This window comes from Diadema antillarum, unplaced genomic scaffold, assembly GCF_040938485.1.
Source record: "Diadema antillarum isolate AM-2024a unplaced genomic scaffold, OU_Dant_1.0 seq00001511_RagTag, whole genome shotgun sequence".
NCBI classification, from domain to species: domain Eukaryota; kingdom Metazoa; phylum Echinodermata; class Echinoidea; order Diadematoida; family Diadematidae; genus Diadema; species Diadema antillarum.
In genome coordinates, this window is record NW_027272245.1 from 80,507 (window position 1) to 194,935 (window position 114,429).

Here is a 114,429-nt window from a genome sequence, read left to right on the forward strand (position 1 = left end):
AATGGCATAACGATTCAATGCGAGCGAGCGAGCTTGAAAATTTTGACATTCTAGAGTCCAACAACTGCCGTCGTAGCTATGTTTTTCGCTTTAAGGGGGAGGCGCACCGGGCTCAACTGCTGGATGCGAGCGAGCGAAGCGAGCGAGCTTGAAAATTTTGACATTTTACAGTCCAAAAGCTGCCGTTTGTAGCCATATTTTTTCCCTTTTATTCATATATATACATATTTATTTTATTTTCTTTGTTTATTCATTTATTTTTATTACTATTTTTTATTTATTTATTTATTTTTTTTTTTTTGGGGGGGGGGGGGAAATGCGTTTTGCCCCCCCCCCACTTTTTGGATTGGGGGGGGGGGGGGGGGCGGCTGCCCCCCCCCCCACTTCCGGCGCCTATGCCCTATACATGTCAGTAATCACTACGAGAGAGTGTTTTTTGTGTGTTTTTCTCGAAAATTTGCCGAACTTGTTAGGATGCATTGAGAAAGCTGGTGGAGGTACGACATCTGAAATGCATGCCTAGCCTAGGAGCCAAGCGACTTGAGAAAACTCAAGAAGTCGAGAAGGTGACATGTAACCTGAGCGCTTAGGACGAAAATAATGTCTACTTTTCAAAGTCTTGAAGAGATGCCGGGCATTGCCCACTTCAGGAGATCAGGTCAGGGTGTTTCAAGAGGAATTAGAAATCAGACATCTTATTTCAAACCCAGGCCCTGGGTAAGTCGAAAACAGTGATCGGAAGAGGGCGTACTTTATTCTCTATCAAGCTACCTGATCAGGTTTAACACTGATCTCAAGCCTGTAGAAAGTTCGATAAACAAAATAGGAAAAAATTAAATAAAACACAAAAACAGACAAAAAAAACCCGATAGCACACTGTGTTCCATCTCTATAAGTAGACCATGATATGTCAACATCAACGTAACAAGACTATACGGACTTTCCACTCAGATATTTTACGTGTTTTCTGCATCTTCGCTGAAAAACAATGTAGTCCCGTATTTTATTTTTATGTTTTATTCAGCCACCAAATTAGTTGTTTCTTATAATACTTTTTAGACGGATTCACAATCACTACGCAACAGCTAGCCACGTCCAATTAGTTTTCAACAGGCCTGTGTGGCTAATTTTCCTAATTCTTTTCCAGATCTATGGTTATCCTCGGCATGAAAAATTGACGAGGCTCGAGATGGTTGGAACTAACAATGTGCGTTAGACACTCAATCTCCTCTCTCTCTGCTTGTCTTTCTCTGTCTGTGTTGATTTCTCATTCTCCCCCTTCCCCTCTATTCTCTCTCCCCCCCCCCCATCCCTCTCTCTCTCATTTTCTGTCTGTCTGAGTCTGTCTATCTGTCTGTCTGTCTCTCTCCTCTTTGTCTGACTCTCTGTCCTCCCCACTCTCTCTATTTCCCGTACTCTCCACTTTGCCTTCTTACCGTTTCTATAGTCCTTGTCAGGGATTGTTTAATCCGCTTATACTGCGTGGATTAGATCCTGAAAAAAAAAAGGACAGCATTATACTATCTCTTCACCTTTCAGCTCTCACTATTCAAGATTCCCTTAACCGTTATTTGCATATTATTTCTGAAAAAAAAAATCCCGGCGGAATTAAAGCCTGCAGACACAGAATGATATTGAAGGAAATAAAGAGCCCAGTGGTATGTCGAACATTTCAATCCCTTGCTTAGTCCTATACGCTACGCTACACGGCTATACAACCACAGACGTGTATACTATTTAGAATCTTTTGATCCGTAATTCAGATTGTTGCAAACGTGTCCACATGTGTAAATCACGCTTCCATCCCCACTCGAAACACATCATAGTAGTTACAACAAAGAAATCATTTCTCCTAATTGATAATTAACCTTTGTTATTTATAAAAATGACCCTCTATTAGTCGTGTTGTGAAACCAAATTTGTTTTCATAAGCGTATCCCTCATGGGTAATTGAAAAATTAGAGATGTCTGCATGGCTGTCTTCTCATTGACAGGCTAATTCAAATTCAATCTTATTCAAAAGCAACTTTCGACCCCCCCCCCCCAAAAAAAAAAAAAAATGTAATATGTGATACTAAGTGCTATGTTATAATGATTGGAAATGATCTTATGATGTACATTGTGCCCTATACCGTATGACCAGTAATTCCAGTGAAAATCAAGAAAAATAGATGAAGGCCTTTAGCTTTTCGTTAAGTGACAATCCATATCAACGTATATGTCTCACAATAGTCGTGAAATACACTTGTGAGGTCTGACGTAGATTCAGTGTAATGACAGATACACATCTTTTGCTTTATAGTCTATCTGCAGCTATAGAAACATTGCCTTCCGCTTCTGTGAGTACAAAATGCACTCTGATACATTATGATTTAAACGTCTTCTTTTCAAGAGAGAGAACAAAACAGTGCAACACAGAACGTATTGAAAAGCCGAGGACAGAGTAGTTAAAAAACCGTGCAGTCATCATGATCATGACGAATGGTGACAGTGCTCTCGTGCGTATTTTGTTCTGTTTATTTACTTGGTCTGTATTATACATGTTTTATCTCGTGTGATCATCATCATCAACAGCTTTTATTCTTTTCCAGGGGTAAACTTGTTTACATTTTCAAAAATGGAGACCGGCTTTGTCAGTTCAATTCATATCTTTTTGGTCTTTAAAATAAAATAAACATAAATCTCACTTTCTTCAGTGACTAAATAATGCATGTAAATTTGTACAAAGAACACATTGATTGAAACTATAACAGTATATATTACAACGGTTGCTGAAGTAACGAAAGGTAAATAATTGTCAGTGTGCATTTTAACTTGCATTACTGTGGAACCTATATAAACGAAGATGTGGACATAATAAACCCTGTTGAGATTAGGTAATTTTGCTGGTCCCACTTTTCTTTATAATTTTTGTTTTACTTTGTTGTACGACTAGGGGTGTGATGGATCAAGATGGTACTCTTGATCCTTTAGAAGAACTTCATTATAACGTATTTCCACCAAGGTTAAAACCATTTCAGACCCACTTTAGACCAGACAGATCAAGTTTTTGCAGAATATGGACCAATCGGGCTACTGCTGGTACATTTAGACCTACTTGGGGTTAATGATAACACTGGTTGCTTTATCGTTATTCTTTTTTTTTTGTCTTTTTTTTTAGTTTAAGCATTATATACCTGATTTCTGTAATTCTTATCTGACGTCGCTAAATAAAGTGTTGAAAAGATATAAAAAGTATTTTCCTTCTCCGCCGTCTGCTTCTTTGTCTTTTCCTTCTGCTCTTGTTGTCTATACTTCAGTCGCCCCTTCATAAAGATACACGCAGATATATACGCACTAGATCAGCGCGACGTATATATCTGGACAACCGTTTGACATTCGTTGACCATCCCTATACCACATCCTGCCCCCATTTATGCTATCGAAGGTGACCAAACTCATTAACTTTAGAAATTGTATACGGAGAAAATCACACCGCGATTGATGTGAAAACGCTCATGCATGAGTTGACTGCAGTCAACTCGTGATTGTTCTGCAATTAGCGTTCGACCAGTATCATCTTCAGCAACTAATGGCTCTTCTGAAATCTGACCCCTATTGTTGTCTCTTGTCTCCTGAGGGGTATTGGTTTCCTTTGTGCGCATAATGAATGTTAATCATTGCATGCTCGCTACAAATACTGCATGACTGTGTATGTCCCGTATCATAATTAGTCACGTTGGAAGCGGAGATCGTTTGCCACTGTGTGTTTTACATATACCACTAATACATGTACTTCCCAGGTATTTTTCAGCAAGACTGTTCACATTATAGGACATGGCATTAAAATTCGAGAGACGTTGTAAAGAAAGATCAAATGTTACTCGAAAGTCGAGTAGAAAAAAATGATTAAAATGTCACACAAGCAATCATCCGAATTGAACAGAGAATGTGGGGACCATGCAGGAAGATGGTGAAAATCCATAAACAATATCTGAAGACAATACTCTGGTATATGGTGATGTGTCACTTTGACACATTGGAACTAAGACGCGAGAATTACATACCAGTACTGCATTTGATGTATAAAATCATGACCAAACTTACACCTGTATACCGATTTTGATATAGATATATTTTAATATAGATTCACTTCTTACGCTGCGCTTCTGAGCTTCTCATCGCCCAAGATTAACACTCATTATAAAAAGAAAGGCCTCAGTTATAGGACCTATAAAGGGCTAAGTCGTGAAATAACTTGTCATCAGATTTGAAATCTAGGTGGTATATTTTGTTGGGTTACAAAAGAGATTAGATCAATATTTTAAAATAGATCATTATGGAATAACCGTGTATATAGAGTACGATTATTTATCAATGCTAAGTGCATATAATAACATGGTGTATATGTATAATAATGAGAGTTTATAATCTGACTCATGATTATGATCTTCTGATTTGGCTTCAGTTAATCATTCTTTCCTTTTTCTTTTCTGTGATTTTGTATGTTCATATTGCTTTGTAAGATTATGTCATTGTATTTTTGATTTGTTTGTTTTTATCTGCGCACGGACATGCTGAAGAACAGCTATGACTGGAGCTTGTGCCGTGCTGAAATGAAATAAAATAAAATAAAATAAATGAAATGAAATGAAATGAAATGAAATGAAATGAAATGAAATGAAATGAAATGAAATGACATGAAATGACATGAAATGAAACGAAATGAAGGCGAAAACTATGAAGAAGTGACAGACAAGAGCAAATATGAATAAGACCATGAAAAAAAAATTAAGGAAAAAATTGAAGTACAATATAAAAGAGGTCAATATACAATAGTGGGTCAAAGGGAGATGGGGAAAGAGAGAGAGCGGGGGTGGGGTGGGAGAGAAGGATATTGTAGAGCAAATATTGATATAAGAAATGAGGGAATTGATCATCATAATCAATAAAATAGACGTTTAAAATGTATGATGTCCAAAATTGATCTGTGTTTGCATGATCTGACAGCAAACACCATAAAACCCAAAGATAATAATCATGAGAAAGCCTAACCCCAATGTCTTTGTGTTATAAGTACATACATGTATTTACCAGCATGATTGTCTGGCTATAAGCAGTGAGCAAATTAATTCAAGGAACATACTACAGGGAAAAGGTCTGATGACATTCATTGTTTGTCGGCGTCTTAGATATAAGAATTTAGTCCCCTTCTCGAGTCAGACAACGGCACTAAATCGCGTACCTAAATATGCAGCAAATTATGAAGAGCTGTTCAAATAGACCCCAGGCAAACATAATTACTGTATGTGTTTGCTCAACAAAGTATGTTGTATAATAGGAAGAGAATTATTGTCTGTACAAAAGGATAAACTTAGATGACTGATTCGTTGATTTTATGTATTGTTTTTATATTTTCATCTTGCGTTGTCGTCTCTAACCCTGTAGTCTTTTCATTGATAACTCGTCAAAGTGAAGCCGATTATCTTGTAGAATATAGCCTTGTAGCTGCAGTGATTCAATTCCCTGCTATTATTACATCAATAAAATCCTTATTTACACCAGGAGACTTTGAAAGTGGACCATTATGTTGTTTTGCCTATGCTATATTCTCAGTAAGAACGTTTCTTATAGCAGTCTGCTTGGTTGCTTCAATAATAGCTCCACACAACATAACCAAACAACAAAGATGTGTAATTTTATAAAAGAGTAAAAATTCTATTAGAAAATCATAATTTACAATACATCGCAGCCCACGTAATTTTATTGTATAATCCCTGTAACTCACTAAATACTTTTGAATGTCTGTTTTATTCAGTATTACGGTAAGGGGACGAAATACAAAACATGCTGTCGTTCTCTGCGGCTTATTGATGAATATTGCTGCAGGAAAATGTATGGACGTCAATTACAATGCTTCTATAACGCTGAACGATAGGACTCTCTTGCATCTTGTAAAGATATTACATTACTGAACACGAAGTATATAGGCGTACAAGAAGCTAAAGCAGGAGGAGAAGCCAGAACAGGAACAGGGGGAAGAAGAAGGAGGAGGAGGAGGAGGAGGAGGAGGAGGAGGAGGGGAAGAAGTATAGAAGAATAAACGAGATCAGTCGATGGGAAAGAGAGGCAGCAGACTTCAATCTCCAATCTTGATTTACTTACAGAAGGATGAATCTCATTTGTTTAAGTGAAAGAGTAGAAAACTAATGCGTGCAGTTCAGTATACGACGAGAGAATACTATCCAAGGGGTCGTGGGACGGGTAGAGGGTTTGGGGGCTTCACCCCCTCCCCCTCCCCCTCACATACATGCACACGAACACTCTTTGGCACAACAAAAAACGAAAAAAAAAAAACAACCCGAAAACGTAACTCCCGGAAAAAGACACATAGGACTTCCTATAGAAAGTTCCGCCCTGAGATTTTTCCCTCCGAAGCATGTTGTAGAAGGAGATATTTTACTGTTATTACCAAAACCAATGGACCAGCAACAAACCTAGATGATGGATTCGTTGTTGTCGTTATACTGTTTGTTTTTAACTTCGTGTGTTGTCGTCTTCACCCCTGATAGTCTTTGCATTGTTAACTCGTCAAAGCGAGGCCAGTCTTATTGGGTATAGCCATGTGATTCACAATTCCTTTCTTGCTATAATTAGATCGAATGGAATCTTGTTTACACCATGAATCCCCCAACACGCACCCCTAATAAATATGGCGCGTTTTTTCGGTTCCTGTTGTTCTTGTAGTTACAATGACATTGTTATTATTTGTATATATACGTATGTGTGAATGTATGTGTACGTATTTTGTTTATGTTTATATACAAAGTTTTACGCCACTAATTCTGCTTCTATATCTGAAGAGGAAATGAAGAGCCCTCTCTGAAGTGTTTTTTCTCCAACTTCACAGCCTCACACCTGCTTTCGAAGTGCAGTCCGTCAGAAACTTGTGAAATGGCGCACTTTAATACACCTGGGCTGAATGACTGTGTATTTCTACTTTGGGAGTACTCATAATGTGTTTGTTTTGACAGCTTGGAGCATGATGACACAAATCGCAGGTGGACATAATGAAATTTCTTATAAACTGTACTTTGCTTACCTATGAAATATTATAAAGAAACAATTGTTCTGGTCACGTGATGTGTTTGACTATGAGGGTTCCTTTAAAAAGACAGTGATTATAATCGTCGCGACTCTGCATTGTGTCATTACAAAACACTATTTGCTAGTGTTGCACGATATTGCATTTTTTGTTGTCATGAAATGAATATAAAATGTACATCGCAGCAACTACAGAAGCACATTCCCCTCATGTATTTTCTTAGAAAAAAACAAACACATTACATACGTTTTGTCGACAATAGATTTCAAACCTTCTATCTAATAACCCGACCGAGAATAACCTGTTTATTTATTTTTCAGTTTATTTCATCAACAAACCTCTTTCCTAATTTTGATGGAGGTTGATAAACTTTGCTAGAAGCTGCCACTGCAGATGAGAGTAATATCATTACATTCATGTATCAGAAAGAACTAAAATAGACAAGATAATCATACCACCACATGCAGTATTACAGAAATAATATCTCTCTCTCATATTCTGATGCCAGAATGAATCAAAACACAGCAGAGCACTTTCTGAACAGGATATCGTATATATCATTTTTGATAAGATGTAACTAATGCGTTTCGTATTTTCACCACATGTTTATGTTATCTACGGATATTTGCAGTCAATGTAGCATATATTTTCCATAAAGTGTAAATCGATTCACCTTAATGTGTTCATCTATTTCGTTTTATTTTGCCGTGGCTGTTGACGACGTACGCTAGATGCGTTTGGGCAAAACTACTGGCATGTGGTATGGAAGGACTCCATAAATATAAAGTAGGGCCTGCAAGGGAAGTATGCCAGAGAGTAGATGGTAATACCAAGGAGGTATATAGTATACTAGGAGAGCTTAAGTGTGCCTCCGCGGTAATACTTACAATCTCGTGTGTAATCATTGTAAGATAATCAACGAATCATTAAAGTTAAACTGATCCTCAAGGATAACGTTAAAAGAAAGACATAAAGATGATTTACAATATGTGATTAAAGAGGCACAAGAATGAGATGGACATGTGTAATATGTGATTAAAGAAGAAGGCAAATTGTTGCCATGACGAGTACAGAAACCAAAATACTAAAGAGAGAGAGAGAAAGAGAGAGAGAGAGAGAGAGAGAGAGAGAGAGAATGGAATATGGAGAAAATTAAAACGAAGATTGATAAGAGAGAGAAAAAAGCAGAGAAGAAAAAGACAAGGATCAAAAAGCCCAGAAATAAAAGCAAAAGGGAGAAGAGAGAAAAGAATAGCGACCCGCGCAAAGTGGACAATGTTATTATCAAGTCATAATCACAGGAAAAAAAAAAGAAAAAGAAAAAGAAAAACCCAAAAAAGTTTGTAACAGAAGTCTGCTCGTGGGCCATTTATTTTTAGCCAGATTTGAAAGGAGCGTACACCTTAAGATTAAGCTGGTATTTGAGTCGCGATGGATACTTAGAATGCACAAAGAACTCTTTTAGAAGGGATTTGCGAAGTTTGCACTTCGTACTATCAGGGTTTCCAAGACGATTGTCCTGTCGAGTTGAGTGATTTGGCGACGGGAGATTCACGTGGACGTGACGCTCCGTTCATTCTTGTATGCATAATATATAGAAGGTATAGTACACGGATTTACGCACAGATTTATAAACACGTACACACACACACACACACACACATACCCTCACACACACACACACACACACACACATACACACACACACACACACATACACACACACACACACACATACACACACACACACACACACATAAACACACACACATACACATATGGTATAAACCTGACATGGAATTTAAAGGGGAAGTCCAGACTCTTTTTCATAATTTTACATCATGATATTGTGGTATATTCGTCGGTGTTTTCACGAACTGACGCTATTTCGATTTTGGTCAAAATTTTCAAAATCGAGATATTGGTACCAAATGAAAGTGCTTTCAAAACTCTACCAAATCCCAAAATTTTAGATCACAAAATTAATTATTCTTAATTTTATCAAAGAAAGAAAAAAACGACGGTACTCGAAATATCGAGAAATTGAGAAAAAGGGGTTTCACGAACCGACGCAGGAAAGATACGCCGGTTCGTGAAACCCGAATTGCTACGGTGAAGAGCAATACGGGTTTCACGAACCGTCGCAGTTGCATTATTTTGAGCTTTGTTCAACTTACTGGCCTAGAATTAGGTTTTGGCCCTAATCCAGATCTCAGAGTGAGAACCAAACCTTCTGAAAGATGAATGACGGCCTAAGCCAGCCCACTGTCCACGAGTGAAGTGAATGGTAAGCTATAATCCTATTAAAATCATGCTCAAAATAACAGTTTCAGTTGGACTACCATAACCATTAATTGCGGTAGTGTGTAGTCCCATGTATTCAATCGCGTGATGCTTATGAAGCCTAGTCTGTAAACGCCATCCAATTTCAAATTAGATCCCAAATCATATTATTTATTGTTTCTTTTCAACTTATGTCGTTACTTCTGAGACTACTGAGTACTGTAGTCGTAACGTCTGTGTGCAAGACATGCAGATTGCAAGATTTCAAAGTCTCGAAGACACTAAAAGCCTTGACTTTTGAGTTGAAAATGAAATCATGAGATTGACAAAGTAGGCGTACCGGTACTAAACAAAAAAAATAATAAAAAAGTCTAACAGTAAAACTCAAAGGAAGAGTAAAGAATAAAGTTAGACATGTTAGACTTTTACTTTCAAGTCTAACTATTAAGTCTAAGTTAAGACTTTACTTGTAATACCGGTACCAGTTACTAAAACTAAGATCAGCTGAAGTCTAAGACCAAGTCAAATTAACACAGTTCAGAGCCATACCGGTACACGGTAGTCTAGCTCTAGATCTACATCTAGACTAGTGGTAATAGTAGGTAGAGTCCACCCATTTTTTCCCCCAATCTTTACTGGTCCATTCCTGAAAAAGTTACTGGTCAGTGTCCAACAGTGATTTTTCCTGGTCAGGGACCGTCGGACCAGTGCCAGTGTGCAGCGTTGGTGTAGATGTCATCTATGAGTATGACAGTATGTGGTCTAGTGATACTACCTAACGCTAAACACTACGAGTAGTACTCTACAGGTTAGGTGGCTTTCCTGTACAGTGCAGTGTTATAGTATACTTGTGAATTCAGCCCTAGTACCGTAGGCCTACTGTGTGTAGATATGTGACATTATGTCTAATGTTAGTTCGAGTGGAGTACCTTTGAAGCACAGCGGTGGGACTTTTTTTCCCTAAAACTTGTGAATGCGGCCCAACCAAATGGCGTTTACATATTCATGCGTGATTGATAGTGATACAGTAGCGCTGTCGATTTCCACAGCATCCATACATAATCTTTTGTCCTTTCTTCTTTCCTTTTTTCCCTTTGTTCTTTCACCCTTTTTATTCTTGGAATCAAAGGACTTCTAAGAAATGTCCCTCGACTGATTTAACCAGGACTCTTGAGTCCTGGTAAACCTAACCTAACCGAGTAACCGTTAACATTTGTTAGGCCTAACATAACAGTAACACTGACTTAGCCCTGTATTGACTTTGTCTTTGGCCGACTTACTGAGATGGCGAGTCTAACTCTTTAACGTTAGTCTAAACGTAGTCGTTAGATCTGTCAGTGTCAGTGTCACCGGCTTTTGTATATGGTGCCATCTCTAACGTACGTTAACAAGTTGATGTTAGTTATCTATGTCAACTTACTGAGTCAGTAATAGTGGTACTGTCATCCTGTTGGATATCGCCGCAATATCATCCGTGACGTGTTAATTTCGTGTCACAAAGACAAAAGTTGCCAAGATCTAATAGTATTAGATGTCTAGATCTAGATGTAGTCTAGATCTATAATATAAATTTTGTGAACCACTGGTAACTTAAAAGTGAAAGGACTAGACTTCACTTAGTCTATAATTAGACCAGACATTCATGAGGCAAAGGCCTACTTAGTAGATCTATTCTTATTCTATTTTAAGAATTTAACGTCAATTCCTACTAAACTCGCCACATGTTATTTCTAAGGCCAAGGACTTCGGGTTAGTGATTTTTTTTTCATAAATACCAAACAGCAGACGTGTTTCATTCGCATTCTTGTGCAGACTTCATGAAAATATGTGCAGTATCAAAGAAATATGATGCACATGACAATGCCAGTGTTTTATAGGTGAATGGTTAATACCTTTAAAAGCTGAATGATAATGTAGAGTCTAGGTCTAATTAAGATGTTACAGTCTCTGATAAGAAACAGGTTTGATTGTCATAGACTGTTTCCCAAATGCAGGTACATGTAGTAATATTCAGCTATTTCAATGCAATGCCTTGTTTACAAATACATGTAGATTTATATTCATGTGAATGATAATTCAATTTCTACATGAGACATACCAAGTGCTAAACATAATATCTTGCATCAGTAAAATGTGTAAATGAAGAGGCAATTTGAATATGCATCAAATACGAACAGCAGCATTTTTTGACATTCTTTGATCCTGCATAGGCCTACCATTTTGTTTTATGTTTAATATAAATAGAGCAAAATAATTTCAACTTCAGTTTTGTTGGCTGATTTTTTTTTCTTCTCAAAATTAAAGTTGTATCTTGTGCCATGATGTTTGATTTTAATCAAAAGTTCTTAATTTCTTTCTTTTCTTTCAGATGACTGGTGCCATGTAGTAGCGAAGAACTGGACTGTCTCAGAAAAGAAAAGGAAAAGTACAGGGTCGTGTACATCACCAACGGATGTGAATACAATGGTAATGTAGAGTCTAGGTCTTATTAAGATGTTAAAGTCTCTGATAATAAACAAGTTTGATTGTCGTAGACTCTTTCCCAAATGCAATTAGTGATATTCAGCTTTTTCAAAGCAATGCCTTGTTTACAAGGACATGCAGATTTATTCATGTGAATAATAATTTAAATTCTACATGAGACTTACTAAGTGCTAGACATAAGATCTTGCATCATTAAAGTATGTAAAAGGCGAGACAATTTGAATATGCATAAAAAACAGCAGTATTTTTTTTGACATTCTTTGATCCTGTATACCGTTTTGTTTTATGTTTAATATAAATAGAGCAAAATAATTTCAACTACAGTTTAGTTGGCTGATTTCTTTTTCTCAAAATGAAAGTTGTATCTTGTATCATGATGTTTGATTTTAATCGAAAGTTCTTAATTTCTGTCTTTTCTTTCAGATGACTGATGCCATGCAGTAGCGAAGAGCTGGACTGTTTCAGAGAAGAAGAAAAAAGTACAGCATCTTGCTGATCATCAAGGAATGTGAATACAATGGCTTAGGAAAGAAGACAATCTACATATAGGATAGAAGGGAGAAATTGGGATGAAGGGCGACAACATAAGGACGGTATATCTACAGTGAAATGTGATTGTAAAGTGGAAACATGAAAGGAGATCCTAAGATTGAAGGTGAAAACAATGCATTCCATTCTGTGATGTAATTACAATTTTGCTACACTTTAATAACACTACAGAGAGACATTTATATCAAGGAAAGCTTCATGTGGATGTGGAACGTTAGATTTTTTTAAGTGTTCATTGGTATGTATTTCATGATAATAAATCTTGAAGGTTTTGTGTGGTAATCATAACCTTGTGATAAATCTTGATAGATTTCTAAGTGCACATTGGCAATATTTAGATGATGCTGTAATCAGATTAAGTTCTATTCTCCTTTATTCTTTTATTTATTATTTTGTTGTCTTCAACCCACTTTGAATGTGTCACGTATGATTCTTATAAACATGGGAACATGCACTCCATGTAAATGATAGGACTTATAACAATTTGACATAATTATTCAACCATCACTAGACAGTTCTGTTATAAGATGTTCTTTATCTAACTAAAATTGTAAATTATGATACGTGTATGTTCCCATGCAAACTCACAACAAAATACAGAAATTTGATTTCTTTTAATAATAATTCATTATGTCTCTAAATTTACAATTAAAGAAAGTGATTGCAGTAAGGATGTCAAACATCGTATATTAAAATAATAGATTATTCATTTGTCTCCATCCGTAGTAACGCACGCAACTGCAGTGTGCAGTTTGTAGGCTGCTGTGAAAAAAAAAATCACAGGCAGCCCAAGCAGGATTCGAACCCACGACCTCTGGATTACTAGACCAGCGTCATAACCACTAGACCACCAGAGTGCCCTGGCGCTACCTTTACACATGAATAATTAAGTATAGAAGGGCTTGGGGGCGCTTCGAAGTTTACTGCTCTTATTAAATATGTACATGTCATTTGCAACTCAACTAAAGATGATTAAACACACTGAAATTCTTACTTTAAATGATATTCATAATCTGTTTTTTTTTTCTTTAATAGCTTGGGATGTACACTTTATACACTGTATCGGTCTACATTTCGCCTACAATATGGAAAAGACGTTTGTTTTTGAACAAACAAAAAATTAAGAGTCCTTTAAAGGTGCTGTAAAACAGTGGTGTTTGTTTGTTTGTTTGTTTGTTTTTTGGTGGGGGGGGGGGGAGGGGAGTCAAATTAGCCTTGGCCCCTCTCCGCCGTCTTTTTTTTTCCTTTAGCTGCATATTTTTTAGTCATCACATGAAAATTCGTCTGCATCCACCCCGTAGTTTTGCTGATGACCTTTCTTTTTAATTATTTTAGCCACACACAATTTTGGCTGAATTTCCCCAACCCTCTTGTGAATTTGCTAGTACATGTACTAAAACACATTCTCAGAATGTGTTTATAGTACTGGTGGATTAAGGATTCACAGGGAGGGGGGGGGGTCGGCCAAAATTTCTCTTTTCTCATAATACAAGCCTTCGGGGCGAAAGGCTGATATTATGGGCTTTCTACACACATTTTTAGATGCTAATTATTGGTTAACATGAGCATGATCATTTATGTTGTGATTAATTTGTTTCCTTATATATGTATGACTTCTATTAGAGACTTAATTGGCTTGGCACTCCTTACATCGACCTATTTTAGACACCCATTTCCCTCTCTCTCTCGTGCTTTTTCTCTACTGTCCTGTGAATAGTGTAACTACATGTACATGCAGTACCTCTTCTCTTTTGTATGATATACATCAAGTTTTTATCTGAGCATATGGGTGTTGCAGCACTCTCAAGCTTCATGCATATATGCAGCAACATCTTTGTGTGGTCATATACATACATGTAGTTATGCTTGATATATTAATTTGAGAATGTTATTCTTTCTCTTGTATATGTTCCGTCCGCACTCTATAGATGTAAATGTACGATGTAAGATTTGGTGTGCATGTTCGAACTGTGTTCCTCTTTTTGGGAACACACAAGAACTGATATAATAATGAACTTGAATTACACATATTCTTGAATCTTGATTCCATCTCCATTTGCCATTGGATATGTATTGATTTATGGAGCTCTTCCACAATTGTTATCCTTCCCATTGTCATTACTCATCTCTGAATAATTCAAATTTGATATTCTACTGAGGACCTATGTTTCTTCGATTACATAATGCACCTCTTCAATATATTGCTGCAAAAGGCATAATAAAACATGACCATTGTTATATATTTAAAATGAAGCTTGAAATTCTGATAGTGTTGATATTCATGTATTTTTAGGAGTTTATCAGTTTCGAAGAGTGCATGCAGGATGAGTTTATGTCTTTATATGATCAGGTGCAGCTATCATAGAATCTGTTGAGCAGGAAAGAGAAAGATGGAAAATGAGGAATTATGAGTGAATTCGCATGCGAGCCAAATGACAATGACACTGATAAAAATTGTGACAAAGTAAATGTCACAAATATGTGGAATAATAAGAAATAAAGAAATTAATATATTATTTCAGAGAAAGAAATAACAGAGTGCATGCATGAGTATGAAAGATGAGTAAATACAAGTAATTATTACTGACTGGCACATCTTTTTCCCAAGATTTAGCGGTATCCTTCATCTTAAAACAAACATTCATAATTATTATGAAAGAAGTGAACTGAATTTGAATTAAAAATAATGTGAAAAAATGAAAAAGTAAGTTAATTAAGTAAAAAAAAAAACAGTAAAAAAATATGAAACACAGTATACCGAATACATGTATTACCATAGATGTCCAAATGCAAAAGTGTTAAATAATAATATATCCACAAAAAAAGGGGGGGCAAAGAAATCTTTGGAACGATCAACCACAGCTATAATAACAATACATGCGTGTACTAAATGAAGATGAAAACAATGACAACACTCTTTTTAGAACAATTAAGAGAAACTGGCTTGTATTATCATCTTAATTATCACTAAATGTATTGTAATCATCACAACAATCATTACATGACAATTAATTTCAATTAATAAGGTTATTGTTGATAAGCAGGTATAGCCCTAATAGTATTTGTATGTAAACACATACGAAAATGAAATAGCGACGGTTCGTAAATACACGCGTATTGCACGTTACCTATTGTACAGGCCCTACAGCGCGGGTCCCACGAACCGGCGTAATACAACTTACGTCGGTTCGTGGGACCCGCGCTTAAGTACATAACCTATGGTGCGCGCAAGAAACGATGGATTTACGAACCGACGCAGTGAGTTTGAAGACAGAAATATCGTAATTTTTTTGAATTCACACTAAAATTACACTATGGATAGGAAGAATAACTTCCACTCTCATCACCCTGTCAAAATTTTCACACACAAGACAGGAAAAGTCATTGAAAACGTTGTCTAAAACTTGTGAGATCTTTAAACGCGATTTTCTCAGAACTGCATTTTCGCTCAAAAACGAAATAGCGTCGGTTCGTGGTAACACCGACGTATTAATCGAAAGCTTCGTGTAGAGATTTCTTGAATTTATTGTGATCCTTGAGCACGGAAACCAGTGCTCTGAAAAAAAACCACACCAAATTACACTGAATGAGAATGATAAGAGGCGGCTCACTTTTAAGAAATGTAGCAATGTGATTCCGTTACAGTAACTCTTACTTAACAAGGTCATCTGGTAGAATGTATGCATGCTTTCTCCTTTTGTTCTGCCTCATTGAGCCCACATTCAAGTATTCTTATGGTGAAGCTGCCATGTCATATATTATCATCCTTATGTTGAAACATTTTTATTCCTCACCCTAATCACTATAAATTCTGAAACTCAGTACCAAGTATAACCAATTTATAGCTATTCAAATGTAAAAGTCTGAAAATCATCTGGAGATCTCGTTCAAACGCCCCATCCTTCGTTTTCATGCCATTTTAGGTCGACATCAGGTAAGCCTAAATTTTGCTTGTGTGTACACTCGTCTGGGATTACACACACACAAACGTAGTCATGGGTAGTTGTTTGTGGACGTAAGACTTTAGTGTGTGAGAACACCATATTCACTGAGCTCATGCGTCATGGTATGGACCATTCTAACAAGGAGGTTAGGCATTTCTCTCCATGCAACATCCCTTAAAACGTATTCCAGACCTCACATAGATTTCAACCAATGTCCATTTATGGATACCAACCATTGAATGAGAAATAATATAAATGAACGAGGAACTGGAACTATGTTGCGATTTTAACAAATATTTTTTGATTTTCTTATGATATTTATTTTGTAAAGATGATTGTACACAGAATGACCGTTTAATCTAATGGCAAAGTTACCTTTGGTTACAAGTTTACATGTGACGATTACAAGACGTGCACGTTCCAGTCGATTCTACTTAGATTGTTTTTGCCGTAACTTACAAGACGATAATTACGAACAAAAAGAACGAAGAATGGGAATTAGGAATATGGCAATCAATATGAAAGTAGATCAATAAAAAACTGACAACATACAAATTGAAAACGAATAGAGTAACTTATATCATTTTGTTCGGTATGTGTTATAGATGCGATATGCGGTATACATTATGTCCTTTTCCATCAACGCTGTTTTGTGTGACAGATAGAATGATACTGTCAAAGGCAAATTGTATTATTATTATTATTATTATTATTATTATTATTATTATTATTATTATCATTATTGTTGTTATTATTATTATTATCATTATTATTACTATTATTATTATCTTTTTCAATAGTTCCATCTTTCCCTAAAGAAGTGTAACAGTGCATTCATTGTTGTATTCTTTGTAAAGTAATACAACTACCATACTATGAATGGAAAACGCTTGGTGATAAGAAGCTACAGGGCACCCTTGTAGCAACTGACCTTAAAATGTGCAGACTGAACATCAAAACTCTAAAAGTATATGAACATTAAATTAGCTAGTTAGGAATATCTGAAAGGCACCAAGCCATAAATGACACAAACAACTTTTAGACATTGGTGTGGACGGCTTGCACATTGTATATATACTTATTGGTAACTAATTCATAACAAATTTGTTTCCCGAAAACAGATATATTCTGAAAACATAATTGAGGCCACTTGCGGTTATAGAATGTATCAGACTGTCGTTAAAACTTTAATAACTCTGTGATTCAACAATGCCTTAATCAAAGAAGACCACTTCAATTTTGAACTACGATTTTTGCCTGGGTTGCAATGTTGACGGGTACGTCAGAAAAGTAACTGGGTGACTCTGTACTCATTCATTCATTAGATATCTGTCCTTCCAATTTCCTTGAACTACTTTGGAGTTTGACTGCACATTTACGCTTAAATGTACCTTGAAATCTCATACAACAACAACAACAACAACAACCCAGATTTGTTGGTTGACGATCAAAGAAATATGCTCTATAAAGTCGATGTACAAATGTATCGATAAATTTAGTGGTAACGAGTATTGGTGGCATTATACTTAATTTCAAGTCACTGCTTATAATACGAACTTACATTTGCTCTTCTATTACATTTAAAAGTGAAGTGCGTGTTCATGCAACCTTCTCTGATAGGTAAACCAATGATCCAACTTGCGAACGACCCATTCAATTTTGGAAGTCAGTTGGAAATGAATAATGACTACTGACTCAAGAGTTGACGAAGCGACTCTCTCTCTCTCTCTCTCTCTCACACACACAAATTGTTGACCCCATTAAATCTGTATACGACATTTTTCTAATAAACCTCGAAAAAGTTTCTCTTTCCGTTTCCCTAAATCAACCACCACACAATCACTGTAGTATCACGTTAAAAGAGGCAAGGACATGGAGGTCTGCATTTCAAAGGCAGTTTTGCCATTTATGACTGCATAATGTAGGGTGCCTACGTTGAAAACTGTCAATATATTCTATTTATTCATTTTTTTAATGGTTCACAAACATGTCGACCATGTATACCTCAGTCAGAAAATGGACTAGGTCTGTTCTTAATAGTCCAATGGCCATGGCTAATAAGTAACAAGACAGTGGTGGTAATGCGTATTAAAATCAAAGAAGAGATACTGCCGGCAAGTTAGAGGCAGGCCTATCAGAGAAGTAACTTAAAACAAAGCTCAAGTTATCTGATGATGCTGCCATATATTTTGCTTTGTTTTAAAATACCGCATTTTACAATTTGGTGGGAAGCTAGCAAATGGCTATTCTGACCAGGGTATATACTGAATAACCAACTTTTATCTTGTCAGTGGTATCGCAATGACAATAAAAGATGACACACTTTCACTTAGTTTTTCTTTAACCATCACCTAGTACGATGCTACAAGGTGTATGGACCAGAATTCACCACCGGCAACTAATTTCAACATCTGATTTCCAGGCATTTCGCCTCCTTTATAATATCATTGTTGATATTGTCTTGTCAGCGAGAAACGACATAACAATAATGCCTCATCGAATTATTGCATGAGCCTGTTGAGGGGTAAACAAGCACACCTAAAAGCTCTCTAATATACTCGCGAGCTTCGTGCCCGTTGTCGGCAAGCAGAAGGCACGGCGTCAAATTTGTCGTCACAGTGATGTTTGAATTCAGATGCATTGATATCATAAAGCATTAAAGACAAAACAGAAATGCGAATTAACATATTCCTGCTTTGCCATGATAAATGCGTTGTGTTCCTAGGTATACACGAGGCTTGAAGTAAAGTATAGGTACTGTGATAAATTATTTATTTCTAATTGCTTTACTTCTTCTTGTCATCGCTCGTCTTACTTTGCCCACCATCTCCACCGTTCGAGTCAGCGTTGCGATTCTCACGCGACCGGTTCGCTAGCTTGCTCACGAGATGTGGGTCGACTTTGTAGCGGGCGTAGAGATCTTGTTTGGCCTCCTCAAACTGGAAGCGACCATTTTCTATGAAACTGGCCCTCCGTTTCAACATCATGCGAAACTCTTTGGCCTTTACCAGCTGTGCGATGTTTCTAAACGTGATTGGTGTCGAGTCAATGCCATTTTTCGGTGCCTTCGCGGCAATCTCGGACAATCGCACTTTGACTATCCTCCATCCACGACTCCGAATATTAGACACTGCTTCAAACTCGTCGTTTTTTTCTTCGTCTAGCTTCACGTTTTCGTCGTCCTCGACAACCATTTCGACATCGGGGGACTTCGAAGTTTCTTTTGATCGCGGTGACAGATGCGATTGCTCTCCGTTCTTTGAGTTCATGATTTTTATACCGGTTGCGATAGCCATAATAGATTTCTTTAATGCACCATCCCTGCTGTAGCTACTGCTACCGCTGAATTTCATTTCATTGAGTATTCGTTCGTGTTCTCGACTAGATGTAATGTTAGCCATGCTCCGAGGGGACGGGCGGGTAGTGGTTTGGCCCCGATCGTAATCTGTATCCTCATGGCGGGGCATCCCAAGCGCCTCAAACTCCTCCCACGAGTCGGAGCTTGAGTTATCCATTTTCCGATGACACACTGGAGCGCTACGCACTGCGAGTCTCAGCTTCCGCCACGGCTTCGTCCCAGATGATCCGAGCGAGCTGGACTTCGAAATGACCGGTGGGTGTTTGTCTGTCGCAGATTTCCGCTGCTCACGATAAACGCTTCTCGCGTTTCTTTTTCGAATTGATTCGTTTAATTCCTTCAGTTTCTCAGTTCGTGAAGGTTTACATACAGCAGAAAATGATCCACTTCCTCTCGTAAGCGGCGATTTCAATGTCCTACTAGAGGTTTGGAGTTTGGAATGGGATTTGGAAACAGCGACAGGTTTGTCAGTCTCAGATGATAAGAGAGATGCATAACCCGATTCGGTATCGTCGCTAATGAAAGAATTCGAATCCAAGCTCTGTCTCTGTCGCTGTTGCGGACGAGGAGGATGGAGAGACTCGACTTGTCGGAGTGATGCGGTGTTTAGTCTGCTTTCTCCGTCTCTTTGACAACGCGAGGCTAGTTTACTTACATCAGTAATTAACGTTCGATAATTATGGGTCGAGCACACGGGACCTCCGGGGAGGGATGACTGGTCATGCGCTCGATCTATGCCGCTTCGATTTTGGCCACTGTCGTGTTCGACGATCCTGCCGTCATATTTTCGTCGAATGGACGATGACGCGTTTGAGGTTGGAGTAATACCCGACGATATGAGTGATCTGGTTGATAATGCTTCTCTGTCTCTACAATGATGCACTAATCCCGTTCGGATAACTCTATGCGATTTGTTTGCTTCTGAGGTTGTTTTTGCTGTAGTAACTGCGTAAGAAGAGTTCGGGCACTTCAATACCGTTTCTCGAAACTCCCTTCCTCCGCTGTCCTGACTTACTAGTAGTTGGTCTCCTAGCAGCGTGTTGGGCGCTGACACTAGAAAGGTACGATGAGCCCATTGCCTCAGGCTGTTTCTCGATTCCATGCTTACTCACTCCTCTTCTTCAGAGGATCAACCGCTATTCACAATACTCCATGAATACAGCAGGAAAGTTCTGTCAATGGACCTGTGTAACACTCTAAGGTTTCGGGTAACAGGTACCTTACCCCAATGTGGTATGCTACGACACGACTCAAGGAGTACTGGGTAAACACTCATGCAAGCCTGGAACGATTCCTCTTAAAGCACTTTCTAGTCTTCCCGCCACAATACCGATAGCTCTTTATCCCCGTAACGCGAAGAACAACTAACGACTCAGTCCTTCACAGTGCTATTCTCCCCGACTCACTCTAGTCATGAGATGTTGACATGTTATCCTTCGTTTTGAAGAAGTGAAGCCACAAAAATGACAACTTTAATAGTTCACTGCTTAGATGTTAGATATGAATATCTAGACAATGCAAACCCACAGCAATGAAACGATCGGTTTGTCACTCACCAGTGCATGTTGTCTTTATCCGTATGCTAGAACGAATGAAATGAATTTGTAACGCGCTAGTAGCCGCTGCTGCGCAAAGTGATTCAATTACGGTGCAATTCGCATTATACAACGATGGACGTCCCTGATTCGTCAGACAGAATTCTCTCCCCTCTCTCCCTCTCTTTACTCCCCCACCCTCTCAACCTTTATCCCCAATTACTCATTCATTGCTATTCATGTACTTTTGATCGTCCCTTTTACTTCCTATCGTGTTATTATGGCATTATCGAGTGTCATCCTCTCTCAAGGACTCTCACCTGCCTGAGATGCTGAAGTTCGCAGTGCTGCTGTCTACTATAGTAGACAGCAGCACTGTTTGACAAACCACTCCTCATACTACAGTACTCAGCACTCAAATCACACTATGTCTGGCTACTCTTAACGCAAAGCTAAAGTGTAGTTGGGATTTGCAACGAATTTGTTAAGATATTGTCGAGAAATTGATCCGTGGCCTGATGAATATCAATACGTGGCTTGTCACTAGTTTCGCATAGCGATATATTATCTCTATCCATCTATATGTATACATTGATCTATCTTTACATTGTAATATATATATATCTTATATATATATATATATATATATATATATATATATATCCATAATGTGTGTGTATCTCTCTCTCTCTCTCTCTCTGCGTTTAGTCCTAACAAGGTAGAATAACGGCGATGATGTATGCAGTAATTTATATGTTTAACACAGTCGAATATGCGCACTTACAATGTTCAGCATGAACTCTTTCACAGTCTTAAGTCGCGTGTGCTTATTTACAGAGCTGTCAATGTTGCGAAACTGGGCTAGTTTCTTAACACAACTATTAGTAAAAAATATAATGCCATCCGGAAAATTAAAAGGTTTCAAAATGACCTGCCAAGTGTGTTTTTATAAACTGAGAAAAGAAAACACCCTGACGTAAATCAACTCAAAATAAAAAATTGAAACGAGGCATTGAATTCTTAGCAGTATGCCTCATGACTGTCTTTGGGCAAGGCCTAAAAATGTGACAAAGTCTACTCAATAAATAGAACGTGAACGTAAACGTATCCATGTGATTTGAAAGCTATCACACTACCACTCAAACTGAATTTACGGGCAGAAATAACGCTAAATCAGCCTGTCCAATCAAGACTTAATAATGACGACTGCACTATAAAGCTTCAGCAACAAACTACAGAGCTTCAAAACGGCAGTCATGATATATGTACATTTAGTACTCTTTTTTGTTGCAATAACGATTTGAAAACGAAACAAGGCTATCAGTTTGCATTTCTATGTTTTGAACGAAACTTTCTGTCGTTATTTGTGTAGGCCACACGGAGAATGAACTGAAAGCCGTGAGCATGAACTTTGAAAAGAGTAATGATAGTGATCATCATTGCAAAGTATCACATAATAATATCATCGTCATTATTCAATGTATTACCAATATCATCATCATCATTCTTGTAATTGTAATACATTATTGCTAAAAGTATGATTACCAAATGAAGCAATTGTAAAATATATATTATGTTTCATTGTGAATTTAAGATTCTGTACGCGCTTTGTACAGCGAACATCACATGGACACGATCTAAGTATAGTTGTCATTTTGTCTTGCCATTTCGGTCAACAACCGTCATGACCGTTGTACACTGGAATGAAATACACTCAGCAAAAAAAAAAGAAAGTAAACACTTTTTCAAGATTGTATTTCTCATAGAATATTTAGCTAAAAGTTAGTGAATTATATACTATATTGAAGGTAATTTAATTGACTATCAGCCTAGTAGGTCAATAAAAAGGGAAACTTTTCGCATGAGTGAACATCTTTGTTTTTCTCTTCCAAGGCACAAAAGCAAAAATTGCAAAATTGAACAAGTTGTTATTCATGCGCAAGTGCTCTTCCATATTATAACAATAAGAACAAAAGACAAATTTAACACAATTAGATACATGAATTAAGTTGCAAAATTAAACCTTTGATCTCTACAATATCTTTGAAGCCCAAAATATCAATAAAGGCCAAAAATAAGGGGGAAAATGAAGAATCTTAGGTCAAACCCATATTCCAATGAAATAAGAGAAGGTGCAATATTAACAAAAATGGTAGAAATTTCAATTTGTTTTCAAATTAGGAAAATTGTAAATAATATTTGGTTCTTACATTTAATTCATGAATCCTTAAATTACTAAATAAGAAGAGTAAAATCAAGAAATTATGTTTATTTAATCATCTTTATGCCATTAATTCCTATGTCGTTTGAAGTTTAAGCTGACAGAAAATTCTTCTTTCCCCCTATAGTTTCCCATTTTCTTTTTGTTTGAAGTAATAGAGAGACAAAGAGAACAAAAACTTGTTTTTGCTATTTCATTCATGTCTCTCATTGTGTTAAACTGGCTTTTTGATGTCATTGTTATCTTGAAGGGCATTGCCAGATGAAAGACAACTTATCAAAAATTTGTAATTTTTACTTTTGTGCCTTGGCGGGCAAAAACGAATGTGTTCACTCATGCGTAAAGTTTCATTTTGTATTAACCTACTAACCTGAAAGCCAATTAAATTACCTTTAATAATGCTATATAATACATTGATTTTCACCAAAATCTTCTATGAAAAATATGATCTCGAAAAAGTGTTTACTTTCTTTTTTTGCTGAGTGTACATAACCACGGTAATTAGCTGCAGGATGAGGGGGATTGCTGGATCTCGCTTGCTACTTAGAGGCTTCTGTAATGTTAGTACGTCACATCGAAATATTTAAACTCCTCTAATTGAGACTCTCCCGCCAAATTGCTCCCTTTTCTTCTCAAAGTAGAGCTCCTTATGTGCAGCGTCCTTGGAGTTTAGTGTAAGCTTAACATAAGCACACACACACATGCACTGCTATATTTTTTCCATTAATATATATATATATACATATGTATATACATATATATATACATTTCAATTCCCTTAATTTCACCGAACAAACTTTCATCCTGAATGTATGTGCAATCAACAATATAGTCGATCAAAACAAAACAATCAGTTGGTTGACATAAATCTCTCAAGATAAATCTTTACATTTATACACAAACGTACACATACACAGAAACACACTCCTTTCTTACCCCTTACCCCCCGCATGCAGTCCCAGGGTTCCCGGTCACATCCGACTCCTACACTTCAATAAATCGTATCGAATAAGGAAGTTCCATAATGTATTCAAACCTCATGCATATACATTGTACACAAAGGTTCCTCACAACCCTGAAGCTTAATTGTCGGAGGCTTGCCACGAAAATTTGCCCCCCTAAAAAAAATACAAAACCGTCTGCAACAGTACATAATTATCTCGAATTTCCACGAGATCATAATGTGATACCATAGCTTCCAAGATCTTAACCTTTTTGACATTGCAAATATACACGTCTATGAGTTTCGATTTCTTGGTTTGAAAAATGAGCACAAACTATTGCTACGAAACCAAATTGTAAAAGTTGCTCTTTAGTATAAATAAATTTATGAAGTAACTCATATTGAGATTTTCTGAGTTAACTAAGGAGAATCAACATTGTTTTGACCATTTTGTATCTTTGAATAATTATACTTTTTTTTTTTGCAAATTGATGATAAAGAAATCATACATTTCCGTGAATTTACATCTCTTAATTGTATATATTTTTACCTAAAACCTTCAATACTAGATCGAAATGTAACAGCATCTAGTAATGTCCTGAAGTTTAATGGTCATCGGTCATCCTTTTATTTATAAAATCATTTGGTTATCCATTGCAGATATCAATAATACTTATTTCATAAAAACTTTGAAAAACATCTTACCTTTCAAAGATATATTCATATCATGCAGTGAAAATTAACAGGTTAACAGATTTCTCATCAATATTTCTGCACCCCTAATCTCGGATGAATACATAATTATACTAAATAAATAATACAGAAAAAATGTAATCGCTGCAGATAAACCAACTAAGTACCAATTATTCGTCACAACCGCTTCCTTCATTCATAAATTCATCGATATAGCGTTATATTGAATTCAAGGCGCATGCGTCACGTTGCTTCAGCCAATGGGCGAAGGGAAAACGGTGGGCATGCGCAGAATACCTCAGGGGTGAATCTGAGAAACATAAAAACGATTATATACAATAACTGACAGAATCTTAAATACATACTCAAATGGAAAGGTCTTAGTTTGGAATTTTGACGGAATAGTAATGCATCTACGCAAATCATATCTTTTTCTGTTAAATCAGTGGTTTAACAGATTAACAAATCATCAGTTTCGGAAAAGATCAATTCTCTCCTAGCGTGTTACATGAATTCAACATACACAAATACAAGGAAACACTCAGTGAAAGTATTAGTTTTACTCAAAAGTTAAGGATCTTTTTGAATTTCAGTAAATTCATGTATGCTCGATTTATAGGGGCATTGCACTCAACAACAATCTATGATGTTACAGTATTAGTTGACAACTATAAGTAAAATTTACAATGAACCTCAAAAACCTTAATTTTATTGAAAACTACAAAGTCATTCTCTTGACCAATACAGCAGAAATATACTAAGGTAAATATTTCCTACTTTCCTGTGTTTCGTCTGACAGAACTTTAAATACATACTCAAATGGAAAGGTCTTAGTTTGGAATTTTGACGAAATAGTAATACATCTAAGCAAATAATATTTTTTGTTGTTAAATCAGTGGTTTTGGTAGAAGATTCCAAATGTAAACGGATCAATCACACACGTGCCAAGAAAAACAAACTGCAGGAGAAAACAAAACGCATGCCCTCGATGGAAACGAGAGGATTATGTTCAGGCCGTGCACTATGTAATGTATGAAGTACCCATTTTCCTTTATTTGTTGTGGAATATAATAAACAATAATGATATACAGCAACAAAATCACTTGTGGTTCAAAATAGACATATTTCAAATATGTTTAACACAAGAAAGTATAGATATCCTTTGACAGAAATACGCTCTTGAACGCAGACAATAAGTACACTTTTCCCCCATCCATCCCAAAAAAGCCTATATACAATCATGTGTGTATGGTACCATACTCGTAGAGAATGTTAGTTACTGTTATTCACCACTATAACTCCTTTACTTCTTACTTCTTTTCTTCATCAAGCCTACATCTTAATTACTCACCATTATTTAAATCATTCCAAGATTACATACAATAACTATTGAATTGAATTGTTCCGCTGCGGATATAAACTGATTATCATAACGTCCTCTCCCCTGTTATCTTGTACTGCAATGAGCCTTTTAGTTAAGTAAACAAAATACATGTCTTATATTTGTTTATGCAGGACCAAAATCTTTGAATAGATTTTATAATAGTATAAAAGAATCCCATATTAACTTATCATATCTAAGTATAAAATGAAAAAAACATTTGCTTTCTACATACAACAGTATAGATAATGAAATTGCTTATTCAATAACTTTCACCTGTCCCGATGATGGAGTGGCGTGTTTACAGACCTCTCTTCTTTCTTATCTGCTGTTTCTCCATTGCTTTCATCTTTATTCTTCTTTGCTTTGTAATTGTGTTGTCAATTATTGTTCTTACTGCAATATTGCATCCTTTGCTTATTTGTGCATTTTACTTTCTTTGTTTGACCAACTATGCGTGTGTGTATACGTACTTTTTTTTATCGTCACCGTATTTTCCTGGCACACACGGGTCAATTATAGTGTCTGTGCCGAAACATCGATATTTCATTTTCAATTTGTATTTTCTCTCTAGTTTAAATAAGATATTTTTGCAATGCGCTGTTATCATCTAACAAATGCACTAGCTGTACATGTAGATATTGTTGGATAAATGTTATTTGGTAGTATTGTTTATGGAGTGATCTACATCTTACAAGCCCCGCTTTTCAGTAGATCACTCTTTTTTAAATCGCTATATTTACTTTTTGTCACCGTTGCAATATAGGCATTGTTCTTGTCATTATATATTCATTCACGATCATACATTCTGTATTATACTTTATGATTTGTACTTCTTAAGAATTGCGAATATACAAATGTATACTTTGTATTATGTATTACTTTTGTTGAATGGAAATAAAGTGTAACTGAATTGAATTGAACTGAATTGAATTGAATCAAGTTTAGGCTTATGGGAACGATGCGATGCTGAAACCTTGATGACAAGAAATGACAACTTATGACAATAACTATTCACTCGATGAGGATGGCCATCAAATAATTCTCTTATGCTCATCTCACCTGGTCAGTGGTCACGTATTACGCTCAGAAAAACCTTGAATCGAAATAGACCCTTATGCCAGGGAGGTACCTCCCTGCTAATGCTGTCGATCAACATTCTAATCAGGCATTGAGAGGATTATGCAGAAGACATGTTTTATGGAGACAGCTGCAAGGTCAGCTCATCCTCTTCACAAGAAACTCAGTCACGAGTTCTCGTTGTACAGGTAAACACTGAAGACGCCCCAAGCCTCCTCGAAACTGCGGGGAAAATAATCATTTCTCTTGCTTATGACTTTCTCTTTTTCTCTCTCTCCCTGTGTCTCTCTTCAGACGAGACATCACGTTACAGACTGCTTATGTTTTTCTTTGGAATATTAGTCGGTCTGATCAGCTGATACACTTTCAGAAAGTCTGGTGACTATTTTCTTGGAACAGAAATTCGCTTCATTTTCTTTCCCGCCTTTTTTACGGAAGGCAAAACTTCCTGTTGTAATGTGCATTCTTTGGGTTGTACTGATTCTTCGCGAAGCACAGCGCCACCTGTAGGTCACATTCACACAGTGATATCTTGCACGCAGTCATGGCATCATCTGGGGAATGAAAGAAATAATTGGATCGATGTTCAAACCTCTTTCAGAAACACATGTCTTTTAGAGTACACTTGTCAACCTCAAGGTCATAATCGTCATGGTACCTATTCAACGTACATGTTAAAGGAACGTTTTAGATGACCTTTTGGCACCTAAAACTGTCGAACTTGTCGTTCATTTTTGCTCAAAGTTTTTCTGAACCGTTGCTTTGATTTCATCAGTTTCGTAAAAGATCAATTCTCTTCTAGCGTATTACATGAATTCAATGAATGCACAAATAAGGAAGCACTCAGTGAAGGTATTAGTAGAATTGCTCAAAAGTTAAGGATGTTTTTGAATATCGGTAAATTCATATGCTCAATTTATAGGGGCACTGCACTCAACAACAATTTGTGATGTTACAATATTAGTTGACCACTTAAAAAAAATTAAAGTGAATTTCAAAAATCTTGATTTTATTGAAAACTACAACAGTCATTCTCTTGACCTATACAACAGGGACATGTTAAGGTAAATATCTCCTACTTTCCTGTGTTTTGCCTGATTCTATGACACGGTCTCCTACTAATCCGTTGCGTATTTTACTCTACTTTTGACACTGAACGTGAATAGAGAGTCGGTTGGGCTTTACAACAGGGTTTCAAACAGGATGGACAAAGGGCATTTGTTTTCAGCAAACCCACCACACGATATGGTTGGAAGAGATTTCTCCTCACAGTGGCGCCTATTGAAGTGGTAGAAGCCGAGGTAGAGATCCATAGTTGAACAAACTTTAGAGTTTACCAGGTCTTGGTAGCATTCGTCATGTCGCTTGCAGCATCTGTGTGTGACATTGAGAAACATCCTCGTAAATACTCTTCTGGTATCTCGTTCGTTGAATTTAACGTCCTGAAAGTAAAAACTGAAAATAAACTTCGGAAAACATCGTGAATTGATAATGAAAATAAGAAGCAATCTAAAGTGGGGCTACTTTTTAGAATTCCGTATTTCTTCCTATTACATCATCATTTTCTGTCTTGTGTTTTCTTATTTACACAGCAAAAGCACATGAAAAGGTGCATGTGCATAATAGGCTCTATAGGTTTACTTGGATAATGATATGTAACAAAATGACGGTACTTTCTCGTAGTCTTGCGTGGTTGCTAAATTCTAAACACTTGTTGATGGCTTGTTTTAAATCTCACATAATAAAGACTGACTCAAGTCCGATAACTCACACAGTGCAATGTTGATCTGCTATACAAATATGAACAAAGGCTGATAACAGACGTATCAGTTAAATAAGAACTGTTTTTGTAAGTCGTAAAGTGACATTGATAAGTTTAAAAAATGAAAATCTTTGTGGTCTAAACGAATTGATGACATACCGACAAAGAAAAATCGGTGGCATGATGCAGGAGACCATCATCATCAGCGTTTTCCTCACAAAGAAAAATAACTTTGACGCATCGAAACCTTCATCAATAACTTCTGTTAAAGGGGCATTCCGGACGATTTTCATAATTTCACATCATGTAGTACATAAATCGACAGCTCCATGTATAGATTTGAGGAATTTATTGTGGTCCTTGAGCAGAGAAACCAATAAATTGAAAATCTTAAACAAATTATACTGAATAGTGTTGATGACATCAGAGCCTCATCTATTTCAGAAATGTAGCAGTGTAATTCCCTTACAATACCGCTTGCTCAACAAGTTCACCTGTGACAAATCTATGCATGCCTTCTTCTTTTGTTCTGCTTCCTTGAGCCCCAACTCATGCATTCTTATCATGCTTATGGTGAGGCTGCTATGTCATCATCCCTAGTTCGTTGCAATTTGTTATAGATTTTGAAAACATTCTCATTCCTCATCCCAATCACTAAATTCTGAAACTCTGTACTCAGTTTAACGAATTTATAGTTGTTCAAATGTAAAAGTCTGAAAATCATCCGGAGGTCCCCTTTAAATCAAAATTAATACAACTCAATTTCAATTGAATCTGATTTAAAAAGAAATGAATAGATATTGCCTACTCGTCCAGGCTGTCCACGGTCTGTCCCTCTCCGCCCAAGCCACACCAGCAACCGTAGCCGTAAAAGTCCCACGATGACCGACCGGTGACGCACTTGATCATGGCCGCCAGTTGGAAGGCCGAGCGGGGTGTTCTTCGTTGGGTGCCACCAGCTGTATGAGATACTGTAGATGGAATTTAAGAATGCCAAATTAGTGTTCAGACGGACAAGTAAAGAGAGGGAAGGAGTAGAGAGAGGAGAAGACAGAGTATTCTTTGCTACGAAAGAAAGTGAAACGTATGTCAATGTCAAAAGATAAGAATAAATGTGAATTGATTTGAATTGGGAGGGGGGGGGGGAGGGGGAAGGGTGTCAGGGATCAAAGTGCTTATGGTTTGGTCAAGAGGCAACATCCCCCTTCCGGCCCCATCCCTCGGAAAGTCATGAGCTCTTTCTTTTTCCCCCATTTCCCCTTCCCCCCCCCCCCCCCGAACTTTTGGTTCCTGAGAGACAATACATGATTATGATCATAATCATTTTACGATTACGTATGCAGATGCATTTAAATACATTGATATCGGATCATTGGATACAGTATGAATAAGCGTTGTCCATTGGCAACAAAGGGACAAACATCGAAGGGTAAGGACACTTAATAGCAACCTGTCTTATTTTCTTCTGACGCAGATGCAGTCCAGACACAGACATTAATTTTGTGGCAAATTTTCTTCTTCCGTATACGTGTAGGGGGTGCCTATGTGTGTGTGTGTGGGGGGGGGGGGGGAGGGGGAGGGGTGGTGAGGCTGCATGGGGGTAGAGGGTGGTGCTGTATATAGGGAAGTACAGTTCATGTCCGTTGTGTCTTCATGTCAAACGACACACCCTTAGCCGTCCATGGATATTAGCCGGCCTCTGACGGTAGTCGGCAAGGATCGCAAACATCCCTGAACTTAAAGTTTCCCCTGCTGCTCAGAACACAACTCCCTCCCTATCCTTGGCAGATAGGGTGAAAATAGGACTTTAGCACTCATATGCCTCGGTATAGTACGCATATTTCTTTTAAACCCATAGTAGTGTGTTAACAGCTCCCCCCCCCCCCCCTACCCCGGCGAGCAGCTGGGTCCACTTGCACGTTGATTTTGTACGTTTAACGATACCCCTTCCCCCATTGCCGCATATTAGAATTTCAAATGATTTAAATAGTATAAATGACAAAAAAACACAACTATTACAGAACGTAGATAGTTTGATGCCGTATTTTTTTCTTCTAAACTTAAATCATATTAACGTTTACCTTCTTACTTTTTTTCAAATATTAGTGTGCACCAGATCGTTGAAATTCAATTCCCAAAATACAAAAACAACTTGAGCGGGTGTTTAGGCAATTGAAATTCAACGATCTGGTGCACACTTTTCGGTGGACTATTTGGAAAACTTTCAATAAAAAAGTAACATGATAATATGTTGGTTATCTATCTCTTTTTATACGTTGTAAAAAGAAAAACAAATCAAATCAAACTAAATTCCTTTAATAGTTGCATGTGTTTCTCTATGTACTAACCAAATTATTCGAAAATCTGATACGCGCGAATCTTAATATAAAGGGGGTTTGAACATTTCTCGCCGGGACAAATTAATGTCCTCCTCCTTTCCCTGGCGAGAGGTATCTTCGAAAAGGCGGAATTCAAGAGGACCATGAAAGATCTTCTTGAAAAGCAAGTGCCAGAAATATTTTCGGATCTCAGCACTACACCTAGTTAACGTGAACGCATGGTGGTTTGGTGCTAAATGAAAACTATACAGACATCGAAATTCCCCGCACAACAAGAGAGGGTTAATAAAAAAGGACTTGCAACCAGGAACAGTTAACAAAGATAGGAAATAGTTCATTATTTTTCTGTGTACAAGTTAGGTATTGTCTGATAGGATTTTGTTCCTGAAAATTTGAAGCATCCGCTTCATCTTGTAAACGCTGAGCCCTTCCGGGCTGAACGCAGCAAGTGCAGTGCAATGCAGTGTGCATTTCGTATTATCATGATTATAATGAATATACATTGATGAGTCCGTAAGACCCTTGGTAGTTGCTCTCAAGCAAACGTTGTATCTAAGAGCTGTCGCATTACGGGATGGGGCTGATTTGAGAACGTTCTTTGATAACCACTTTGATTTACGCTACAGGCTAACTTTTACCTCTGGTTAATGATTATGGGTTAAAGTAATAAGCACAAAATTTTCACATTTGCAAATTACTCTTGATAATTGCAAAAATATCGTGTATTAGGAGAGAGGTGTCAACTTTTATATGTGTAAATTTTGTTTGACTGTCATGTATTTTTTTTCTCTTGAGGTAAATAGAGATGTGAACATAATAGTGGGATGTGTTTTTTGTTTGGTGGTGTTGGGGGTATATAAAGTATGATATAACACTGTTATCATTTGTCTAATTTTTCAGCTATTCTTCACACTCTCGTTCTATATCTAATCATTATGATCAATAATGTCATTTTCATTGTTAATATCAGTGCTATTATTCTTATTTTCGGTCTTTTATAAATGACATATCACCTTTTCCCTTAACTTATCCGTGAAATAGTTCCAAAAATTAGCAAATTATACGAACTGTTATTCTCGGTACTCCACTGAATCATCTTGCGTAAGATTCCTATGGTCTCTAACGTCATTTAAGCGATCTAAAGTACAGTGAATTTTGTTTTGCTTTGGTTTTTGCTTTGTTTGTTTGTTTAATTGCTTGTTTTGTTTGTTTGTGATTTTGTTTTACTCTTAGTTTGTTTGTTTGTTTTTCAGCTGTGTGGTGCATCTATCTGGCTCGTTTATAGATCGTATACTTTGTCGCACGAACATTGCTGGCCTCCGTTACCAGTTGCCTACATAAACATGACGGATCGTGTGCAAATTCTAAAACAAAACAAAACAAAACAAAACAAAACAAAACAAAACAAAACAAAACAAGACAAAAACACAAAAACAACAAACAAGATGTTTGTCGGGGCTGAAGGTAAAGAATATTCAGGATGTGTTTGTGTCTGCACATCGAATAAGTCGCACTAAGCATTTTTGCAGTTATTGAAGTCCAAATAAATCATTAAAGTATAAATAAATATCATGTTCTTTGAAATGACAAATCCGTTTAAAACAAGAAACTACCACTGACCTCCAAGATCATTGTTATATACATGAATAAACACGCGTGCAACAATAGAACGACAGAATTTTTATTCGATTACCCCGCAGATTAGACTATATTATTATACTAGGCAACTCTAAATAATACCTTTTCATTATGGTTCACTGTCTATAAACTCATGAGAGAGCAACAAGTTTAAAGCTAAGAAATGTTTCAATGACAAACCAACCAGTGAAATGACAACCTTTTCAAACTCATCTAATATATATTTTACAAGCACACCTTTTCCATCTTAATTCACGCACTACCCATTTCACTGAGTTCTCATGTGTGAATTTCGCTGCTCGTCATCTATCTCTCGAATACATGCAATTTATCATTCATAGCTTTAGCTCACGGTTTCAGCTTTACAGGCTAACGATTTCTCGCGTGTCCCCCCTCACATCCCCCATGCAAATCGTAATTGTTATATTGCAAATTTTGTATCATTTGGATATGGGGAAAAAAGAAATATGAAATGAAATGAAATGAATGTTCCGTCTCTGCGCGTGGATATTGGATTTGAAATAATTTGAGCATTAAATGAGAAAAAATGCAACAATAAAAGTTTCGTTTGTTTTTGGCCCTTTTTTTGAGTATTGATAAATAAATCAAAATATCATCTTACGTTTTTACTGACAATGATAATTTCTTTTTTACGTGTGTGTGCGTGTGGTGTGTCCCCTGCCCAGTCGCCGCGCTTGCCGGGATACTACATTTTCAAATAATTTCGTTCGTAAATGAAAAAATAGCGCAGCAACATCATTATAGATTTTTTTTCTTCAAATTTGAAGTAATATCCTTAGTATCGTCTTACTTATTTGATTGAAAATTTTCCAAACGTTCCACCCAGAGTGTAATTCAGATCGCGAAGTACAATTTAAAAAATGTAAAAAGTTCCATCATGTGGGAGGGGATACCCCCACCACTTTCCAATACTGCCCTCTCAAAAAAAAAAAAGAAAGAAAGAAAGAAAATCTTCATAGTTACGGGCCTGATCATGTCAACCACAGCATATAATGAGCACACTTTTGCTCAGCACGAATGAGTGTGACCACTTTGTGCTGCTTGGACACATACTAAATAAGCAAAGCGGAAATGACAGTGATTCCAAGTGAAGTCTCCATGACTACTAACTTCATATCTTCTATCTCGCACTGACTATCAGTCGAATCATCAATTTCCATGACGTCATTCTTATACACGCTCTGCAATTTATTGATAATTCCTGATGGTGAGAGCAATGTTCAAATGACAGCTTTATTCAATTCAATGTTCAATTCAATGTTTTATTTCATTTTTCGACAAGAACATATTATAGACATCACTTTTTTGGGTAACAGAAAATAAGGTGGGTAAAACTATGTAGGATGAAAAGAATGTACAATGATTGTATCACCTTCCGATAATTATACATTATCATAAAACTCAAGTGATTAGAAGTATAAACAGTATGCAAAATTCGAAAAATGGAGGGGCCCACTAAAAAGACAAAGCTTTTAGGATGTTGGCCTTTTATGTATGAGAAAGGGGCAAAGGAGCGTGGTGAACCCAGAAATAATATCATTCAGGATATATCATACCACAATATCATTTTGATATAAAATCATGTTATTTTTCATGTACAGAGAAAGATAGAAAATGACAAATGAATGATAAAGAGGCAGTTCTTCATTAAAAATACTATAACTTGCAATTTAGATGACATTGTGATAATGTCAAATTACGTTTGATGACAACGTTTCATATATATCTATACAGTCTGCATAAATTAAGGGGTAGTATGCGCAAGAAGTACTTTGTCGACTTTAGTAATGTATAGGCGTCAATAATGCGTACGTTCTCCGAAGTATCGAGTGTGGGTGTGAGAATGTAAGCTTTATTGCTAATTTCCGAGTACACCTGTATTCAGAATGGACCCGTCCAATGAGGGCAATCAAGGCCCCGTAAACACTTTCTTCTGGTGCGATCCAGCTAATTGGAAACTATAAAGAGAGGCCGTTATGAATACCAAGGAAACGCCGAGTAATGGAGGAGGAAGCAAGGACCTCGTCGCACTAAGGGGTGATGATATTATGACCACTATCCTAGCCATCCTGGTCCAAAGGATGACTAAAAAGGATAGTTAATTTATCTGTGAAGAGCTATTCGTGTTGTCCTTTTCTCTTGACCATTGCCTCGTTAGAGAGGATTGTGAAAAGTGATATATTGGACAAAACAGTGACTTATCGCAATATTCTAAACTCTTGACTCCCGGGTCTCAACGGCATTACTAATGCTTATTTTGTTAGTATCAATCTGACCTTGCGTAGTTGATGTGGTTACGATGACCCCGGTTGTTTAACACAGAAATACTGACTTCTGCGGAGTTGTTGTTTTTGATAAGTATTTTTTTTCTTTATAACACACCATTCATATCCGTAAGAGGCCCTCTGTAAGACGCAAATAACACTTCATTGGGAAATGTTTCTTCCGGTAGTGACATGAAATCTGTATTATACTCTTTTCTCCTTTCTTTCTAACTTTTCATAAACGCAATTATGAGAAAGCGTGCTCGCATAGCATTAAACGAGACAGCGTTTTGTATAGGCCCTACGTATTCGTTCTATATAGAAGGTGAAGAACAATCTTGAAATGAAAAACCGCATATAAAGACAACGTTTAGAGTTGAATCAAATCCTCAAAACTATTGAAGTTTCATATGAACAGGACAAAGGGGAAATATAGGGTTCACATAATAGTCAACAATAACATCTCCATATCACACACACAGATTTTAGAGAAATGATAACTTTACATTAATATTGATTCTTTAAAATACTGCGCACATTATTTTTGAGTGTGATTGACATCACTGTTCTCTGATACCACTTAAAACTCTGAACTTCTATATTTTAATTTTTGTTTTACGACAGAGTTTATGATGAACTTCTGCTGTTCTATGTACTTCTTATCCTAATTCGTGAGCCATCGTGCCGAAGTGACAGATTGTATTGCCAGCCATTATATTCTGTGATGCAAATTAACTCTCGTATATGGATAACTTCACCTTTAATAGCCTCGAACTTTCAAACTCAATGAGTTAACAGGGAATAACTTCTCATTTGTGACTGATGCTAACCTCATCACTACAGTTTCCACTCTTCCTCTTTTTATAGCTATATACCCTTCGTGAATAAGTTAAAGATGAGTGGAAAGAGTGGGGTTTTTTTCCCTCTTATCATACCGTGTTGACTCCAGGCCTCAGTGTGTTTGGCTCTCCTCCTGCTATTATGTCATTAAAAAACACGATGACTTCACGCACTTTGTTTTGTCTTTCCTGCCAAATGACAGTTCACACTGAGACTGTATTTAGTTATGAATCTAGATGTCATTTTGCATGAAGGATCAATTTTTACTATCATTATAGGGCGCCCATGGTACGATGACCCAATTATAGCTAAAGTCTCGAACATTATTGCAGAACGATATCATATAAATACAAGTATCAAAATAAAGATATACCGACAACCGAAATCAGGGAGTACAACCATGACAACAATGTATTATATACGCACCTATCTTTCGTACACCATAGCAAGTTAAAGTCTATACACCTATATATAAATAGCATGCGTGTAGAATTGAAGGTTTACTAAACAAAATATGCATTCATGCCATTACTGTATCGTATCCTCTAGTTATTCAGCATGTGACGAGTCCTTGTGAGCTGACTATTATACATGGTCGGTCAGCCCGACTCGCTTGATTATGTCACATGGCATGAGTCGTATTGGAATGGCTGTGTTGTTTATTATATCACATATTTCCATATGAGCCATTCTGCTTGGTATGTGTGACAGATACACTATTCGTACTACTACTAGTACCACTACTTACTACTACTGCTATACTACTACTACTACTACTATATACTACTCTTACTACTACTACTACTACTACTACTACTACTACTCACTACTACTACCTACTTATACTAACTACTTCATGTAAAAGTTAATATGAACGCGATCTTTATTACTTAATTTTACATCAATACCAAGCTGTTACTTCTCCAAATCCTGTTTGTCTGTTATGCTACAATAAATTCTTCATTGCTTTTTCCACTGCCGCAAACTACAACTATTACAATTACAGTTTGCACTTTGGTAAAACTACTAATTCGTCCACTAGTGTTGCAACTACAGTGCTGCATTACAATAGGTAACCACAACTCTATTATACTTCTACAGTATACCGCATGGAATAAGGCTCCTTCGATCACTACTTTTAGAAATTTATCTTTGTTCATAATCACTTAACTATACTTATACGACATAAATAAACAATTCATCAGTCACTTACCAACTGAGTCCAATCGACAAAGAGCACAAATGAAGACCAGGATGAGTGCAGACAAATTGGCCATGCTTGCAGGTTACTGTCACCAGGGAGTTGAGACAAACAGTCTCTGATCTTCGGACGTGACGGAGAGAGGAATACGAATGACGTCTACACCTCGCGACTGGCATTCCTTTCTCAACATTACTCGGCAAGACGCTGGGACCGTCAAAACTCTTCGATGCCCGTGTATCACGCCAATCTCTGCCATGGGAGTATGCGTGACTAAATCACATTGTGTGGAAATCCATCAAATTTTATCGATTTGGCTTCGGGGATGAATGCCCACCTTTTTTGTTTATCGTTATGGATGGATTAATGCTATGTAAGCATGCATTTATGCAGACGTTTGTGTATATGCGTAACGTTGGTGTGCGTGTCTAAGATTCGCTAGTGTGTGTGTTGCTTGTGTGCGTATTATCTGAGTCGGTGCGAGGATGTTCAGTGATGTCCTTCTCTTTGCATGTTTTTTTCTTGGGGGGGGGGGGGTGTGGGCTTGGGATGGTGTATAAACTGAGAGTATTATTAGCACTGACTATTATCAAAATACCAATGATAGCCTAACTAGATCTACATTGTTTAATATCACAAATTATTTGTATCAGCTACTGCTCAAAGAAAGCGTAACACACAGTGAAAGTGAAGAATTCTCATACAGTCTACTACATGGCACAAGAAACGTTGTTATTACAGGGGCGGATCCAATAATTCCGTGAAGGGGAGGCACCTTTACAAAATTAAGGAGGGGGGGGGGAGCGCATCCATTTTGCTTGTTATTTCTTTTGTTTTAACAAAAAATAAAAAAAAAGGGGGGGGGGCGCCCGGTGTCTCCCTCTGTATATAGGTCCTCCACATGAAGTCCTGCTCAATTCACAAAAACCCGGAAAAAACACATTGACTCCCGCACGGCTAGAAATTGAAGGGGAACTCCCCTTGTTGAATCGATCGCGTTTAGGACGAAACATATTCTGCAGAAATGCACGGCACATGCAGGATGGGATGGCTAAGCCCTAAGTAAGACTTTCCCTTTATTGTGTCGCTTTGGCTGCTAGTTGAGCAAATCTGCCAGATATGTTTGGGAAGAACTATGTTGTGCCTTGTAGGTCAGCAATATGAGTTTGAACATTATGCGTTTGTCGACATGTAGCCAGTGTAATTTTTTGAGGGTATGGGTTATACATGTACTTTGTTGACGAGGAGTTCGTGTGACAAGCCTGGCTGCGATGTTCTGCAGCATCTGAATGCGGTGGATGTCGATAGAAGGAAGGCCATACAACAAGCTGTTGCAGGAGTCATTATCAACGAACATTACGATGTTGCTGATATGAGCTATAATGCGTTCTAAAAATATAATTACGCTGAGACTGCGAACTGGCAATGTTTTCAGATCTATGAAAGCTGTAACATGAGACCCTATACGCTGTCAACAACCACTGAGATATGATCACGTTGTCTGCCAGCCGTTTAGAGAGCTAAAAAGCGCCAAATGTCCCGACGAATACCCCGTTTTGACTACCATTCCCAACCAAAGACGGCCTAATCTGGTACAAATGGAATCGTTATGGTTTTTATTTCATCATAAATTTGCCAAATTTCTTTGACTTATCTTATTATCTTTTAATGTATGTTTTCGTACCTTTTCTTCTTTTTGCTTTAGACGAAAATGTACAATTATTTTGCTCGCAAGGACCCGACCGAGTCCTGTTTTCCATGTTCAATTACCATCATTACTTGTTATTGTCTCTATCTCTTGACTGTCATGTATCCAGCTGGTTTATTGTTTTGGTTTTCTCTTCCCCTATATAAGCTTCATTTTTGATATATATTCTGTTTCTGTTTCATCTGCTACTTCTTCATCCCCCTAGTCGAAATTTGCTGCTCTTGAACATCCTCTTGGTAGACAAAATATTTGGTCGGCAGCGAAACAAGGGTATAATCGGCTGCATCGGCTAAGGTGACGTGATCGGTTTTGTATACTGGCGAGTGCGGGATTTGGGCGCAAATAATCAGTGTAAGCGCAGGAACAGCGGAGTTGTCACGGAAACAGCGATGCAGACATTATAGAAACAGCGTAATTAGAGGGAGAACGTAACGTGCAGATAAAGCGGTCTATAAGTGTCAACTATAATAGGGTGGAGCGCCAATGTAGGAAGAATGTTGTTACAGCAGGAAAGTTGCCTTGGAACATGTTCAGCATTTCTTCCAATCTGAAAGAAAAAAAAATCCCCACTTTTACTTCGTCGCCGGGTTCTGTCGTCACACCGATGCTACTATCTAAATCGGGGAGGTACGTGTTTCATCTCACCTCCTTGTCTAAACCATGGAGGTACAAAACCGATCCCTGTATGCCTTTGCCGCTCTTCCCCGATCCGATGGACCGGGATATTAGTGTTCAAGATATAGTGATAGAGGAACGGGGCTTAATTGTATCATTCAAAGTCAATATTTCTATTGTTACTCGAAAATAAGGTGTTTCGTTTCCATTTTTCTATTTCACAAGCAACCAACTTTTATTTCTTGAGTTACAATGTTTATGCTGGTGATTCTCCTCCGAAAGTAATGTAAAAAATGCGTTCTTTCGACCAATATTTTCTCAAAAAATTTCTTACCGTGGGAGGGGGTATCCACTACTTTGTGCCCCCTCCATTTCAGAATCCGGGATCCGCCACTGGGTTCTGTGCATGGTATCTTTCATTACTAGTATTTTTACTCTCAATTTCCTGGCGTATTATTGGCCGTGATATAGAGGAAACTAATGAATTACGTAAATTCTAGAGTTATCATGACGCACTGTGTTAAGAAGTTAGTGTGTGCACGAAACGACAACACCCGACAACATCTATACAACTGACATCCATTCATCGGTGTCCCGTTTGTTTGAATTTGATTGGATAATGTTATTGCCGAATTCAGCTTCAGTATGTGGAGTTGATATTGAATCCAAATGAATATAATCCTTAATAGTCTTAATCTATTATCTGAAATTTACAAGTAAACACACACACACACACACACACACACACACACACACACACACACACAAACCTCCTTTATTGCAGAGAGGCCCCATCGTGTGACTCCATTGAACACCCTGTAATCCTTTATGATACGGTATAGTGGTTATAAACTTTTTGTTAACTCTTATCACTTAAAATTTTGACAAGAGGTCATGTCCATACAGGTGAAGATCGCCAGGAGCTTAATTGTAATTGCACTAAATCAGATATTTACAGACCCCTAAAAACCTTATCTCACAGGATGACGACCTCTACTGATTATGATGGCTCAGTTCCGTCGCATGAGGCTGTGAGAATAAGAACTAAACTTGTGATCTGAAAAACAAAACACAAAAACCAGATGTAACTGCGTGACCGGCTTACATGTTCACTAGAATCTACATTCTTTTCTCGTTTGTCGCTTAATGGACCAACAACTAGCATGCGGAACGTAGCGGTATCTCTACTCTTAGTACACGTTCTTCTGTCCGGAGTCTGTGCAGGTGGTAAGTGTTAACCTGCAATTAGTCATTGTCACCTATGGAATTTAACATCTTTCTGTTCTTCAGTGACTCAGTCTTGATATCTGTTTTCCTTATTGATGTTGAATCACGATGACGCCATTGCAAACGTACGTAACTAGCGGCTACGTCTGAGAATCTAATTTTAACTTAAGGAATCCTGCCAAATGTCTGGGCACTAAATGTTGAGGGTCATAACTGTACTCCCGGTCGTGTGGTATATTTAGCTTTAAAGGTAATAAACATGGATCTACTCAAAGAGACTTTCTAAATCTTACTGAATTTCATCTTCTGATTGCATCAAGCTAGCAAATTATATACAACCCGAAAGATTTTACTGTGCAGGGTGAAGACAGTACCGTATCGATTTCTTGGAATATTTATAGGCTAAAGTACCAGTTACGACAAACATCACTTTCATGGACAGGTGTGAGACGACAAGCAAGCCTTATAGTTTCTTGACATTATCATCTAGAGTCATGAATTGCTATTGACGGGTATATTCCTTACGTCTTGGACGAAGAAGCATTGTTGCGTGACTGGACCAATGTTATGGACATGGTTATCATAATTAATATCGTATAAAAGCGAAGAGGGGTATATAATAGGCCTACAGCCATTTCTTTTATAAGAACACTGGGAGGAAATCGATTTTCATACGTAGCCTACGATGAGGCTCACATCGTTGTTTTTTTAATGTCAAACAATGCGAGAAAAACAAAATCGAAGGATAACCAGATTGCACCCGCACTAATTGGATTCTATTCATATACAAAGGCAAATACACATGAAAATTCATGTGCATAAACAATTCAACCTGCCGATGCGATATATTGTGCAAATTCCTGCTATGTTCATATTGACCATAGTGGATTATGATATAGTGAATAATTTGAACTGAATTAGAATAGAGTCATCATTGGATTTAATGTTTCACATATCAAAAACACCCAGAATAATAATGAAAAACAAAGCAAAACGAAAGTCCCAAAGTCACAACCACTGTTATGGCATCATTGGTGCTACTTTGCAAGTAACGTGACTGTACAAGGAAAACATGCCGAAAGTTTCATTATAACATAATCTATGCCATACTTTATATCCTATCATGTCCTATAGTTAGATGAATATCCTACTAACATTCTGTTTGTTTGTTTTATATTTAGCATTAACATACGAAATGGCATTTATACTATTTACGTAACTGTTAAGTCGAGATTAGTTTCGAGAGGTGGAGAGTTGTGAGAAAAGGCTAAAAGTATGGATAGATGCCATATAATGCTAGTTCGTGAAGAATTCCCGATACTCTAGGCATTTCACTTCAAGCACAATACTGCTCAATGACGTCACGCTGAAGGCGAGATCTGCTGACTGACTGACTATCATATAGATGGCAGTGCCCAGATTTATGACATCCAATCGCGACATCCTACTCGAAATCAAGTCCATTCGGTCTGAAATGCAGAATTAAGACTCTACAAAAATGGATTTCGAAGCACAGAAGACATCAAAATATTTGTTAAAAGCAGATTTTGTAAACTGTCTTCAGAGCTCCATTTTTCATATACCGTCGTCTATCTCTCGTCTTTCGACACGTCTTTCAACAATCATGACTCACTATTATATCGCAGTGCTTTGTCCCCCCCCCCCCCCCTATTTTGTCCATGCATGATGTGTTGGGGAACATTAGGGATGGTTAACGATTTATCATGAATAAAGGGATTTAATGGACAAACACACACAGATAAATCTATGTATATATATATATATATATATATATATATATATATATGATTTATATATATAATATATATATAATATATATATGATTTATATATATATAATATATATATATATATATATATATATATATATATATATATATATATACGCACACGCGCACACTCTTTCACACTTAATAGCACACTCGGCAGATATGGGCAAGAGAAAACGGAGAGCACTCGGACAGTTTGGATCCATGATAACGTGTGCCACCGGGCGGTCACCCTGGGACTTCTACGGCTACGGCTGCTGGTGTGGCTTCGGTGGACAAGGGCAGCCCGTGGATCCACTGGATGAGTAAGGATTCAGACAACAAAAGTTTGCCTTTTTTTTGTGCATGTCTACGCCCAATTAACGTCGGTGACCGTTATTTCGGAAAGTCATTGAAATTTGTTGAAGTATTGTGAGAATTATTTATTTCTATGGCTATAGTGACAGGATACGGAAGAGGAAGGTGTCACGGTTGCGACCTGATATAATTCTGAAAAAAAAATGTGAGAGTCAGGTAAGACAAAGTGCCATCGATGTCACCTAAGATAAACAAGAACTAGAGAAAAGTAGTTCAATCGCATGCATGCTGTTCATCACATTACACGTGAGAATGAGAGAGGTTACATGAAATTGAAATAGATCAATGACATAGCATTCTCTTCAAGGGGTCATCCTGTTCTAAAAACCACAAGCGATATATATCAGTTGTTAGCTGACAGTTCTTTCTCCTTTTTGGACCATTTTGTGTTTAGGTAATAAGAGAATCACGTACGTCAAGTCCACGTGCGATATATAGTGGTGACGTAACACACGTGCCACGCACTATCACCTTGGTTGTCTCTTCCACCCAGTACAGAGATGACCAATATCAGTTTGGCGTCTGAAATAAAAATCTGCTGACCGTTTATTACATCAGCATGATGGCAACAAACATCAGGTGGAAAGAGAAAATGTTGACTTTATGATATGAACAAGCCAAATGTAATATGAAGTTATTTTTCCTCTAATATTGGATGTAATCGAGGGGCTTACCCGAGTTACAATACAAACCGGACTTTTTATTATTTTTTTTTCAGATAAAACAAAACAAAATATAAATCTTGACGAAAGCCATGCACCTGCTTATATCACAGTATTCTCAGAGAAAGCTCACAATCTATTGATTTTATTTTCTCTATGTAAACAAACTTACTTGAACAAGTGCGATAAATAAGCATTTGGAAAGTAGCCCCCTTTGTATATGTCAGGCTCCTTTATTCTCTGAATGATTTGTTGTTGTTTTGTTGTTGTTATGTTCGTGTATGATGCAAGTAAACAGTGGTAAAGGTTCTTTATAGACAAGTTTGCGAATGATTGAAAAATGGCCATACAAGTAGACAAGAATACGCAGATTAAACTCGCAAAGCTGTCTTGTTACGTGTAAGATTGTCAAATAGCAAATTTTGGGATTAAAAAAAAATGAAAAACAAAATAATGATATTGGAAATAAAATTTGATTTGCATAGAACTTCTGACGAACTCGTAGAGGAGGGCCATTCAGCTATACTTGAAACACATGAAATAATATTATATCCCAATGTATAGTTGTTTCGTTGGTATTTCTGCGTAGATGATAAAGAAAACTTCTTTTTCTTTTTGTCTTACAGAAAGCAGATGGGACTAATAAAACGCCACCCAAATGACTATACAACTGTACTTGCCTATTTATCCTCTATACCCTATTCCGAACAGATGCTGTTTTCATCACGATCGGTGCTATGATAGGCTAGTGAGTGATAATGTGTGTTCGCGTGCTGGCCTCTATTGGTGGTCATACGTTTACTCGGAACAGAACTGTCAGGAGAGTACGCCCCCTGTTATCACATGCTGTAAGTATGCACAAATTGATGTCTACCCTAACCCCGCGCACCTTTTGTACAGACCTTTTCGATTCAAATCTACCAACTCTATTAACTTCAGGGGTGGATCCAGGAGCTCCGTAAAGGAAGGGGGGGGGGGGACGCAAATAAAACCTTTAATTCTTTTATTAAAAAAAACAATTAAAAAAAGGGGGGGGGGAATCCCCTGGATCCGCCACTGTAACTGGTCCATCACTTCCATGCAAAAGACAAACAAACCAAAAATCAAAAAACCACCCCCAAAAAACAAACAAACAAGCAAAACAAACAAACAAACCTATGAGACCCATCGGGGGGGGGGGGGGGAATAACTGACTCACTAGTGGTGATATTCAAAATGTCAAAGTTCGGTATGGAAGTAGGCCTACGTGCTTTGAAAGAACGATGGCATATCAATGAAAGAAACATGGGAGTAATAAAGTTCGATCACTGAAAATGAACTGACTTATGAACTCTGGAAGTTTGAATTTTTATTCCTCTGATGCTTGCATTAAAGGGGAAATCCAGTCCAAATATAAGTTAGTTGGATAAGAAAGAGTAAAATATTACGAGTTCAACAGTATAATTTTGATCGAAACAGGATTAAAGATAAGGAAGTATCGCAACTGAGATTCCCCTCACCTCCCTGGGTTATGACATGGTTAGCTCACTCATATTCATATCCACTGTACAAGAACTTTTTTTCTTTTGCATAAATTAGCAAAAGTTCAAAATGTCATAATTTCCTTATTTTTCATCCAATTTCAGTCAAATTTTTACCATTGAACTCGCAAAATTTTACGAGTACAAATAAAATCAAATAAAACCAAACAATGAATTATGTTACTGTCTTGTTTTCTTGCAGACAAGTCGAGAAATGCGTGTGCGGAAGGACTATGCCAATGCGACCGACAGGCGGCGCTGTGCTTTGCGGGACAAAGTTATAACGATGAGCACAAGGCCAACAGTAACTGCTAGATTACTCCAAATGAGAACAGTAACAGAATACTGACCTAATCCATGAAGAAGAAGAAAAAGAAGAAGGAGAAGAAGAAGAAGAAGAAGAAGAAGAAGAAGAAGAAGAAAGAACACCTTACTTCTAAATCATGCATGGGGTAAAGTTGCAATAAACGATTGAGTTGGGTAGGCCCTACTTAATGTTACCTTATAAATAAGTATAAACAGTGAGGAAATAACAAGTAGGAAAACTTCATGATGGGCATGGCAAAGATATAAGTAACCTACATTTACCTCTCACTGATTTATTTCATTCCGCTACTGCAGGGCTCAATTCTAAAATATAAAGCACTGTATGTCATTGATATTGTCACTTTTATACGAAGCTGTGGGTAACTGAAAGAACTACAGTGGAGCAAGCTTGTTATCGTCAAACTCCCTTTTGCTGTACAACAGTCCGAATTTCTCAACTTCGGCACTTGAATTAAAGATTACCTTAGGTAGGAGAAATCACAAGCAACCAGCATTACTCTGTTCGAAGTAGCTCATGAATTTCACACAAATCGGCAAATCTAACAATGGCTATTGGTCGGAGTGACGAAGTGACTATGTGGGAGTAGGGCCTACTGGTGCAGGATGAGAATTCCTCTGGCTCAGAATGAATGATAATCACATCCACATATATTATTATCTTAAAGAGAAATGCAGATACCCAAACATATTATGCAGATTTAAGTGAATCCTGGAATATTAATTGCTCACATCAGCAAAGTTTGAAGAATAATAGACAATTAGTTGAAAAGTTGTGATTTTTGTTTTTATGTTTTTAAGTTTCGGTGAATGAGAAGACTACTATGGTTTTTTTTTTTTCTCCGTCAAGCTTGGATAATGATATGAAGGAAATGTATAGAGAATTCCTCAAAATGTCATTTTTAATGCAAAAATTTTCCACTTGCTACTGACACATCCCCCCTGCTTTCTGAAAGTGCAAGGTAAAGTGCTCTTTCCTTATGCTATAAACGTGAAAATGCCACAGCGCCCTCTTAATTCAATGGGCAGCGATCCCTTTAAAATGTCCTCGCACTGTATGACGACAAGTAAATTTTCTGTAACGCTGTTTCGCTTTTCTGAGTGGACTAAGCAGCAGTAGCGACAAGACAGCTGATTGGCTGACTACTCAATCGTGTCCAACATTGGGACCGTAAGCTATTTTGGTCGAGAACCGTTCTCGTTTTAGTTTTTCCCCCAAGGATGTACTTTTCAAATTTGAGCATGCGCAAAAGTAAATTTTGCACGTGGCACGCTCAACTAGCGGCCGCGTCGTGTTTGCGAAAGTTCCCTAATTTCGAGCAGCACGACGCAGCCGATTACACAGATTGTGCTTGACAGCATGCACATAAAATGGATGTACACACCACTGATCTCTCGATAGTGCGTGTAGCGATCTGTAGTGAAGACTTTAGCTATTATCATGGATAATGCCAAGAGATTGCCCCCCTCCCCCCCCCCAAAAAAAAAAAACACACGCAAAAAAAATAAAAAGGAGCTAAAACGCACGACTTGACAAATACAGTACCTTTCGATAGTAACCTCTGAGCCCAAGCTCTTTTTTTTTTCGGGGGGGGGGGGGGGGAGGGGGCAAAGTCACATGCCAAAAGAAAAGTGCATTTAGACTACAGCATAAAAAATATGTATATATGAGTTATTTGCTTATAAAAAAAGTTATATCATTCAGTATGTATAAGAACAGAGAACAAATTTTATTGTGTCTATTTCTCAACCTACATTGGAAGCGTTACGACGGGTATTTTTGTTTAATTTGTTCCATGTTTGCGAAGCGTGTAAAACGAGATGTTACGATGGAAAACATTTGATTACTGTATTTTGTTGTTTGGTGGCTCTTTTACTGTTAGTATACGTACAGTATGTGTGATTTTTTTATATGTCTTTGAGTGGCCTCAAGTAATCATTATTTCTACCTCATGTCTGGCTCGATCATCTTAATGATGATAAAGAAGAATGATGATAAAGAGGAATGGGGGGGGGGCATACAGAGCAGAAGGTGGATGGGAGGAAATACTTTGCTTTTTATCAAGAACATAATTACAAATAAATACGATTGTATTTCAGTTCGGCAATAAGTGACGTTGCGGGAATATTTTCTCTGTGGGGGAAAACATTGGGGTACTTCGGCAATGTGCATCCGTCTGTGTGTGTGTGTGTGTGTGTGTGTGTGTGTGTGTGTGTGTGTGTGTGTGTGTGTGTGTGTGTGGTTGTGTATTGAGGCTAAGGGGGTGTGTTGTAGATAGAATCCTTGAAATTGTTTGGATGTCCATCTCACCCCCCCCTTCCCACTATTTGCCTCACGTATAATCTGATGAACTTCCACATCATGCTTACACAGATCTATTACCTTTATGAACACAAACACGCACACACGTACATCAACGCACACACACTACAATTGTACATAATACACAGATGAATACTTGCATGAACACTCTTTTCCCCTGTAATTCTTATTTCTGATTCCATATAATGCAAATGAAATACACACAAAGCAATCATTATTGAATGTGTCAACAAAATTGAACAAAACAATCGTGACTGTTTAAAAGACAAGTGCAAATCGATAAATATAACTATGGTAAAAACAACTGAAAATATCTCACATGATTTTGATACTAGTATTAATCATCATAATTACTGGAAAAAAAGTGAACATAACTTTGCGGAATGTAGTGTTAAAGAAAGGAAAGAACTTACAAAAACCCACCTGTGCCCAAAATTTAAACCCTGCCCAGTCCCACACATATTCTTAGTCGATTTTCTCATGCAGTTTTTGCTCAGATGAAATCAAAATCAAGATTATGATCTACGTTTCCTCGTTACATGTAACAATCATCCCTCCCCGGAGACTTTACCCATCATGGCGTAATTTCCCAATTGTTGTATGAGAAGAAATTCATCTTATTCGATTAACCCGATTTCATTTTCGGAACGACGAATATCATTCCATATCCATATGAACGAACCTTAAAAACCATAAAAACACAACGAATCTAATTTCATTTTCGGAACGACAAACTCACTTCATATTTAAATTAACGAACCTTGGGAATATACAGAACTTATTTCATATTCGGATTAATCGACCTTGGGAATAACTAACATTATCTTTCTTTCTTTTTAATCTATGGACTTACTAACCTTTGGAATATTGAACGTTATTTCGTTTTCCAATAAATGAACCTTCGGAATAACGAACCTTCAGCAAAATGAATTGTAACCGCAAGATTCAGTTGTGACATATTAATCTAATGTCTTCAAGTCAGCCGTTTAATATTACTGCATGTATATTCACAACCTGAATTACAAACTATTTCTTATAGTGTTACACATGTAAAATGCGCCAGCAATTGCGCCTTCTTTTTTTCCGTAGAGCAGAATTATTACACAAATGTGTGAACATGTATCACGATACAACAGTGTAGAATAATCTTGTCAGGGCCGATACTTCAAACCGATGGTATGCTGGTTCATGAAGACCCTAAATTCCCTTTCATTTTTAAAACAATGCATACTCTATTAGATTTTTTTTTTTTTTTTTTGGATAAAGCTCCAGCATTTCAAAGTAACATAAAGATGAACAGCGGAAAATATCAAGCGCAACCTATTGATGTGATGACCAAACACCTTTCACCACTATTTTAGTGCACATCTGTAAATTGTGCCATTCCTTCAAGTTCAATGCCCCTTCAACGACAGATAATAAGCAGCGTAACAAATGAACCCACTGAAGTCCATTTGAATTCTAAGATTTCTTAATTTAAAGTAAAGTACAAGTTCCTTTGGTTGCATTCAATGGAAGAAGGGTGAATGAGGGGGTAATGTAAGGAATAGTCTAGTAAATGGGTGAATGAGGGGGTAATGTAAGGGATAGTCTAGTAAATGGGTGAATGAGGGGGTAATGTAAGGGATAGTCTAGTAAATGGGTGAATGAGGGGGTGATGTAAGGGATAGTCTTGTAAATGGGTGAATGATGGGGTGATGTAAGGGATAGTCTAGTAAATGGGTGAATGAGGGGGTGATGTAAGGGATAGTTTAGTAAATGGGTGAATGAGGGGGTGATGTAAGGAATAGTCTAGTAAATGGGTGAATGAGGGGGTGATGTAAGGAATAGTCAGGTAAATGGGTGAATGAGGGGGTGATGTAAGGGATAGTCTAGTAAATGGGTGAATGAGGGGGTAATGTAAGGGATAGTCCAGTAAATGGGTGAATGAGGGGGTAATGTAAGGGATAGTCTAGTAAATGGGTGAATGAGGGGGTGATGTAAGGGATAGTCTTGTAAATGGGTGACTGAGGGGGTAATGTAAGGGATAGTCTAGTAAATGGGTGAATGAGGGGGTAATGTAAGGGATAGTCTAGTAAATGGGTGAATGAGGGGGTAATGTAAGGGATAGTCTAGTAAATGGTTGAATGAGGGGGTGATGTAAGGGATAGTCTTGTAAATGGGTGACTGAGGGGGTAATGTAAGGGATAGTCTAGTAAATGGGTGAATGAGGGGGTAATGTAAGGGATAGTCTAGTAAATGGGTGAATGAGGGGGTGATGTAAGGGATAGTCTAGTAAATGGGTGACTGAGGGGGTGATGTAAGGGATAGTCTAGTAAATGGGTGACTGAGGGGGTGATGTAAGGGATAGTCTAGTAAATGGGTGACTGAGGGGGTAATGTAAGGGATAGTCTAGTAAATGGGTGAATGAGGGGGTAATGTAAGGGATAGTCTAGTAAATGGGTGAATGAGGGGGTATTGTAAGGGATAGTCTAGTAAATGGGTGAATGAGGGGGTAATGTAAGGGATAGTCTAGTAAATGGGTGAATGAGGGGGTGATGAAAGGGATAGTCTAGTAAATGGGTGAATGAGGGGGTGATGTAAGGGATAGTTTAGTAAATGGGTGAATGAGGGGGTGATGTAAGGGATAGTCTAGTAAATGGGTGAATGAGGGGGTAATGTAAGGGATAGTCTTGTAAATGGGTGACTGAGGGGGTAATGTAAGGGATAGTCTAGTAAATGGGTGAATGAGGGGGTGATGTAAGGGATAGTCTAGTAAATGGGTGAATGAGGGGGTAATGTAAGGGATAGTCTAGTAAATGGGTGAATGAGGGGGTGATGTAAGGGATAGTCTAGTAAATGGGTGAATGAGGGGGTGATGTAAGGGATAGTCTAGTAAATGGGTGAATGAGGGGGTGATGTAAGGGATAGTCTAGTAAATGGGTGAATGAGGGGGTGATGTAAGGGATAGTCTAGTAAATGGGTGAATGAGGGGGTGATGTAAGGGATAGTCTAGTAAATGGGTGAATGAGGGGGTGATGTAAGGGACAGTCTAGTAAATGGGTGAATGAGGGGGTGATGTAAGGGATAGTCTAGTAAATGGGTGAATGATGGGGTAATGTAAGGGATAGTCTAGTAAATGGGTGACTGAGGGGGTAATGTAAGGGATAGTCTTGTAAATGGGTGAATGAGGGGGTAATGTAAGGGATAGTCTAGTAAATGGGTGAATGAGGGGGTGATGTAAGGGATAGTCTAGTAAATGGGTGAATGAGGGGGTGATGTAAGGAATAGTCTAGTAAATGGGTGAATGAGGGGGTGATGTAAGGAATAGTCAGGTAAATGGGTGAATGAGGGGGTGATGTAAGGGATAGTCTAGTAAATGGGTGAATGAGGGGGTAATGTAAGGGATAGTCTAGTAAATGGGTGAATGAGGGGGTGATGTAAGGGATAGTCTTGTAAATGGGTGACTGAGGGGGTAATGTAAGGGATAGTCTAGTAAATGGGTGAATGAGGGGGTAATGTAAGGGATAGTCTAGTAAATGGGTGAATGAGGGGGTAATGTAAGGGATAGTCTAGTAAATGGTTGAATGAGGGGGTGATGTAAGGGATAGTCTTGTAAATGGGTGACTGAGGGGGTAATGTAAGGGATAGTCTAGTAAATGGGTGAATGAGGGGGTAATGTAAGGGATAGTCTAGTAAATGGGTGATTGAGGGGGTGATGTAAGGGATAGTCTAGTAAATGGGTGACTGAGGGGGTGATGTAAGGGATAGTCTAGTAAATGGGTGACTGAGGGGGTGATGTAAGGGATAGTCTAGTAAATGGGTGACTGAGGGGGTAATGTAAGGGATAGTCTAGTAAATGGGTGAATGAGGGGGTAATGTAAGGGATAGTCTAGTAAATGGGTGAATGAGGGGGTATTGTAAGGGATAGTCTAGTAAATGGGTGAATGAGGGGGTAATGTAAGGGATAGTCTAGTAAATGGGTGAATGAGGGGGTGATGTAAGGGATAGTCTAGTAAATGGGTGAATGAGGGGGTGATGTAAGGGATAGTTTAGTAAATGGGTGAATGAGGGGGTGATGTAAGGGATAGTCTAGTAAATGGGTGACTGAGGGGGTAATGTAAGGGATAGTCTTGTAAATGGGTGACTGAGGGGGTAATGTAAGGGATAGTCTAGTAAATGGGTGAATGAGGGGGTGATGTAAGGGATAGTCTAGTAAATGGGTGAATGAGGGGGTAATGTAAGGGATAGTCTAGTAAATGGGTGAATGAGGGGGTGATGTAAGGGATAGTCTAGTAAATGGGTGAATGAGGGGGTGATGTAAGGAATAGTCTAGTAAATGGGTGAATGAGGGGGTGATGTAAGGGATAGTCTAGTAAATGGGTGAATGAGGGGGTAATGCAAGGGATAGTCTAGTAAATGGGTGAATGAGGGGGTGATGTAAGGGATAGTCAGGTAAATGGGTGAATGAGGGGGTGATGTAAGGGATAGTCTAGTAAATGGGTGAATGAGGGGGTGATGTAAGGGATAGTCTAGTAAATGGGTGAATGATGGGGTAATGTAAGGGATAGTCTAGTAAATGGGTGACTGAGGGGGGTAATGTAAGGGATAGTCTTGTAAATGGTGAATGAGGGGGGTAATGTAAGGGATAGTCTAGTAAATGGGTGAATGAGGGGGTGATGTAAGGGATAGTCTAGTAAATGGGTGAATGAGGGGGTGATGTAACGGATAGTCTAGTAAATATTACACACATAGACAAGGCCCATGAGGAGAGAGGAAGAGAGAATGAAGTACACTGGGTGCTACTATCATATCTGCACAAAGTTAACCCTAACTAGGCCGGGCTATTTAGGAAGTTGATAGAGCCGGGGGGGGGGGGGGGGGGGGGCCTCCCAGGCCCCCCTCCAGATCTCGGCCGTCGACCGCGCGATCGCGACGAAAATTGGCACACACATTGCCTATGATGTAATCTAAAATATCTTGAAGTTAATTTTTCAAAAAATTCTCATTTATGCTAAATTATGCTAATTTATGCATAATGATGCATGAAATCAGACAATCTGGTATAAATCACAAAATAAAGCTCAAAACTGGCACATTTTTTGTGTAAATATTCTTTTTAGTTTCCTTAGCAAATGTAATTAAAAAAAATTGATATCAGAAAAAAATTCTTATGTATTTTATTGTTTTTTGAATTTCTTATGTATTTCCTTGTTTTTCGACTTTATGTTTTCCATTGTTTTTTCGATGAAATTTGTCCGCGACATCGCTCCAACCAAGAAAATATGTCATTCATTGATTTTAATCAATAAAACACCAAAATGATCATGCTTTTATGAAATTTGCCTGTAAGCACAGTTGCATTGAAATTGTACACGAATTCACGTTTTTGAGCAATTTTCGGTCTGACATGCATGTACATATTTATGCGTAACTTCGGAACCGCGCGCCTCGGGCGTCGCAAATTTGGTGTCAAAAGATGCAGGAGACTCAAAAGAAAAAAGTCATGAAACGTCGCAGCAATAGCTTTTCGCGATTGCGATACATCGCGCGGAACGTCGAGGGGGGGGCCTCGGAGGCCCCCCCCCCCCCCCCCCCCCCCCCCCCCCGGCCTAGTTAGGGTTAAATGATCAAAATAGATGTGCTTGGAAATTAAATGATTACATCATAATGAATAATTCATGAAAAAAAAAATCTCTGTCTTGGTTCTGAAATGATTCCCTCTTTCATATACCGGTACCTGAAGTGGGGTGGGGGGGGGGGGGGGGGGGAACACATACACACACAAAAAAAAACCCCAAAACCCACAAAATTATTTCAATTCCAGTGTGCAGTTTGTCTCTTTGTTGAAAATCGTGAGATAGGTTGACCATTAAATCTAAATCCGACAGTCATTGCTAGAGCTCTATCACGGGGTTGTGAGTTTTGAAACAGGCATGAACAGTACATCAGATTCCAATTAACCAACAGTAAGAGCAATGATACTGATTGAATGTGTTGAAAAAAATCGCTATTAATGCGTATACTTCTAAACCACAAAATAATAATAATTACAAAAGATAAAAAGTTGCACCAACCTTCAGCAATCTTAACTATAGTTAGAGGACTTGCAATAATGCATGAATATTAGATATTGATGATAATGCTAAAACAATTTATAGTGCAAAATGTTCCATCACTATTGCATCAAGCTTGGAATTTGCTTGTTTGTCTGAGGTACAGTGTATGAGAAGGAAGTGTGATGAAAGAACTGTGTAAAACATCAAAGTCATGTTCAAAAAATATTTGCAATTTCTACCAACTCATAATATGAGATTATGAGATTTATTCAACACTGATAAATATAAATGATAGAAAATTACACATCATCAAACAACATCCCCCAGTTACAAATATATGGCATGATATGATTATGACATACTAGTACTAGTATATACACATATAGCTTCAGCATTCTCTAAAATATAGAAACTAGAATTCTTATCCGAAATGAAGTATTCTGTATGATCATTTACATCTTTAAAAGTACCAAATACACTTATAATATAGCAAAGAATTGTACATTTACACAATTATATGAGTGGATACAAAAAACATGGTTGCTCATATGAGTCACACATGCCAAAATTATCTTGCATCACAGCTCCTATGTGATACTTTGCTAGATAATCATTTTGTGTTCGCAGAGACCATTACCAACCTTTCATGAGTATATAACAAATATAAATTGCAAATGGCAACCTGTGCCACTTGCCATCATAAATATCAAATTTCAGCAACTGTATTCTCTACCCTTATCCCTAGACACATAACATAGTACTGTGAGATGTGAACAGCCACATCCTTGCCACAAAGTCATTAACAGAAGTAACCATTTTCAGCAATTGCTCTTGTGTTCTGACTCCAGCAGACAGCCAACTTGACCTTCATTTCTATTCTATTAATCTGTCTCTCACTATATCAATCTACAAAATGATTTCAGCAAAATAATAAGTTTAAAGATAGTAGTCGGAAGCACAGCTGTGAGAAAACGATTGCAACATCATAAACATCATCTGCGAGTTATTACCATTACTCCACTGGTCTCTTACAAAATCATTTGACCAAAAAATACCGACACTTAACATGCAAAGAGTATAAATCTTATCTGCCATTCAAGTATCGATATCTAAATATGTAACATTTCATGAAAATCTTTTTAATAATGTAAATGTGCAAGGAAAAGGAAGGTACAATCCTTCCAGTACTTGACTGCTTCAGGATAGCTCAGAAAATGAGAACACATATTTCGGAATATAAAGTTACAGAACACAGCAATAGAAATTCATTTCACTATTGTAAGCATACATGTACAAGAAGCAGACACACCCAGACCTTGAAATAGTGTAAATAAAACAAGCTAAGAAAAGAAGAGAAATCCCAGCAGAAGGTTTTTTTTTTTGTTGTATGGATATTACTCATGACACAACTTATTTTGGTTTTGACACAATTTTGTGGCAGGAAGCTCATTGTAGAAAATCATCAGTTGACACATTTCAGTTTGAGCACAATGAACATACATGAGTTCTGGAGCACAACTTTTGTGGGCAAGATTGACTGAAATATTTTTAATCTCTATTCGTTTAACACCCAGATGACTTTTGCCCTTCATATTGCAGTGTATATGCAAAAAGAAAAACAGCAAAATCTGGAGATATTGATGGCAGTAGGCATTTCAAATTACATCACTTGTGTAACTGCCATACTGCTTTGATAATATAGATAAAACAAACAGAGCAGGTAGTCAAGTGCCTTTCCAATTCGAGTCTGACAAGTTTGTTTCCCTTTGTTATTTTGCTTTACTTATACTCACAAGAGAGATGTTCTGAAATGTACTAAAATTCATGGATGTGTGTTTTCCTACAGCCTAGTATTAAAACCCTTTTATTCACCTGCTTCGTCTAAGTTCTTTTGGCAGGTATTCATTTTGCATTCATCAGTTGTTGCTAGGTAGATAAAAGCTTCCTGCAAGACTTGTGGTTATTAAGGAAATCTTTAGTGAAAAAAAGCATGCATACAATTTGAATATATTTAAAAAATGGTCTCTTCACATTAAGTATAAATACTGATAACCAGTGCAGACTAGCCTTTGGCAGTTTCTTTCAAAGTGCCATTTTGCTATTATTGTAAGCTATGTAGAATACTGTTGCATAAAGTCTCTGAATACTCAATTCTCATTAGATTGAATTCTAATACAGTTTTTAACCTGACTTATGTTTGATTTTCTGACTAGTGTTTGATTGCATCTTTTTATGAAACATGGCCATGAAGTCGGAGCATTCCACTCCTACAATCAAAACAGGAGAAGAGTTGGGATACCATTATCACACTTTGTGACTGCTGCAGCATGTTTCCTGCCACTATCAAATCTCATCTGTCCATGGCACCTTTAACATCAGAATGGCACAATACAAAATGGGATGGATTTCATCTTAAATTTTCCATCAATCCCTTTGCATAGTTTATAGGGCATTGTTCATTTATGCCAAAAGTGACTTTTACTGTTGATGCATTAGTTTGACTGTAACATCTTAAACATGTTGAAGTGCATTATTAGGCTGTTGCATGCTCTGCTAAGAACAGATGATGATTGCTACATCGTAGTTTTAGTTTGACATCACTCCACTGATGACCAGTACTGGGGTGGAAGGAATGGTTTAAAATCACAGGAAATGCTTACTTCCTCTTGATTGTCAAAGCTGTAGGCTAAATATGATTTCCTCTTGGCTCCTGCTACGACACTTCATATTCAATGCTGGTAAAGTAAAACTTACCAACCCCGTCTATTATAACTACAACCACACTCCTACATAATTTGTGATGCACGTGTAACATAAGCACCTCAACACCCATAAAAGCTATACTATATTCATATAAAAATAAAATTGTTCTTTGCTTAAATCTACACAACTGAGTAAATAAATGTCTCAGTGCTTATTTCTTGGCACTCATAAAATGAAAAAGCAACATAAGCGAATAAAACCATTCCCATTATCAATCACAGCTGAACAAATATTACATAAACATGCTTCTCAGCACATGGAGCATTGCATCCAGTAACAAATGAAGGATTCTTTTATAGTCAGGATAACCACAAAATTTACATGCATATCTAGTACACCTTTAACAGTAAAATCAAGTCTACACATGACGCACCACATCATTCACATTTGATGTACCCCACATCGACCTTTTGGCTATAACACACCTGCAAGTACTGATCATTAACACATTTACTGCATAATTTCTTGCACTAATATATTCCTGGAAAGACTCAAAGTATCACAGTTACTTACATTTCTGAGTTTCTGTTGATCACAGAATAAAAGTAGGTCTACTAGATTTCTGTGATAATTACACAGTATGTCATATGTACTTCAAACAATTTACATATCTTCTTTATATTTGTTACATCAATTTGTGTGACACTAAAACGTCACATGAAACAAACAATAAGTATTATTTGTACATTATTACTGTTTTCATTTCTTTGACCTCTTACCCCATACCCCACATTATTCTGGCATGTACGTGCTGGCTGATCCCTCGCATAGTGCTCCAAATCACTATAATGTGGAGATAGTTCTGATTTCCAAATGAAAACATTTTGTGCTTATATGCTTAATATGCTCCGTAAACATGATAATAAGCACCATATTCTCTTCTGCTACAAAAATGCATGCATGATATGCAGCTTTGAAGGACATGAATGGACAAAGTTGTCATACATGGAATGGTAGCTTGCACTCTGTGAAAAAGACAGTCCGACAAGCACTCTATGTTGAAACTCACTGTTTCGAGGGGTTTGCATATTAATGGTTGAAAAGATTGCTGCTATATGTACATGTCTAGCTGCAGTGGTGTGTGAAGCTCTAAGGGAATCCTAGTGTACAATGTACCAATTAAAAATCGACCATTTTCTTGAATTATCTTTTTTTTTTTTTTTTCGTAATTGTTGTACTCTTGGTTTGATATCTGGATGACTGTAATTCATCATTCTCTTTTCACGAATATTTTGTTGTGTGATAAATCTAAACATAGCAATTAATAAAAGCTTATACATAAAATAAATCCCCTGATTTACCTAATTCAATATTTTCATCTTTCTGATAATGGCACTGAACAGTATAGTGCTACTGCCCAGCCACTATATGTGACCCTGCATCATAAACTGACAAAAGTCGCCAGACTTGGAGTTTTAGTTAACTCTTTATGTGCCACGTTCGCACGTCCGACTCAGTCGACTGCGTGCCAACTTCGCATATTCTGCTCAACAAACAAAGCCACCAAAACCGATTGATAAATCGCTAATCACTTCTAATCCCGCGGCACAATGAAAGCGTTTCTCGTGCTTTTGTTCCTCTCATATACGGCTTGCATTCTATGTGGTGATTGACTATCAAGTGGTGCTCCCAACTAGATTATTTGCTCCTACATTCTAGGTTTCTATCATGGTTTTATATGCAAAACCCATGCCTTTACAGTAATGCAGCAAGTGGTCATTCAAAAGAAAAATTGAAAATAGATTCTTCATACAACTTATATCGAAACAAAGCTTGGCATTCCTCTTTAACTTTGCCTACTATTATGCCCATCTTAACAGAAATTTGTAGAAGTTATACAAATTCGAAATCAGAATTCTTTATCAAAGCATGACTACCTTCGTGTCTCAGAATAACGTGGCACACAGGGGGTTTCCACCATGGCACATAAAGAGTTAAGGGCAGATTCTGAAAAAGTAGACTCTAAGCTTTAAAGTGATTAATGACTCAATTCAAATGGACTATAACAACCTATATAAATATTGGAAAGAAAGCACACACTCTGGAAAAGTGTGAACTGAGAAAAGAGGCTCTTAAATACTCAGTCTTTTCAAGCGTGTACGGGAATCTTTACCAAACCGTGCGAGCTGTGTGATGAATGGGACAAAAGAACAGGTTGTAAACCACTGGAGCAACAACAAAGAAGGGATTATCAGATTAACCTGAAATTGACCATGCTTTATAAGCACATTCTTTCCATGATTAATGCCAACTTTCAGAGCAGCAGCATTATCCATTCAAAATTATGAGAGTTGAAAGTGAAGAGTATGTAAAGGATTTTCAAGACATGAAAAGGGGTCTCTACAACATACCTGATCTCACTACTTTGCAGAAAAAAAGGGTTGTAGAAAACTGCTGAAAATACACTTTCCCTTTCACTTTATGATCCCAAACTTGGCATTAATGTAGAAGAACAACAGCTCTTTTGGAAAATATGACAAACTCAAGATCGACTTCGTTGGCCCGTTTCACTTATTTTGAGTCCTCATGTAAAACAAGAGACCCGCGGGTCTAGCGCTCACCTGAGTATCGCAAGTTCACCTTTCACGCAGTCACTAATCTAAATTACACACAGCTCTACCAAAATTTGACCAGGCATTCTCAAGTAGAAGATGAAAATGTACAATAAGGGCCCAATTTTTTAAAGATTCCTTAATTTGGGGGGATTGGGGCCCCCTGGGGCCCTCTGGGTGGGGCATGGTGCCCATTTTGATAAATTGAGATCCTGACCCCCTAGGGATGCTACCTGCCAAGTTTGACAAAAATCCATCATGAGGTTTTCAGGAAGAAGATGAAAATGTACAATTCAGGCCCCCATTTGGACCCTTCCAACCACCACCCCCCCCCCCCCCCTACCCAAGAGGGGCACCCCTGGATCTCCTATGAACAAACTTGAAACTACAGTCATTAATGTACTCACTCATAGTATTATCTCAGCTCTATATATAACTTCTGATTCTAGAGAAGATTTATAAAGATTCCTTCATTTGGGGGATTTGGGACCCCTGGGGGCCCCCTGGGTGGGGCATGGTGCCCATTTTAACAAATTGAGATCCTAACCTCCTAGGGATGCTACCTGCCAAGTTTGGTGAAAATAGGTCATGGGGTTCTCAAGAAGAAGATAAAAATGTTCAATTTAGGCCCCATTAGGACCCCTCCTCACCCCCTCCCTCCCCTGGGTCCCAAGGGGGGCACCCCTGATTCTGCCATGAACAAACTTGAAACTACAGTCATCAATGTACTAACTCATAGTATTAACTTAGCTCTATCACTTCTGGTTCTAGAGAAGAAGATTTTTGCGGATATTCCTTAATTTTGGGGGGTTTGGGCCCCCTGGGGGCCCCCTGGGTGGGGCATGGTGCCCATTTTCACAAATTGATTTCCTAACCCCCTAGGGATGCTACCTGCCAAGTTTGGTGAAAATGGGTCATGGGGTTCTCAAGAAGACGATGAAAATGTACAATTTAGGCCCCATTAGAACCCTTCCCCACCCCCCTCCCCTGGGTCCCAAGGGGGGCACCCCTGATTCTGCCATGAACAAACTTGAAACTACAGTCATCAATGTACTAACTCATAGTATTAACTTAGCTCTATCACTTCTGGTTCAAGAGAAGAAGATTTTTACAGATTCCTTAATTTTGGGGGGTTTGGGCCCCCCTGGGGGCCCCCTGGGTGGGGCATGGTGCCCATTTTAACAAATTGAGTTCCTAACCCCCTAGGGATGCTACCTGCCAAGTTTGATGAAAATCGGTCTTGGGGTTTTCAAGAAGAAGATGAAAATGTAAAAAGTTTACGCACGACGCACGACGGACGACGCACGACGGACGACGGACGACGGACGACGGACGACGGACGACGCACGACGCACGACGCACGACGCACGACGGACGCCGGACGAAGGGCGATCGCAATAGCTCACTTGAGCCTTTGGCTCAGGTGAGCTAATGAAGGTGTGCGACTTTTTGTTGGTTTTGTGATACATGGTCACATATTGTTATCACTGATTATTGAAAATTGGCCACCAGGACAGTAATTTGTATTCTGCACTATACAATGTATCATGAAGAAAATGAGGTGGTGCTGCACAACGCCACAACAAGAGGTATGATGGTACCCCAGGTTACAGCATGCTGCATCATGTATTCATGACAAACACAAAATCAAAATCAACTGATACTGATATGGCCCGACATATACATGATTAACAAGAACTGAATGTGCATGTTACTACTATAGGCACGCTCCAGAACTTGACTCTGCAAACATTGAATGTCTGGAGGCAAGGCTACAGAAACAACTCATATTTCTGCTCAAAGAAAGACTTCACCACAAGTGCAGAATGCACTCATGTACAGCAACTTGGCACAGTCAACAAGGGTTCCTCACTCCCTCTTTGTCTTGTCTAGCGAATGACATCCAAGTTGGCATACTCCTCATACTGTTGAAGATACTGGCTGATGGCATCATAGCACAGCTGGTACTGGTCCTGTGGATTATGCAATTTAGCAAAGCATTTTATGTTTGATGATCATATTCCTGCACTAATCACAGAGTTTGTAACAGCATCGCAAAATACAGTACACTTATTCTACAGCTATGTAAACACTTGAATCATACCTAGATTTTTGAAAGTGCTTGCACTTTTGGTGCTGTAGAAAAGTTTCAATATTTAGACTTACATCCTCTGTCATTCTTTCATGCCTGAATGAAGAACGTACTGTTAGGCATAATTTGCAACATTTCTTTCATCTACAAACAATATGATCCTTTCTAAACATTCATATAATTCAATTATTGTTCATCATTATAGGTAACAATACAAACATGGATATTCATAACCACATCTTTCAAAATTCAGCCAATTTTACAGATTTTGACTTTTCCTACACATTTATGCACGGTCTGTCATGTGTTGTTTTCTATCATTTAAAATCTAATTTCAGCAAATTCTGATTTGGGTCAAAATGATGTGCCAAAACCACATATTTCTGTTCTTTGAAAGACACTTTTTGCCAAATCAAAAGTATCATTCCAGAGCTGCTATTTGATTTGGCAAAACCATCCACTGCTGGAGACATGTAAAAAGCTTTGATATATAAGGAGCTGTACATGTTTTTTGCGAAAATATGTGTGCATGTTTCATTTGACCTACTAGCCACCGACTTACATGGTTCTACCAAAACAGTGTATAGAGAAAAGATCACTCCTTCTGTTTAGCCAAAAATAAACAAAATGACAGCAAGTACATCAGCAAAACTATATATGTGTCTTGAGAAAATCCCTGATACTTAAAAAAAAAAAAGCTTCAACATGTTTAACAACATTATTTTTAGTGGAAATTCTACAAGCATTCTATAACTTGCTTTACCATGGCATGTCAAAAGAAGTATGTGGTAAAGTAAAGGAATGATTTAGTGTTGTAAAAGTTGGAAGTCTATTTTCTTGAATGTGTCTGTTTCTTGAAGTGCTGAAACAGAGATACATGGTTTTGCCAAAAAGACAGCTGAATAGTTTGGCAACAAGAGTCAGCTGCTTCACCTCAAGACTTGCCAAGTCACACATTATACTAGTAGACAATGCCATATTCACAGTACAATATAGGTTCATGCAGCCTGTATAAGACACTTACAAGTGACTCCACCATGTTGGGTCTGTTGGTACGAAGTCTCTGCACAGCATGGAAGATGTCTATTGTGTTCTCTCTCTCACGCTTGTCAATCACAGACCATAGAGCACAGAACACTCCACTCCGACCGACTCCATTTCTGTGACAAATGAAAGGTTATAACCTCATAATAACCATGTATTTTAGAGTTAATTTTACTTTGGATTATATCCTTCCAGAATTTGCCAATTTGAACAAAATATGTCTAATCTACTACAATGTATATACCAGTACATGCTGTAGTTTTCACGGTTTTTTGTAGTCACAAATGTGGGGAGTAAACTGATATTCTCAAATTTAACTGCTGGCAAAAATATTGCCTCCTGTAAAACAAATATGTTGTAAATTGTCTTTAATTGTCTCCAAGGTGGGAAACACTCATTTTTTTCTCCTGAAAACAGAGAAAATTTATTTTTCTTCTCATTACCTTGGTTTTTTTTTATCCCTCATTCAACCACTCACTAAATGTCAGTAGACAGTGACTTTACATGTGGGTTTTCTGGACTAAGCACAATGTACACATCATGCAATAACTTACATGTAAAATGATGCCATTTAAAGTGACCAAAATCAGTAACAGACTTTCCTGAGAGATAATCTACAAAGTCTAGGTACATCTGTAAGTCCTGTTATTCAGATACACAGATACGTCATCCGAGGTAAATAAGCATTTGCATCTGTTCACGACAGGCTTCCTCTGAAGTGAGGTTTACAGCTTCAGAATAAGTGTTATACCATTTGGAACATGCAATAGAGGTTAACTCTAGTTAACCCAGGCCTCAACAGACCATTCCATGGGAAGATCAGTAGAATGTTTGATTTGACAGGGATGCACATGGGTAAGAAGTGAATGCTTTGTATTTCTACGTGCACTGTCAGGCCTTTAACTATCCCCTACCATCAATAAAAACTTGGGATACCTAATCTAGAATGCTGTATACAAACAAAGCAAGTGAAAACAGCTATAATTTCTAATACTGCAAAAGCAAGTTGAATGCACATAAGACATGCACAATCTGGTACTATTTGCAGTGAATATTGAATCTGGAAACTACATGTAAGAATATAATGCTTTTTGATACTTTCAGGAGGTAGAAGATTTGATTAGAACATGAGCCAATTCATGACCACCATTTTGTAATGGTTTAAGTAACGAAGATTGTCTCATACTTTGAAGAGATAGCTGTGGGACGAACAAATAGGAGCTATCACAATTGTGTATCCAGTAGAAAGTAATCTCATTGCAGTACTCACATGCAGTGGACGATGACTGGACCTTTGCTACGGGCAGTCTTGACCACCTTCTGTACTGCCTCAAGAAGACGGATGAGTGACATTGGGGAGCCTGGTTTGTTGTGAGCAGGGCTCCACCCAACAAGTCTGAATTGGGTCACAGTCACACTCTGCTTGCACAAAAAAATTACAACAAAGGAAACTTAATTGTAGGTAAAAATTGAACATTCAACCCCATCTATTAGACTTGGGTTGCTGTTCATAATATACCATAATTCACTGAAACTTTTTTTAAAAAATCATGTCAATGTTTGGAAAATTTTAAAACATGATTATTTACACGACCATGACTTCTTGCAAAAAAAGAAAAAAAAATATATACCAACAAGACACAGGTGAAAAAGCACTTGCACACAATTAGTGGCTATTTCTTCATATGATGATGTATTCATGTGGCTGCATATTTATTCATAAATATTTATCAAACTTCTCTCTATGATATCATGCTGGAGCATGCAGGATATCATAAAAAACCCCTCTAAGAATGCACTAAATTTTGAACACTTAGCCCCCATAATTCTCTCTATTCATTCATTCATTCACATCATACCTTCGTCATTCACACACCCAGTATTACACTCATTAATTAGGACAATCATTTATAATTTTTCAAGCATTAATTTATGATGCTTCAAAATTTTGTTGTATGGACAAAATACAAAATCTTTCTTAACTGCTGTTCACTGCAGCATTTATGAGTGTACATAAGCATACAATTCCTCTCTCCTCTCAGAAAGGAAATGCACACAACTTACCAGTTTTACAAAGCAAAAGAAAAAAATAACGCTGAAATCTTGTCAATACAAACCTCTCCCTTGCTTGAGACTGTGAAGGTGTCAGATGTAAAATGTGTTGAGCTTGAAGATCTCTCATGGGAAACGTTTAGAGATCCTAACTGAACAGCGCCCTCATCAGGCCAGTACTGAACACACGTCTGATTAGTGGAAGACAAAAAAAAAGGATAAGAAACATGATGAGGTATGTTAAGAGCCTAAAAATGACAAGTGGGGAATTTGGAGACTTCAAAAAATAAACTTTTGAAAAATCTTTTGGACCACAGTGTATTTTTCTATTGCATGGGTTTTTTTGTTTGTTTGTGTTTTTTAATCTCAGAAATCTTTTCCCTTTCATACACACGACAAAGATAAAACATAAAATGAAAACATTTCTACCATGTAGTCAACCACAATAAAAAAACATATGTCATAATGTACATCAAGAGATCACTAAGAATGTAAATTAGGTTTGTGACAAAAATACAGGGTCCCACATCTTTTAATGACACAATCAAGTTGGGTTCATTCTGCTGGCTCTTTGGAGTTGCCATAGTAACCACTCACCTTATCAGTTGGGTCAAGCTCATTGAGCATGACAATAACAGGACACTTCCAGTCAAAGACAAGTCGCCACATGTCCACTACTGTATTGGGCAAGGGAGCCTGGGTAGCTACAAAGACATCTTTTTCTGTGAAGGTCTGAAAAGGAAGGAAGAGAAAAAGACTGACATTGCCCATGAGCACTTGCAGTAGTAGAAATACAATATGCAAAGAAACTACTGCACTGTGGCAGCAACAGCAGCAGCAACAGCAGCAGCAAAAGCAAAACTATCAGTCACAGTAGCAGTAGTCTGACAGTTGAGTGGTGGTGGAAGTAGTGGCAGCAACAATTGTGGAACTGGCAGTCTTGTAGAAATAGTTTCTGTAGTAGTAGTGATAGTCTCCTAAGTATGCTATCAGTACACTAGTATTGGAGCAAATTAGATACCAACCAATTTTACAGGTTACTTTTAAATTAGAGTATGGAATTGTGTGCTGCTGTCATGTAGCACACCATGTACTTCAAATTGTATGTATAATGAACATACAGGGCACAATCACAGAATTTGTTGAATAACTGATCAAGCAATATCACAGAATTACACTTAATATTTCCACCACACACAGCATAAACTGCAAGCACTTAATAACAACTCACCTCTCTAATATAAGGGATTATTATTAAGCAAGTACATATTGCAATTCTTAGAATATAATGACAAGTAGATTATCAACAACCAACTTATGGAAATCAATGCACAAGTTGCAGATTATATGGATTATGGCTGAAGTCAACAGGATCAAGTGTGCTCTTATAAAACTTTTGTTATACACCATCAGTGTGACATTGTAGATGTAATCACACATATTTATTACATACCGGTACATCAACATGATTACACGTAGTGAAATGACAGCACTCCATACATTTAACAATTAAATATATCCTTTTCCAAAATGCTATCACTGACAGTTGCATAACTGCTCCTATTTCTCTGCAAAACACTGAAATCACTCCTCAGATGAGCTAAAACATTTTCAAACGATACAGTTTGAAACAACTAATCATAACAACAAAGAGATATCCAACTTGTATAGAATCCTGTACTTCTTACAAGCAAAGTGGGCAGTAAGGTCAACAACTCCAAACAGAATGAAGAGGAGTTCAAATTTCTCCATCACCTCCGTCTATGTTTCCTAGTTCTGTAATGCAAACCTACAAGCCTGGAATAACTCCTACATGTAGCAATAGTGAGGTGATCAAGCTATACTCACATTCATAAATGATGCATTGATGTAATCAGTGGAATCTTCCAGTCCTCCTGAGGCAAGATACGGCCTGTTCTTCTCCACTTCAGGGGCAAAGAAGACAGACGGATATAAGAAATCACTTTGCACTACAATGTATGTCATGTGTGCATTATTTGAATGCAATGTAGTCTGCACCCACACCATGGAAGCACTTAATGGGACATACTTTAAACTAATTTGCAATTTTACTTAACATTTAGGTTGACTTCAATATATAGAGTGTAAAACACACAAACAGAATGTTTGTGCAGTTTCATGAAACTTGGATGATGTTATGTCAAAATGTCCTTTTTAGTTTCAGCTCCATGTCTCTTTCCTTTCTGTGTCCCCTTGTAAAGATGAGATATTTATTCTGTTGTCATATTTTGATGTGAACCAAATATGGTCAGTATACTTACAGTTTGGATTTTTAACTGTTTTTTTTTTTTCAATAAAACCCACATTGAATTGAATTGAATTGAGAAAATGTTGACATGTTTTCAAGAAACATTGATATTGGTTGCAATCAATTCTGCAAATTAGATGAGATGATCATGCCATCCCTTCTCAATGACTTGATCAAAATTAAAGGGGATGGTTGGTAACTGATCAGTGGTAATCAGTGGGAATGCTGGGAGATGATTGTTCCAATTCTTGTGGGATTCATGTAAGAGTACATTATATATCTATTGTTGTGTGAAAATTATTTGCTCGAGAACAGTCCCACATTCAAGTAATGTGCAGTTTGATGCCCCGTCACTGTACAAGCATGCTAGCCTGGAAACATTAAACTGCACATTACTTGAATAGGAGACCGTTGTGAAGCAAATAATTTTCACACAACAATAGATGTATAATGTACTCTTAAATGAATCCCACAAGGATTGGAACAATCATTCCCCAGTATTCCCACTGATCAGTTACTAGCCATCCCCTTTAAAACTTAAATTAATTTCCAGTCTTTATGTGAAATGAGAAGAAAAGTATGTATTCTTTATATCAATTATTGTGGTGGTGAAATAAAAACAGCAATGTCTTTTAAAAGAAAAAGGGTTGTAGCTGGTATGTAATAAACTAGAACATTATAATGATTTAGAATGATATTTGGTAAAAAGCATTGCAAAAGCTGGGAGGTAGGAGCATCACCACATCATTTAGTTTGCATGTACACTCTATGGTTGCACCTACAATCAGGAATCTGTGAAAACATGAACCTTGATGGCATCTCTCTGTTATGTCCAATTCTCATGATTCTTCTACAGTTCTGTTTGCTTTGTTTCATCATATTTATTACAGCCAATTTGAATATGGAGTGTCTTCACACATTAATGATCTATTAAAGATAAATCTATTACTCACAATAGCATGCATTACAGCTTGGAGAATGAGAAGAAATCTCTACTGTAATTATTGTGTGCATATCACAGAGAGAATTCTTTCCACAATTTTAAGGTTAAGAACTTTATAAATTTAACATCTTTGAAACAGACATTAACCCAATTCTTGTCATTACACCTCTAAATCAGTTGTGAGATATTCAAAGAGTTCAATAGTTCCAACACGTAAAGATTGGCTGCCTTGACTCACATGGCAAGATGTCTTGGAATCTGTTCTTGTTCTTGTTTTGAGGCATCTTTCCTCCTCTGCAGGCGTTGCTAGGAGGAACTGGTGCTAGTGAGTCAAGCAGCTGTAAGGAAGGGATAAACATAACATTCTGTCAGGTTGAAGGATCTATCTCTTACTTTGTTACACTAGAATAGTGTGGATTACTAACTTTTCAACATGGCAATTGTGAGTGCAGTGTTCCGAAATCACTTTGAAGACAAGTAGCATTTGCAAGTCAGCCAATATCTGAATTTAAAGGTCTCATGATATCTTTCCTAAAATCTCACTTTGTAGCAGATAAGTTGCTTAACGTGATCTGTCATTTCTTTTGTCTCCACAAGACATCCAAAAGAATAATTTTGTGTAACTTGAAATTGCCGCCATCTATTTTCTTACCTCAAATTCCACCTGAATGTTGGCTTTCTTTGTCTTTGGGTCAGCCCTGTTGAGAGTATCTAGCTTCTTCTTGAACTGCGACACAGGGATGTTGGTCTGACCCGACAAGTAGACCTCAAGGAGAGCATTGTAGATGAACAAATACTGATCCTGTGAACAGAGGAGGGTTCAAAATGTAGAGGGATAGATCTCAACATGTTGCAGTATTTCTTGCATCAATAAGTCTATCTAATATTTGATAAGCTGTGCTCTAAAGGCATTTGTGTGAATTACATGCAGTATTATAATTTGCATTGTGATTTTTTTTCCTCACTTTGTCTTCTGCTGTAAACTAGTCATCTTACTTGTATTTCTTACAGTTTTTCTTTACTCTTAACTTGATATCTTCAATAAAGTACAAAGTACATTTTAGCGGCATGATATTCATTATTTTGGAGGCAACCGTTTGCAGACGTGAGCCTGCAAAGATCATAGCTGTGGAAATGTTGGACAACCATCAAGTATGAAGATCATCATCTAAATGCAGCCACAACAGGATAATGCTTGCAGGCTTGCACGGATTGGAGGCATTTGAGCTTGTGTGGTCTTGAAGCCTACATGTGTATAGGTCTTCCTGGTCTTGAGCCCTTTACAAACATCACAATCCCTTTGCAAGGAAACATTAATCACTCAGTGTCTTTAGATGTTACTGTTTCAATGTCTGTGATTAAGAAACACATTTGTACCTCCATTGGTAAATATGACTCACACATATGCACATATATTTTACACACACAAATCCATCACAATATCAACCCCCCCCCCCTGTCCTAAACTCAACACAAAGACAAAAAGGTAGACAATTTCTTCATCACATCATCAACAAATTACAAATTACAAATCATCCACGAAATTTTGTTACAACTTGTTGTACACAAAAATCCTGGGAGAGGATGACCTGAATACTACAGCAATCCAGAACACACAGGGACTGACTGGTTTGGGGATAGCATTAAACTAGAAATGTCGCTATGGCGACTGATGCCTCCACAATAATGCATGATTCTCCCAATAGGCGTATAGTACAATGTCTTCACAATGTGTGATCCATGACAGTTTCACATAACTGGCAAAATATTGAAATGACAGGTTTGTCAGAAATGTCTTGAACTGGGTGTGGTATAATTTTCTAAGAGTGCAGGTACACATATTTGGGGAATTGAGAATTTTTACTTGAATTCTGACAGACCTTTTTATAAGTTTATGCATTGAGTAATTTCCAAGGTATGAAGAAAGAGTGTAATGACAGTACAAAATAGATTTTTTTTTTTTTTTTTTTTTTTTTTGGGGGGGGGGGCATTGAAACCTGGCCTTTGACCCTTAACCTTTGACCTTTGACCTTCTGGCTGGAAATTTCCCAGAGAATCTCCATTAGGTAATGCATGTATTAAGTTTTGAAACTAATAATGCAAGTATTGCATATACTAGTATATGAGGGAAATAGTAAAATTGTGAGGAGTTGACCTTGACCTTTGACCCCTGACTATTGACCCATGACCCCTAAATTCCCTAGATAATCCCTGCCAGTCAGTACAGTACATGCGTATGTACCAAGTTCCACGAAGATACATTGAACCATTTGCGAGAAAAGTGATATTGCAACATTTTCACCTAACCTTTGACCTTTTGACCTTTGACCTTAAGACATGAAACTCTCTCTGGAGAATCTTTACGCAGTAGTACATGTCCACACCAAGTTTCAAGAAAATATCTTTGGGCATTGCATAGAAATGGGGGAAATTGCAACACTTGTAGCATTTGACCTTGACCTTTTGACCTTTGACCTCTTGCCAATGTCACTAAAGTCTACTTAACTAATTGTCCCATCATACATCATACTTGGACCAAGTTTGGTGAAAGCTGCTTCATCCAGTTTTGAGTTATCACGTAAACAGATAAATTTTAGGATTTGACCTTGATCTTTGACCTTTGACCTCTGTCCGATTTCACTGAAAAACTAATCAAGTAATTGTCCCATCATACATCATCCTCCAACAAAGTTTGGTGAAATTTGCTCCATCCAGTCTTGAGTCATCGCGTAAACGGATACAATTTCATGATTTGACCTTGACCTTTGACCTTTGACCTTCAGCCGATTTCACCCAAAATCTAATCAAATAATTGCCCCATCATACTTCATACTTGGACCAAGTTTGGTAAAATTCCAGTAAATATTACTCAAGTTATCGCGTAAACGAAAGCGGACGGACGGAAGGACGTACGTACGGACGGACAACCCGAAAACATAATGCCTCCGGCACCACTTCGTGGCGGAGGCATAGAAATGAAGTTTATCTTACTTTTTGTATACAAAACATGCAACTATTTACTCAGGTGTAACAGATCAGGGGCGGAACCAGGAATTCTGTAAAGGGGGGGGGGGGGGGCGTGACTAATATTTCTGGTGCCACTTCCGGGTTTCATTTCATTTTTTTCTTTTTATTTTCTTTGTTTTTAACGAAAATTAAAGGGGGGATGTGCACCGGTTGCGCGCCCCTCTGGATCCGCCACTGCAGATTACATATTCTTGCCTGCGTTTGCACCATCTTGATACGGTTTTCTCTCATCTCGTTGACGAATCCAAAGATGTCCACCTTTCCAGTCTCTCGCATCATACACAGCATGTTATAGAGGGTGAGGAAGGTGCCTGTCCTTCCTACTCCAGCACTATGAAGGAGAGCAATGACAGGTCAATGAATTGTATCAAGGGTGACACATTCAGCCATTAGCATACACAGCATTCACAAATTTATTGCAACTGATTGACAAATTGCTCTACATTGACTTGAATATGCACTGATTATACAGTTTTTTAGTAGTCATAATTTTATAAGATTATCGGCTCCATCTAACGAACTGAATAATTGGTTTTCATATAATATGTACATGTTGGGCAATTTGTCAACCAGTAGCAATTATAATTTCCCTTATTTTACAATCACCTACTTTTGAGGCCTTTGTACAGATGCTCATGATAAAAGTACACAGGAGTGAAGAGGAACAATTACAGGTTGATGAATACTAACCTGCAGTGTACCAACATTGGTCTAGCTCTATCAGCTGTAGACATTGTGGCATGGTGATGGAGAACAGCTTCAACAAAGTCAAGGAGAGTGGTGTAGTACTCTGGAACCCCCATGTCAGGCCAGGACAAGTAGTGGAACTGGGTGATGGTTCTTTTCTCTTCACTTCCTTCCTCAGCCTTTCCTCCGTGAGGGGAAAAAATAATGATAAAATGATTGAGAAGGGGTGTAGAACTAAAAAGCACTGTGGACAATGTGAAAAAGTAGTATCTGTGGAAATAGAAATGACAACTGCATACAGACTACCACCAATGTAACTGTTATAAAATGCTACTGCTGTCAACTGCTACTGGTAACTCGAAGGAAAATAAAACCCAATCCATATATGTGACTTCAATGAATGCAGCAATGCTATTAAAACACATAAATGACATTTGAGGAAAATCAAACAACCCCTCCACACTTATCAAACAGAAATGTATTTTCCTTTGTACAGACTGCTAATACATGCAACTTTTACCTTCTTAACGACCAATTTCCTGATGACATGATCAGAGTATTTCTGATCCTCATACAAGAAAATGGAGAAGTTTCCAATGCTGATAGAAGGAGAATCTATAGGCCAGTACTGCTTGCATCGGTCCTAATGCAAAGAGAGAAGTAATCATGTTCACTTGTAAACAACAACAACAACAAATCATTATTGTGAATGCAAACATCACCATATAACAGCCCTTCTAAATACAAAAAATATCTTTAAACATCCACTGATGTAGGCCTACTATAAGTATTCCATCATTACACTGAATGTCACTATCGATACTCTCTAACATTCACATAGACACACATACACTGAATGATACGAAAATGGTTATAATCATAAAATCTAGATAAAATTTCAAAATGAGTAAAACCTGTAACCAAAATTTCCATACCTAATACAGCTTGTTAGGACAATATCAATATTCCACAAACGAAGCTGAAAATTGTTGCCGAATTACAACATAAGGTTAAAATCGTCAAATTTGTTATAAAGTATATCATACGGACCTTTCCATTCTCAATCAAATTCGTCACCATGACGATAGTCTCAACATTTTCCTGCCATATCATCCTCCAGAAATCAATGATGGAAGCCTTGTTTGGTGCTATATCACACAAAAATTTAGAATACAGAGTGAATATGGTTAATCAAGCAGACAGTTTGTACTGTACAGAGAGAAATTAGGTATCGTATTGTCAGAACAACATCTTATTGAAGAAGAAAAGCACCCCTGAATATAACACACGGATAGTATTAAATTACACTATAGGAAGTTCATTTGAAGCTTAAATTTCATTTTAATGTGCAGATTGTGCAGCAGAATGTCCTAAAACAGAAATGTATTTCAGATCATTGTGAGTGATCGAGAAATTCTGTAACATCATTGCCATCTCTTACAACTTGTTCTTTTGAACAGATATAACCGATGACCATAGCAACTACCAACATTGATGCCTTGTTAAAAATGGCAAGATTATTCCATAATGTTAGAGTGTAGGTTTGCCATGTATTGCTGCATTATTCACATATCTTAAGACGGTGAAATTGCAAGTTTGCACTTCCACCATTACAGCAGTGGTGCAGATGAAAGAATGGAGGTCCTTAGAATAACTTCACCCTTGTTGTGATGAGAACATCAGTTAAGTCCCCATTTCATAAAAGGTGTTAGGAAAGCAACTCTTGCTGGAATGGCAACTTCCAATAGATTCTTGTTTTTTAGTAGATTCCTCATATCACACATCATTTATGTGTCCTTATCTACATGTACATTTGTGTAATTTCCTTTTTGAAATTGAGTGTTGTGTTAATATACTTTTTCAAAATCAAATGGAATGTACAATTTGTACAAAAATGTGGAACATGGAACAAGAAAAAAATTGCAACATCCAATCAGGAAGCTGGATTCTTGTCACTCCCATGACAATTGCCGTTCTAGCAAGAATTTGCTATCATATCAACTTTTTATAAAGTGGGGCCCGTGGGATCAATCCATAGAAACATCAATATGCATACTGCTAGCACATATCTCTTACTGTACTGTCCTTACAAAAGTCTGGCAATATTCCCATATAAAAATCAAAGAGATTCCAAACAGCTGTCATTAAAGGGAGAAACTTGTTTGTTGCATGCATCTAAATGGATTAAAATAACTCCAACACAATGGAGATATTAACAATCTCTCATCCAGACATGAAGAAATGAAGACATAAAGAAAGCCTGGGCAGTTCTGTATTACATACTGTATGATGTCACATGCACACAAATCAATGCAATACAGTTGTATTAAAATCAGCATGCAGTAGTACACCGTTATCACAATTGAAATCATAGATAACATACAGTAGATATAATAGCATCCCAAAGATTTTATATCTTCTTACCTTGTGATGCAATAATCACCTTTTCTCCTTTGTAATTCTGTTGCAATAGAAAATAAGATACTTCTTCTTGAGTAATCTACAATGGCCTGTCAATAAGGACATTAAAAGACTCTCCACATCTGTCATCGGCAACAAATAAATGAGAATGCCATCTTTAAGTAATATTTGAGGGAACAATTTAAATACACATTCTAAGACCTTGAGCATTGTGAAAGCTTTCCGTGATGTTTCGTTTAAAAAAAGTATTCCTCACACACAAAGAAAGAAAGAAAGAAAGAACAGGGAGGGATTAAGAATTCCTTAAGAACCCTAGCCTAGTTAGGGTTAAAGAAGATAATGACCCACGCTCTTTTCATATCCAAAAGATTGTAAATGAATGCAATGTTTGCAGTTTCTGCACAGTGTAACTTACTCTGCAAATCTATTACCCCTTGAGGTTGATGTCAATTCAAAGTAGGCCAAGTTATGAGATACAAAAAGTAATCCATTTTTTTTTTTCAATGAGCTGGTTCCATCAGAGTCCCTCTCTCTTGCTATATTCCTCCCTTTGCTGAGCCATTCTCTTCAACTACCTGCTCATTCTATCCTTTTGCTTCTACTGGGAGTTTAATACAGTTATATCAGACACTGTACCAACATAGAATTACACATTGACAAGAGTCAAATGCTGTACTTCTGAATGACATTATTTCTGTTCCTTCTTGAAAGTGAATGTATAGGCAATGGATAGAATGCTGTTTGTAGACTAGCTTTCTAATATGATCAAATGTGTAACTGCACTCAGTCTGAGATCTATTACAATGAAATAATTCAGCAGACTAGGTCCTTTGGATTTGTTAAAAACATGTACAATGTAACACTGCACACAAAATCTCCCTTAGATAACTGAATTACTGCAATATCATGTCACAATACCAGAAAATATACACTTGCATACTTGTACACTTACAAAATATAATATTTGGAACACATTTTTCAACATTTCATGATTTTCTATTTGAAGGAACATCTTCATGCTATAAATCTTCATTGAATCTGTAGATGCTATTTATCTCAAAACTGAAATGATTTGGAATCAGGAGAGAGCTCTCATGATGATTTAGAATCATGAAAGAGCTATCTCTTATTTCAGCACACAATCACAAAGTGATACTTTTTCGCATTGACAATTTCTACTAGCTTTTCATCTCTAAATTGCATTTCACACAAACAAATATTGGTATGAAGTGCACCACTTTCCTCAAACTATGGATTCAAGCTATAAGCCTATATGAGTACTATGTGCTCCTGCAAATACATACATTACTGATACACAATTTCTCTTCAAGCAGAAGGTAGCCAAAATACTGAGCTTTGGTAGTGTCTTAAAGAAAAACAAAGAAAGTCATTGATGAATACAGACTCTGCTTTCATGGGGAGTGACTCACAATGACTGCGTGAAAGGCAATGTATGTTACATTTCTGTAGAAAATTTTAGCAATGGAATATCACTATTAATAGTACTCACATCCATGTAGTTAGCATTGTAATAATCTGAGTGAGGATTGCCACCGGTAGTCTCCAGAACAACTCTGGAATGATCATCTGTACAGAAACCACAAGAAATACACTGGTTCTATTAGACAATATATTTCTGGGAAATGTGTTTGAAAAAAAAAATCTTTACAATACCATCATTGTAGAGTGCAACTTACTGCTATGACAAAGAATGAAGATCTATCCGCTGTGATTTTCATCTTATTTCTTTTGGACAAAATATATGTTGAAGACAAATATCCCACTTTTCATCATTTAGAGAAGACAGTGCCAACAGTGCAAGAGAAAGTTCACCATAGAAATACACATTTCTACTAAAGTATCCAAATAAACATATGCAGCATGAATATAATATTACAATAGCGATGTACACCAAGTGTCATTACTGTGTATGTGCTTGCTTAAATGTACATGTATGAGATATACCATTCTTTGACAGGCATTATCATCTGAAATATCAAACAACTCTAGCCAGATGGCATACTGTAGTCATTTAAGAGACTCACATGCTATGATGTTCTTGAAACGATTCTTGGACTTGTTCTGTTCCTTTGATGCTACATCCCATGAATGGAGCTGGCTGCTCTTCAGCAACTGAATAGAAAGAACAAAGCAATAAGTTTGTTGAGATACAATGTGTAATGTGTTTCACTTTTTGTGCTCTCACTAAACTCATCTTGATCTCCTCTTTCCTTTCTCTATCTGTCTCTTCTTTCTTTTCATCTCTACTGCTTTCTGAATGTGTGGCTTTTCATTCAAATATTAGTATTTGTATACACATATGTACATACATGTACACATACCAACACCATACCCACAGAGATATCTACACAGTCACATGCACACCTACACATTACAGTAAAAGTGGAAATTTTCGCGCATTTCGCGCAACCAGACGCTAGCACAAAAATAAAAGCATGCAACTATTTTTGCTGGTCATATGTTCCAGTAGTTATGGTCCTGATTCCGCTGAATTAAAAACACACGAAATCCATCTTGCCTGGCCAAGCGATATAATTACTCACGTGAAAATATCCACTTTTACAGTATAAACAGTGTAGTTGTCACTGTCTAAACTGGGACTAAAACATGCAAATTTAAGGTCACCTTTCCAACTATATGCTTTCCCTACCGCTTAAATGGGATTAGATTTTGGTTTCAAACTGGATAAATTTCTCATCAAATACTGTACAAAATAGGAACTCTGCATAGAATTCATCAAATTAGTTAGTGTAGAATAATGTGTAGCCATGGGTGTTACAAAACTTTAAATCAAACTGACATTGAGACTGCAGGACTGAAGCTACAGTATTGGAATAAAAAAAGACTTTGGGGTTCACTGGAGATCATGTTACATAAAATGTTAATTGATTTTTCATCTTACTGCAATCAAATCTAAATAAATCTGTTCATATTTTCTTCTCCTGTATTTGCGAATAAAGACTATACTGTGGCAAAAGGCTTCAATACTACTCCAGTGAAGCATATTTAGCACATAAATAAATTTCAAATGTTGGCTCCTTTAAAGTTGCTCTTAAGACTCATTTGTTGGTAACCGTTTTCCAGTAGAATTGCATATGATGATTTTTTTTTTCAGCATTATTATTGTGTCATTCATTTTTCTGTGCATGTTTGTGTGATTTTGTCCTTCATAACTCACTTTTCCTACTGCACCTTGAGCATCATGAGTACCCTGTATTATTATTCTCATTACTATCATGATTATGATGTGATTTTCTACATAAGTCCTGTAAATGGTACTCAGGTACACATGTAAACATGTTCATTTATGTTCACAAAAGTTTGTTCTTGCCCATGGCAATATACATAAAAGGCATAGATTTGACCCCAGCATGGACTACTCTTTCCACATTAAGCATTATGTATGTATGTACAGTACGTATACATGTATAAAAATGTAGGCCTATGTATACATATACAAGACCTGGAGTCACAGAAAATCATTTAGTATTGAAACAGTAATTTAGATTAATATTTCAGGTTCACGCAAATCACAAAACAAAGTTGAGCTACAATATTGTATGTATTGGAAAGTTCTCATCAAATAGTGTCATTCTTGGACGTTGATGCTAATTTCTTTTTTGTTCTTTTTATTTCTCAGGTTCTGATTTACAAATGTGTACCAGCAACTAACTGTCTTACATTCATTTCGGCAAAATTCTCAATAAATGTATGGAAATCACTATAAAATGGGTGAGAAAATATTTGCATACACATGAAGGATGTACCTGATATTCCTGGATAAGTCCATTGCCTTTCTCTGCCTTCTTGCTCTCAATGTATGCCTGGAGCTCATGGACAGGCACAGGGCCAGGAGCTGCAAGATCCTGGTAGATGTTATCCTCGTTACTTTCCTCCATCCCTTGTTCATCTAGGTTGTCATGACTACCACTCCATTCCTTGCTCCCACTGAGGGAGCCAAGCCCCTTGGAGGTACGCGTCTCTCTGTCCCCACCTCCATCCATCTGATCTTGGAGGTAGACTGAGTATGGCTTTGGATTTGGAGGCGGCTTGGGTTTGACTTTAGATGGCTCAATGACTGCCACAGGTTTTCCATTGATGTGCTGAGATGTGCTTCGGGGTGCAGGTTTGGGTTTACTCTTTTCCTGAACATCTACACCTTCGTATGCATTCTCATCTGGCACATCAACACTGGTATTTTCATACACAACCACTGGATACAGAGAGGTAAAAATGAATACAAAAAAAGCAGCAATAGATACAATGCAAAAGGACAGTGTGCATTAAATTGATTCTTCTTTGATAAGCTGACAAAAGGACAGGTGTAGCAATGTTCCTATGTATGAAAAACTTGTATAGAGGCTTGAATTCTGAAGATATCCCTGCAGATCTTGATGTTCATGACTGCTGAGGCATGAATTCTGATGTAGCACACAAAGTAGTGATCCCAAGTGATATGATTTTTCAAGTCTTACAGTGAGTCTGCTCATCGAGTCAGATGGAGAAATGGGATACTAGAACAAGGCAAGTGCCGTAATGTGTCTCACCCACAAACGTACAACACCCTTTTTTTCTATTTTGTTCACAAATGGACCTATGGATCAAAAGTTAGGAGTCCTAATGAAATGCACAGTACATTGGGCCCTAAATTAAGTTCATTGACCCCAGCCTGTGACCTTTGACCTTGTGGTGACCATCAACTACCCAAGGTACATCTACCATCCAAGTTTGGTCACAAACAGACTTACGGATCAAAAGTTATGACCCATAATCAAAATGCACCCTAAAAACTTAACATTGGGCCCTAAAAGTTCATTGACCCCTGTCTGTGACCTTTGACCTTGTGGTGACCAGCAACTCCCCAAGGTACATCTACCATCCAAGTTTGGTCACAAATAGACTTACGGATCAAAAGTTATGGTCCATAATCGAAACGCGCCCTAGAAACTTCACATTGGGCCCTAAAAGTTCATTGACCCCTGCCTGTGACCTTTGACCTTGTGGTGACCATCAACTCCCCAAGGGACATCTACCACCCAAGTTTAGTCACAAACAGACGTATGGATCAAAAGTTATGACCCATAATAGAAACGCACCCTAAAAACTTAACATTGGGCCCCAAAAGTTCATTGACCCCTGTCTGTGACCTTTGACCACGTGGTGACCATCAAATCCCCAAGGTACATCGACCATCCAAGTTTGGTTACAAATACATTTACGGATCAAAAGTTATGGCCCATAATCGAAACGCGCCCCCAAAACTTAACATTGGGTCCTAAAAGTTCATTGACCCCTGCCTGTGACCTTTAACCTTGAGGTGACCCTCATACTTGGTAAAAGGTAAATCTTTGTATGACCACTGTTCCCTCCATGTTTGATTCAAAGTGAAGCCCAGAGTACAGAGTTATTCAAGTTTTTATAGCGTTACGGACAGACGACGGACGGACGGACGACGGACGGACGGACGGACGGACGGACGGACGGACGGACGGACGGACGACAGACGGACAGACGCCGCAGGTGATCCCTTAGTCTCCCCTCACCTCCGGTGGGCTCGACAAAAAACAGGCATTGGTATTACACTACAAAGATGTCTCAAACAGATATCATTTGTTGTTCTAGCTACAAGACTGATTATGCCTTCAGAGTTGTGTTCAAAGATGTCACTCACCATTTCTGCCATCAAGCTCCTCTTTGTCCAGGTTCCTGTCACTTCTCCCGTCACTTCTCCTTCTATGTAATATTCAGAAACATAAATTGCAAAAAAAATTTACATAATAGTGCTCGATACCATAAATATTACATCAGTATTATAAATCATGTATAGCACTTCTTTTTTTTTCCCCAGCAGCACTATGTCTGCATGAAAACAATGTTATGTTTGGTCACATGATACTATGTAGACCAATCACTGAAAAGGATATACTGTAGGTAAACACTCCCACACTCTTAATGATTCCGAGGTCTTATGAAGTATAAATCACTAACCACTAATGGGTCATAAATTTTTCCTTGTCCTCGGAAATAACTAATAAATTATTTTGTGTGTCAACATTAAACTACATGTAAGTGACTTTATTTTGATCTACGTATACTACTCAGCTATATGTTGCCAACAAATTGATTTATATACAAAACCTAATCACTGTGGTTTCAATTTGCCATAGACTTCATCTAAACTGCACAGAAGAAACAAAGACACATGTGAAATTCATGTAGGTGATGACAGTTCAATGAAGAGTTGGGTGTACAGAGATATGTTCTCCTCAATCCATGGATTAGACTCACATATTAGCACATAATTGTATAGAGGGCTAAACAAAATCTCTGAAATTAAAATAGTAATCTATTAGCACCTGCACCAGTAACAACAAAATACTGATTGGGTCCCATGCTCATCTGATTATCACAAGTTCACCTTCTATGCATTCTTGCAGACTACTAACCAAGGAGAATATAACAAACTTGGGCATCTTTGGGGGACCTCCAGGAGGGCATGGTGTCAATTTGTATGTTCTGCAGGAGACTCCTGCTTTGACGCAGTCCTTGGGACCAGCAGTTTTCTTTCATTATATCAATATTTTATTATAGCCGAACAAGTATAGTACTTACATATAATATATAGAGATGAATATTTAGGGACCCAAATTTTACTTCGTTGTATCCAATGTTTAGTTATAACCATTTTCATTGTAATGAGAGTGCACTGCATCATACAGGCAAATAAAACTGCCAAGTTTGATGAAAATTTGACCCTACATTTTTCAAAACAGAAGATGAAAAATGTGACAACTGGCCTCAATTTGGTCTTGGCCCCTACATCTGTCATAAACAAACTTGAAAATACTCTTACTAATATATTTGATGAAAGCACAGAAAAGATCTTCTAATTTGGAGACTGGGGGCATCGTGCCTTTTTGTACAAAAATATTTTATCATTCTAGCAATAATTCTTGCCCACTTTGGTGAAAATTTTCTGATGCTTTTTCAAGCAAAATATGAAGCTGGGGTATTCACAAATCAGCAACATGAACAAACTTGCAACTATATTCACCAGCGCAGTAACTCATAGAATTCTCTTGGCTCCACCACTTTTGGTTGTAGAGAAGATTTTTAAAGATATCTAAATTTTTGGGCCGTGAGTCCCCCAGGCAGCATGGTGACTACTTGAACAAATGGAGATTTATCACCCCACAGGATGTTATACCTGCCACTTTTTAAATTCTGTCATGTTTTCAAGAGTACGCTGAAATTGTGAGAAAGATTACGCACACAGGATGACGCACAACGGACAACAGATGATGAATGATCACATCAAAGGCACACGATCCCGTTGGCTTGGTCGAATGCGTACACGGGCGCGCACGGCGCAAGTTTCCTTTAGAGACCTAAGCTACCGACTCCTCTTTAGAGCTTACGCTTTGACCCATTTCCCCCGAGTCCGAAGAAGTCCGATCCACTGTAGTCAGTGGTCCGATCACAGTTCGGCTCATGATTCGGCTGAGGGGGATGACAGCTTTAGCAAACTTCTTTTGTGATGTCATACTAAGGCTGCATTTATCTAACTTGAGAGAGAGAATCACGTTTCCAAACGCGTTTGGAACGGTGTTTGTAAACGTGGTTTGAAACGCGATTCTCGAGGAGCCGCGTTTATCTAACCATCATACAATCGTGATTCAAGTGGTGTCACTGCGCAGCTGCTTTGCGCCGTTTGACCCGGGAAGTAAAGGTCAACTGCATACCACCAAACATGCCTCCTCAGTCACACACAAATAATGGGTAGAGAGTACAACAGGAAACAGCTGGGATTTGACCTTGAGATATAAACGCGTATCAAAACGGCATTGCATTTATCTACTCACAGAACAGCGATCGTGGTCTCAAACGCGTTTCAAAACGCCTTTTGAAAGGCGTTTCAAAACGGCATTCCTAAACGCGTTTGAAACCACGGTTGCGTTTATCTAACCCCTGAAAATGCCTTAAACGCGTTTAGGATCGTGATTCTGCCTCAGAAAATTTTTAGATAAACGCAGCCTAAGAAGCACACACCCTGCCATTACTAAAGACTGTGTGACTCAGTCTGATTTCTATGAAAGATTATTGACATGTTATATATTACAACAACTACAACAAGATATGGGTATTGTTCCCAATGCTCCTGTGAGAAAAAGAAAAGAAACATAAACATACCTTCTGTAGAAAATGAAGCCCAAAACCAGACCTACGATAATAAGGATGATGAAAACACCAGCTACACCACCAGCTACAGCACCAATTGCAGAAGGTGGGTCTGTAACACACAGAGTACAGGAAGATATGATGTAGGACCAATTACACACACATCTGGGAAAAGGCAGGACGTGAGCATGTACAAAGGGTATCACATACACATTTACATCACAGTATGAACACTTTCCATACATATACGCAGAGGAGTGATATTGTTCTTGTGTGTGTGTGTGTGTTCAAACAGGCATAACACCAAGACAGACATTTTTACACAAATAAAAACAGACCCAATTTTACAGTCAATAGTCTTAACATATTTTAAATGATGCCAATAAATCTCCTTCCACTGTCTATACCAGTCACGGCAACCCACACCATTGTAATATAGAGATAGACAATTCTACTTGCTAGTAAAGATCACTATCATTTAGCTGCAAGACTTTGCAACATATTTTGCTTGCTACAATTTCACAAACAAAGTACACTGTATCACATTTGAAATTTAAATAACCGTTTTAAGAAATCAGGAATAACCACATGCTGATTCCTATAAACCCCTTTCAAATTTAATCATTACGATCAAGGAAGTATGATTCTTGCGCTGTTTGAAATGACAATTTTTTTGATTGTCATCAGAAAATGGTTCTTTTTTAATTCAATCTCTTTCAACCTGTCCAACCACTAATTGCTTTGATAAAGTTTAAATTGGTTCAACTGTCTATATCAAGCTTGAATCAGTTAAAATTTAATTCACACAATGTAGAGCAGTCCAATGATAGGTTCTCAAACTTACTGTTTGTTTCACCAGTAGCTTCAGAGGACCAGTCACTTTCACCGGCACCATTGACAGTACGAACCTTTGCAATGGAAATGATGCAATAACAAAATGTATGTATATTGGGGACACAAGAATCTTTAAATTATATTGCAAGATATATTCTATTTTTTTTTATTTAACTTAATGCAAATCATGTAGTAATGCCATCATCTTTGTCACAATTCCTCATTGCAGTTAAATGGCATATTCCAGGGGGACTACATGTACTTATGACTTTGTTCTCATTGGAAAACATATGTTGGTAAAAAAAAGAGAAACATATTGCTGTGTATATTTACGTTGATGCTCTTGTATAGAGCAAGATACATATAATGGAAAATGCACGTATCTGCCAATGCATCATGCATTTCTCCTGAAACTTTGCTGCACTGAAGAAGCATTCAGTTATTTCTAATTAAAAATACCCAATACAATATGAAAGATTTCACCCAAAGACTTTTCCATACAGATATTCAAGGTAATATCAGAAAAGAAACTTTGACAAAACATACTAATTTATAGTTCTTTCTCAAGTGGTAATTAGGCCCATCATCAGAGGGGTAATGCATACATTCCAGTCATACTTTATGATAAGAGTGAAGCTAAAAGATGAGTGCAATTTCAGGCAACTAAAAGCAGACAAATCTTAACTCATTAAATGAAAGTTAAGGATATCATGGGGGGGGGGGGGGGGGGGTCTAACAGCCAAAAATTATGCAGTATATCCAAACCTGTATTGAATATATACTTCCAGCCACGAGCTCAAGGATCGGGTACATCACATCAAACTCGGTTTCATCCACTCTGATTTCGATTTCAGTGTACGTATTGTCCATTTCTGGTGCTGTACGGCGATACTGCAGCTTGTAGGCCTGAATTGCTCCATTACGGTGTATAGGAGTGGCTGCTGACCATGTTACAGTGAGGGAATCCAGGCTAGTGTCTGATATTGCTACATCAACTGGTGGGGGTGGAGCTGACAAAAAGAACAGGCATGATGAAATTTGATATGTTAAGTATAGATACACATTTACCTATATATACACAGATACAATTTCATGTACCTGTGTTAGCATGTATATGAGTACGTATTTGTTTTAATTGTTCTGATATACATTTGAAGTTCAGAATTTTCTTTTTTCATAAATGAATTTACGATGCAGCTAAATGAATTGTAAATGCACAGTGTAAATAAGTTTGAAAGCATGAAAATTAAAAACATTTCTACTAAAAGTAGTCCAACCAACATCTAACAAGCCTTTTGTTGATGATCCAACCAATGACCAGCACATGGTTGAAAGAGTAAAGATAAAAGTGTAATGTAACAGTAGGGTACATCCAAGCCTTCATTTACTTGTGATCTGAAATTAATAAGATATTCCCAAATATGCCTCATACTTGGAATAGTCTGCATTTATGATATTCGTGAAAATAAAAATAATTACCTACGGGTGTATTAAACTAATCTCAACTTTATCCAGTGTGTGGATCAAAATGGACACCTCACTCCTAAAGTCCATAGTCAGTACTTACATAGATGTAACATATCTCAATATTCAACATTAGCATGGGACTTATCTCCTTCTGCAGTCTTCACAGTTTCAAATAGTAATGCTTCTGCTGACTGCTTTGAAACTTCTTGAAATGTTTTACATAAACACTAATTTTACAAGACTCTTGGTAGGACAATTGACAGAGGCAGAGTCAGATGGAAGAACAATCATGGCTCTACAAGAAATAAGACTATTAAAGTTCACTTTAATGATTCACTTTTGTCAATTCTTCAGAAATTCCCAGTAATTGAAAATCAACATTCTTGGCAATAAATATGTTTTCAGTCCTACAGGATAATTGATCAGAGCACTTTTTTGTGTGTTTTGTAAAGCAATATGGTAACACATCTTTACTTCAGTGAGTTTATCTCCTCATCCAAGGTTTGTTGTTTTCTAAACATGTTGTTTGTATCTGATGAGACTATTTATATGGCAGACCTGGGGGGCATTTCATGAAGCATTTTGTCCAACAAAGTTGTCAGACAAATTTGCTCTCAGCCAATCAGATGCAAGGATTTCAATAGCTTGTAACAGTTTGTCAGAAAAATATCTGACCAACGTGTTTCAATGAAATGCCACCCTTGGTACACAATAATCATGTAAAGAAATGATATTAAAGCTGGAAGCAACATTATTTATACTAAGAATCAATCCACTGTATAAAACTGACCTAAGTATATGTACACCAGTGTTGATGATGTGGTTAGTGCAGTGTTTTGTGCTGTCACTGTGCACCAGATCGTTGAATTTCAATTCTAAAATGGCAAAATCTCTCTTGCTTGGGAGGGGGTAAACCCTTCCCCTATGTGCCCCTTTTCCTAGCCTTAGTACACTTTTAAAGATTGACAAAAAAATTCAGGATAGAATGATTCTGAGTGCACAAGACTTTTCATTAAAATTCTGAAAATTCAACAGTTCCCTCATGCACAAGGGGAATATCCCCTTTTAATCAACCCTTTCCTCGCTCAGTTCCCCCACATCAAATTTGTTTTGACAATTTCCCAAATATTCCTTCAAAGAGACATACGAGATACATTGTATCTCAATTTCAACTTTAAAGAGGCAAAAGCTTCCTGTACGGTAGGGTGGGGATAGCACTCTCCCACGCCTTCTCCTCCCCCCCTCCCAAGCATACTAGTAGATGATGATCACATTTTGAACATACACAGTTTTCCAAATAGGGCCTATGCCACAAAATGTGTGACCCAAAACATTTGACTGTAATCATAAAAGTACGAAATCTCCCTCTTGTAGAAGGGGAGCAGGGCTTATCCCTTCTCACATCCTCCTGCTTTGTTTCCTTCCATACAGGCTTGCTACATTTCTCTGATTGACAAATTTCCAGACATTCCAACTAAAGTGTGCTTCAGATCATTGAAATTCAGTTCTAAAAATGGGGAAAAAAGCTCCCTCAAATATGCAAGAGGTATCTTGCCACCCTCTCATTGCTTGGTACCCTCTATAGACTACATGCGTACTTTAAAAGGAATGATAATTTCTGAATTTTCCACAAAAAGTGTGCTCCAGATAGCTTATTCCAATTCTACAAATGCAAAAGCTCCACCAAGCGGGAGGGGGGCAACCCCATTCCATGCCCTCCCCCTCTACCTCATAAGACTTTATACACAGTGATGATGTACACACGTGATAAGAGCTAATTATTCCATGATTTGGCTATTAGCACTTCCCTGAAAAAGCCCCATATATCTCTATTATTATTTTGTTCAGAACCTAAACTTTACACCAGATCACTGTATTTTAGGTCTGAAAATGCAAAATTAGCTTCGTGTGGAAGGAGAAATACCCTTTTCCTACACCCTTGTGTTCATACTTTGTCTGTTTGATTGCTTAACAGATAGCATTCATGATATTCATTGTAAGAATTGATACAAGACTTTTTCTTTAATGATACCATTTAGTAAATAGGCAAATTGTTCAATAATGAAATAATATGTATATATATATATATATATATATATATATATATATGGGTCAGAATTTTGAACGATGTACAATTGAGCCAAAACACGGCAAAATTTAAAAAGTAGGAAATTCTCCAAATCATTTATCTCATCTAAAAGAGTATAACTCAAGCTTTAATATGAACCCAATTATACTAGGATTTTCCCAGAGGAACAAGTTTTTATTCACTGCGGAAGTTTACCATGTCCAGAGCATCGAACGTCCGTGAGGAATAGTACTGCACATACATTTGAATACCATTTAACATAGTTTGCAAAGATCTGATTCAGTTCAAAATCGTAACGAAATATCTTAAGGGACATGTGTATGTGTTGGCAGAATATCAAGCTTGTACTCTTAACCTGTACGTAACGGTAGACAACTGATGATTTAACCAAATTCGTCATTTCTGTTGAAATATTGCTCATCCGCTAGACACTTTCTCCACTTTACGCGCATTTTACAGAAACTCAATATTTTGACCTCTTATTTCGCTATCCCATACTTTAATCCTCACTCCCAAATAATAACATACCTTTTTAAGATGTATCTGATCTAGGCAGTCTCTATAACCCAACAAACATAGCCTAGTTTTCATCACGGAGGCCCCCATATAGCTCACAGACATTCGGAACAAACAAGATATTGAACAATGCAGCTCTCTTGAGTTAGAAACGCATTCTACTCACAACAGACAGCAATTTCACATCAAGAACAAACTCCTCTGCAAAAATCCTGAATAGATATTACCAATTCTCAATTATAAAAGCTTGTTTATCTTCTCATACTGAGGAATCAAAGAAAACAATTTTTCCATCTCTCGTAAATGAACATACAAACGTACGTGTAATCTCAGTGACGTGGTCCATCCTTGAGAACGAATATATTTATCAAAATTTCGTTATCACGAAGTAAAGATTCAGGCCCTAAACTTGTTATCTAAAGTCTACAATGCAAAATTTGCTTATAAGAGCATGGTCACAGCTAAATATGACAAAGTATTAACATAGAAAAACAACAGAAATGTGCTCTGTTATAGAAATACGAAGTTTAGCTGGGGAGGGCAAATGAATACGTTAGGAAGAAATCCTTCTGCGTTTGCTCGTTGTGTTACACATTGTTACCGAAGAGAATTTATGTTATTCTATTAGTCAGAAATGATATCAGGTTCAATATTGCGAAGTTTTGTCATAACAAGACGTAATAAGTCCATATAACTTGGATGGATGTTTGTGACTTCGATATCATACAATATGGTTTGTTATAACAAACATTTTGTAGCGCGTCATTTCGGAGGCTCGTTATTTAGTTTGTCAATCCGAAAATTGATAGAGTTCGTATAATCATGAAGCTATTTTATTCGGTAAATGATAGGAATCTCCGAAGGTTAATCGAAAGGTTTATTAATTGGAACATGAAAAATCAGGTTCGCTCATAAATCCAAATGTGGAGAAACAAGTTAACAACCAAAACCTCCAAATTTCAAAACCTCATGATAACCGTTTTCACCTAAATGAATATCAGACCCATTCCACTTTTAGAAGAACGGATCTAAAAATAATGAACCTTAATATTTAATTTTCGGACTAACATACTTTCGGAATAAGAACATTTTTAATAAGAAACCTCCTGAATTAACTACGAACATTTTTTTTTCCATTTTCGGAATAACAAACCTTTGGACATTCGGAGTAACGAATCTTTGGAAGAGCGAACATATCAAAGTGCAACCTTAAACCTATTTTTAATCATTACATTTTTAGCATGTGTTTTCAAAGTAAGCACAAAAGCACAAACAAATTGACGATCTCCCTGTCTCTTAAATGTAAAATGAAAAAAAAATCTTGGAAAGAATTACAAATTAACATTGCTTTTCACTGATGAGTATAAAAAACCACCATGTCATGATAAGCGGAGGATTTGCGTGTTTTCATCAGACAATAATTGCATACTGCATTATTTTTGTTCGCTTGTGACGGCATTTCGATGAATAAAAAAATAAACCAAAAAAAAAATTATCCAGAGGAACTTGGTATAACGGGAGTGCACTGGCAATTCTTTTCTCTGTGTTTTGGAGCTCGATCCCTTCTCTGCTTCTTCTCATTTTCATTCAACTGCTTCCACGTCCCTTTGAAACTTTTCCGTTTCTTCTTCAACACATGCCCATTACAGACTTCTTCCGTCATTATCCTGAATGTGATTGCGTAGCACTTTTCGGATTTGTTTTGTTTTGTTTTGTTTTTGTTTTCCGTTTGGTCGCAGCATGTTCAGGCTACTTAGGGAATGAGAGAAAAGTCGTCGTGAAGAGAAAAATAAGAATGAATTAAGCCATTTAATATCATGACAATTACAGCGAACGTCCGTTATGGAGACCAAAACTGGATGTTTTCTGTTTGAGACGGCAGCTACCATACTCAAACGATAAATACTTGGAGCATCTGTCACTAAAAAGTGGCACTGTTCTTCTTTCTCCTACTATGTAATCCATTGACTTATTCTACAAACGAACATCCGTGACCAAAACGTTTTCCGTTTGTTATTACAGGTAAATTGAGTGCTGAACGTTATTCACTTTTGGGTATGAGCGACTCGGTGATTTGGTAATATTTTCAAGTAACATTAACTTAATGTGCAGTGATATATTTGTAATTATCAGAAATTTCCTTTCTGGGACAGAACGTCCGTGAGCGAAACTTTCAGAACCTGTAACAGTACAAATTGTCTCCAGAACCTCATTAGAAAGAAATTTAAATGCACAGAAATTACAGATTACGCAAAATTCCATTTTCCTATAACTTTGTTTTTAGTGTTAAGGTGCTTTTGTATAATTAGAGGGAAAACAAGTGTAAAATTGTGGGTAAATTGTCAACTGTTTGTTCATCATGATCACATAACGCCTTAAAAATTCTGAAACTACTGCTCTAAACTCATTGTTTACTTTGTAAAACTTTATTTGTCGCTATTGGAGCTAAAAGTTTTAAAGAATACAGGACACTTTCGGGACAAGTTATCCCTATTGGTGGGATTGCATACGTCACGGACGTTCGCTGGAATTGTCACGGACGTTCGTTTTACTACTAGGGTCATGTTCCAGGACGGATAACCAATCGGCAGAGAGTACCTAGCCTTCCTAACTCTTTCAAAAATTTGAAAAGGTATTGTCAATGCAAATTATAGGAAATTTGACATCTTTACAACATATGTATTGCTCAGAGGGGGATCAGGAGGTGAATTTTCAGAGAAAATATTAATTATTTGCTTGGTTTTCGGTGAATTGCATGGTACAAAAACTGCGGACGAGCCTCAGTCCGCTCTAAAAATGGCATGCAGCTCCTCGGCTAGAGAGCCAAAGGTAAAATGAACCTTCGCCATCAAAGCAAGACGGTGTCCCACTCGAAAACGTTTTAATCATCACGGGCGTTCTTTTTTTCTCGGAGGTTCGTCTAAAAATATAATTTTGGTTCCTATTTGACAAAGGATGGACAGAAACTCAAAACAAACATATTATCGTGTGGCTAGATCTTAGTTGATTACGACTCAGAACAATATCGCCAATACCGCTTAATGGGCTACGATCTTTATTAGAAAATAGCGGAAGCACGTCCGTGACAAAAACTGAGTATAATTTTGCATAAAAGAATGTTACGTCCCATGTACAGCCAGCAGATGTACAATTTTTACAGGATATGTTCATTAGGTGGAACACCAAATTTTCGCATACATTACAGTTGGGACAACAAAGTAGAATTTGCAGCAGGGATAGATATAAAAGCATCACAGACGTTCGTCTGTTTAGGGCTTTGATATTTCAATTGTTCTCTGTAATTTTATACATGCTCATAAAGTTCTTATAATTTTGTGGTACCGTATATACCCATATGTCAGATCCAGAACATGGTCAGATATTAGATGCCACGTACCATAAAAAAGGCACATCATTAGTTTGAAAGACAAAAATTATTGTGAAAATAGCGTTTTTACCGTATTTTTACGCTTTAAGTCCTCGTAAAATGAAAAATATCAAGCAAAAGTCAACTAAACCATACATTTCCTGAAAGGAAGTTTACCAATCTTTGAGATGACATGAAAAAATCTGGTTTCTTAGATCATCCTGGCGTATTCTAAGGGAAAGAATGTCATAAGGTGCGAAAATTGGCAATTGTACATCGTTCAAAATTCTGACCCATATATATTCCTTTTTTTTTTGCAACCATAAGTTTGTTATGACTACATTGATAAAAGGATAGAAATTCATTAAAGGCAGCCGATCGCCATCCCTTAAGCTGGTATCTCACTGAGCGGCGAACGTTTGCGAACATAGCGAATTTGAGATTCGCCAACTTTTCTGACGAATGTTTGCGAAAAGTCAAAGTTCGCTTCTGCCATTAGCGACAGTTAGCGACTTTTAGCGATGTTTAGCGACAATTAGCAACACTTTAGCGAATGTTTGCGAAAGTGTTTGCGAACACAGGTGGCGACTATTAGCGAATGTTAGCAAATGTTAAGCGACAATTTTGCAAATATTAGCGACACTTTTGCAAATATTAGCAACTGTTTGCAAATCATTTGCGACAATTTTGCGAATGTTCTTGGACCTAGAAAAGTACCAGGCGATTGTGTATAGTAAGACCCATAAAACGACATAAAACCTTCCACTGAATTCAGATCTCTTGTGACAACCGTTCAAGATGGACTTCCAGGATATGGAAATAAATTTCTGCCAAGAAGAGGCTCAAGGTGTTGCTATCCTTGAAGAGCTGCTTTGTCAGGCTGCTGCTACAGCTATTCTCTCTAAAAAAGAAAGAGTGAAAATGTTCACTCTTGAAGAAGTGAATAACAGAAAAGAGTGAGTTTCAAGTGAAATTAGAGTGATTTTGGAGTGAAAATGCTCATTTTCACTCATTTTTGAGTGACCTCAGGGATCACTCCAAGATGTTCGAGTGATCCCTGAGGTCACTCCAAAGTGAGTGAAAATAGATATTTTCACTCAAAATTCACTCCAATTTCACTCAAAACTCACTCTTTTCTGTAATTCACTCCTTCAAGAGTGAACATTTTCACTCTTTCTTTTTAGAGAGTTGTGCAGCATAAGAGAAATAAAATAAAGAAAAACAAGAAAGGAAGAAGAAAAGAAAGAGATTCAGAGAGTGCTTGTTGCAGAGGACAGACTTTAGTCAATATGAAAAGCTTTTGAAGCAATTACAATCATGACGGAGATGTCAAGAGCTTCAAGAACTTTCTTAGAGTGGAACCTTGTCTGTTTCAGAAGCTTTTATATGGGAACCATGTGGTTACTTGTTCGCAAGCAGTGGCGAATCATATAAAAATGTTAGCGACACCGTATTACGACCGTTTGCGAATTCTTACTAGTGTTTTGCGAATGTTTGCGAATGTTTGCAACTGTTAGCGAAATTACAAATTCGCAAAGGTTCGCAAAGAAATTTTGAACATGTTCAAAATTTCTTTGCGACAAGAAAAACTGTTTGCGACAATAAAAACCGTTTGCGAACTTTCTTGCGAATGTTAACGAACCTTTTGCAACCATTTACGAACCATGGCGAATTCCCAAATTCGCTACGTTCGCAAACGTTCGCCGCTTAGTGAGATACCCCCTTTATGGTACGCAAACTCCGAACGCCCGAAGTTTGTGCATGCAATTGCAAAAATGCCAGACTCGGTGCTAAGTGTATATCCATAAGCATGTGGGACAATGCTGCCACTGAGACAAGTGTGTGTGTGTGCGTGTGCGTGTACGCATCATACACAAACATTGTCACCGCGAGCTGCGGTGATTGGAGGAGAGAGGCCAGAAGACGCGTGGCTCTTTTGGCCTCTCTTCATGCGCATGCACACTGAGAGTGTGCGTCCATTCGGAAGCTCTCGTGGCTCGCTCGGACAGCCATTTTGGGTTAGGAGATTTGTAGCATAGAACTCTTGTAGGTTAGCGTGTTGTTCGCTGACCCATTGAGCCAGCACTATTCTCATTCGGGGTCACTACATTTGATACAGAATGGGGGAGGCAGCGTGTTGCGTTCGTCTCCGTGCCGCACAAACCACTCGCCACGATTGAATGCCTTTAAAAAAAATATCTATAATGGCCTATACAAACAAGAAAATGAAACATGTGCAATGTAACTTTAAAAAAAAAAGGTCTCAGGAAAATATACTTGGGACAAAACTGGCATATGCCATAGTAAGCAGTGAATTTTGTTGGGATGTGTATCAAGTATAATAGCATGAAACATGTCTAACCTGCTTCCAGTGTCCTCACGAGCATCTCACCGCTTGGATCACTTTCTGAATCTTTGTTGGCAGCAGTCACTGTGATGGTGTACTCCAGATATGGTTCTAGGTCTGTCAGGATGATCTCAGTACTTGGAAATGTTTCTGGTGATTCAGATCCAGAAAAGTCTGAGATTTCTGTTGTGTAGTGGACTGTGTAGGCAGTGAAGCCACTTCTGCACATTGCTGTTTCATTGGATGGTGCCTGGAAAATCAGTTGAATGATTGAATCATTAGGAAACAGTTGTCAGAAAAACTGCAGCAAACTCACATGAAATAAAAATGGTACACATCTATGTGACTGCCTGAGAATGTACAAGTTTTCTAAGTGAGAGAGAGAGAGAGAGAGAGAGAGAGAGAAAGAAGGAATGTTTATTTATACATATACATGCAGCTGTGTATACATTACCTTAACAGGTAAAGGTGTTCAATACTCAACTTCAAGACACAATCAATTTTGAGGCAACTGTGGAACCCCTTGATATGTATGTCATGAAGCTGCATTGTGATCTTCAAGGGTTTAACACACAATTATGATTTAAAATCCTATAGGCCATATCTTAACCCATTGAGGACGAGTCCCAAGTATTCTCAGGCAGGTGTTTATGGGAAATGCGTGTTGTAGCATAAAACGGTCCGTCCTCAAAGGGTTAAATTTAATTTGGAGGGATAATAACTGGAATTTACAGCGTTTCTGATCTGCCTGAGAGGCCCTACTCCAAAACCACCACAGAAACCATGATGAGCATATCGTCGATGGGGTGACAAGACCTCGTATCTCAAAAATGTCAATTTTTTTTTTTTTTTTTTTTTTGCTTAATGGTCAAATAATGGGTCAAGTGATGTCTTGGCCAAATCCCAACTGTCTTACTCCAAAAATGAAGCCACCATGACATGTCAAAGGAAAGGCTTTCCCATTCACTATAGTGCTTTGGCCGCCATGTTTTTTTGCTCTCCTGAACACTTGTCATTTTTGAGATACAAGGTCTTGTCACCCCAGCGACGATATGTGAAGACACCTTCAAAACTGTATGTTTCACGTTTGCATAACTGACTCAGTCATACAATGCCATGTCAAGTTTGCTTACTTTGCTCAACCGCACATCCTGCCCTAACTGATCAATACATCGCCAAATGCCACAGTACAATAGAAACTTCACATGTGATTGCTTTCCTCTCACTGTAGTTTGCATTGCATGGTGACATATAGATATAATGTGCCAGAAAATCATAGTATAATTGGTTTTCTTGGAAGATTAAGACATGTCATAAATGAATTAAGTTTAAATATGATACACAAATTCATTATTATGCCATATTTTGTTTACGGAAACATTATCTGGCATTTCGCTCCACAAGCTTCTCTCTCAGCCCTTCAAAAGCTTACACAAATATATGATTGTGAGAGTATTTAAATCCATTCTGCTCAATATATTCCTGATATTTTAGGCTGGGAATCTCTTGAACACCTATAGAAAATATAAGACTATGATGAGTTTTAAGATACTGCATAATTTTCCCCCCAAACTATATATGTCTGTTAATATTTCTCCATGGAGGTAAGGCTTATGCATGGTGCCCATTGGTACAAAATTGTATCATCCTAGCAATAATAATGGCCAAGTTTGGTAACAAATTGACCGATATGCTTTTATGAAGCTGGAAATGTGAAAATTGGGCCAAAATCTGGTATCCCATTGGAACAATTTTGCATCCATACTCTTAGAATTGCATTGCAGGTAGTTGAAGAAGAAATGTACAAATTACACACAATGCAGGACAAATAATTGTGTTAGCTCGGTTGAGTCCTTGGCTTATAAAGCAATGATGACAATATGACCTACTTTAATACTGACAAGAAACTACACTTAAGCTAGACTTCCTGCCTACAGCACATACAGCTGTGATTTATCCTTATTACTTTATTGTTTTTGTTTTTAAGTACAAAGGTTCAGTATAAATCACATACCTGCCATGTCACATTGATTTGTCCAGGAGCATTTGGGGTTGCTGAGACAAGGATTGGGGAGGCACTAGGACCTGAACACAAATGAACAGAGAAGATGATCATCTTGTGACATATGCACAACTTTTGCCATTCAAAGAAGTCTATAGTGATGGATCAAACATACATTCAAATATCCTTTTTCCCCCCTAATTTTTCCTATTTGCTTGCAATACCATCAGTTTACTGCATAGGAAACATCAGTGCACATCTGCCAAAAGAATAGGCTCATTGAAAACATAGTACATCAATGGAATTAGAATATCAATGATGGTTGAACTAGTGATAAACAATACAAAGTGGGGCCTGGGCTTCCGGAACACAGTCTGAATTTGGTTAACAGAATCAACTGTTTATCTTGTATAAATGCCTACGATACAGCAAATTTCCTTGTTGTATCATGACCAGATAGAGACACATAGAATAGTTCTGATTCTACAGAGTAGGAGAGAAAAGATTTTAATGAACATCTTGTTTGATTCATGTCATTTATTTCACATTTCACAACAAAGATATGAAAGTAATGGATGACGTCATCAAAATGGCTTCTTAAGAACACTGCAATTTTGCTAGAGTAATTGTCACTTTGACATCTCTAAATGATAAAAATGGAATATTTCGGAAAGAAAGTGATTCTAGCTACCTCAGGTCATCAGCAATCAATCATGCTCATTTTCAGTTGAGCTGGTGAGTTGTACGCATACCAATAGCGTTTCTATAGCAACCTTACACTGACGTAGTAGAAATAAACAAAAATTTTCATGATAATTGTCTAATTTTCATTTAGTTTGTTGAAATATAATAAGAATGTCTAAATATATGTTTTTTGATGTGTCTTGTTGGTTTCAGCGAAGTGCCAAACCAATTTCTGTCTTAATCATGTGTTGATATGGGGGAAATATAGTCATTGCCATGGTAACGCTTTCATGAAAAAACCCTAAATGATAAAATGTAATTCTTTCTACGCAAATAGTTATAAATTAAGCTTAATAACTTTCAAATAAGTAGGTGCCCAGTAAAAGTATCCAGTCACTAGATGACTCAACTCATTGTAAGGCTAACCATGGTCACCAAAATTGTTTCCATGGCAACGAGAAAGAGCTTTGGAAACAGGCTTAGGCAATGCAATGAGAGTGCAATTTCAACATATCTGTCAAGTGTCATTTTGCTTGTGTATTCTATTTATTAAAATATATTAATATGGATGTCACACTTGAGGTAAAGAACTATGTGACAATCTGTATTGATTACATTGCATTTCTTGGAAACAAACGTGCCCTTACTATAAGGCACGACAGCATGTACGTTTGAAACATTATATTCGCATTATAAGATAATATATGTTTTCTATATTGCCAAGAGGATAAAGGGCATTTTGGGGGCACGCGGCACCGGGTCGCCCTTCAATAAGCACCCTCTTTATCATGTAGATCTTGTAAGGTAAATCTTCTTCTATCATTTCGATGACTTTTCATTGATGTAAGAGTGTATTTGCTGCATTGCCGGACCTATTTTAAAACCATTCACGTTAGAAAAACTGTATTTGCGTTACTAATATCCGTATTTTGTAATAAAGGCCGTGAGCATAGGTGTAAATTTAGACACCTCCCTAAAGATTACCTTTGAATGTTCACCTTTTTGACAATGTAGTTATTGTAGAGCAATGCTTCCTCTTGTAATTAGTTGCATTTTTGGATACAAAAGTGCCTTTGCTATACGGCACGATGGAATTTCGAAAACATGTACGTTTGGAACATATTATATTTGCGTTATATGATATTATAATGTTTTCTATATTACGGTGAGGGTGGAGTATTTTTGGCACATCCCACAGGGTTGCCGTTTAATGCGCACCCTCTTCACCGTATAGATCTTGTAAAGTTAAGTCTCTTCTATCATTTCCATTACTTCCCATCGATGAAAATTGTATTTGCTGTATTACCGGGACTACTTTTACAATCATTCACGCTAGAACAATGGTATTTGCGTTGCTAGTAATGTGTTCTGTAACAAGAGGGTAAGCTTAGGTGTGAATTTGGTCACTTCCCAAGGGTTTAATTTTGAATGTTCACCCTTTTGACAATATAGTTATTGTAGAGCAATGTCTCCTCTATTAATAAGTTGTATTTCTTGGACACAAAAGTGCCTTTGCTGTACGGCACGATGGCATTTTGAAGACATACACGTTTGGAACATATATATATTCGCATTATATGATTTTATATGTCTTATATATTGAAGTGAGGGTGGAATATTTTTTGGCACATACCACAGGGTTGCCATTTAATGTGCACCCTCTTCACTGCATAGATCTTGTAAAGTTAAACCTCTTCTATTATTTCCATGACTTTTCATTGTTAAAAAGTGTATTTGCTATATTGCCGGAAATGCTTTTAAAACCATCCACACTAGAACAACGGTGTTTGCGTTGCTAATATCTATATTTTGTCTTAAGGGGGCTTGAGCGTAGGTGTACCTTTGGACAATTCTTATGGGGTTGTCTTTTAATGTTCACCCTCTTGACGATATGGATATTGTAGAGCAATGTCTCCTCTATTAACTACAACATATTTTTGAAACAAAAGTGCCCTTGATTTACGGCACGATCGAAGTTTGAAAACACGTACGTTTGGAACATATAGTGTATTTGCGTTAATAATATTCAATGTTTTCTATATTGCCATGAGGGTGGTGTACTTTGGCGGCACATCCCACAGGATTGGCATTTAATGTGCATCCTGCCACTAAATAGATATTTTGAAGCAATGCTTCTCCTATCATTTCCACGACATTCATTGATATAAAAGTGTGTAGCTGTATTGCTGCAACTACTTCTAAAACCATGCTCGAAAGAACGTCGGTATTTGTGTTCATAGTATCCGTGTGATGTAATTACGGGTCTTGAGCGGCGGTGTAATTTTGGACATTTCCCAAGGGATTGCTTTTGAATGTTTACCCTTTTGACAATGTAGTTAATGTAGAGTATTTTTCTTTTTGTAATTATATTGCATTTCTTACAAACAAAAGGGCAATTGCTGTACAACCGTAATGATCGGGACAATGTGAAGGCATGAAAAATTGAAACATATTTGTGCTATATGCTAGTGCATGTTTCTTATATTGCCCTGGGGTTAGATGATTTTGAACACATCCCACACGTTGCCGTTGAATGTGCACCCCTTTGACTATTATGATGATTGTAAAGCAGTGTCTCTACCATTTAAAAATCATGAAAGGTAAAGTGTCTTTATTTACCACTTGGCAAAACGACTTTACATGCATGTACAAGTGAGTTTGCTTTGGCATATAATGCATGTTTTGTTAATCTGTTTCGGGACCACGACGGTCAGGGTAGGGGTAATCTGGGCACTTCCCAAGGGCTTGACAAAATAAATATTGTAAAGCAATGTGTCCTATATCACCTTAATTGTATTTTACGAAAATAAAAGAGTATGTGCTACACAGGCAGAAGAGCTTTTCAGAGGTATGTAACCATGGAACAATTTTCTCGGTTGTATACTGCATGTTTTTCATCGCCTTTAGGATGCATGGAGTTATTTTGAGCACCTCTCCTAAGGTGGTCCCTGCATGTGAACCCTTTGGGCTGCATAGATATTGTAGATCAATGTTGTTGTTTTATCTCTACTCCGGCAATTTTTATAGAAAGAAAAAGTGTCTTAATATGGCAGGAATCCAATTCAATACAATTCAATCTAATTTTTATTTCATTTTCATCAAGAACAGATAGACATCACTTTCTTTGTAGCAGAAAATGAGGTGCGTAAAACTATGTTGAATGATTATAGCACCATACGATAATTATACATAAACATAAAACTCAAGTGATAGTCATAAAACTCAAGGAACAACTTTTTTTTTTAGACATGCACTTTTGGAACGCCTGTAATTGCGTTGATATTTGTGTTACAAAGGGTCATGTATAGAGGCAATTAATGTGGGTACTTCCCATATAGTACGCTCCCTTCGAATGATAACCACTTTAACTATGTCAGTGTAAGTCAAAATTGCAGAGCAATATATCGTCTGTTGACTCCACTGAATTTCATTAAATAAAAGTTTCTTTGCTAGAGGACCAGAAGGACTGTTTAAAGGCATGTACCCATAGAACATAATTATGTATTTGCGTTGGTACATGATTATTGCATGTCTTAGACTGCCTTTGGGTGGGGTAATTTTGGGCACCCTCCACGTGGGTGTCTTCGTATGTGAACCATTTTTACCCTATAGATATTGTAGAACAAAAATTCTTCTATAACGTCCACTGAATTTTAATGGAAATGAAACGAAAAGGACGTTATGCACAGAGTTTTTTCGCTTCAAACAGCTGTATTCACGTGTGTATAATTATGTTTTGTACCGGGCCGTGAGGGCATAGGGATGAATTCGGGTACCTCCCTACGAGTCGCTTTGACTGTGCACCACATTTTAAAGCTAATTATACACATTGTAGGAAAATGTCTCTGTCAATGTCAATTCTATTTCATGGAAATAAAAGAGTCTTTGCTAGACGGCCAAACGACTTAAAAATTAAATCTCGTACGCTTAAAATAACGGAAATCGCATTGGTTGATGCATGTTGTGTAAATGGTCGTGGGGATAATATGATCGATTGGGGTGACTTTGGGCACTACCTACAGGGTTTCCTTTGACTGTGCCATCTTCATATCTCAAAACTCTCAAGGATGCAAGAGATGAATCATCAAGATTCGAGCAAACCACCCTCCAAATAGAGTTCATTCATTACAAAATTAGACAAATTATAGATGTTGACACTTGTTTAATTTCGTACTTTGATTCTATGTAATTAATGGATCAGCTATCATTATCTGTCTGATAACAAACTGTAATTTTATGATATTAATTATTCATGCTAGTTTACTAAGGCTGTAAAGTTTGTTTTTGATGAAGAGAAACTGAAATATCATATTTGAACACTCTTGCTATGCTCATATCGGGCACTTTGATGCATTAGAATATTCCGTTGGCTCGGAACCCTTTGCATATTATGCAAGAGGCCCAGATTATATACGTGGAAATGTTTGCATCGCACTAACTCACATTGCAAACATAGGTTTCAACATTTTCGGTGATCCGATGTGAAACCTAGAAGCATTGTTTTCATAGAAACACTGTATTTTGATCATTATGAGAGCCAATTTGCATACTATGCAAGTGAGGCCCAGATTATATACATGGAAATGTTTGCATCGCACTAACTGACATCGTAAACATAGATTTCAGAATTTTCGGTGTTCCAGTCTCAATCCTAGAAGCATCGTTTTCATGGAAACACTGTATTTTTATCATTAGGCCTATGGGAGCTAATTTGCATATTATGCAAATGAGGCCCAGACTATGTTTCATGGTGAATGTTTGCATCGCACTAACTGACATTGTAAACATAGGTTTCAACACTTCCGGTGTTCCAATCTAAAATCTAGAAGTATAGTTTTCATGGAAACACTGTATTTTTATCATGATGGGAGCTAATTTGCATATTATGGAAATTTAGCCACTTTGCCCCACTGGATTTCTTGGGACTTGAGTAAGGTATTTAGGAGCCCATAGCAAGTAGCACTGCAGTGGAATTTCCTACTGCAATTAGTAGCGGGTGAAACCCTATTTTGACTGGACTAATGTGATCTATGACAAAATGTGTATCCAGTTTCTGTTAACAGTGCTTCATTTCTTTCAGAAGTACAGTATTTGTTGTAGTAGTCCATCGAGTATAATGAGCTTGCTTTCAGTTGGTATCATACAGAAGTCCATGCAAGACCCGTTTCACCAACATTGATTTCATTGAGATCAGTGTCAATTAGTGTTTTCAGTTTCACTTAGCAAGTCCTAGTGACTGAAACATACCAATCAGAAAAGTGAGATAGCGAGAATGAAACCAGTGAAGTGAAACTGAAACCAATGAGAAGTTTGTTGAAACACCCTACAGGACTGCAAGAAAGGAACAGCCATGAACTAACCATTTTTATTGGGAGTGGGGGCTGAGGTGGAGGAGGGTCTCATCTTATGAGAAATTGACTTAATCTATGTTCTATGCCTAATTGGCTTGAACGAAAAGTCAGCTTGTCTTATGATTGTGCCAAATGCAAAACGAACAACAACAAAAAAATCCAGCTACTGAGATGGAATATACATAATACACCACTAATAACGAAAATTGTGATATCTGGACAGCTGTTATATACAGGCAAGTTTGAGTGTAACCATGGTAGCTATGGTCTCTCACAGGTTAGGTCTCAACTCCAGTCAATTAAATTTACATACTTAAATTTAAAATGGTGTTTATCGTTGAGAGGGTGTTGCATTTTTTGTTTGAGAAAAAAACAATGTTTTCAGTATAAAGTTGCCATAGAAATGACCTAATTTGGGCTCATATTTTTTGAAAAAGAGGTCACAAATGGGCCCAATTTTGCTTGAAGAAAGGCAGGAAATAAGAAATACATACACTGGCAACTTATCTCATGATTAATGTCAGTTGTATAGTGAACACTTGAGATATCCTAAAATTTCCATTCATTTTCCTGGTTTGGGGGTGGCCATACTGATGACGTCATTTGGGCATGTTCCGACGCAGAAATTCTGGGTAAATTTTACTGGTAAGTTTGTTAAGACATATACTTTCAAAAAATTACAAAATTTGTTTGTTATACGATAGTTGCCAGTTGACCCCCAAATTCAGGCTCAATCTGCTGGCCTAAAGGGGATGGGGGCTATTGAAACTATCCTCATTGTACTACAAATGCATTCACAATTTTCTCAACCAAGACATCTGTATTAAATAGTAAATTGTTAGAATTTTTTCCTGGCCTTTGACCCTTGACCTTTGACCCTATGACCTTAAAATTCCCAAGAGATTCACTGTCAGGCAGAACATGCATAAATATTAGTTTCATGATGATACCTTAAGCCATTTCCGAGATATGGAGGGAGAAGTGAAATTTAGCACTTTCACTTGACCTTTGACCTTTTGGCCTTTGACCTTCTTGGCCAAAAACTTCTTAGAGACTCTCTATTGGGTAATACATGTGTACACCAAGTTTCAAGAAAAATCCTGCAGGCACTGCATAAATATGATGGAAAAAAGTGAAATTTAATGATTTGACCTTGACCTTTGACCCCCTGATCTTTGACCTCATGACCCAAAAATTCCCTAGATAATCACAACCAGTCAGTACATGCATATGCGCTATGTTCCATGGAGATACCTGGAACCAATTCCGAGATATGGAGGGGAAAAAAATATGAAATTTTAATATTTTATTTGACCTTTGAACTTTGACCTCATGACCTGAAACTCTTACTAGAAAATCTTAATTGGGTAATACATGTATGCACTAGGTTGCAAGAAAATACCTCCAGGCATTGCATAGATATGGGGGGAAATAGTGAAATTTTGAGCATTTGACCTTGACCTTTAACCTTAAGCATTTGGACCCAAAAGTTGATAGGCACAACTTCACCTCCTCATACATACAGCTTCTATACCTGCAAAGTTTCATTAGGATAACTCAAACAATTTTTTAGTTATGCTGACCACAAACTTGATTACGGACGGACAGAAGGACAGACGGACGAAAGAACGGACAACCTGAAAACATAATGCCTCTGGCGACACTTCGTGGCGGAGGCATGAAAACTGTGTTATCTTAATATTGGTTAGATATTAATATGAAAATTATAAGATTTCTGATTAAATGAACTTACTTGCACACTTGGTTGCTGTTAGGGATGTATTGGACCTAGGTCCCGTCCCTCCTGGACCCTCCCTGACCGCTGCTACACTGACCTCATAGACAGTGTCTGGTTCTAGACTAGTAAATTCAGCAGATGTCATTGAGGGTGCTACCATTTGTCCATCATTCCAGTTTCCACCAGGAATCCTGTAATAGGTGATGTATTCTGTTACAGGTGGGTCTCCAATATCAGTCTGCTCATTCCAAGCCATCCACTCAATGGTAAAAGAGGTGGATGTTGATGCAGTCACTGTTGGGGCAGCTTCAAGTACAGGCAGCACTGTGAAAGACATATCACAGAAACATCAAAAAGGAATTAAACAAAAGAACTGATCTTAAGATGTCTGTATGTAATTGTAGAAGGTACAATGAAAGGACGAACTATAAAAATATCACTGAAGGTGATTAATACCCCCGCCCCGTGACGACAGTCTCACCCAAGGAAATTACAGCACTTGGTGAAAACATGCATTGAAGACAGTATATGACATGGCACAACACACACTGAGATAACTTATTTCAAAAACAGAATACATGCAATAACAGAGGTTAATGTGTATTGGTACTCGTCAAAAAGTTGTAATCTTACCAGAGTATTGTGTGTGCCACATTTCATAAGCTTTTGTCAAAAACTGAGGAATTAGTTCAATCCACAAGATCTTTCCTTGATCTTCCGCCATTCATATGCCGTTACCATGGCAACGCAGCTTCCGACACGTCCAAAAAATATGTCTTGCACATCTTCCCACCAAGACCAATGTGTGTGCCACATTTCATGAGCTTCAGTCGAATACAGAGGAAGTAGTTCAATCCGCAAGATCTTTCCTTGATCTTCCGCCATTCATATGCCGTTACCATGGCAACGCAGCTTCCGACATGTCCAAAAAATATGTCTTCCACATCTTCCCACCAAGATCAAGGTGTGTGCCACATTTCATAAGCTTCGGTCAAAAAACTGAGGAAGTAGTTAAATCCGCAAGATCTTTCCTTGATCTTCTGCCATTAATATGCCGTTACCATGGCAACGTACTTTCGGGTACTGTCGAAAAATGCGTCTTGCACATCTACAACCAAAGGCACACATCTGTACCAAGTTTCATGGAAATTGGGCAAAAACTGAGGAAGTAGTTTGCAACACAAAATTTTCCATCATTTTGGCTCATAATATGTGAGCTGTTACCATGGCAACATACTTTTTGTCACTGTCAAGAAATGTGTCATGCTGACCTATATCCTAAGACAAACATTCAATATGAATTCCATGAGAATTGGAAGAACACTGATGAAGCAGTTTTGCCATGAAGCATTTTGCCCTATATTTTACCAATAACATGCCGTTACCATGGCAACGCACTTTTTGCCACTGCGGAAATATGTGTCTTGCACATTAACATATTCAGATGAACATCTGTACCTAATTTTATAAAAATTGATCAAAAACTGTGGGAGGAGTTCGCGACGCAAGATTTGTACCCATTTTTGCCCATAATATGCCGTTACCATGGCAACGTACTTTTGAGTACTGTCAAAAAATACGTCTTGCACATCTACAACCCAAGGCACACATCTGTGCCAAGTTTTATGGGAATTGGTTGAAAACTGAGCAAGTAGTTCGCGACGCAAGATTTGCAACGGACCGACCGCCCGACCGACCGCCCGACCGTCCGCTGATTTCTATATACCCCCTTCAAACTTCGTTTGGCGGGGGTATAAATATAAGACTATACTGGCTTTAACAGAATTTAACATTATACTTGGGACTCTGGTATCGAAAAGAAATCCTGAAAGAGTCACATGTTTGTATACACACATCTTATGATTTTCTTTTCCCTTCTGAGCTGGGAACTGAGTCAAAAGTTGGTTTGAATTCAGATGTATTCTTGTAGCATGCAAAATTCATGTACTGATCGTGACCATGAATCCAAAGAATAAAGCGTGTAAGGTTCTGAAGTTATCTTTTGAGTGTTCACTCTCACATATTTGCTCTTTTTTTCTTTTATGGGGGTCACACATAATGCTTCACGTATCCATTGCAGTCACAATAGCAATTTAATGTGATAATATTGTCTGTTTGTAAGAAAAAAAGAAACATAAAAAAAACCCCTGAAGAAATACATTGAGATAAAAAAGATACTGATAAGAATTACAAACAGTCAACGTTAAAAGCCTGCATAAATCATTCTTATTCATACATGAGTGATATTTGCCTGATTTGCCGTGTAACCAAATTTCAATTAACTTTCATAAATGTCAACTTTAATCAATATTTCATTCATAATTAGCATCAGATGTGTTGGTCAGTTAGTCCTGAAATCATCTGCATCATCTGTACCATGCACTTCAAGATTTCAAGAAATTAAATCCTGAGACACTGCAAATTAAGTAAACATTGTGCAGGTCTTGTGATTTGATATAAATGAAACATAAACAAAATAAGATATTCTAAGAATGCATCTTATTCTTATTCTGAGCACTACGGGGAAAACTCCAATGCCCCATGCAGTCTATTCACTGTAACAGCAAGAAGCGTTCACTGTTTTCCTACAGGATTTTTTTTTTCAGTGGCAGAAGTTTGCCCCAACCTTGTGACACTTACTGTGGCAGCCCCCTCTCCCCATCCCACTTTAGCTCCACCAATTTCCCTAGTTTCTGTTCCTAATATCTTTTAGGAAAGTATAGGCTCATGCCTGATAGACTAGGACTATCTTCTACCATAAGTTGGTAGGTTAGCACTGTCACTATGCTATGCAAGAAAAATAAGGCCTCAGCATTACAGTGAGTACACAGATATGCAGGATTAAGCAGAACTTATGAATATTCATGAAATCTCAAGTGTTATGAATAGTTAGTCATGTCTTCATCTGCATCATTACTTTATATTATGACACTACACACGCAAGTCCGAATTTTGAAAGCACAATTTATACTTCTGATTTCCTCTTTACTCTACAGGCTTTTTAAACAGAACATGAAGAACATGAAGAAAGTTTGCTTCAAATTTGTTAGGCATGCAGCTGTTCAGCAAATCAAATGGGGGGGGGGGGGGGATCATACATACTTATATTATACAGACAGAAGATCTACATAATGCATTTTCATTTCTTTACTGTCACCTCTTTTGTTTCCACTGCAGTTTTCAGAGGTCACTGGTCACCTTCCCCATTGGGCTTTTGAGGCTATTCTTCACCATCAATGAACAACTTTAGGTCCCATCCAAAAAAAGGAATATATCCCAAAGAACCTTAATTCAGCAGTTTGGAATCCACCATAACATTTGAAAGTCAGCAAATAATCTTCTTTGTTTATTGGAGGACACACTGGTCCCTGCAAATCTGTGTATTAAACCATCTATTGACAATGAAGGATTCTTTCCAACTCTGACAAATATCATCTCTGGTTATATCTTTTGAAGAAGATAACCCCCAATAGTTTTGTTTTCTGGTGCCAATCCAAAATATTTAGACTAATCTTGGTAACCCTACAGGACACTTAATGGCACTTATATTTATGTCACCAAGATATCTACATATCTGGCTCTTGAGAAGGAGAATTTTGTATCTCAACTTATTACATGATATTGGGGCCCTCCTTTGAGACCCTAATGGTTACAGTATCCAAATTGAAAAGTTGACATCACGTTCCAAATTTGGCTGAATTCTACCTAGATGCATACAAAAAATTGATGAGAAAGATTACAATTTTCTCTCCTCATTTTTCCTCACCTCTATCCTTTGGCCCCTCAGGGATGTGATATACATACACCGTGTACATTGTGAACACCCACAGCTTTTATGCTATACCAATCAGATCACTTGTGTGCTGCAAACTTATTCTTATCAGACTCTGGCTTACTAAAGCAGAAACAGTTGTAAAATTTGATTGTTTTTAATCAAGTCTATTGGCAGGTTATTATTCCATATGAAAAACTTGAAATATTTCTTCACTGGGGAGTGATTATGGAGTATGATTGAAACAGATATTTTTCTATGCAGAAGAAAATGATAAAGTTTCAAAGACTATAATAAATTATCGAGTAATGCAAGATGCATGACAATTGTATGGAGCACGATGAAGTGTAATTGTAACCTTTAGCAAGCATCAGGCTTGAGTGAGTTGCAAATGTCCTGTGTCACACATCTCATAATGGCTAAAAATGCTTGACACATTTTAAACATATGTCTTACCGTATGTCATTGCATCAGCTGTAAAGGTTGCTCGGTCTCCATATAGGGCACACTGATATTCTCCAGAGGCCACTTGATTAACTGTATAGACTATCATACGCTTAACTCCAGATGCATCCAAGGAACTCTGATTGTGACTGATGCCAAAACCATCCTGCCCACCATCCCTGAGTCGGTAGAAACTGATATCTCCTGCATCAGGTGGTGGGTCTCCTTCAACAATACAGGTGAAGGATGAAGGCTGGTTTGGATTCACTTTGACATTTATGGAGACACTAATAATTCCTGAAAGGAAAGAAAATAACAGGTGCGCTATAATACATAAGAACTACTCACTGTCTCACAGTTTAAACACACAATTTCTGCACAACCTGGCTCAAGTGATCCATTTCAGAGGTGATTAGATAACAATTTTACACAGCATCCCTGTATGCATTGTTTCTCATCTTCTTCCCATTACAACTTTATGAGCAAATTTTAAGCTGAACAGGGTGCATCGCTCTTAAACAAATATCAAGTTCATTTTTGGGGGTAAAAAGTTGATGTTTTCACATTGTGTGACTGCTCAATTTTGTATCTATGAACCGAAGGCTATTTGTAACATTTTTATAATGTTAATCCATGAATACGTGCAAAAAGTCCTAACTACTCCCACTTCACTTTCAAATCATTTATAATAACACTGATGATAATAGAAATGGTAAAATAATGATGATGATGATAATGGAAGTCTGTCGGGTTCGGCAATGATGTCAGTGACGCCAAAGGCGGATGCGCAAACGCAGCCACATCACACAACAGCAGAAGAAGGGTCAGGGATCCTCTCTTTGTGCGCTTTTCACTTCTGGTCCAAGTTCTTGAGGTGCTTTTCCTCAAACAGTCTAACACCCTTTTGGACAGCTGGACGCCAGGTAGTGTGGTCGGAGGCAAGCAATTGACATCCATGGGCTGAAATGCTGCAGGCATCAAGGGAAGTTTTCAGGCTGTCCTTGTACCGCTTCAGTGGCCTTTCAAGGTTTCTTAATCCTAAAGGCAGCTCAGAGAAGAAGATCATCTTTGGTAGACCTGCATCATCCATTCGGACTACATCGACCCACCAGAGCTGGGCCTTCATGATGAGGGCTTCGATCCTGGGCATTTCAGCTCTGTGAAGCACCTCAGTGTTGGAGACTCTGTCCTGCCAGGGAATTCCCAGGATTGGAGGTGGAACTGGTCAAGTACGCAGATTTGGCTCCTATACTGCATCCACGTCTCACAGTCATAGAGCAGAGAGGTAATGAGTGCCTTGTAGACTGCCAGCTTGGTGGAGAATCTAATGCCTTGTTTGCCCCATATGTTTCCAAAGTCTGCAAACGAAGTTCCTGCTTTTGCAGGCCTCTTGGAGACTTCTTTGTCCATGCTGCAGTTTGAAGACAAGCAGCTTCCCAGGCCAGGTGCAGGCTGAAGCATCACTTCTGTTTTTCGCAGGCTAATGGTTAGTCCGAAGGCTTTTGCTGCTTCTGCAAAACAAGTGGCAAGTTTTTGCAGGTCTGGTTCACTCAAAGCTGTAAGCGCACAATCGTCTGCAAACAGGAAGTCTCTCACTAGGGCCTCAAGGACTTTGGTTTTTGCTTCAGACGTCTAAGGTCAAAGAATTAGCCGTCACATCTGTAGTGAATAGTGACACCAGCATCACACTTGGACAGGGCGCAAAAGAGCATAGTAGCAAAAATTAGGCTGAAGAGTGTGGGAGCCATAGCACAGTCTTGCCTCACGTCTAAGAGACCGAGAATGGGTCAGAGACATCTCCGTTTTTCACAATGCGAACCATCGAGCCATCATGAAATGACTGGATGATCCTTGCGAGCTTTGATGGGCAGCCTAGCTCGGTCAAGATAGCCCACAGGCCCTCTTGGCTGATAGTGTCAAAAGCCTAAGTTTGTCAGATCCACGAAAAGGATGTAGAGGTTCTGGTTTTGTTCTCGGCACTTCTCTTGTAGCTGCCGTACTGCGAAGACCATGTCTATTGTAGCCCTGTTGATCCTAAATCTACACTGGCTCTTAAAGACCACATGGTTCAGCAAGTGGTGTGTGATGTGGTTCAGAATAACATGGGCCATGATCTTCCCTGCGATGCTCAGCAGTGACATACCTTTGTGGTTGTCACATAAAGCTCTGTTCCCCCCCCCCCCCCCCCCCGTTCTTGTACAGATGCACGATGTTGGTGTCCTTGACCTAGAACTGCCGTACTAGCTCAGTCAGCTTTATGGCAATAGCTTCACCTCCCTCTTTGAAGATCTATGGGGGTATTCCGTCAGGACCAGGTGCTTCCCCCGCATGCAGTTGCTCAATGGCCCCCTTGGTTTCTGCCTATGTTGGGGGTCATCAAGCGAGGCTACGACTGGGCGCTGTGGCATATCTTGAATGGCCTGTTGGTCGATCTGGGAAGGTCTGTTTAGCAGCTAGCTGAATTGTTCACTGCAGGGATGTATGATGTTGCTCTTCTCAATAAGCAGGGTATCATTGGTAGAGCGAACATTGAACGCCATTGCATTCGGCATAGAGCCACACACGTCTTTCAGACCGGCACAGAATTTCTTGGAGTTGTGCTCATCTGCGTACTGCTGTAGTTCTCCAGCCTTGTTTTCCCATCACGTGTCTTTCATCTGTCGCAGCTCTGTCTGCACCTTTCCTCTGATGTTCTTGAGGCGATCATGCTTAGCTTGGAAGTCTTTGTCTTTGAGCCAGGCTCTGAAGGCTACTTTCTTCTCTTGGAGGAGGGTGGTGATCTCCCTGTTGTTGTTGTCAAACCAGTCTTGGTGTTTCCTTTCCATGTAGCTTAGGGTCAGACTGGCAGAGTCATACACTAAATCCCAGAAGTTGGCCCAGGCCTTCTCATAGTTTCCTTCTGCTGACAGATGTTGAAGATGGTTCGCAAAGTTGGTTATGAGGGTCTCATTTCTGTTTGGTTCATTGAGCTCCTGGACAACCAGTTTCTTTTTAATATCAGCTTTCTGGCATCCGTGTCTGCTGACAATGGAAAAGGATGGTATGCACCTCAGCAGCAGGTGGTCTGTCCAGCAGTCAGCTCCCCTCATTGCCCTCGTGATGCAAACATCCTGAATGTCACAGTGCTTGGTGATCACATAGTCAATCAGGTGCTAGTGCTTGGATCTTGGGTGCATCCAGGTAGCTCTGTGAATGTCCAGCAGTTGGAATAGGGTCTTGGTGATGGTGAGTCTATGTTCAGCGCAGAGAGCGAGTAGCAGCTTGTTGGCTGTTGGTGTTCTCATGGCTGATGCCATGTGGCCCAATGACATCTGGCCAAGACTGGGCATCTCTGCCTACACAGGTATTGAAGTCCTTTAGTATCAGCAGCTTGTCGTCTTTGGGAACTGACCATAGCACTTTGGTGAGGTTCTGATTCCTCTTGGGAGGGACTTCAGGTTCTTGACCAGGGCTGTGCAAATGGCAAAGCCAGCTCCTGCTTTCCTGCGTTCATCCAGTGCCTTCCCTGACCAGAAGAAAGTGTATCCAGCTCCAGCCTCAGTGATCTCCCCTGTGTCTACAAGGCATGTCTCATTGAGGGCAGCAACATCAATGCTGTATCTCAGCAGTTCTCGACCCACAAGTGCTGTTCGACTTTCTGGTCTATTGCAGTTTTGGTTATTCATGAGTGTCCTGATGTTCCAGGCTCCATCACATAAGTTGCTTTCCGGCGGGAGGATTTTGAGTTCATCTTTCGTATTTCTTGTGTTTCAACCGTGTGGTAGATGACCAGTCAGCTGCCATATTCTGACAGGATGAAAATGAGGCAAGCTTTCTTTAGGTCACCTTTTCTAGACCCTTCCCCCTGAAGGGGAAGCAGTGCTGTCCCTGAAGAGGGCTGCTCTGTTGTCAGAATGCCTGCTGAACTATGCGCTTGCCCCGGTAGGCTGTAGAACGATGATTCTCGTTCTGATCGCCTGAAAGCACGTCCATGGCTAGCAGCTCCCAGTGCCATCTTGCACCTGCCACATTCACCACTCGTGTATGGTCATCAGGACTTGGAAGAAGACAAGAGACCCGTGGGTCTAGCGCTCACCTGAGTATCGCAAGTTCACCTTTCATGCAGTCACTAATCTAAATTATTCACAGCTCTACTAAAATTTGACCAGGCATTCTCAAGTAGAAGATAAAAATGTATAATAAGGGCCCAAATTTTTTTAAGATTCCCTAATTTGGGGGGATTGGGGCCCCCTGGGGCCCTCTGGGTGGGGCATGGTGCCCATTTTGATAAATTGAGATCCTGACCCCCTAGGGATGCTACCTGCCAAGTTTGACGAAAATCCATCGTGAGGTTTTCAGGAAGAAGATGAAAATGTACAATTCAGGCCCCCATTTGGACCTTCCCAACCCCCAACCCCAATCAAAGACCGCATAGTGTGTGCATGGAGCTCTTGCGTTGTAATTACAGGGGGTGTGTGGAGGAGCGCGCATTGAGGGCACATTTGCGCGCGTGATCATCATTTTGGCTTCTAACAACGCGTCTGATTGGATGGAATAACAATTAGATGGGAGGAACCTAAGATAATTATAGGGGACTTAGTCATACCTTAATTACGTCCTCAGAATACCGATTTTGCCCATGATTAAGGGCCTATTAACTTCTCGACTTAATAACGAAGTTAATTACAGACTTAATTAAGACCTCAGAATACCACCCCAGCTTACAAGGTAGAAAACCAGGGTCAAAAGGGACATTGTGGGTAAAACAACCTGATAAGGATGAATGTACTAGGCTGGATTTGAACTAAAGTTCCTTCATGCAGATGTTAAAACTCCAGTCCTATCTACCAGACAAAAGTGCTCCCATCATTAGAAATTTTTATTATAAGTTGCATTCTCTACACTACCTGTTTGACAGTCCCTCTCCACCCAGTTTGGTAGACACTGTCCTGTACAGATTCCTGACACTTTGTCACAGGTGCTTTCATCACAGTGGCAAGGCTCTATACACCCAAGGCCATAGAATGCTCCAGGGCACTCTGGTGGATCGTGCAAAGAAACGACAATGGATTCACTGATGTCAGTTACTCATACAAAAGTGAAAGGTAGAAACTTTGCACAATCAGTCAATATCACAAGAATGATGGTTTGATAATGTTCATTACCATTTGGTAGAGTTTGGCATGTATCAAATGATTATTTGAGTATCACTAGGCATTGATAATAGTTTACATGATTTATTTCTGATTTCAAGAAAGCTATTTCAAAGGAACAGATGGGATACAAGACCATTATTAAGATGTATAGTCCGCCAGCAAAAACTAAGAAAAAAACAAACAGAAACGCAGGTCACACATACAGAATAAAACTAAAAGGCAATTAGAGCTAGTTTAACCAGATTTTGTTAACTTATACCAGATACAGACTAGAAATATCACTAAAGGTGATTAACACCCTTGCTTCAGCAACTGAGATGCCTATGAAAAAGAATTGAATCAGGGTTCCATCGTGTGTGTATGTGTGTGTGTGTGCGTGTAGTACCTTGTGAGTACCTTGTGAGTACCTTGTGGGTTTGACTGCTTCACAATTGTGGAAGTAGTTCACTCCTCAAGATTTACAAGAAAATATACTGTTACCATGGCAATGCCTTGCCGGGTACAAATGCAAAGTGTGTCATTGCATAACTATACCTTAAATCATTATACATACCAAATTAGAAAAAAAAAATAGCTTAAGCACTGTGGGAGTAGATTGCTCCACAAGGTTTGGGGAAAGTTGTGGTTTCCATGGCAATGCTGTCTCTGACAAACACACACAAAAAATATGTCTTGCACATCTACACCTCAATATCATTATGTACACCAAATTTGAGTTCAATAGCTTCAAAATTATGGAAGTAGTTCACTCCACAAGATTTTCAAGAAAATATGCTGTTACCATGACAATTTGCCTTGTTGGTACAAACACAAAGTGTGTTTTGCATAACTGCATTGTGTACATCTGTAAATCATTATACATACCAAATTTGAAATAAATTGCTTAAATTCTGTAGAAGTAGTTTATTCCACAAGGCTTGGGGAAAGATGTGGTTTCCATGGCAATGCTTTCTCTGACAAACATAAGAAAGATGGCCTGCACATTTACACCTCAGTGTCATCATGTACACCAAATTTTACTTCAATTGCTTCAAAATTGTGGAAGTAGTTCACTCCACAAGATTTTCATGAAAGTATACTGTTACCATGGTAACACTTTGTCGGTACAAACACAGTGTGTCTTGCATAACTACACCAGTCCTATAGATTAGTATACATACCAAATCTGAAATAAATTGCTTCAATACTGTGGAAGTAGTTTACTCCACAAGGTTTTGGGTAAATTGTGGTTACCATGTCAATGCTTTCTCTGACAAACACACAGAAGACATGTCTTGCACATCTACACCTCGATGTCATCATGCATCCAAGTTTCTTCAAAATTGTTTCAAAACTGTAGGAGAAGTTCACGACGCAAGATTTACAACCAACTGCTTGACTGCCCAACCGAGCGACCACATGCTGATTCCTATATAACCCTTATTCACTTTGTGTATGCGGTGGTATAAAAAAACACAATGTCCCCACATACAGGTATGAAATGCTGATGGATGGGTTTCAGGAATGAATTCAGAAAAACTAGCAGGAAATTCACAAAATCATAAAAGCACGTTGTGCTATTACCTTGGCAGTTCACTCCATCATAGATGTTGAAGTAAGGAGCACACTCCCGATTTGGACACTCTCCTGTTATCTTGTCACATGGTGCATCATTTAAACAGTGGCATTTATCCGTGCAGTTTGGTCCATAGTAACCAACATCACAATCATTTGGACTGGTAAAAAGAATGAACAAATTGGACATAAAAGATATCAACTTTATTGATTGCACCCTTGCCTTTTTGCTAGATACAGAAGATGAGAGAAATCATCCACTGCAAAAATTGATACAATTGTGTACAATCTTTCCAGAAACACTATCGAAAAAAATCTTTAAAATCTATTACCCTTCTCTTTCTTAAGTACTGGTCAAGGTATATAAAAGATGTTCTTCTATCCTTTAATTAACTTCAAATTTTGTTTTCTTCTGCTGCCAAATTTTCACCATATCCTAAAAAAGTTACCACTACTTGCCATGCAAAAAACAACAGCTTTGTAAATGACACTTGTCAATAAAATAAAAAAAAATAATAATCTCACCTGGATGTCCTTTAAAGGAATCAATACTTAGTATATTTTTTTTCATGTTTCCTTCTTAATAACCATATGAATGGTTTTGAGAATAATGATCAGTAAATTTTTGCATGCAATGCATTTCATGGCCACACAGCCTTTTAGAAGTGTTTCATCCACAGGTTAATATTAAATATGTATATTTAACTGAAATTCAAGAAACTGACATTCAGAAAGTGGTATTGAGGGAGTGAATGAAATGCATCACAGCCCATGTGGGTTTAAAGAGGGATTGCAAGTTCAAATGCGATTTCAAATTGTTTCAATTTTTCGAAAGATAAATTCTCTAGATCCAATATAAAACATTTGTCTTCCACTACATATAATTATGAAGAAATA

General features: G+C 37.9%; 3 protein-coding genes across 3 annotated transcripts; 1 reads left to right on the top strand and 2 right to left on the bottom strand.

Annotated features, from left to right (window-relative positions):
* Positions 1-18,080: 18,080 nt before the first annotated feature.
* On the bottom strand, positions 18,081-20,652 carry LOC139710227 (uncharacterized). Its single transcript, XM_071622157.1, has one exon. It carries the CDS (start codon positions 19,857-19,859, stop codon positions 19,131-19,133), a length of 729 nt encoding a protein of 242 aa, XP_071478258.1. The 5' UTR covers positions 19,860-20,652; the 3' UTR covers positions 18,081-19,130.
* A 14,639-nt stretch (positions 20,653-35,291) lies between these two features.
* On the top strand, positions 35,292-45,813 carry LOC139710230 (acidic phospholipase A2 2-like). The gene is made up of 4 exons (XM_071622161.1): positions 35,292-35,352; positions 43,120-43,264; positions 44,690-44,826; positions 45,701-45,813. The coding sequence occupies exons 1-4, from the start codon at positions 35,292-35,294 to the stop codon at positions 45,811-45,813; spliced, it is 456 nt and encodes a 151-aa protein (XP_071478262.1).
* Positions 45,814-61,157: 15,344 nt separating this feature from the next.
* LOC139710231 (receptor-type tyrosine-protein phosphatase kappa-like) lies at positions 61,158-113,693 on the bottom strand (the record flags this gene model as incomplete). Its single annotated transcript, XM_071622162.1, has 27 exons — positions 61,158-61,471; positions 62,615-62,750; positions 63,905-64,053; positions 64,752-64,877; positions 65,284-65,418; positions 66,535-66,611; positions 68,137-68,236; positions 68,551-68,700; positions 71,121-71,256; positions 71,616-71,791; positions 72,133-72,255; positions 72,663-72,760; positions 74,037-74,073; positions 75,544-75,620; positions 76,079-76,166; positions 77,822-78,267; positions 79,726-79,787; positions 80,520-80,617; positions 82,241-82,344; positions 83,077-83,140; positions 83,832-84,076; positions 92,868-93,102; positions 94,867-94,937; positions 102,643-102,951; positions 106,856-107,140; positions 111,730-111,861; positions 113,542-113,693. Coding segments are annotated over 27 exons (3,895 nt in total), but the record flags the coding sequence as incomplete, so codon positions are not given.
* Positions 113,694-114,429: the final 736 nt, after the last annotated feature.

Coding starts and splice junctions, on each gene's coding strand:
- LOC139710230 (XM_071622161.1), top strand. CDS start 35,292: ATGAATACCAAGGAAACGCCGAGTAATGGAGGAGGAAGCAAGGACCTC. Junction 35,353..43,119: donor GGACCTCGTCGCACTAAGGG/GTGATGATATTA, acceptor CACACTCGGCAG/ATATGGGCAAGAGAAAACGG. Junction 43,265..44,689: donor CCCGTGGATCCACTGGATGA/GTAAGGATTCAG, acceptor TATTCCGAACAG/ATGCTGTTTTCATCACGATC.
- LOC139710227 (XM_071622157.1), bottom strand. CDS start 19,859: ATGGATAACTCAAGCTCCGACTCGTGGGAGGAGTTTGAGGCGCTTGGG.